This window comes from Oncorhynchus masou, chromosome 25 (genome assembly GCF_036934945.1).
Source record: "Oncorhynchus masou masou isolate Uvic2021 chromosome 25, UVic_Omas_1.1, whole genome shotgun sequence".
Taxonomy (NCBI): domain Eukaryota; kingdom Metazoa; phylum Chordata; class Actinopteri; order Salmoniformes; family Salmonidae; genus Oncorhynchus; species Oncorhynchus masou.
The window spans coordinates 32,487,739-32,625,384 of NC_088236.1; the positions used below are offsets into that span (position 1 = coordinate 32,487,739).

General features: G+C 41.9%; 4 protein-coding genes and 1 non-coding gene across 7 annotated transcripts; 4 read left to right on the forward strand and 1 right to left on the reverse strand.

The window, feature by feature from the left end:
* Window positions 1-32,506: 32,506 nt before the first annotated feature.
* On the forward strand, window positions 32,507-51,310 carry LOC135514146 (serine/threonine-protein phosphatase 2A 55 kDa regulatory subunit B alpha isoform-like). Its single transcript, XM_064937384.1, has 10 exons — window positions 32,507-32,806; window positions 33,313-33,390; window positions 42,774-42,871; window positions 42,988-43,153; window positions 44,189-44,301; window positions 44,435-44,612; window positions 44,889-45,053; window positions 45,309-45,478; window positions 45,783-45,874; window positions 48,091-51,310. The coding sequence occupies exons 1-10, from the start codon at window positions 32,800-32,802 to the stop codon at window positions 48,365-48,367; spliced, it is 1,344 nt and encodes a 447-aa protein (XP_064793456.1). The 5' UTR covers window positions 32,507-32,799; the 3' UTR covers window positions 48,368-51,310.
* Window positions 51,311-51,694: 384 nt separating this feature from the next.
* Window positions 51,695-64,123, forward strand: LOC135514147 (BCL2/adenovirus E1B 19 kDa protein-interacting protein 3-like). The gene is made up of 6 exons (XM_064937385.1): window positions 51,695-51,786; window positions 57,850-58,105; window positions 58,216-58,297; window positions 58,429-58,535; window positions 60,523-60,672; window positions 61,937-64,123. Exons 1-6 carry the CDS (start codon window positions 51,729-51,731, stop codon window positions 61,983-61,985), a joined length of 702 nt encoding a protein of 233 aa, XP_064793457.1. The 5' UTR covers window positions 51,695-51,728; the 3' UTR covers window positions 61,986-64,123.
* A 2,205-nt stretch (window positions 64,124-66,328) lies between these two features.
* LOC135514148 (dihydropyrimidinase-related protein 2-like) lies at window positions 66,329-85,904 on the forward strand. 3 transcript variants are annotated; one of them, XM_064937386.1, is made up of 14 exons: window positions 66,329-66,685; window positions 73,596-73,684; window positions 75,058-75,242; window positions 75,673-75,837; window positions 76,017-76,078; window positions 76,867-76,947; window positions 77,242-77,310; window positions 77,607-77,727; window positions 77,955-78,111; window positions 78,295-78,436; window positions 78,686-78,856; window positions 81,251-81,430; window positions 81,574-81,757; window positions 83,648-85,904. In XM_064937386.1, exons 1-14 carry the CDS (start codon window positions 66,644-66,646, stop codon window positions 83,737-83,739), a joined length of 1,740 nt encoding a protein of 579 aa, XP_064793458.1. In that variant the 5' UTR covers window positions 66,329-66,643; the 3' UTR covers window positions 83,740-85,904. The 3 variants fall into 3 exon arrangements, with proteins under 3 accessions (XP_064793458.1, XP_064793459.1, XP_064793460.1); XM_064937387.1 differs by having other exon boundaries at window positions 78,686-78,853; XM_064937388.1 differs by lacking the exon at window positions 66,329-66,685 and adding an exon at window positions 73,377-73,459.
* A 6,086-nt stretch (window positions 85,905-91,990) lies between these two features.
* On the forward strand, window positions 91,991-92,044 carry LOC135514448 (U7 small nuclear RNA). The gene has a single exon (XR_010451677.1). It is a non-coding gene; the product is annotated as a U7 small nuclear RNA (small nuclear RNA).
* A 12,492-nt stretch (window positions 92,045-104,536) lies between these two features.
* Window positions 104,537-115,919, reverse strand: LOC135513544 (alpha-1A adrenergic receptor-like). The gene is made up of 2 exons (XM_064936424.1): window positions 115,016-115,919; window positions 104,537-106,480 (listed from the first exon to the last, which is right to left on the reverse strand). Exons 1-2 carry the CDS (start codon window positions 115,917-115,919, stop codon window positions 105,969-105,971), a joined length of 1,416 nt encoding a protein of 471 aa, XP_064792496.1. The 3' UTR covers window positions 104,537-105,968.
* Window positions 115,920-137,646: the final 21,727 nt, after the last annotated feature.

Below are 137,646 nucleotides of genomic sequence, written 5' to 3' on the forward strand. Positions count from 1 at the left end.
GCTGTTCCTCTATTCTCCGGTATTTATCCTCGTAGTATCTCCGTTCCGCTTTTTCTGCCTCTAACTCCTCCTTAGGACTTACTCCAACGGCTGTGTCCAGGGTCCTGCTCCATCTATCTCCTCCCAGGTCCATTTCCCAGTAAGGTCTGTTCCTCCTTTTCACGCTGCTTGGTCCTGGTTTGGTGGGTTATTCTGTCACGGTCGTCATAAGGAGGAGACCAAGGCACAGAGTGATAAGCTTACAATCTAATTTATTAAACGAATGCAACACTGAACAAAACTATACAAAATAACAAAACAAACCGTGAAACACTATGACTAGTGCGAACAGGCAACTAAACAGAATAATAACCCACAAAACCAAAATGGAAAAATGGCAACCTAAATAGGATCCCCAATCAGAGACCACGATAAACAGCTGCCTCTGATTGGGAACCAATTCTGGCCACCATAGACCTACATATACAGTGGGGCAAAAAAGTATTTAGTCAACCACAAATTGTGCAAGTTCTCCAACTTAAAACGATGAGAGAGGCCTGTAATTTTCATCATAGGTACACTTCAACTATGACAGACAAAATGAGAAAGCAAATCCAGAAAATCACATTGTAGGATTTTTAATGAATTTATTTACAAATTATGGTGGAAAATAAGTATTTGGTCACCTTCAAACAAGCAAGATTTCTGGCTCTCACAGACCTGTATCTTCTTCTTTAAGATGCTCCTCTGTCCTCCACTCGTTACCTGTATTAATGGCACCTGTTTGAACTTGTTATCAGTATAAAAGACACCTGTCCACAACCTCAAACAGTCACACTCCAAACTCCACTATGGCCAAGACCAAAGATCTGTCAAAGGTGTTACGTTCCCCAGTTTATGTGTTGTAGTTTGTATGTTTGCATGTGTTTATTTCAGGAAATGGCTTCCTGAAATCCCTCAAGCAGCTGATTGGTCGACTCCAGGGCTAATTGGAGAGCTGACCCCGCCCCCTTGTCAAGACAGCTGTCTCCAATTACCCATTCAATCTGAAGCTATATGAATGCCAGTGTTCTGTTCAGGAGGAAGAGATTTGCTGGGAGGTCATTAGAGAGATTTGCTGGGAGGTCATTGCAGAGATTTTGCTAGAGATTTTGCTGGGCTGAGAGTTGGTATGTTTTGTGAGTTTGTTGCTCAGATAGAGCTTATTTGATGTCCTTTGTTTCCTAGTTTGTTTGTGAAATTGTTTGATATTCTGTTTCATTTGTTCCCAGGGGGGAAGGGGAAGGCACCTAGGGAGTGCTTAGGCAAGAGGCCCGCGGGCATACATATACCCATAGCATATTCGCTGTCTAGGCACACTAGGTAAGACCTGGGCGGACCACCCCCTTGTATTTTGGTTAGGGCACCAGGTGGTGCTAAATTAGGTAAGTAGTGGGTAGGCAGGTAAGATCGGAGAGGGGGGGCTTTGAGATTTACTTTCTTTGCTTTGGTTCCGTCCAGACCCTTTTCCCCATATTACCGTGTGAAGGAATAAAGTCCTGGTAAACGGTACCACATTCTGCCTGTTGTCATTCTTTCTTGCACCTACAGTCCATACCTTTTTCACTTCACGGAGAGTTTAGTTGTAGCAGGGTGTTGCGTTCCCTCTTCTTAGAGGCGTGCGTAACAAAGGACACCAGAAACAAAATTGTAGACCTGCACCAGGCTGGGAAGATTGAATCTGCAATAGGTAAGCAGCTTGGTTTGAAGAAATCAACTGTGGGAGCAATTATTAGGAAATGGAAGACATACAAGACCACTGATAATCTCCCTCGATCTGGGGCTCCACGCAAGATCTCACCCCGTGGGTTCAAAATGATCACAAGAACGGTGAGCAAAAATCCAAGAACCACACGGGGGGACCTAGTGAATGACCTGTAGAGAGCTGGGATCAAAGTAACAAAGCCTACCATCAGTAACACACTACGCCACCAGGGACTCAAATCCTGCAGTGCCAGACGTGTCCCCATGCTTAAGCCAGTACATGTCCTGGCCCGTCTGAAGTTTGCTAGAGAGCATTTGGATGATCCAGAAGAAGATTGGGAGACTGTCATATGGTCAGATGAAACCAAAATATAACTTTTTGGTAAAAACTCAATTTGTCGTGTTTGGAGGACAAAGAATGCTGAGTTGCATCCAAAGAACACCATACCTACTGTGAAGCATGGGGGTGGAAACATCATGCTTTGGGGCTGTTTTTCTGCAAAGGGACCAGGACGACTGATCCGTGTAAAGGAAAGAATGAATGGGGCCATGTATCGTGAGATTTTGAGTGAAAACCTCCTTCCATCAGCAAGGGCATTGAAGATGAAACGTGGCTGGGTCTTTCAGCATGACAATGATCTCAAACACACCGCCCGGGCAACGAAGGAGTGGCTTCGTAAGAAGCATTTCAAGGTCCTGGAGTGACCGAGATCTCAACCCCATAGAAAATCTTTGGAGGGAGTTGAAAGTCCGTGTTGCCCAGAAACAGCCCCAAAATATCACTGCTCTAGAGGAGATCTGCATGGAGGAATGGGCCAAAATAACAGCAACAGTGTGTAAAAACCTCGTGAAGACTTACAGAAAACGTTTGACCTCTGTCATTGCCAACAAAGGGTATATAACAAAGTATTGAGAAACTTTTGTTATTGACCAAATACTTATTTTCCACCATAATTTGCAAATAAATTCATTAAAATTCCTATGTGATTTTCTAGATTTTTTTTGTTCTCATTTTGTCTGTCATAGTTGAAGTGTACCTATGATGAAAATTACAGGCCTCATCTTTTTAAGTGGGAGAACTTGCACAATTGATGGCTGACTAAATACTTTTTTGCCCCACTGTACTAAAACCCCATAGAATTACAAAAACCCTAGACAGGACAAAAATACAGACAATACAAAAACTAAACCAACCACCCTTGTCACACCCTGACCTAACCAAAATAATAAAGAAAACAAAGATAACTAAGGTCAGGGTGTGACAGATTCATTAAATACCTATCAATCAAATGATTATCTTCTCACTAAACTCACTTCATAGCTTACACTTTAACTTAGAACTCCATCCAAACTTTCATAGGTTAGGATAGAGTGCAGTGATCTTATTTTCAATTTCTTCTGTACTGTTCCCTTGAATTAAATGGGTTTGGGCACTGGAGAATACAGTAAACCCTTTCAGAGAAATGAAATTATTTTGGTACAGTAAGAGCAAAGCATATATCCACTTCTATGCCATTTCTGGGGGGAAATCAATAGCTTTCTGGGGGGGGGGGGTTCTGCCAACTTGATGGAGGTAGTTGAAGAACAGGTACACAGAACAAGTTTGAAATCAATCAAATCCAAACCACTCCATCTAAGGTGATTGAAAGGTAGGACACAAACTGAGAAGGAAAGTTAAATCAGGTTAGAAAATAGTATTTTCCACATTGTTTTGTGTGGAGGAGTAACCTAGTGATAGTAGGGTGGTAGGATATTAGTGGTATTTGTAATCTATTTGATCCTGCCTACTCAATATGAACTGAGATAAACGGTGATACTAATTTGAAATGTTTATATCACACTTGTTTGACTTATTTACACTGTATCACTTTTGTGTCCAAGCAGTTGAAAAAACACAGGTTGGGTGGTATGGACTTGACCCTTGTTGAGGCCTCTAACCAGATGAGAAACCCAACATTTATCTTTATTGTAGTGTCCGGGCCACTACCACCACCCAGGTTGTCTATGTCGGGTTACACAGATTGAGCCGACGAAGTACATGATAAGTATGAATGGCTGTTTTTGTGGGTTGGCATAATTGCATTGATATGAGCCATTAACTGTCCTTCACAGGTAAGATTATTAACCCAATGGTGTTGAACTAATGAGCACAGGACTGAGCCCAAGCCGTTGCCGCCGCCGCCTCCTTTCTCAACTCATCTGTATTGCACTTCAACTCAAGTTTGTAGCACTATAACGCAGACAATCTCTGTCTGGTGTAATGTTGAGGTAAAGTAGAGGTTCTTAAATATACTAGTATTTTGTTTTTTTTCCCCGGGGTCCAAACAGAAAACAAAAAACAAGAAATAAAATACATTATATACATAACACTACATAATATAATACCTAATGCAATTCGAAATTCAGTAGAAATATATACAAAAAATGTCTGTCTCTTCACAGTTGAAGATATCCCTCTAGTGGTGTGGGGTCTGTGCTTTGGCAAAGTGGGTGGTGTTGTATCTCCAGACCGCCTGTTTGGCCCTATCCGGGGTATCATTGAACGGGGCCACAGTGTCTCCTGACCCCTCCTGTCTCAGCGTCCAGTATTTATGCTGCAGTAGTTTGTGTCGGGGGGCTAGGGTCAGTCTGTTATATCTGGAGTATTTCTCCTGTCTTATCCTGTGTCCTGTGTGAATTTAAGTATGCTCGCTCTAATTCTCTTTTTTTCTCTCACTCGGAGGACCTGAGCCCTAGGACCATACCTCAGGACTACCTGGCATGATGACTCCTTGTTGTCCCCAGTCAACCTGGCCGTGCTGCTGCTCCAGTTTCAACTGTTCTGCGTGCGGCTATGGAACCCTGACCTGTTCTCTGTGATTACTATTATTTGATCATGCTGGTCATTTATGAACATTTGAACATCTTGGCCATGTTCTGTTATAATCTCCACCCGGCACAGAAGAGGACTGGTCACCCCTCATAGCCAGGTTCCTCTCTAGGTTTCTTCCTAGGTTTTGGCCTTTCTAGGGAGTTTTTCATAGCCACCTTGCTTCTACACCTGCATTGCTTGCTGTTTGGGGTTTTAGGCTGGGTTTCTGTTGTCAGATTCATGTAAGAAGGGCTATATAAATAAATTTGTTTTGACAGTCCCCATCCTGCCGTAAGGTATTCTTTCATCTGTTTTTTGGGGTGGCAGAGTTCCATGTAGTCATCATGGCTCTATTTAATACAGCCTCTGTTCTGGACCTGTGAACTGTCAACTGGCTTTATGTCTGGTGTGGTACCTACCGATGAGCCCTCAAAATAAAAAAATTGGCACTGAGCAAATTACAGGTCTGCTGAGCTTTGTGTGAATTCTGTGCAACTTCCAGCGTGCGTTTACTGTGAACACTGAGTTTGTACCCACTTTAAGTTACAGTTTGACAGTGGCCAAGTAGGCTACTGTGGCTATTTGATCAAAATGTAGGCCTACCAGACTGGCCTACCATCAAAAACAATGGATAAAATGTAGCCTAACATGAATTTGACTCTGTACCTACAGTACCAGTCAAAGGTTTGGACACACCTACACATTCAAGGGTTTTTCTTAATTTTTTACTATTTTTAGAATAAAACTATTAAATAACACATATGGAATCATGTAATAACCAAAAAAGTGTTAAACAAATCAAAGTATGTTTTAGATTTTAGATTCTTCAAAGTAGCCACCCTTCACCTTGACAGCTTTGCACACTCTTGACATCCTCTCAACCAGCTTCATGAGGTAGTCACCTGGAATGCATTTCAATTAATAGGTGTGCCTTGTTAAAAGTTAATTTGTGGAATTTCTTTCCTTCTTAATGTGTTTGAGCCAATCAGTTGTGTTGTGACAGGGTAGGGGTGGTATACAGAAGAAAGCACTATTTGGTAAAATACCAAATCTATATTATTGCAAGAACAGCTCAAATAAGTAAAGAGAAATGACAGTCTGTCAAATTAACTTTTACTACATGATTCCATATGTGTTATTTCATAGTTTTCACTATTATTCTGTGAGTAAGTGTCCAAACTTTTGACTGCTACTGTATATATCAACACCTCCTGCATTTCCATTTCCATCTTTCCTGTAAATGCTATAACCATGTATAGCTACTACTGCATCATCAAATAAATGATTTAGTGTGTATCAGCGATGGACAGAATATTAATGCTTTCTGATGTTAGTGTAACGGTTCTCGTCCTCCTCTTCTGAGGAGGAGTAGCGAGAAGGATCGTGCAGCGCAGCATGGTAAGTGTCCATAATGTTTTTTAATAAAGACAATAGAACACTCGAACAAAACAATAAACGATGACGTGAATATACAAAACCGAAAACAGTACTGTGTGGACCAAACACTCACACGGAAAACAAACACCCACAACCCAAAAGTGAAACCCAGGCTACCGAATTATGATTCTCAATCAGGGACAACAATTGACAGCTGCCTCTGATTGAGAACCCTACGAGGCCAAACTCAAAAACCAACATAGAAAAACAAACAGACTGCCCACCCCAACTCACGCCCTGACCATACTAAAACAAAGACAAAACAAAGGAACTAAGGTCAGAACGTGAGAGTTAGTAAGTTTTCAATTTCTTTAACCTTGTTTCTCAGGCTGCATATGTTAATATGGGCTATTTATAGTCCTTTTCTAGGTTGCTTGTTTGTTTTTAGTACTATTCTGAGAGGCTGATCTGAGCTAGACATGTCCTTGACATTTACATTTGAGCCAATGGTACTGAGTGGGCTGCCCAAAGTGAACCTCTTCCTAAGGCATACAGTTTCAGTGCAAACAGTGGAATTCAATTCAATGGGCATATGATTATTGCTGACAATACCCTCAGAGCTAACAGTTAAAGGAACACTGACTAGGTTACTTACATTGACTGCACTTCTATTTCTCCGGGATATAGTATGATTTCCATTATGACAGGGAGGACATATATATTATATGTTTATGTACCTCATTGGTGCAAACCATGCCGCTACCATGTGTGCTGACAGAGTTGAAAATGATCTGGTGACTTACCACGCCGATGGAGTGAAAAAAGCAGTCTTCGTGTCTGGCAGGACTTTAATAGCAACCACACCTGCTCACCTCCACAATCATTTCAAGCCATAATCTCACACCTGCTGTTGGCTTTTCCTCAAGTGGCTACAACAGGCAGATAAATCAGCAGGCCTGCCACACACACCCACCAGGTGCTGGAGCACACTTTTACTACATTTCAGCCACCTGGAGCTAATGCTCATGGGAGGTGATTCTTCCTTCTTTATTGAATTATTTGTCTTCTCTATTTGGAGAGGGAGTTCTTTAGAGAAGAGAAAGGGGAATTGAGATTTTGGCTACTTCACCCTGCAGTGGCGCCGTCTCTTTTTTTAAACCTAAAATTATTATAACATTTCCAAGGCAATCCTGTTAGCTCTTCCTAATCCGGCTCAGAGCGGCAGACTTGTAGATTGATCTCGGAGAAAGAGGCAGGGGGGGATTACAGAGTCATGGGAATAGATAACTATGACTTGGACACACTGCTCAACCCCTACACCTCTAACAATAACACTGCCAAGCACACTATATAGTTTGGACAGGTATGCATGTATACAGTACCACGGACACTCACATATCAAACTACTCAGCAAAACCTACAATCTATCAACCAAGAACATTGCTTCCTGTAAAATGTACACATGTTTAAAGTAAATTCACAGAGAAGGGTATGAAGTCAATAACATAATCTCAGGCAATCCACACAATTTAATAAAAACAAATGTAAGTACTATTCATTGACTGAAGAAACATCCCCTTTTATTGTTCATCAGTACTGTATATTCACGTTCCTCTTGTCTGCCTGTACAGTGCCTTGCGAAAGTATTCAGCCCCCTTGAACTTTGCGACCATTTGCCACATTACAGGCTTCAAACATAAAGATATAAAACTGTATTTTTTTGTGAAGAATCAACAACAAGTGGGACACAATCATGAAGTGGAACGACATTTATTGGATATTTCAAACTTTTTTAACAAATTAAAAACTGAAAAATTGGGCGTGCAAAATTATTCAGCCCCTTTACTTTCAGTGCAGCAAACTCTCTCCAGAAGTTCAGTGAGGATCTCTGAATGATCCAATGTTGACCTAAATGACTAATGATGATAAATACAATCCACCTGTGTGTAATCAAGTCTCCGTATAAATGCACCTGCACTGTGATAGTCTCAGAGGTCCGTTAAAAGCGCAGAGAGCATCATGAAGAACAAGGAACACACCAGGCAGGTCCGAGATACTGTTGTGAAGAAGTTTAAAGCCGGATTTGGATACAAAAAGATTTCCCAAGCTTTAAACATCCCAAGGAGCACTGTGCAAGCGATAATATTGAAATGGAAGGAGTATCAGACCACTGCAAATCTAACAAGACCTGGCCGTCCCTCTAAACTTTCAGCTCATACAAGGAGAAGACTGATCAGAGATGCAGCCAAGAGGCCCATGATCACTCAGGATGAACTGCAGAGATCTACAGCTGAGGTGGGAGACTGTCCATAGGTCGTATATTGCACAAATCTGGCCTTTATGGAAGAGTGGCAAGAAGAAAGCCATTTCTTAAAGATATCCATAAAAAGTGTTGTTTAAAGTTTGCCACAAGCCACCGGGGAGACACACCAAACATGTGGAAGAAGGTGCTCTGGTCAGATGAAACCAAAATTGAACTTTTTGGCAACAATGCAAAATGTTATGTTTGGCGTAAAAGCAACACAGCTCATCACCCTGAACACACCATCCCCACTGTCAAACATGGTGGGGGCAGCACCATGGTTTGGGCCTGCTTTTCTTCAGCAGGGACAGGGAAGATGGTTAAAATTGATGGGAAGATGGATGGAGCCAAATACAGGACCATTCTGTAAGAAAACCTGATGGAGTCTGCAAAAGACCTGAGACTGGGACGGAGATTTGTCTTCCAACAAGACAATGATCCAAAACATAAAGCAAAATCTACAATGGAATGGTTCAAAAATAAACATATCCAGGTGTTAGAATGGCCAAGTCAAAGGCCAGACCTGAATCCAATCGAGAATCTGTGGAAAGAACTGAAAACTGCTGTTCACAAATGCTCTCCATTCAACCTCACTGAGCTCGAGCTGTTTTGCAAGGAGGAAAGGGAAAAAATTTCAGTCTCTCGATGTGCAAAACTGATAGAGACATACCCTAAGCGACTTACAGCTGTAATCGCAGCAAAAGGTGGCGCTACAAAGTATTAACTTAAGGGGGCTGAATAATTTTGCACGCCCAATCTTTCAGTTTTTGATTTGTTAAAAAAGTTTGAAATATCCAATAAATGTCGTTCCACTTCATGATTGTGTCCCACTTGTTGTTGATTCTTCACAAAAAAATACAGTTTTATATCTTTATGTTTGAAGCCTGAAATATGGCAAAAGGTCGCAAAGTTCAAGGGGGCCGAATACTTTCGCAAGGCACTGTATATGGCACACAGTTGAAGTCGGATGTTTACATACACCTTAGCCAAGTACATTTAAATTCCAGTTTTTCACAATTCCTGACATTTAATCCTAGTCAAATGTCCCTGTCTTAGGTCAGTTAGGATCACCACTTTATTTTAAGAATGTGAAATGAGAGAATTTCTTTCTTTCATCACATTCTCTAGCCTCACCCTTTTTTCTCCAAACATAATGATGGTCATTATGGCCAAACAGTTCTATTTTTGTTTCATCAGACCAGAGGACATTTCTCCAAAAAGTACGATCTTTGTCCCCATATGCAGTTGCAAACCGTAGTCTGGCTTTTTTATGGCGGTTTTGGAGCAGTAGCTTCTTCCTTGCTGAGTGGCCTTTCAGGTTATGTCGATATAAGACTAATTTTACTGTGGATATAGATACCCTTGTAGCTGTTTCCTCCAGCATCTTCACAAGGTCCTTTGCTGTTGTTCTGGGATTGATTTACACTTTTCGCACCAAGTACGTTCATCTCTAGGAGACAGAACACGTCTTCTTCCTGAGCGGTATGACGGCTGCGTGGTCCCATGGTGTTTATACACTGCTCAAAAAAATAAAGGGAACACTTAAACAACACAATGTAGCTCCAAGTCAATCACACTTCTGTGAAATCAAACTGTCCACTTAGGAAGCAAAACTGATAGACAATAAACTTCACATGCTGTTGTGCAGATGGAATAGACAACAGGTGGAAATTATAGGCAATTAGCAAGACCCCCCCAATAAAGGAGATAACCACAGACCACTTCTCAGTTCCTATGCTTCCTGGCTGATGTTTTGGTCACTTTTGAATGCTGGCGGTGCTTTCACTCTAGTGGTAGCATGAGACGGAGTCTACAACCCACACAAGTGGCTCGGGTAGTGCAGCTCATCCAAGATGGCACATCAATGCGAGCTGTGGCAAGAAGGTTTGCTGTGTCTGTCAGCGTAGTGTCCAGAGCATGGAGGCGCTACCAGGAGACAGGCCAGTACACCAGGAGACGTGAGAGGAGGCCGTAGGAGGGCAACGACCCAGCAGCAGGACCGCTACCTCCGCCTTTGTGCAAGGAGGAGCAGGAGGAGCACTGCCAGAGCCCTGCAAAGTTACCTCCAGCAGGCCACAAATGTGCATGTGTCCGCTCAAACGGTCAAAAACAGACTCCATGAGGGTGGTATGAGGGCCCGACGTCCACAGGTGGGGGTTGTGCTTACAGCCGAACACCATGCAGGATGTTTGGCATTTGCCAGAGAACACCAAGATTGGCAAATTCGCCACTGGTGCCCTGTGCTCTTCACAGATGAAAGCAGGTTCACACTGAGCACATGTGACAGACGTGACAGTCTGGAGACGCCGTGGAGAACGTTCTGCTGCTTGCAACATCCTCCAGCATCCCCCAGACCTGAATCCAATTGAGCACATCTGGGACATCATGTCTCGCTCCATCCACCAACGCCACGTTGCACCACAGACTGTCCAGGAGTTGGCGGATGCTTTAGTCCAGGTCTGGGAGGAGATCTCTCAGGAGATCATCCGCCACCTCGTCAGGAGCATGCCCAGGCATTGTTAGGGAGGTCATACAAGCACGTGGAGGCCACACACACTACTAAGCCTAATTTTGATTTGTTTTAAGGACATTACATCAAAGTTGGATCAGCCTGTAGTGTGGTTTTCCACTTTAATTTTGAGTGTGACTCCAAATCCAGACCTCCATGGGTTGATAAATTAGATTTCCATTGATAATTTTTGTGTGATTTTGTTGTCAGCACATTCAACTATGTAAAGAAAAAAGTATTTAATAATAATATTTCATTCATTCAGATCTAGGATGTGTTATTTTAGTGTTCCCTTTATTTTTTTGAACAGTGTACTTGCGTACTATTGTTTGTACAGATGAACATGGTACCTTCAGGCGTTTGGAAATTGCTCCCAAGGATGAACCAGACCTGTGGAGGTGACTTCTTTTGATTTTCCCATGATGTCAAGCAAAGAGGCACTGAAGGTCGGCCTTGAAGGTAGGTGCACCTCCAATTGACTCAAATTATGTCAATTAGCCTATCAGAAGCTTCTGAAGCCATGACGTCATTTTCTGGAATTTTCCAAGCTGTTTAAAGGCACAGTCAACTTAGTGTATGTAAACTTCTGACCAACTGGAATTGTGATACAGTGAATTATAAGTGAAATAATCTGTCTGTAAACAATTGTTGGAAAAATGACTTGTTTGTCCATGGACAAATTATATGTACTAACTGACTTGCCAAAACTATAGTTGGTTAACAAAACATTTATGGAGTGGTTCAAAAACGAGTTTTAATGACTCCAACCTAAGTGTATGTAAACTTCGACTTCAACTGTACCTACATACATACATACATACATACATATGGCTATATATATTGGATATTTTTTTCTGGTTGCTGATCCAGTCTTCATCTGTTCTGCTTTGTTGGCAGTTCCTTATTTCATGCTTTGCATAGCCATTCCCTGGAGGCAGCTGTATCTTTTCCAGACAATCCATCTTCGTGCCCATGGCTTATGTTGACACCAAAAGGTAAGCATTCACATGACAAATGGAAAGAGGAGGAAAACAATGGACAAGGATCCTGCTTACACTGCTGCTCATTGCAACTATGACAGGTTACGGTGGACCAATGCGTCAGAAAGAAATAAAATCATCATCTTCATGCACTTGCTCTGCATTCATCAGAGAGTAGAACACATTAAAGCTAATTGAGCATATTTGCCATTTGGGCTGTATTAATTGAAAAGCCATCACTGCCAGCCATGCACTAAATGACCACATTAAGTGTCAGCATTATGTTTGACATCGTGCTACATTCAGCCATGCTTGGGGAGCTCTGAGTGGGCTCTTAGCAGCACTAGAACAGAGCTAAGAGTCACAGAGTGTGCCAGTGTGTAGGTGGTCAGGCATTAAGTGATATAACAAGTGGTCCAACTGCTAAAGCCTCCCATTTGATAGTTGAGAGGTGGATTTTGTCATTTCAATTATTCTTTCCAGAACCTTTGAACAAGTTAAGAATCACTCTGCCTACAGTCAAATGACACATACTTGCAAAATGGACCTATCTAGGGAATGTGGTAAAAGGGAAGGAGCTCTCCAGGGTGAAGTAATTGAGTAGTGACAGGAAAGTAAATCTGATGATATCTGTAAATCCAATTGACCTGATTTCAGTTCGCTCTCTATCATATTCGATAATTTCACCCCCTTTGCTCCTCCGGTCTTGCAATGCTCCAGTGTCATGTCTGGTGCTTTTCAGCTGAGGTACTGTAGCTAGGGAATAAAATGCAGATTACTGTCTCTTTCGGTCTGTCCTACAGTCACTCATGTGCTTGTCTGTGCATGGTGGTGCTTGTAAGATGACAGCAGTCCTTAATTCTAACATAAAAGTATTAGCTAGATCCTTCTTGATACACTTTAAGTTATGTATTTGTTCAGGCATGAAGTAGAACCGTTCAAATAAGGCTATACTGGTCTCAGAGTTTATTAAAGGGGATTGCTAAACGTCTGGTCTGAAACATGAGCCATTTCCTCTTACTGGTATGTAGTATTGGACAAAGGCTGTTTTAGTCTAGTTTAATTAGGGAAATGTGACATAATTTAGATGAATTTACTTGACTTACTCAGGCTGAGTTCTGATTTGTTGTATCCATCACTGTCAGTTTGCATACTTTTTGAAAAATTGCAAAACAATATTACAAGATAAAGGTTGTGTTCACAAACCGAAAATGTCAACCTATTTCGCTAGCTTGGTGTGTTGAAAGTCAATTTATTTCCCAGTACACATTAGCATACGGATGTGTCTCAAATCAAATTAATTCAATCTTAACGGTACTTGTTTGACTAGGGAGAATAGGACTTATTTTCAAATAGAGTTTGAGTTATTTGGAGTACATCCCAGTGGATGTACTGGGTTCAATCTGTCCCAGCATGTGTACATTCCTGAAGCTGCTGTCCCTCCCAGGGGATCTACTGCATTATACCACAGGGAACCGGGGAGGGAGTCTGAAAACAGATCCATTGCAAAGACTCTCTTTTAGTGTGGCTTTGTTGCTGTTAACAGGTATTCAGCACAGCATGCTGCATACAGTATCTTCCTTGGCTGCCTATAGCCATGGTTACTCTCATGCCTTTTGATTATCGTCTGAGATCTGGTTCAGAGGATTAAACTCTTCCGTGTTTAGATTTTATGCTGTACTGTTTATCAGGATATTGCCTACACAGGTCAGTTAATCAATAAACTGCTGCCAATTCCCGGGCAAATATGGTCATCCTCTTTTCCCAGGGGACATTATAACATCATGTGGTTTTGTTTTTCTAACAGCCAGATGATTATAAATGCTCGGATAGAAAGGAAATAGGTACATGCCTTCATGGGTTAAGAAATGTGCCCAAACGTTCAGAGGCAGAGATACACAGACAATGCTTATTTCCCAACAGCCAGGTTGTAATCCTATTAAATCAGCCACACTGCTCAGACAAATGAAATCATCTGCTTCAACTGGAGGGAGGCCAAGTTTACATAAATAAATTAAGAAACAAATTCACTTCCACCCCCTCTGTGATTGCACCTGGATTCAACCAAGTAGGGACATAACATATCAAACACAATAACTGACTTTTTATAAATTCCTCTCACGTGGAATTAGTTCTCACTGGGTCTTTATGTTTTGGCCTATGGTGTCACCATTGCCAGTGATTTGCTTCTTTTAAAATACTGCAGTTTGAAACAAACAAGTACTTTGTGGTTTATATCAGATAACATACCTGGAAGCTTATTTGTCTGTTTCTGTAAAGGCAACCATTTTATGTCACACATAATCTTACATTTAATGTCCCTCCTCTCCCTTAGTGTCTCATTGACACTTTATTAGTAAGTTTGCCTTTCCAAATGTGCACCATTCTCACAACAGTTTTCTTTGAACACTCTCAAAATGGTTAAGTAAGTATATTGGAAATGGAGGTAATGTCCTTAAAGTGTAATTGCATCTCTTTTTTAGGTCCATTACTTATCCATGTTTGTATTAAACACACAAGATAAATAGAGGGACCACATCTGTCCGTAAAAGTGCTATGAAGCCTCTATTTTACTAGGCAAGTCAGTTAAAAGAACAAATTCTTATTTTCAATGACAGCCTAGGAACAGTGGGTTAACTGCCTTATTCAGATACAGAACAATAGTTTTTACCTTGTCAGCTCAGGGATTTGAACTTGCAACCTTTCAGTTACTAGTCCAATGCTCTAACCACTAGGCTACCCTGCTAGGCTACCCTACTTTCAATCAGGTGCTTTGATCACGTGTTATTCATGTGAGATTTTAAGAAGTGTAGTCCAAGGACATGCCTGCCATCATGCCTCTTCGTGCTTGCCTAATTGTAAACAGTTACAAACATAGCCACTATCATAGGATTGGCAAAGCTTGTACCTCCCATCTGCTAACTAAATTCCCAATCTGGCCCTCATACCATCATAGCCACCTAATCTTCCCCAGCTTCCAATTGGCTCATTCATCCCCCTCCTCTTCCCTGTAACTATTCCCCAGGTCATTGCTATAAATGAGAATGTGTTCTCAGTCATCTTACCTGGTAAAATAAGGGTAAAAAACAAGCTTGGATATTCTCATTGTCTCCGTGCTCTGGCAAAGAGCCACTTCAAACGACTCAGAAGTCAACGTCTCGCCAAGTAGAGACCTTGCCTGAGAAGAGAACTGTGTGTCGGCTGGAGAAGCGGTAGTGACACAATATTAATGCTTTCTTCTGAAGTATTATCAACTGATGAAGAATAATGAGAGTGATCAATACCCACTAGCTTTGAAGTATTGAATCACTTAGAAATTCATGAATACAATTCTAAATCCCCTGTTGAACATTCTCCCAGTGAGAACTATGAGGGCCAATAAACTGCCAATAAAGGGTACTCAGATCGCTACAGTGATTTCCTCTGACATATAACACTTGCAGATTAAACTGGTCATTCACAATGGGAATTCTATGATAGGGATATCTAGGTAAATAGTGTGGTTCATTCCCTGCATTGTAAACAGCCTTTTACACCATACTTTTGCTCTATGAATAATTGTCATCAAGTGCAGTAAATACATATTTTGCATCTGTGTTTAAAGGTCTTGTAGCTAGTTGTTCTGTTGGTTTGTTTTTTTTGTTTTTTTTTCCAAGGGGCCTGGCATTGTGCCTGCGGAATTGTGTCTATCCTCTTGAAATTAATCTATGCTTGTGTGTGATTGCCAATGATTCTGGTGTGTAGACTGTGTAGTGTTGAACCTGCAATGACAGCCCTCTTTTTTTCTCTGTTAAATACCCCTGCTTCATTTCCTGAATAAGATATGATTAGTGAATCACACTTTCAGTTTAAAGCCCTGCAAATGGGGGAATATATTGGCAAACATTTCGTTATCCTAGCCCTGAAGAAATGATCCAATAAATTATAAAGTGTGGTTGAAATGAAGAATTAGCTGACACAGTGATCATTTCTGTTAGTGGGCAGGGGAATGAAAGACATATGATCAAAGCCCAGGATGATGATGCTGTGTCTTTCACCTCTTTCAGCAAGGTCATTTTATGCATGAACTATGGATTAAAGCTTTTCTTTAGTTTTTCCAACAAAATAGGCCCACTAAAGCAGAGATGTCTGTTTTTTTATTAAATATTTATTTTAATAGTTTGGTCGTTCCACGAAAAGAGTTTATATTTTAAGTAGAAATGCGCACCAATATTGCTTTTTAAAAGCTTGTTATATTAAATAAATCCACTTTTTCACATGAATAAAGACTTGCTAAAGTGCAAAAATTCAGCATTTTGACATCTCCCTCCGTCAACCCTGCGTCACTTCTAGGAAGCTGTAACCTACATAACCCCAACATTTCTCCAAGTTTCTCAAATCATTGTAAAGCCATAGCTATTGTGCTGATTTGACAAAGTAATTTCGTAAAATTATTATTTATTTAATGTGATTAGGGATTAATTTACCCTCATTTTTTAAATTCAACTTTGTGAGGTGAACTGAACTCTCATTTTAATATGGTGAAACCAAGTGAAATATTAAACATGTAATAGTCATAGTCATAGTGTAAAAGCAGGAGAGCTTTTACTCTTTTTGGGCATTTTCTGGTGTTTTGTGGTTGAAAACTGAGCGTGTAGAGCATAATATGTCGACCTTGTTACCTATAGATCGACAGGCAAGAAATGTTTTATCAAGAAAACATTTTTTTGTGACACTTGCTTTCAATTTCAACTCCCTGTTGCACACAACACGCTTCCATTCCCGTTGTCTCAAGGGGATTTGTGGCTGATTTAAGATGAAATAATCAACCCTGTTACTTTATTTGGCATTTCCAGTGCATTCAGAAGTATTCAGATCCCTTGACTTTTTCCACATTTTGTTGTGTTACAGCCTTATTCTAAAATTGATTACATTTATTTTTTCCCTCATCATTCTACACACAATACCCCATAATAACAAAGTGAAAACAGTTTATTAGACATTTTTGTCTATTGCAACTATTCAGACCCCTCAGGCTATTCAGACCCTTTGCTATGAGACTCCAAATTAAGCTCAGGTGCATCCTGTTTCCATTGATCATCCTTGACATGTTTCTACATCTTGATTGGAACCCACCTGTGTTAAATTCAATTGATTGGACATGATTTTGAAAGGCACACACCTGTCTATATGAGGTTCCACAGTGATAGTGCATGTCAGAGAAAAAAACAAGCCATGAGATCGAAGGAATTGTCCATAGAGCTCCAAGACAGGATTGTGTCGAGGCACAGATCTGGGGAAGGGTACCAAAACATTTCTGCAGCATTGAAGGTCCACAAGAACGCAGAACATCATTCTTAAATGGAAAAGGTTTGCAGCCACCAAGACTCTTCCTAGAGCTGGCTGCCCGGCCAAACTGAGCAATCGAGGGAGAAGGGCCTTGGTCAGGGAGGTGACCAGGAACCTGATGGTCAATTTGACAGGTCTGGAGTTCCTCTGTGGAGATGGGAGAACCTTCCAGAATGACAACCATCTCTGCAGCACTCCACCTGTAACGTTTGTCGTCTTCCTCTGATGAGGAGTAAGAAATGTCAGACCAATGCGCAGTATGGTAAGTGTTCATCCTTTTAATAAACTGAACTGAACACTAAATACAAAGTAACAAAAGAGAACAAACGAAACAGCTCCGTCAGGTACAACACACACTAAACAGAAAATAATCACCCACAGCTCAAAAGTGAAACCAGGCTATCTAAATATTGTTCTCATTCAGGGACAACAATAAACAGCTGCCTCTGATTGAGAACCATACCAGGCCAAACACAGAAATCCCAAAACATAGAAAAAGGAACATAGACAACCCACCCAACTCACGCCCTGACCATACTAAAACTAAGACATGTTAAGAGAACTAGGTCAGAACGTGACAGTACCCCCCCAAAGGTGCGGACTCTGGCCGCAAAACCTAAACCTATAGGGGAGGGTCTGGGTGGGTGTCTGTCCATGGTGGTGGCTCTGGCGCGGGACGTGGACTCCACTCCACCATAGTCCTTCTCCGCCTCTTTACCCGCCTCCATGGCCTCTTTAACGCGACAACCCTTGCCGCCGACCTCGGACAGGGGACCCAAGCCACAGGTCCCGAATGGACGGGAGATTCCGGCAGCACCAGACGGACGGGAAATTCTGGCAGCACCGGACAGGCGGGAGACTCCGGCAGCTCCGGAGTGAAGGGCGATTCTGGCAGCTCCTGGCTGACGGACGGCTCTGGCAGCTCCTGGCTGACTGGCGGCTCTGGCAGCTCCTGGATGACTGGCGGCTCTGGCAGCTCCTGGATGACTGGCGGCTCTGGCAGCTCCTGGATGACTGGCGGCTCTGGCAGCTCCTGGCTGACTGGGGGCTCTGGCAGCTCCTGGATGACTGGCGGCTCTGGCAGCTCCTGGATGACTGGCGGCTCTGGCAGCTCCTGGCTGACTGGCGACTCTGGCAGCTCAGGACAGACGGGCGACTCTGGCAGCTCAGGACAGACGGGCGACTCTGGCAGCTCAGGACAGACGGGCGACTCTGGCAGCTCAAGACAGACGGGAGACTCTGGCAGCTCAGGACAGACGGGAGACTCTGGCAGCTCAGGACAGACGGGAGACTCTGGCAGCTCAGGACAGACGGGAGACTCTGGCAGCTCAAGACAGACGGGAGACTCTGGCAGCTCAGGACAGACGGGAGACTCTGGCAGCTCAGGACAGACGGGAGACTCTGGCAGCTCAGGGCAGACGGGAGACTTTGGCAGTGCTGGGCAGGAGGAAGGCTCTGGCAGTGCTGGACAGGCGGGAGCACCTGTAGGGAGGAGACGGAGAGACAGACAGTCTAGTGTGGGGGGCTGCCACCGGAGGGCTGGTGTGTGGAGGTGGCACCGGATAGACCGGACCGTGGAGGCGCACTGCAGGTCTCGAGCATCGAGCCTGACCAACCTTACCTGGTTGAATGCTCCCCGGGGACACCATGCGTAAGGCTGGTGCCATGTACCCTGGCCCGAGGAGACGCACTAGAGACCAGATGCGCTGAGCCGGCTTCATTGCACCTGGCTCGATGCCCACTCTAGCCCGGCTGATACGAGGCGCTGCTATGTATCGCACCGGGCTATGCCTGTGCACCGGGGACACCGTGCGCCTCACGGCATAACACAGTGCCAGACCTTTATGGTGGAATAGCCAAACGGAAGCCACTCCTCAGTAAAAGGCACATGACAGCAACTTTGATTTTTCCAAAAAGCACCTAAAGACTCTCAGACCATGAGAAACATGATTCTCTGGTCTGATGAAACCAAGATTGAACACTTTGGCCCAAATGCCAAGCATCACTTCTGGAGGAAACCTGGCATCATCCCCAAGGTGAAGCATGGCGGTGGCAGCATCCTGCTGTGGGGATGTCTATCAGCGGCAGTGACTGGGAGACTAGTCATCGAGGGAAAGATGAACGGAGAAAAATACAGAAAAATCCTTGAGGAAAACCTGCTCCAGAGCTCTCAGGACCGCCGACTCTAAAATCCTGTATTGTCTGAAGATTGATTAGGAGAAAAAACTATTTAACCTCTAGCAAAGAGCAATCCCATATCCGGGAGCGTAATCATAGCCTCAAGCTCATTACCATAATGCAACGTTTCCTATTCATGAAAATCGCAAATGAAATGAAATAAATATATTCAAACACAAGCTTAGCCTTTTGTTAACAACACTGTCATCTCAGATTTTCAAAATATGCTTTTCAACCAAAGCTACACAAGCATTTGTGTAAGAGTATTGATAGCCTAGCATAGCATTAAGCCTAGCATTCAGCAGGCAACATTTTCACAAAAACAAGAAAAGCATTCAAATAAAATCATTTACCTTTGAAGAACTTCGGATGTTTTCAATGATGAGACTCTCAGTTAGATAGCAAATGTTAATTTTTTCCAAAAAGATTATTTGTGTAGACGAAATAGCTCTGTTTTGTTCATCACGTTTGGCTAAGAAAAAGACCGGAAAATGCAGTCACTTACAACGCCAAACTTTTTTCCAAATTAGCTACATAATATCGACAGAAACATGGCAAACGTTGTTTAGAATCAATCTTCAAGGTGGTTTTCACATATCTATTCGATAATCTATCAGTGGTGGCAGTTGGCTTCTCATCAGAAGCAAACGGAAAAATACTGCAGCTGGAGATTATGCAATAATTGCAACAGAGGACACCGAGCGACCACCTGGTAGATATAGTCTCTTATGGTCAATCTTCCAATGATATGCCTACAAATACGTCACAATGCTGTAGACACCTTGGGGAAAACGTGGAAAACGTAAGCTGACTCCTAGCTCCTTCACAGCCATATAAGGAGTCATTGGAATGAGGCCGTTTCAAAAAATGCGGCACTTCCTGATTAGATTTTTATCTGGGTTTTGCCTGTAACATCAGTTCTGTGGCACTCACAGACAATATCTTTGCAGTTTTGGAAACGTCAGAGTGTTTTATTTCCAAAGCCGTCAATTATATGCATAGTCGAGCATCTTTCCGTGACAAAATATCTTGTTTAAAACGGGAACGGTTTTCATCCAAAAATTAAAAGAGCGCCCCCTATATCGAAGAAGTTAATCAATTTTAGAAAAAGGCTTTAACCTAAGAAAATGTGAAAAAAGTCAAGGGGTCTAAATACTATCCAGGTAGGGTAGTAGGTAGGGTAGTGACTAGGCAACATGATAGACAATTAACAGTAGCAGCAAAAGAGTTAGTGCAAAAACGGTCAGTGCAGATAATCCAGGCAGCTATTTGGTTAACAGTTTAGCAGTCTAATGGCTTGGGAGTAGAAGCTGTTCAGGGTCTTGTTGGTTCCAGACTTGGTGCTTTGGTACCGCTTGCCATGCGATAGCAGAGAGAACAGTCCATGACTTGGATGGCTGGTGTCTTTGACCATCTGAAGGCAGCTCATCAGGATGTCCAGGATCCAGTTGAAGAGGGAGGTGTTCAGTCCCAGGGTCCTGAGCTTAGTGATGAGCTTGGAGGGCACTATGGTGTTGAACGCTGAGCTGTAGTCAATGAACAGCATTTTCACATAGGTGTTCCTCTTCTCTCGGTGGGAGAAGGCAGTGTGCAGCGCAATAGAGATCGTGTCATCTATGGATCTGTTGGGGCAGTATGCAAATTAGGGTGGGTCCAGGGTGTCTGGGATGATGGTGTTGATTTGAGCCATAGTCATTTAGACAGGTTACCTTGGCATTCTTGGGCACAGGGACTATGATAGTCTGCTTGAAACATGTAGGTTTTACAGACTGGGTCAAGGAGAGGTTGAAAATGTCATTGAAGATACTTGCCGGCTGGTCAGTGCATGATCTGAGTACACGTCCTGGAAATCCTTCTGGCCCCACTCTCATGCATGGTTCACTATTGCTTGACCTCGAAGCGAACATAGAAGCATTTAGCACATTTGGTAGGCTCGCGTCACTGGGTAGTTTGTGGCCGAGTTTCCCTTTAATTGGTGGTATAGTTTTCCAACACTGCCACATCCGATGAGTGTCAGAGCCACTGTAGTAGGATTCGATCTTAATCCTGTATTGACACTTTGCCTATTTGATGGCTCATCGGAGGTTATAGCGGGTTTTCTTATAAGCATCCGGATTAGTGTCCTGCTCCTTGAAAGCAGAAGCTCTCACCTTTAGCTCAGTGCGGATGTTGTCTGTAATCCATGGCTTCTGGTTGGTATATGTGCATACTTACTGTACGTATGGTCACTATTGGGACGATGTCATCGATCCACTTATCAATGAAGCCGACTGATGTGGTCAACTCCTCAATGTTGTTGGATGAATCCTGGAACATATTCCAGTCTGTGCCAGCGTTCGAAGATGTGCTTTTTATGACAGAATGTAAAAATTATGTAAAAAAACAACAATAAATGACCCTTCTTAAAACCTACCAAAATGAAAGAGAGCTCCCCATTTCCCAGTCATGTTTTTCACACCTACACTGTACTGTGTTTGAATCATGCTCTGGGATGCCGTTTCTGTGGTGTGGTATTTGATAAAGCAGTGTTTTGATGGTTTAACCAGTACAGATAACTATATCAAACGCCCAGTAATGACCCCCTGGGTATTGCATTTGAATGGCATTATTATAGCAAGTGTTTACAATTAGTTCATCAGCAGAAAGGGGAGACCATTCTAAATGTTTCAGCTCCATGATATAATGACAGTAAGGGAAGCTGGCAAAGCAGGAAAACGCTGTGCCCTGGAAAATAAAACTCAGTGTCTTCCATAAATGATTACATACCAGTATGGAGGTAAAATGTAGGGAGGATTTGCCTAACAGACATTGCATGAATAATTGTTTGAAAAACAGACATTAATAGGCTGTTGATGTGGCTCTCCTCTCCATGGGTCCGCCTGTGAGTCTATTGATAAGGGCATTTGTGCGCCTCAGTGGCACTATAATTCATGGGTGGTATCTATACTGTCACAGAGGCCTGTGGCCTATGATAGGACTATCAGATGGAAAGGTGGGGAGGTTGTGATGGGATGCTGTACGGCCGCTGTGTTAGTCACCTGTTCACTGACATCAATTACACTCACATGTGACAGGTAATCCTCCACTCACTCCTAATGGTTTTATTAATGAGTTGAGATAGTTGAGATAAATTCCATCATAATAAAAAGGTGACCATTCTCCCAGTGAAAACTAAGAGGGCCTATAAACTGTCAATAAAGGGTATGGCAATAGTGAACAGATATAACCATTACATTTTAGGTTTTTACTCTGTAATATAAGACCTAATGTATTTAAAGAAGCCAAATCAGGAGTAGGCCTATAGAGAAAAATGTTGTCGTGAGCATATGGCAAGGGTGTGTGGGGAGGGTTGGGAGGTGGTAATTGATTTCTGACTATTGCATTCCACCTGCTCTGTTTTCATTTTAGAGTTAAAATGACTGCAATGGTTGGAGGCTGTGATGTTTTATTTCATCCCCATAGCATGCGTTCTGCTTTAAACCACTAGACAGGAGATGCACTAATCAGTCAGTCCCTGGCCAGTATCATTACCATAAAGAAGTGTGCAGCCTTTGTTGCTTCTTTGATCTTGTCACTCCTTAAAAAATGATACATGGCTTGCAATTTGTAAAATCAATTATTCGGAGAACGGCGAGACGAAGAAAGCACAATAGTGAGAAACTGTGAGTGGTTTGAGGAAGGTGTCCTTGAGGCTTTTCATGGAGAAAAAAAAGTGCACAAAGGTGTGTACAAAGTCCCTCTCTAAGGGTAGTCCATTACATAACTCCCTTTGAGCTTGAAAAGCTGTTCTTGTGGTTCCATTTATATACTTGCCCATTTCTCCTTCGCTAACTGACTAACCTGTGTCCTCACCAAACCTGCACCTAGCAAGTCATATGCTAAACTGATTCAAAAAACTGAAGTCAATTACAGATTGGGAAATCCCATTTTTCTATGTATATATCCATATAGCAGACAATTGAAACAAGTCTGTCAATCACATATCTTTCATTGTGTTTTGTTCTCCTTCAGTTTTTACCACTGTTGTCATACAAGGCCATGTCTGTTCAGTAAAAAATCCAAAAATACATGAACGAGGATGGCAAAGGGAAAAAGCAGTTTCCAGCTATAACAGAATCTCCAGGCAAATAACCTTAGCCAGCTCACTCAAAACATTTCTAACATCAATGCACTGAATCTAGCTTCCTGTTTTGCCGTATAAACTCCCTAATCCAAACTTCAGCACCATGGGCAAGACCTCCCCCAACAGCATGTGCAGTGCCAAGTACAGAGCAGGTAAATGCCAAAGGCAAGTTGACCTAAGCTTCGTCTGTTACAAGTCATGCTGGCTAAAGTGGCACATAGCACAACATGATATAACTATTCAATTTTCCTCTCTTACTCTGTAATATAATACATCATATTTTAAAAGAAGCAAAATCAGGATGAGGCACATACAGAACAATTGTGGGGTGAGCATATGGCAAGGGTGATGTGTACAATGAACCCTAATACTGTACTGGCTGCATCTTCTGGTGAGAAGGCTGTTAACTCCTGTGGTGTGAACTTCAAATAGTCCATGAAGATTGAGGGAAGAAGAGGGCATATGTCTTTTTAGGGAAGAGGGAGACATAAAAGTAGCAAGGATATGAAATTGACGTAAAGTAATTCCCACTGCTACCTAAGGCAGGCAGGCGGTGGTTTACTGTACATCGAGCTGGATATTAAAAACCTCAGATGTTCTGTTGTTCAGTTGACATTTTAATCCATTTAGAGCCACCAAGCGGGGAGTCATAGTAAGCTGACCCAGGGCCAGTGTGCACAGAGCTCTGTCATATGTCACAACAGGCACAGGAAAAGACTACTGAAGGATGAACTTCACAGATCACTAATCATTTCTTTATCATTTGCTCTTTGGTCATATTTTGCTCAACTCACCCTCAGGACAGCTTCCTTTACTGTTTCTCAGTAGCTGCCATATGACATTGGGGACCAAAAGGACAGTGAGAGGAGTGCAAAGAGAAAATGACTGAAGATCCTTCTCTCATGTGTATCACACGGGCTGAAACCTGGAAGAGAACCAAGAGCATAGTTTAAAGAAAGATAATGCCAATAGATACATCTCACCTTATCCACCTAGCATGTTGCAGCTGCAGATGACTCCAAATAAACCCTCTGTTTAACTATAACTGTTGGATAAATGCATTGGATAATATCCCTATGTGTCATGCGTCTTCAACATACAGGGGCGTCATGCACCCATTATTTTATAGGGCGCACAAAGTATGTGAGGATGGATGGGGGGGTTGTGGAATTTTGGAATTGTGCATTTGCAAACACCTGAAACAACTTTTTACTACAATGTACAGTTGAAGTCGGAAGTTTACATACACCTTAGCCAACTACATTTAAACTCAGTTTCTCACAAATCCTGACATTTAATTCAAGTAAAAATTTCCTGTCTTAGGTCAGTTAGGATCACCACTTTATTTTAAGAATGTGAAATGTCAGAATAATAGTAGAGAGAATGATTTACTTCAGCTTTTATTTCTTTCTTCACATTCCCAGTGGGTCAGAAGTTTACATACACTCAATTAGTATTTGGTAGCATTGCCTTTAAATTGTTTAACTTGGGTCAAACGTTTCAGGTAGCCTTCCACAAGCTTCCCACAATAAGTTGGGTGAATTTTGGCCCATTCCACCTGACAGAGCTGGTGTAACTGAGTCAGGTTTGTAGGCCTCCTTGCTCGCACACGCTTTTTCAGTTCTGCCCACAAATATTCTATAGGATTGAGGTCAGGGCTTTGTGATGGCCACTCCAATACCTTGACGTTGTTATCCTTAAGCCAGTTTGCCACAACTTTGGAAGTATGCTTGGGGTCCGTGTCCATTTGGAAGACCCATTTGCGACCAAGCTTTATCTTCCTGAATGATGTCTTGAGATGTTGCTTCAATATATCCACATAATTCTCCTCCCGTATGATGCCATCTATTTTGTGAAGTGCACCAGTTCCTCCTGCAGCAAAGCACCCCCACAACATGATGCTGCCACCCCCGTGCGTCACGGTTGGGATGGTGTTCTTCGGCTTGCAAGCCTCCCCCGTTTTCCTCCAAACATATCGATTGTCATTATGGCCAAACAGTTCTATTTTTGTTTCATCAGACCAGAGGACATTTCTCCAAGAAGTATGATCTTTGTCCCCATGAGAGGTGCCTTCTTCCTTCCTGAGCGGCCTTTCAGGTTATGTCGATATAGGACTTGTTTATACTGTGGATATAGATACTTTTGTACTTGTTTCCTCCAGCGTCATCACAAGATCCTCACAAGATCACAAGAAGGTTATTTGTTGTTGTTCTGGGATTGATTTACATTTTTCACACCAAAGTACGTTCACCTCTAGGAGACAGAACGCGTCTCCTTTCTGAGTGGCATGACAGCTGCGTGGTCCCATGTTGTTTATACTTGCCTACTATTGTTTGTGCAGATGAATGTGGTACCTTCAGGCATTTGGAAATTGCTCCCAAGTCTACAATTTTTTATTGAGATCTTGGCTGATTTCTTTTGATTTTCACATGATGTCAAGCAAAGAGGCACTGAGTTTGAAGGTAGGCCTTGAAATACATCCACAGGTACACCTCCAATTGACTCAGAAGCTTCTAAAGCCATGACATCGTTTTCTGGAATTTTCCAAGCTGTTTAAAGGCACAGTCAACTTAGTTTATGTAAACTTCTGACCCACTGGAATTGTGATTCAGTGAATTATAATTGAAATAATCTGTCTGTAAACAATTGTTGGAAAAATTACTTTCGAAAAATATAGTTTGTTAACAAGAAATTTGTGGAGTGGTAAAAAAGTGTATGAGTATGTAAAAAATACATATTTTTCTGTGTAGGTTTTCGAAGCATGCGTCTTTACCTGTTCAATTGTCATTTGAATGAATGATACACATTGATTCTTTAAGAACTTTTATGCCTTAGATGTTTAGTACAATGGCCACACTGGTATATAGTATCATAACCCAATAATTGAAGTAATTTTGCCAGCTAAGATAGTTAGACAAGCTACTCTAACTTAATTGATAGCTTGAAATGGCTTGGTAGTGTCACGACTTCCACCGAAGGTGGCTCCTCTCCCTGTTCGGGCGGCTCTTGGCGGTCGTCGTCTCCGGTCTACGAGCTGCCACCGATACTTTTCCCTTATCATTTGGTTATGTCTGTCTTGTGGTTGTTTTGAGGCTACTGTTATAGTCCTGTTCCTGTTCTTTGGACTTGTATAATAAAACACCCTTTATCGAAGTTTGCTCTCTCCTGCGCCTGACTCCACACCCACTTCTCCTTGGGGAGATACATGACAGGTAGCTAGTTATGAGGATGGGAGGTCTAGCTGGCTAATTGCTAGGTGGCTAGTATTACAGAGAAACAACAAAACATTTTCATTGTATTCATTCATCATGAAGGAATCAATGGAATTCATACAGTAGCTTGATCAAATAAATTTACAAACGTACCTCTTGGAAGTCCTGTCCATCACCGGCAGCTAAAATCAAATCAAATGGTCACACAACAGTCTCTCTCATCCTCCACTGACAATCCTTTCTGCACACACTAGAGTATCTAATGTCCTGTCCAGCATATCTAAAGCGGGTAGTCTTTGCCTGGTCCAGTCAGTGTGCCCCCTCCGCAATTACAGTTGCTAGATTAAAAAATAAATAATAATAAAATAAAATGTGGGTTAAAAATGAAGTTTAGTAATTAATTCAACATTTGGAAAATTATAAAACAGAACAAATCTGAGGGGGCACGTGCCCTTGTGCCTCCTATTGGCATGACACCTCTCTCAACAGAGATGCATACTCCTCACCCACATGAACAATATTGAATAAGCAATCTTCCAAAACTCTCAATCGCTCCTTTTGTGCCATCATACTATTAAGGATTTATGGACATATGGACATACAAGATATGCCTTTTTTGTTGGAGAATTTGATCAATACTTTGTTTATTACTACGTCATCCCTGTTTGTGAACTGGGTTGTGGTGTGGTCCACTTGAAAACCACATTCAAATATGCAAGGAGAATACATTAGAAAATTATAATTCCAAGGATGAGGTTGAGCACATGTCATGTAAGTTCTGCAACTCCAGGAAGTGATTGGATGTTTTAGCATTTCATTTCCATAGAGAGTGGCAAGTCTCTTCTGATGAATAGGTAATGCCAACCCTTCCAGGCACCGGTCGGATTGTGGGAGGATTGCTGTAAATTCTGTATTTTAAATAACTATGTAGACTATACTTGCTTGCTCCAATTTCAAATTATCACTTTTTCCTGGGGCTACGGACAACCAATTTCACCATGAGATGTTTAGTGACTGTTTTTAACTTCAGCAGTTCCATACATCTGTGGATGTGAAGAAAAAAATCCCAAATGCATTTGTCAAGTCCTTAAAAAATGTCTCTAATAGGACATTAACTATACATCACATGGACTACAAAGTTCTGCACAGGAAAGACTCTGAAGGTCAAAGGCAGAGAATCTATTTTTATAAATGGAGTGACTCAATTGGGTAATTAATAAGAACATGTTCTAATATCATACAGTAATATTGGCTGGGAGCAAAGGAGTCTGGGGTGACCTTGATGTCACCTTACATTCAGTATAAATGAAGGCAACATACAACATGGAAGAAGCAATAGACGTCTTTTATTAAAAACATTTATTCAAAAAGTAACGTTCAGAGGAAACTTATTCCAGAAAAGTCATTGATTTTCCTCTCCTTTCAAAATGACAAAGACATCTTGTATAACCATGAGCAGTTGCAGGGCTCATTGTTGAGTCTGTTTAAAAAAAAAACAGGACAGGCAGATGGAATATCTAGAGGATATCTATTTCAACGATTTTAATAAAACATAACATTTTGCCAAAACCTTTGGCAGCTTTTGCAATAAATGTTGGTAACTGAATATTTCACCAAAAAAAAACAAAATTAATACAGCACTTTAATATAAGACAATTGCTGCTTATGGATTTCATGTTACATGCTTAATATCACTGATAGAAGAAAACACGTGATCATGTGCAAAATGTTGTTGGCCACAATCCTTCTCCAATGTTGTTGTAGTTTGTAACGGCTTTCTTCCTGGGAAGGAGAGGACCAAAGCGCAGCGTGTTAAGTGTCCATTAAGTGTCCATCTATCTAGTGCAGAGAACACAAAGACAGGAAACAATCACCCACAAATCCCAACACAAAACGGGCTACCTAAATATGGTTCCCAATCAGAGACAATGACTAACACCTGCCTCTGATTGAGAACCATATCAGGCCAAACATAGAAATAGAAAAACTAGACACACAACATAGAATGCCCTCCCAGCTCATGTCCTGACCAACACTAAAACAAGGAAAACACACAAGAACTATGGTCAGAACGTGACATAGTTGCTGTTCTTGTTGTTGTTGACAATCCTTGGAAACCAACAGAACATATAATTTTATTCAGTAGAGATGGACAGTTTATGAGTTGCATCTTCTGATGAGAAGGCTCAGTGTTTTCTTGGATTTAGCCTATGAAATGTGCCAGAAAACAGCATAGAAGACAACAGCTGTGTTGTTATAATTTCTTCATGGTGATTTAGTCTGGGGATCATATCAATGAAGGATTGGCACATATCTCTATTAATAAAAGCTGATTTATAATCAGTACATTTGTGACTGCCTAAAATGTCAGATGACATATTTCCCTTTGATTATCGAAACCTTACGGCCTCTTCATCTATTCTAATCATAGAGGGGGCTACGTCTTCATTAGGATGGAGGTGGCTGTGTATTTGAAATTAATATTTCAGAAAACAAAGCATAGGCTACAAGTACTGCTGTAATCTAAAAGGTTTGAAGGATTAATCCCTGCCCTCCCAAACATCAAACCTGAAAGTATTTTCTCACACATATTGGAACTCGTTTCAGAAAGTCAATAACTTGGCCAATTAAGTGTAACATACTCGCAAACAGTATGCATATATTTAGTGACAAAACAGTAAACTAAATTATCTTTCAAGCTTTACTGAAGGAGAACCAAAACTCTGCTGTGAATGATCTAACCCTTTAATCCAGGGGTCCCCAACTACGTTTTTTCCTTGAGTGGAAAAAATAATTTGTACACTGCAAATTGACTACAAGAATCCCAAACAGATGTAGAATAATTTCTTGATTATTGATTACATTGGGATCCAATCAAATATGTCATTTTGAGCTGATTTCCTGGTGATTTTAGTCGTTTATGTTCAACAACAAAAATGGGGAACCCTGCTTTAATTAAATAACCATAGCCTCTGGGAAATAAAGGCTGGTTTGGGTGCACATCAGGTAGGCCTGGATGCTATGTGATTTCCTGCACTGTCATTTTCAATTTTCTGCTGAATACACTCACTTAATGAGTCCTCTATCAATGTTATCTATTTAACTTGTAAAGTTATCAAAAGTTCAATCAAATGTGATTGGACACTAATATTTCATTCCCAACATGCAGGTCTATCTTCACTCTCATTGACATTTAATGACTTGCATAGATGGGGAGATCAGGATAATGAATAGATTTGGCAACATGAGATTGCGGTATTGCAGATTACAACCAATCAGAGGTATTGTGCAGAAGAAACATTATGCAGCCCATTATTATGTACAAGAGAGTAGGCTACAGGCAACAGTCTCAGTCATGTTATTTGTCAGATTTTACCACAAGGATAGCATAGATCACCACACTTTGAAGCAAACAAATAATATATATATATTTTTTAAATCTTTATTTAGCTAGGCAAGTCAGTTAAGAACACATTGTTATTTTCAATGAAAGCCTAGGAACAGTAGGTTAACTGCCTTGTTCAGGGGCAGAATGACAGATTTTTACCTTGTCAGCTCAGGGATTCAATCTTCCAACCTTCCGGTTACTTGTCCAATGCTCTAACCACTAGGCTACCTAACGCCCCATTGGTGGAATCAAACTCATAAATATGATTTAGGCATATCTTTTATCATTGTACAGCAAAGAGCAATTGTCCGAGCAGGAAATAAACTGGAACAAAGAGATCCACATTTTTATTTATTTCACCTGTATTTAACCAGGTAGGCAAGTTGAGAACAAGTTGTCATTTACAATTGCGACCTGGCCAAGATAAAGCAAAGCAGTTCGACACATACAACAACAATATATGTAACATGCTTTTTGAGTCTGTAGCCTACCATTCTTTGATAACCTTAGTGATAACCTTAACAAATTATTTTTTATCAAGGAGAGCCTCCTGGATTGAAAAGGTATATGACATATGGATACTGGCTGGCATCTATGTTACTATGGTACACACAGCTTTTACCTACTAGGGGAAGGTAGAGCTGTGTTGAAGTGTTGTTTTGCACTCTTTTTCCAAATATACAGGTTGCCTGCCAGGCATGGAAGAACCAGTTTGGAGACACAGGTTACATGTTACATTATTGCCATCTTGTGGTTGAAGTTGTTCTATTTTCTTCCTGATGGAAATCAGGAATCAGGATACTAGGTTCATCACGTGATATATTATATAGAATGCCTTTGACTAATAGTTAAATGTATTTACCCACATTCATTTAAATTAGTGGAATATTTGGAAAGTTGTTGTTCACCACACCATTCTAATACCATTAATAACATTAAACAATAAAATAGGGTTGTTCCATTTTATTTCAATAACCTTTTGACCACACCCCTTTTGATTGGAACAAAACTTTCCATACATTTTTGCCCATGGTAGAAGTGGTCAGAAAGGACCTGAATGCCAAAACATTTAGAAGATAGAGGTGCTCAAAGTTGACCCGTGTGCCATGAGACATAATTGTCTTCATCACAAAGCCTGAGATTGATATAATTTAAAAGCTTAAGGGTTATCAAACTATTTCATAATTTCTTGTTTATTTTATAAAATGTGGTCATTTTTTGACCTTTTACATCAATTATCTAAAAACTCATAAACTCAACAACAACAACAAAACTGCTGCATATGTTGTAGCTTAGACGCTATTATTTTACATCACCTGAGGTGTTTGTGTTGTGCCACCCATCGATAAAGACACAACATACTCTTGAATACAGGGCGGGTGTCATTTCAATCATAGAAATAGAATTCATAGAATGGACATATCTATTCAGACCAGTGTAATTTAGCTGGTACATCATTTAATTTTAAATTGCATTAACATTTTAACTTCCAATTACTACCACAAAGATGGCCGCAGGTCAACCCACCATTGAACGTGCACCTAAATGGGAATGCCTATTATTTCTAGAGGTTTCCTAAGGAATATTGACAGTATAATTTAAAACATTTTTTTTTTCAAGTCAACATTATTTGATATGTGGCTTTCCAACCATCTTATTGCTACCATTTTAAAGTTAAAATGTAAATGTTATTCCTATTTTAGTACATTTATCAGCCAAAACATGACACCCACTCTGCATTTCAGTGATTGCTGTGTCTCAACTGAAAGCGGGCACAACACATACCACCTCAGATTATTTAAACTTGGGTATAAACTATGACATTGAGTTTACGCATTATAGATTTTTGGATAATATACATGAATGGCAAAAAAAATCCTAATTTAGTTGTGATTTCTTTTAGTACAGAATTATACATTTGTTTGACAACCCTATCTGTATGCTTTTAAAATATATAAATTAAAACGTTTATCTTTTCCAGTGATGAAGAAAGACATGGATGTCTCATGCTATGGTGGGGTATGCAAAATGGGTCAACTTTGAGCTCATCTATCTCCTAAATGTTTTGGCATTCAGGTCCAAAAAGTAACTTTCTGACCACTTCTACCACGGGCAAATATGTATAGAAAGTTTTGTTCAAATCAAAAGGAGTGCGTTCAAAAAGTGATTGAAATCAAATGGAATGGCCCTATACTGTTACTGTATTTTTTAAATCAACACATCTCAATACTTTTAAGTCTTTAACCCCTAAGGCAAACTCAGGGAGAACCAGATTGTTTTATTTGGATGACCTGTTTGAATCATGGGTGGTATTCTTTTTGAATGCTTTCCAATGCATTTTTCTGATTGGTGATAGCAAAGATGCTGCTCTTTCTGGTGATAGGCAGCTATGTAGTGGATCTGTAGTATAGGAGTGGATCACCGACCATTTGTCAGATCAGTGATTCCGTCCAGGAAAGGAGGAAGGATATTATTTAGTATTCGAAAGGGGGCTGTTTTGGATATGGAATCACTTTAAACTGTTGGGAAGCGCGCACCTGCCTCTCACTGACGTCAGTGCGGGACCAGGTTGCGCCATTTTGAAAGTAGAAGCAGGGAGAGGGAAATAATAGTTGCAAAGTGATCCGAGAAAGCGTTACTGATTGTCAAAACATTGCTTAGCAAGATAAGTGACAGAAGAAGTTGAAGAATAGCAGGGGAAAAGAGTCACACCCTCCATAGCTTCACTTGCACTCTCAGCGAGATTCTGCTTGTACACACCCTAGCCCGGCAAACTGGAAAGATAAGCAAGGGCCCCAACCAAGCCCTCGACAGAGATTCTCTCTCACCATGGCAGGTAATGTTAACTAGCGAGCTAATAATGTCTGATGCATAAATTGAAGGGGCTTGTTTATCGCCCATACATTTGCTAAGTTGTTTCTATGTTTATTGTCCGCTTTCTTGCCATTTGGAGAGAAGCTAGCTAGCTGACATTAGCCTCCCCGGAGTTGGGCGTGTACTCTGCATGTTGTCCCGCGTATCGGATGCTTCCGCTAGATATAAAGTTATAGTAGCTAACTGCACCACCAACAACATTAGCTAGTTAATGTTAACTAACTAGCTAACTAACTTTCTATATTTGCTATCACTTTCTCTGTATTGAAGCTACCAAACAATGATGTCAATAAATTGCTTAATGGTGGTCTTCTCTGATTATGGAAAGTAGCGTTCGTCACTAACGTTACTAGATTAGAAAAAAAGCTTGCTAACTCGATATAGAAGAATCACATTAATCTTTGACATCAAAGCCATACGTGATGCAGCTTTTGAGTTTTAAGCGTTGCTCTGTTTATGGTGTTCCAGGAGCCGGCGGCGGGGGCAATGATGTGCAGTGGTGTTTTTCTCAAGTCAAAGGAGCGATTGATGACGATGTTGCTGAAGGTAAGACTCAGGCTCTAGACAGCTAGCTACGTTAGTTGATTTAGTCTAGCTAGGGTGTAGTCAATAATGCATTTAGCTAGCTACTGTACAGTGCCTTCAGAAAGTATTCACACCGTTACTTACAGCCTGGATTTAAAATGGATGAAATTTATCTACACACTATGCCCCATAATGTCAAAGTGGAATTTTGTATGAAAACATTTTTTTAAATTAATCAATTCCAAGCTGAAATGTCTTGGGTCAATATGTTTTTAACCCCTTTGTTATGACAAGCCTAAATAAGTCAGGAGTAAAAATGTGCATAACAAATCACATAATAACTGGCATGGACTCATGCAATAATAGTGTTTAACATTTATTTTTTAATAACTACCTCATCTCTGTACCCCACACATACAATTATCTACAAGGTCCCTGTCTTGTTTTGTGTGCTTTGTACAAAATAATAAAATCCAGTATGACAGGATATGTATTTATTAGCAAGCTATAACTGGCATATTCAGTGTCTCATACCATGATCAAATTAAGATGACCTCTTCACCTGGCTGGTCTTTACCAATCATAGCGCAGTATGATACGGGGGTAAAATGCATCCAATTACAATTCAGTATGTTTACACATGAATATTACACCCCCCCCCCTTTTAAAATAAAAATGTTTTACATATTGTCGTGACTTTGGCTATGCCGGATTAAGTGATATGACATGCTATTCAATCAAATAATTTATTCGTAATTAATATTACCTGATTGAGCTAATCATGTAAATGTAATTAAATAGAGAGTCGGGCACCACAAAATAATATTTATAGAGCTGTTATCTTCCGAATAAACTCTTAAAGACCTAGTTTTATTTTAATCGTCATTTTAATTCAGTCTCATCTGAAAGTTGTAAATTCTTGGTTATCTGCACGAACCCTGGCTAACAAGTTGAATCAGCGATACAAAAATGGTTTTAATTAATCATTTACTAAATACCTAACTAATTACACATACACATAATTAAATCATAACTTGATTACAAATTACGTCATAAAGGAAAACGTCCCTAGCGGGTGGAACGGATATGACAGCTTGTTACGCAAAAGAAAAGGGTCTGGGTTTGAGTGAAAGAGCGGGAAGACTGAGGAACAAAGGGCGAAGCTGTGCTATCGTAAATACAGTATCTTATGCAGGAAAATGCAATAAATATTTACTCTGAGCTGCGCTTCGGTAGGTTGGTGGTAGATGGAAGGCGGTGTTGTCCAACCGAGTCCTTTGTCCTTTGAAGAATGTCTGGTTGTCAAATGGATACGTTGTAGTAACGTCGTTGTGTGATAGACCGGATACTCTGTCTGTTCCTTCCTAACCCTCGTTTGCACGGCTGTTGCTAACTCAACGGCTAGGAGGTATCAGTTTGGGAGTGAATAAGAGTTTTAAAGTTCATACCATTCACAACCAAAGCTCACGCTGATGTTGGCTTCGTTCTGTAGTTATTATCTGGACCATTCTGACATCGGACCGTCGTCCCCACATCCTCGGAACAGGAGGTTATATTGTCGTCAAGGGCTTATATCGGAAGGGAGAGGAGGGCGTGTTTTAAAAGTTTTATAGCCCATGTCCCTTCACAGGGGCGGGCCACTGATTGAGCAGAGACATATCTTATGAAAAACCAAATCTCACATTTTAGAAGCTAAAATCACATTTCATCCCATCACAAATAATTTCATATTCAAACATTTAAATTAAACAACAATTCCATGTGAATCCGATAACTCTGATGTGTAGACTTTCCACTGTAGAGTTTGTCATCTTATCATTGATGAGAATGTCTCAGATGACAACCGAACTTACATCATATTCATTCAGTACCACCGCAAAACCAAGGGTGTTGCAAATGTAACATCAGTAGGGTAGAGAGAGGAAAAAGGGGGGAAGAGGTATTTATGACTGTCATAAACCTACCCCCCAGGCCAACGTCATGACCATATTCTAAGTGTTTCTTTTGAATACATGCTCTGTAGTTTGAACTCAAGGTAAGTAACCATTTATACTGCATACTGCACCAACTGAATCAACATAATAGACTGAAACAATGATTCCCTGTAGCAATGACATCTTAACATTTCAAACAAATACAATACCAAAGCATTTCAAGTCAACTTTTCAATAACAAGTTTAATAACAGTCTGGAACTCTTAGGGCAGTGATCTGCCAACACCCGTTACATTTCACAGGTATAGGACAGCTTGACCTCTCTTCCTGACTTTGTGTGATATGATGCTGAGCATGCTTCTGTGTCAGTCATCAGTTCTTGTGGTGTTGCAGTTAAGTATGTTGTGGGTGTGTTTAGTCCATCACTTTCTATGTCAGGGGAACAGTTCATCTCCTCAGTGTATTGTTATTTTGTGTTGAGTAGGCGACGACAATTGCGGCGCTACACCGCAACTTCTGCGGTGCGGATGTGATATGAACGTTCAGTGTCAGCTGGCTGGATGACGACTGATGGCTTCCAGTATCCATGCTCCTGGATTCTAACTGACCGTCGTTCAGTGGTGGTATTGGTCTCGCTGACCTGTCAAAGTATCGCTTTTGTTGTTGTCTTTGTGTACGTTTTTCATTCATTTCCTTGTAGCTGGCGACCTTAGGTTGCAGCTGCTGGTTGGTGCTGGGAAGGATTGAACGAAGTCTGCGGCTCATTAAAAGCTGGGCTGGTGATTTGAAGTTGTCAACTGGAGTGTTGCAGTATTCAAGGAGATTGAGGTAGGCGTCTCTCTTGTCTGCTTTTGCTTTGTCCATGAGTGATTTAGCAATCTGCACCGATTTAAAAAAAAAAAATAAAAAATAAATAAATAATAATATATATATTTTTTAGCAAGGCCATTACTTTGAGGGTAATGTGTGCTTGTGGTGACGTGTGAACTCCCATGCTTTTGTGAAGGATTCAAACTCATTTGATTAGTAACAGGGGCCATTGTGAATTTCTTTTGATAGGTGTGATGGTGGCATTCCCCCCTGGGGATCTGCATACTTTGTGTATGCACTGCCTGGGTTTGAGCCACATGGAGAGAGTGGTGGAATTCCCTACTGGATGCCTGTTTTATGTGGTGTTCTCAAAACGCCTGCGCGATTGGAGGCCATGCGCGAGTGTGTCTGCCAGGCTCAGGCCGGGAACAAGCTCCCTCTCACAGGAGTGGTGCGCAGCGAGCTGTTATTCCCTCTACTGGGCCCAGTACCCCTCCCAGGAAGCATGGCCGGAGCCACCGTAGGCCTCTACTGGGCCCTTCTGCTGCCAGTCCAGGATGAGGGCATGAGTCGGACCACTGGGACCACCTTGAACGGAGGGTGCATGTCCTCAGTCAGGAGGTTGCCAGCTTCGATGGTGACGACACTGTTCCCTGTTGGCCAATGATAAGTTGTTCCTGGGGGACAATGCTGGCGCTGTTTATTACCATGAGCGGGGCTACCAGGCTAACAGGCCATCAGAAGCTGGCAGCGGGGCTTCATCGCCCCCAGCAGCTTGAGAGGTTATGAAGAGCTTACTCACTTGGGTAGCCACTGCACTGGACATCAATCTGGTGGACAGTGATGATTCTCCATCTGTCCCCATCTCTACAGAGATCTGCGAGGCCTTGCAGGAGGGCCATTGGGCGCTTCCGACTCACAGCAGAGACGAGACCATGGAGTTATGTTGTGGGCGTGGTGTCACTCGGCCTCCGGGAGTACCCGACTATGAAATGCATAAACAAACAGTAGATAGTTACAAGGAAATTATAACGGCGTTTCCCCTAGTGGGATAAACCGGTATCGCAGCTTGGTGGACAAAAAGGGAAGTGGGGGTCAACTGAGATGAGAAACTACAAAGTTGATAATTATAACAATTGAAATGCTAGTCCTTTGCAAATGAAAGCTCACTCATTCGGGTACAAGAAAGAACTTTCTTCTGAAACTCGTCAGTCTATTCTTGTTCTGAGAAATTAAGGCTATTCCATGCGAGAAATTGCCAAGAAGCTGAAGATCTTGTACAACGCTGTGTACTACTCCCTTCACTGAACAGCGCAAACTGTCTCTAAACAGAATAGAAAGAGTGGGAGGCCCCGGTGCACAACTGAGCAAGAGGACAAGTACACATTACATTCGTGTCTAGTTTGAGAAACAGACTACTCACAAGTCCTCAACTGGCAGCTTCATTAAATAGTACCCACAAAACACCAGTCTCAACGTCAACAGTGAAGAGGTGACTCCGGGATGCTGGCCCTTTGGAATTTGGCCCCTTTAGATATGCTTTTAACGACTCCCACACAGTAAAGTGCGACACGTCAGTGATGCGGTTGATCTGTAAAAGACATCAATTGATATATTTTTTTTTAAAGGCACTACAGGATAGTAGTAGTAGGTCAAGTCGCCACACGCGTTGCGACACAGTACTGTCCAGAAAGCAGATATCAAGCTGGACAGGGCTATTGTCTGAAATAACAATACTGTGTTATTGGGTATTAGTTACAAAGGAAGAATTCTATTGTCCAGCAGGAAAACGTAAATCCTAGAGATTGAGGACTGGAGAAAAAGGGACTACTGTTTAGCCGTGGGATTCCTCCTCCATGGATCAGACAAATTCTAGTATTCTAGAAATGAGTTGATTACTGCACCTGATTTTGAAATTACATTGTTGGGCTTCGGTCTGGATCTGTCTAGACTTGGATGCAATATACAGATGAAATCTCCGCCCAATATCAAATTATGAGAATTGAAGTAGGGAAGTGTTGCGATGAGGTCAGAGAAATTGAGTGTCATCCCAATTAGGACCATAGAGGTTAGCCAGAATAACCTGTGTGCTAAACAATTTCCCTATCACTATAATATATCTTCCATTAGTATCTGAAATTACTTTGGAGACAAACGGGGTGCCTTTTCTGATAAGGATGGCTGCCGCTTAGCACCAAAGTTGGAGTGAAATATTTGGTCTACCCATCCTCTCTTCAGTTTGAAGTGTTCGCTGGACCGGAGATGCGTTTCTTGGAGAAAAACAATGTCCGGACTTAAGATGAGCATACACTCGGCTACGCTTGACCACCTGGTTAATTCCTTTCACGTTCCAGCTGATAAAGCATGTGGAGCCTAGAGTATGTGAATTAGTCAGTCATAGTAACCAGAAATGAATGTTAGTACAATCACATGGCCAGTGTGCTGAAAGGTCAAAGTAATAAAATATAAAGAAAATGTAAAAACCGCTCAAAACAACAAAATACCCAGAAAACCTTGGACCCCTATGCTGGCCTTCCCCTGTTGGAAGGCTGCATCTACCTTTCCTGGACTAGAGCAAAATGCCAGTGTGAGAAGACATGGGGTACAAAATCAATTCTAGAATCTTAAAGGGGCAGAAGCATATATTGGGTGTACAGTTTTCAATTACAGCATTATTTAATCTGCAGTTAATCTTCTGGTATTTATTCTGTTACTATTAACATGGAAATATTATTGGTATCTTCTGATTGAGTTTAGTTTAATGACAAATTGTAATCTGTTAGCTACCAATATGTAGCTACTGATGATAAATAATTTTGATGCAATGGCTTATCCTGCACTTTGTAAAAACCCAGAGTTCATTGGGTGAATGTTGGTGAAAAATCTTGGTTCCTTTCTAAACAGCAATGTGAATGCAAAGAGGACTCAGACCACCAAATAAGTGAAGTGGACTGGCAAAAGAGTTGAGTCCTCATTCAAAGGGAAGTGTGAATACATAACGCAGTTCTCTAGCTTTTTGTTACCCCAGAGTTAACTTTAAAGAACACTGAGATTGGTTATTTTAAAGAGGATGATATGTGAAAACACCCTATGACTTGGGTGGCTGGAGTCTTTGACAATTTTTAGGGCCTTTCTCTGACAAAGCCTGGTATAGAGGTCCTGGATGGCAGGGAGCTCGGCCCCAGTGATGTACTGGTACACACTACCCTCTGTAGCGCCTTGCGGTCGGATGCCAAGCAGTTGCCATACCAAGAGGTGATGCAGCTGCTCAATGGTGCAGCTGTAGAAAACTTTGAGGATGCCAAATCTTTTCAGCCTCCTGAGGCGGAAGAGGTGGTGTTACGCCCTCTTATAAGCACAGGAAAAATCCTAGAGGAAAACCTGGTTGTCTGCTTTTCACTGGGAGACAAATTCACCTTTTCAGCAAGACGATAAACACAAGGATAAATCTACACTGGAGTTCCTTTCCAAGTTGACATGAAATGTTTGAGTGGCCTAGTTACAGTTTTGACTTAAATTGGCTGAAAACTCTATGGCAAGACTTGAAAATGGCGGTCAACAATCGACTTGACAGGGCTTGAATAATTTAAAAAAAGATTGGGCAAATATTTTACAATCCAGGTGTGCAAAGCTCTTAAGAAACTTACCCCCAAAAGACTCACAGCTGTAATTGCTGCCAAAGGTGGTTCTACAAAGTGTTAACTCAGGGATGTGAATACTTATGTAAATCAGATGTCTGTATTTATTTTCTTTAAAAAAAGTTCTAAAAACATGTTTTCACTTTGTCATTATGGGGTATGGTATATAGATGGGTGAGGGGAAAACATATATTTAATCCATTTTGAATTTGGGCAGTAACGCAACAAGATGTCGAATAAGAGAAGGGGTATGACTACTTTCTGAAGGCACTATGTTCAGACTGACAATCAGTCACTGATTCACTTCTCACCAAACACCATATACCCACCAATACATGTCCACAAATAAAGGGGCATGACACTTTTTCAGATGTTTGAGGATGCATTAATTGTGTGTCCCAATGGAAAGGTAATATCATGTTGGGTGATGCTCTTGACTGATCTACAGTCTCAGCCACTACATGCGGTTTTGGCCTGTAGCCTACTTCATCCCATGATGCAGGTAAATAAAGCATTGGTAAAGAGCTAATGGTAACTGTTGTAGTTTTCCACTTTTTAAGATGATGGTACCACCATGGAAGTATGCTTTTAAATTGAGAGCTAGTAGCCTACTTGGGTTTCTAGGCTGCATAGACGGTGCGCTTTGTTGCCCATAAGATAAAGGGTAAGAACTTGTAGGTGCCTTTTTGGCTGACCTCCGTTGAAGTGTATGAATGGCTTGAGCTGAGTGTGCTTGATTATGTGTGCACATTACAAGATTCTGTTTACAGTACAAGCTTTGCCTGAGAACAAGCATAACAAAACAGATTAGGTCAGAATCTGAGAACAAGCATAACAAAACAGATTAGGTCAGAATCTGAGAACAAGCATAACAAAACAGATTAGGTCAGAATCTGAGAACAAGCATAACAAAACGGTTTAGGTCAGAATCTGAGAACAAGCATAACAAAACGGTTTAGGTCAGAATCTGAGAACAAGCATAACAAAACATATTAGGTCAGAATCTGTGTATGTCTGTCCCTTTTTTGTTAATCACACACTTTCAGACATACAACAGCAAGACTCAGACTGTGGCTATGTGGGTTCTGGGTTCTTCAACGGTGTTCATGCTGCCGCAAAAGTTTCTTTCTGCTTGTATCCTTTCTCCTTTGTCAGTTTTATTGGAGGTGTGGGGGGGCAGTGTGTGGCTGTGGCAGGAGCAGAGGTCAAGCACCTCCATAGAACTCCTATTATGTGGATGATAGCACTGCACAACCCTACATTATCAGGCTTGTGCCAACCTCGGTCAACAAGGGAGAGATTGTTGAGTTTTCTATGGAAGTGGTTAGCTGCAGATATGTTTTTTACATTTTCCCTCTGGGGTGGTTATATACATCTTGCTTTCCACAACTTCACAAAATCATATATACTTTAGTAGTTAGGCTCAGTAGTTGTGAAATCAGTGTGGCACAGCAGGGAGCTAGATTACAGTGCATTTGGAAGGTATTCAGACCCCTTGACTTCTTCCACATTTTGTTACATTACAGCTTTGTTCTAAAACTGACAGTTTTTCCCCTCATCAATCTACACACAATACCCCAGGATGACAAAGCAAAATGTTTTTTATTTTTGCAAAAGTATTTAAACATTTTTTTTAAGTAGTCTTTAAGTATTACATTTACTTTAGTATTAAGACCCTTCACACAGTACTTTGTTGAAGCACCTTTGGCAGTGGTTACATCCTCAAAGTCTTCTTGCCTAATACACCACAAGCTTGGCACACCTGTATTTGGGGAGTTTCTCCCATTCTTCTCTGCAGATCCTCTCAAGCTCTGTCAGGTTGGATGGGGAGCATCACTGCACAGGTATTTTCACTCAGACATGCAGAGACTTGTACCGAAGCCACTCCTGCGTTGTCTTGGCAGCCTACTTAGGGTCATTGTCCTGTTGGAAGCTGAACCTTCTCCCCAGTCTGAGTTCCTGAACACTCTGGAGCAGGTTTTCATCAAATATCTCTCTGTACTTTGCTCTGTTCATCTTTCCCTCAATCCTGACTAGTCTCCCATTCCCTGCCGCTGAAAAATGATGCTGCCACCACCATGCTTCACTGTAGGGAAAGTGCCAGGTTTCTTCCAGAAGTGACACTTGGCATTCAGGCCAAAGAGTTCAATCTTGGTTTCATCAGACCAGAGAGTGTTTCGCATGGTCTGAGAGTTTTTAGATTTCTTTTGGCAAAGTCCAAGCAGGCTGTCATGTGCCTTTTTACTGAGGAGTGGTTTCCGTCTGGCCACTCGCCCATAAAGGTCTGCTTGATGAAGTGCTGCAGAGATGGTTGTCCTTCTGGAAGGTTCTCCCATCTCCACAGAGGAACTCGGGAGCTCTGTCAGTGACATTGGGTTTTTGGTCTCCTCCCTGACCAAGGTCCTTCTCCCGCGTTTGGCCGTGCGGCCAGCTCTAGCAAGTGTGTTGGTGGTTCCAAACTTCTTCCATTTAAGAATTATGGAGGCCACTGTGTTCTTCCCCAGATCTGTGCCTAGATGCAATCATGTCTCAGAGCTCTACAGACAAATCCTTAGACCTCATGGCTTAGTTTTTTCTCTGACATGCACTGTCAACTGTGGGACCTTTTCTATAGACAGGTGTGTGCCTTTCCAAATCATGTCCAATCAATTGAATTTACCACAGGTGAACTCCCAAGTTGTAGAAACATCTCAAGGATGATCAATGGAAACAGGATGCACCGGAGCTCAATTTCGAGTCTCATAGCAAAGGGTTTGAATACTTGTGTAAATTATTTATTTTACCATCAAAAAATAAAAAACTGTTTTTACTTTTTCATTATGGGTTATTCTATGTAGATTTAGGGGGGGAAATAATGTAATCCATTTTAGAAAAAGGCTGTAACATAACAAAATGTGGAAAAAGTTGAGGGATCTGAATACCTTCTGAATGTCCTGTACCCCCAAAACATTACAAATGTTGATCCTTCTATTATTTAGCAATACGCAATTGAACCTAATAATTGCCATGTTATTTGTGACAGCTGACATCATATCCACTGTGGAATTCAATCACTCTGGCGAGCTACTAGCCACTGGGGACAAGGGGGGCCGTGTTGTCATCTTTCAGCAGGAGCTAGAGGTAAGTGGAGATTACTGCTCAAAACAGTCCACTGCATTTAAACACTGTACAGAGTCACGTGTCAGTAGTGTATTTATTTTTGACATGACTGTGTTGTGCATGTTGTCATCGAGCAGAGTAAGAACCAGCCACAGTGCCGTGGAGAGTACAATGTTTACAGCACCTTCCAGAGCCACGAGCCTGAGTTCGACTACCTGAAGAGCCTTGAGATCGAGGAGAAGATCAACAAGATCCGCTGGCTGCCTCAGAAGAACGCTGCACAGTTCCTCTTGTCCACGAATGGTCAGTAGAGCATAGTGTGCATGTAGCTTTACCCTCCACAGCCCTTTCCTCTGTTGGGGGACGGAGGGGACCTGACAGGACTCTGGATACGCTGTTCATTACGTTGACTCATTTGTATGTTTTGAATAGGACAGAGATCAACGGAAATACAGACCTGCCAACATGCACGCATTTTGCGTACCAACTACGCACTTCTCTGTCCATGTACGCAGGTACGAGATCCGAGTTAAAGTACACAGAAATGAATAGGGCCTGATTTTAAATAAATATATATATATAAAATAAATAAATCAATCCGCTGAGTAAATCTAACATCCTGATTCTCGAGCTGCAACACATACTTGTATGGTGTTTGTGTCAACGCACGTGGGAGATTTAATAAGTCATTATTCGACGATGCTAGTACCCGGTGTCTGCCCCATCTCCTGTTTTTGTTGTGACGCTGAGTTTGCCGACTGTCAGCTGTACATAAACACATGGACAAATCCCTTTTTGACTCTGTGTTGTGGGAAGGTAAACACATTGTCTCAAGCTAATGTTAGCGAACATAAGATAGACATTCAGTGGGCTCTAAAGTGCCAGCAGTTCACTCACATTTGCTAGTGAAAGAAATTAAATGCAAATACCAAACATAACTGGTAGTGTGATATTTAATTCTGCGTCCCATTAGTTTATTTTCCACACAACCTGATAGACGGTAACTAATTTTGATCTACTTCACAAAAAGCATTACAAAAGTATAATCAAAAACAAATATAGACATCTTGGCATTAAATGGAGTCGGGAGTTTAGAAGACCGCGTGATGAAGAATGAATGTGTGTCCAGTATTTGCTATTTGGTCCTAGTCTATAATTGCGATCGGACACAAACAGCGTGCGGACGAGCGGGCGGGGGAAAGAGAACCCCAATTCAGGGTTGAATCTCCAATTTGCCGAGCGCGTCTGGGACTCTAAAAAGTTGGACGGGGTTGGCAGGTCTGGAAATATATTGCTGGTGAAGAAGCAGCGTTGACATACATGTGTGCTCTCTTGCAGATAAAACTATAAAGCTGTGGAAAATCAGTGAACGGGACAAGAGACCAGAGGGGTACAACCTGAAGGAAGAGGATGGACGTTACAGAGACCCCACCACTGTCACAACACTACGGGTGTGTAGACTTTCACGTACATATACCCTGCACATTCAGATGCCCCAACATTGACTCATTCTATACACTACGCACAACTCGTACACCTGGCGAGAGAGAACCTGCTAAATCTCCTCCTTCCTCTTCACCATAGGTCCCAGTATTTCATCCCATGGATCTGATGGTGGAGGCCAGCCCCAGACGAGTGTTTGCTAACGCGCACACCTACCACATCAACTCCATCTCGGTCAACAGCGACTGTGAGACCTACCTGTCTGCCGATGACCTTCGCATCAACCTCTGGAACCTGGAGATCACTGACCGCAGCTTTAGTATCCTCTCTGTCTTTGGTCCCCATCACTTTTTCTTTCAGTCTCTGCTGAGCACTTTGGAAGGTCTTGGTGATCTTGTTCCATCTTGATTTAATGCTTTACATTTTTGTTAATTATGCGCTGAGTTTGCTTGGATAGCACTGTAACTCATTTTACTGAGACAGTTCAACAAGGCACAGTTAAAGTCATTTTTGGGTTGAGTAGTTCAGGAGCCCCATTTCTTATCTGTGGTGTCAGAGCTGTTATGTTTGCCCTTGACCTCCCTGACCTCCTTAGACATTGTAGACATCAAGCCAGCAAACATGGAGGAGTTGACAGAGGTGATCACAGCAGCAGAGTTCCATCCTAACCAGTGCAACACCTTTGTCTACAGCAGCAGCAAGGGCACCATCCGCCTCTGTGACATGAGGGCATCAGCTCTCTGTGACCAGCACTCCAAACGTAAGTGGCATTTGACAGTGCAGTCCATGATATTAGTTTCAGACAGAATTCTGTGCCCTGTGGAGATGACTAGGTAAAGTGGCATATTGATTGAAATGACTACATATGTACCCAGTTTTTCAGAGACAGATTAAAAGTACTGAAAAGCCCAGCAATTTCAGAGACCTCGTAAGCAGATGCTTCAACAGTCCGTTGCTGTGTTTGACTACTCCAATGAAGTGACTGACCTAGCACACCTCTCGTTGTTTCATTCAGTGTTTGAAGAGCCTGAGGATCCAAGCAACCGCTCATTCTTCTCTGAGATCATCTCCTCCATCTCTGATGTCAAGTTCAGCCACAGTGGGCGCTACATGATGACCCGGGACTACCTCACCGTCAAAATCTGGGACCTCAACATGGAGTCCCGTCCAGTAGAGACTTATCAGGTCAGCTGGTATCTGTGTGGTGGGATGTAGTGACATCATCATGGATGTTGCATCCAAAGTTCAATTTGCTTGTCAGCTCTAAACCTCTAGTTTGATAAGTACATCCTCCACTAGGGGGAGATGTTATGTGTAAATGTGTCGTGTCCTGTATTGCCCTGTTGTATCTTTATTTATTTATAGCAAAGATACATGCACTTGAATGTTATCATTTGAAGTTATGCTTATATTAGACTGAACCAATGTGTTTTGTTGTGCAAATATTGTGTACTTGTGTCTTCATTTACTATCATTTTCCTCCCAACAGGTTCATGAATACCTCAGGAGTAAACTGTGCTCACTCTATGAGAATGACTGCATCTTTGATAAGTTTGAGTGCTGCTGGAATGGAAACGACAGGTGAGGGTTGTCAAGTTTTGCCATACATTTTAAACTTGATACTGGATCTATGAATTGAGCCCGACCGACACGGATCTGATTTTATGGTGAAAATATTCAGGATAATCGATATATCTGCCAATGTTTTTATTATTATAGCTGGAATGGGGGAGAGAAAAAAGCGCTTTCTGTTTGCATTGTGCCTAAAACAGCCATACAAAGATACTCAGAAAGATGCTCTTAAATTTGAGGAAAGAACATTTGGAAGCCGAGCATTTATGATAAATGGTTACTATTAACTTTTGTTTTTGACAAATGTGGTGTTTGCTTATGGTCATTCGGTGTATTCCAAAAGTAGATCATAAAATAATACGTCTGCACAGTATGAATGGATCCTGATTTTCTTTTTCAGCTATCAGTGCCACTGCGGACTCATTAGGGGTCATTATCTGAAAAATTAAACAGTAAGCCAAAATAACATAAAATACAGATAGCTGGACATAATAGAATCATGTAAAAGGATTAAGGAAGCTTTGGATTTCTGCCCTAAAATATGAAGGACACCACATAAAATTTAAGAGCACCAGAAAGATGAGGTTTTGGTATGGAAAAACTGTGTTACTCTAGTGAAAGGAGGATAAACTGCACTAATTCCAGCAAAACATTAGCTTCTGAGAACTGAGCTGCCTCATGCTAGCCAGCTGGACATAGATAAATACCAATACATTCAAAGTCTGTGCTATGTTTTTATTGATTGTAGGGCTGTAGCCACTGAATTCTGGGAGTTGCCACCTAAAGGAAAAACATCAATCAAAAAATGAACTGCTGGCACTGCGCTGCCTCTCGCTCCAAGCATTGCCTCAGTGAATTGTCCTTGCTCTCCGGCATCCTTGGGACATCCCTACCCCATTTGAAGTTGACATTTAAAATGGTTAGAGTAAGGTTGTCCCAAGGATTCCAGATAGCACTATAACCCTCAGTGAACGGCGTCAAGTACTCTCACACAGCTAGTTAGCGCTTGTTGTAGAAATGGGGATAGTGAAATGTGAATTTGGACCAGTCCCTGACAAGTGACAAACCATATATAAAAACGTAGCAACGAAGCGCTACTTTGTAACCTGATGTTTTTTTTGGGGGGGGGGGGGGTTCTGAAAACATCTAATGACAAAGGCAGAGCTTGAGGAATACCCTTCGCAAAGAGCAAATATAACACACCAGATTTAGTGTGCTTCACTAAGGGGCTGTAACGTTAACATTGCCTTAGAGTTGACCGTTCTTAGCACATTTGGGCATAGCATCCGTTGTTTGTTATGACACCCAACGCCCTACCATGATACTTCACGCAACAGTATATGACCAGTGTGATTTTGGGCACTTTATTGAGCTGGCGTGCTTCTACCTACTCACCGTAGAAGCAGTAGGCCTTACAGTTAGTTCCCAGTATTTCACTCTCTTCTCCAACTGGTATAGTTGCGTTGTGATGTGTCCAGTCTGTACCGCGCCAAGGCAAGATAGGCTTATAGCCATATAAAGAGCTTCCTCTTTGGGGCAAGTAATAAAATGCCCAAATAATTCTATCAACAGCTTTTTTCCAGAGCGTTTTCTCCACATCTTAAATCGGTCCTTTTCGGGGGACTAAATGCTGATACAAATAAATCCTCATCGGTCAGACATTAAATATTAATAATGTCTGACATTTATCAGGATGTTTATACGGTACGATACATTAGATCAATGTTTGACATCGAGGACTCTTACTCATCAAAGTAATAGTTGTATTAATTTATAAGTTGTGCGTAGTAATTTTATGTTCGGCCTACAGAAGAAAGGCTGTAGCTACTGAGACACTATTGGGATGTCCCCTCATCTGAACTTAGTAGCACAGCGCTTATCAAAGGCTGCCTTTATCTCTGTCAAACAGAACTCAAGGCTGCCCCTTGCATTACGTCTGTAATGGTGGACTCAAGGTGGATCTGTCTATATTAGTCTGTTTTTTTTTTACTCATTCACCGTACACGTTTATGTTTCCCATCCTGCACAAACTCCACTGGATTGCATTATACAGACTGTTGTTCCTGTCCCTTGACAGCATTGTATACATGTCACAGTATACTTGAATGTTGTTAGGGCTGATTTAATGAATGTGTTGGTTAGATTCTGTGATTGAAAGACTAATTGAAACCACTGTAAGTCTGCCACTACCTCTGAGTCTCATTCCCCACCCTTGTCCTCCTCAGTGTTGTGATGACGGGCTCATACAACAACTTCTTCCGGATGTTTGACCGAGGCTACCGGCAGGATGTGACCCTGGAGGCGTCTCGGGAGAGCAGTAAGCCTCGCTCTGTGCTCAAGCCCCGTAAGGTGTGCACAGGTGGGAAACGCAAGAAGGACGAAATCAGTGTAGACAGCCTGGACTTTAACAAGAAGATCCTCCACACGGCCTGGCACCCCCAGGACAACATCATTGCCGTGGCCACCACTAACAACCTCTATATATTTCAGGACAGACTGTAACTATTATTCAATAAACCCTTCATATCCCAGATCCCACTTTAGCCCCACTACTCTGGTCACCAACATCTCATCTGGAGAAGTGCAGCAAAACACATCTGTTTTGATGGCTTTGTTAGTCTTATTTCCTGTTCAGGGGGCTCCAACAGTACCACACTGCTCCTGCCACATTGCAACTGATGTCCACTACATCCCAAAGGGAACACTTTTCTAACACTCTAGTCATTTGGTGGGATATTGTTTATTAAGCTAATTTCCTATGTTGCTAATTTCACGGTTTTGGTGCCACAAGCATTTTTATATGAACAAGCATTTTTTATTTTGATAGGGAGTTATTTCAACTGGGTTCCCACCTCCAACCCTCTATTTTTGACACAAATTACAAAATGCCATTCTGCATTGACCAAATTGGCAAGCTGTCAGCTCTCTATATTTGTCCCAGGCTGTTTGCCAAGTTGCCAAGTTTCCTCACCCTCATCTTTCACATACAGTACACACTCACTCTTAACATCGATGTAGACACACATACAGTACACACTCACTCTTAACATCGATGTAGACACACATACAGTACACACTCACTCTTAACATCGATGTAGACACACATACAGTACACACTCACTCTTAACATCGATGTAGACACACATACAGTACACACTCACTCTTAACATCGATGTAGACACACATACAAAGCTCAACTCGGTTGGTGGATTGGTTTGGGGGTAATTTCGAGACAACTATGCCAAATGCGCAGTTGTTATCCAGTCTGAGACTATAGACAAGGCTTAACAGTCTGGTAAACACAGATTCCTTCTCCAGAGGTAACCTGCAGTATGAAGCCATTGCTTTTCCATGTAAATGGTAGTGGGCAGAGGTGCTGCAGGCAGCCTAATCTCACATGGAAGGGACTGGTCCCTCTTGCTCTTAGTGCCACCATGTACAGTTCAGCACAGAGGCTCCAGTGCAGTTATTGTAAGAGAGTCTTCAGGCAGAGGCATGCCTTGGCCATATTGTGCTGACCTGCATGACTTGTCAGTTTAAATGTGAGAGGCACTCATTTGTACCTCTGCTGCTAAGTTCCATGCATGTGTTGACTTATGCTTATGTTTCTTATGAATTGTTCCCCTCTGGATCAAGTTTTTTGTTTGTATATTTTTTTAATGATATTTTGTACTTCAGATAAATAATAATCACTATACTTAGTTTATTTTTGTATGAACTAAGACAAAAATATTGATAACATTTAACCCCCTCACACTACTTGGTTTAGTCTGATCACTGTTGTCTGTTAAACTGTAGGTTTTGGACTGATCTGTAGACTGAAAGATTACTTGAACTGGTGATATTTAATGTGACTTATTGTGTTAAATTCAAGTGGGCCGCTGGTCTAAATATGGAGTGCATATTAATGTACCATTAAGAAAGGCTTAATGCATGTTGATGTCCAAAGAGCAGTCTTTTCAGGTATCGGTGCCACTGCGGACTCATTAGGGTCGTTATCTGAATGTTTTTGTATTTGGGTTACTGTAACTGATATTGACTGGAATGGATTCGGTTGCTTCAGTTTTAGTTTATTTGCGCGAATTGTTTCAACTCCGTTTGTGTGTGCCATGGCTATGTTTTCTAAACATTTGCACTGAGTGAAAGATAATGAATAATAAATAGGCCATTGTACAGTGAGAATGGGCAAGGCATTATCTGTTTTCTCTGCTTCAGTTTGACTGAAGAAACACTCTTAACCACATTCACTCTGAGGAGAATCAGGTTGATTGACTAGACACGTTTACTGACATATTTTATAATGAGATGTTTTCTCTTCGATTGTGCATAACAAGTTATTTATGCAGGAAACAAAGTAAAACTGTCAAGTGTATCATTGGATGAAATTACTGGTTAATGTCAGCTCAGGGCATTGGAGACAGTATTTCAAACGTATGGCATGTCCAGCATTTGTACTGTATTTAGTTGATGTGGCATTATTTGTTAAGGATGTTTTCGGAGGTTGTGTCTGTAGTACATTTGTTTATGTATACACTTGATTGACGAGATAGATGCCAATTTTGAGCCATTGGATCATAATAAGTTAGCATTAAGCTTAAGAATTGAGGCTCACTCACTAGTAATGCTACCAATAAGCACTATTGCAGTCTGTCTGCAATCAAGGTCATTAGCTCTACTGGTGTTGTCACTTAGGACTCTGTCTATGTCCTTGTTGAATACTTAGATTTTCTTATGTTTTGTGGACAGTTTATAATGGCTGTCACTTTGTTAGCTGTTGTGAGAATGTGTCATGACATGAGGAACAAGAGTGTAGCCTACTGTACATGTTTTGTCATGGTTAAGATGTTAAATGCTACATAGGAGAAGCCACACGTTATACCCCTGACCCCATACCACTATCACACACTTGGCATCAGAACATCAAGGCTCAGTTACGGTACAAATGTAGTTGTCAAAATTGGCTTTTTTATTTTTCTTAAATTTACTGTCAGTTATTCTAAAGCGTCAATACATGGAGACACCTAAACAAAATAAATGAGTACTTTTCCCCCAACACACTCCTGTCTTTACAGCTCTTGTGCAAAGCCACCAAATGTCATTCAGAAGGACCTAATTGCCTTTTTCATAGCAGAGGAAATAATGAGATAATCAAGTATGTTTCCTGAAGTGACTGGTGGCTTTTCAGGCACGAGACTGCTCACGGGAACTTAAATATAATGTATTCACAGAACTCGCAACAGAATGCACTTTTATTTTTGTGAATTTCATTGATTTGTATGTTTTGTTTTGAGAGGCTCTTGATAAAGATTGGGGGACATTTTGGGTGATTAAAAAAATATCAATACAGCAGTTTTAAAGGTTTACTGTATAGGTCTGTTTGCCTTTGTCAAATGGAATAAAATATAGTTTAGATTTAATGAGTAATAAAAGTATTTCAAAACTGAACTATGAATACAACAATTTTTATAATTTGTTGTGACTATTTCTATCAGATGCTGAGTTACATTGTATTTGTATGTCCTCATAGTGTCTTATCACACAGGAAATGATCTTGGCATTACAAGCAACATTATTATTATTATTTTAAGGATCAGGGAGACCAGAATATTGATGTGAAATACAAGAAATATGCATTGCAAACACCTCAAATATGATTGGTATTTGTGCTAGGCTACACATACTCAAACTTGTGTCCAAACAATATGCATTATATTGTTTTCCCTGTTTGTTTTGTTGCATATTTCGGGACTACAAATTAGTTGGTGAAATATTTGTGATCCCTCCCTCGGGGCCATAAATAATTATGCGCCTGCGCGTGCCATTGCTTGCGTCATGTTGACGATCTCTAACTAAGGTAGGCAACATGTCCACCACCACTGCTGCTGCTCTGCAAAACAATAACGGGGAGCCAGGCCTCAACGGTAAGTATAATTGTAAACCTTTTTGAACAATCTCAAGAGTTTTAAATACATTTGCAACGAATGGGCTTGCTTTTCGTGGTATGTGTTTATAAACAGAAGGTTATAGCAATATTGACCATAAGTCAACTTTGCTGCTCCAATGGATTGACTTTAAATGTTTTAGTGACAGGATTTCAACCAATCATGGGTAAGTAAACGCTGGTTTGCCTGGGGGCAGGCTTAACCCATATCAAAACAAGTCCAAATAAAATGAGAAAAACAAACCAATTTAGTCGAATTAGAGACAATTCTTCAATTTTAATTGTGTAATATATTTACTTAACTCAATTTCCAGTTATTCATAAGGATTGTTGTTTTATATTGTCTGTTGCACTCTGCATTGTCGAATTTTTTCATCCACAAGGCGAACGGAATTCTTTGGAACTGCTTGTCTACTGTGGAAAGAATGCAGTGCAACACCACTGACTACTAGACAATGTAGATTCTAGATCAAATATTCGAATTCATTCTAGAGTAAATTATTTGAACAACTATAGGCCCATCAATGCCCATAATACTCGGTGATACTGAGTGTCATCCCATATCCTTAGGCTTTCTCATAAAATGTATACTAAAGATAGCCTATTCAATCTAATCGGTAAGAAAAAATAAACGATTTCAAATGTATAGCTAGCATTGAATTACTTAACGCAATAGGCGTATAACCTACTTCAACCCCCAATGACAATTACTGTATGCTGAACAGACTCAATATTCATATGACCATCAGATGCAGTCTCAAAACTGCCCAAGAAGTCCACTTTGGAGGAAATAGCACAAGGTTAAGATGGTATATGTTTTAATGATCGGTGTCATTGTATAGTACTTTCTGTCACGGAGGCTCTGTCCCTTTACACGTTATGGCGATTCAGTCGGTTTCTAGTCAAATGCACTAGGAATTTCCTAGAAGAGGTTTAGTGAGTTGAATGTTGCTCAGGCTAAAGTGGTTAACAGTCAGGGGTGTGGGGAGGAGCTTTGATTTGATGCTTTAGCGTAGCTTCCAGAGATTGCGTAACTCCCCCCCCCCTCCTCCCTATTTCCTGCCTGTCTGGGAGCAGTCTGAATCCCATTAGGGCAGGCTGCTGTGAGAGGCAGTACCACTATCATGAAATGCAGACTATCGGCTGGATAGTGTGTTATTTATAGACAAACCGATAATGGTAAATTATGAATGATAAATAGGCATACAACTGTGTTACTATTTTTCTTTTTATTATAATTTAACTGCATCGTTTTTTAAACTGCATCGTTTTGAAGATCTGGTAATCAATGACAGCCTGGGAACAGTGGGTTAACTGCCTGTTCAGGGGCAGAACGACAGATTTGTACCTTGTCAGCTCGGGGGTTTGAACTTGCAACCTTCCGGTTATGAGTCCAACGCTCTAACCACTAGGCTACCCTGCCTAGTGGTTAATTTGTTAATGTATATACATCCTTTATTAAATAAACACATTTTGTATACTATGTCTATGTTTGATAGAATATGCACATTATGTAAGTACCTATATTGGAAATGGAACAACAACAACGTCACTGGTACAGTGGAATTTAGGACCCCCAATTACAATTGATGTCCCTCAAAGAGGAAATAAGGAATATTTTAGCTTAACCCTACTCCTGTGTTCTGGTCGAATTGGACCGATTTACAAGTTTTCTCTCTGAAAAATGTAGTTAATTTAATCTGATTGTTTTATGGTTCCATGACATTGTCCACACAGGGCATCTGAACACACAAAATACATTTTGGTGTTCCCTGTCAAAAATGACTGATCATTAGAAATGAATGGGTGAAACTACAATTAGTGTATGAAATTGAGTTCAGGCACATGCCCATTCATCAGATGGACACACTTCCTCTCCCAGACCCCCACATGCATGTGTGTTTGAGCACACACACACACCTCACTCCCCTTCTTGGCTTCCATGGCAACCCCCACAGGAAACAGGATCTGTCCCCCAAGGGAACCACACCTGTTCGCATTCTCACAAACAATCACAACATTGTTTTAATAATATATAGAACTTTTCTTGCAGCTCTGGTATATAAAGCTTTTTTGAGGCCTTGCTCACAATTCATTCTGTGGCAGCACAATGACCAAACAATATACTGTATGTGAGGATCTTGATCATATCTTTGATCAAGACACTGGTGAGGAGTCCTTGTTAAACTTTAGCACAAAGTAGTCTGCTATAAATGGCACAATATGTTTAATATGAGTATTTGTTATAGTCAAAATAATCCAAACATTAGTTTTTTTACTCAAACAAGTTGTGTGAGCTCAGGTGAATGAGGCCTACAGGCCATAAATAGCAAATAGAAGTTAAAAACGTGTAATGTTCAAAATAACTTAAGTTGATAAAAATATCTGACACAACATTAAGTGATAATTATATGTATTATTTTGGATTTATAATCAGCTATAATGGGGCGGTCATTTTGGACCGGGAACAGAATTAATTAACATGAAGTGAACACAACAGGAGGTTTAAAGGGCAACTCCACCACTTCACTTCTCAATCTCATTTTCATTAACCCCACTACAATACCAGTGTCTGCATATGTGAAAACGGCGTATTTCTAAATTTTGTAGAAACAAATATGAAGTTTAATATCAAAAGTTTTTTTTTTAAATGTAAAGAGGTTGCTTTTCAAACACTGAGATTCATGGTTATGTTGGGACTAAGAAAACACACTCACTCTGGCTAGAAACTCGTTGCAGGTTTTGAAAATTACTGCTTTTCCTACTTTTAATCCTGCCTTGAGATGTCACAGAGGTTTTTTTAGGACTTTATCTTTTTAACCACAGATCATAGAAACACACCGTTTTCACATTTGTAAACACTGGTATGGTCCTGGAAATAATGAATATGAGATTGAAAAGTGGCGGAATTGCTCTTTAATAGGCATGGGAGCTTGTTTATGACTTGAGCAAAGACCAAGAGTATGCTTTGTTCCAAAGTTGCAGCTTAAAGCAGGCTAGACTTAGTCCAGGGCCATGTTTTAAACTGAACTCTCCTGATGTACAGTATGTTTGTTTTTATTCATGGCGTCACTTGTTTCAGTAATATGCACATGCAGCCTTTTTGTACAGAGAACCACTACCGGTGTCTTTGACATCTAAAAACCTTGCATTCACATCCATTTTTAGTTTTACAAAAAGATTTTGCTTTTGTGCATGTGCATAACTTCAGGGAAGTTAGGAAATCAATGGCTAGCTTTTTCAAACAGAAATTTGCATCCTGTAGCACAAACTCCAAGAAGTTCTGGGACACTGTAAAGTCCATGAAGAATAAGAGCACCTCCTCCCAACTGCCCATTGCACCGAGGCTAGGAAACACTGTCACCACCCATATATCGATGATAATTGAGAATTTCAATAAGCATTTCTCCTCGGCTGGCCATGCTTTCCACATGGCTACCACCCCTACCCTGGTCAACAGCCCTGTACCCCCCACAGCAACTTGCCCAAGCCTCCCCCATTTCTCCTTCACCCAAATACAGATAGCTGATGTTCTGAAAGAGCTGCAAAATCTGGACCCCTACAAATTAACCAGGCTAAAGAATCTGTACCCTCTCTTTCTAAAATTATCAGCTGAAATTGTTGCAACCCCTATTACTAGCCTGTTCTTCAACCTCTCTTTTGTATCATCTGAGATCCCCAAAGATTGGAAAGCTGCCGCCGTCATCTCTCTCTTCAAAGGAGAAGACACTCAGACCCAAACTGTTGCAGACCTATATCCATCCTGCCCTACCTTTCTATGGTCTTCAAAAGCCAAGTTAACAAACAGATCACCGACCATTTTGAATCCCACCGTACCTTCTCCGCAATGCAATCTGATTTCCGAGCTGGTCATGGGTGCACCTCAGCCACGCTCGAGGTCCTAAACAATATCATAACTGCCATCGATAAGAGACAAGACTGTGCAGCTGTATTCATCGACCGGGCCAAGGCTTTCGACTCTGTCAATCATCACATTCTTATTGGCAGACTCAATAGCCTTGGTTTCTCAAATGACTGCCTCGCCTGGTTCACCAACTACTTCTCTGATAGAGTTCAGTGTGTCATATCGGAGGGCCTGTTGTCCGAACCTCTGGCAATCTCTATGGGGGTGCCACAAAGTTCAATTCTCGGGCCGACTCTCTTCTCTGTATACATCAATGATGCCGCTCTTGCTGCTGGTGATTCTTTGATCCACCTCTACGCAGACGACACCATTCTGTATACTTCTGGCCCTTCTTTGGACACTGTGTTAACAACCCTCCAGATGAGCTTCAATGCCATACAACTCTCCTTCCGTGGCCGCGCCAATTCCAACTGTTCTTAAATGCAAGTAAAACTAAATGCATGCTATTCAATTGATCGCTGCCTGTACCTGCCCGCTCGTCCAGAGTCACTAATCTGGACGGTTCTGATTTAGAATATGTGGACAACTACAAATACCTAGGTGTATGGTTAGACTGTAAACTCCTTCCAGACTCACATTAAGCATCTCCAATCCAAAATTAAATCTAGAATTGGCTTCCTATTTTGCAACAAAGCATCCTTCAATCACGCTGCCAAACATACCCTCGTAAAACTGACTATCCTACCGATCCTTGACTTTGGCGATGTCATTTACAAAATAGCTTCCAACACTCTACTCAACAAATTGGATGTAGTCTATCACAGTGCCATCCGTTTTGTCACCAAAGCCCCATATACTACCCACCACTGCGACCTGTATGATCTCGCTGGCTGGCCCTCGCATCATATTCGTCACCAAACCCACTGGCTCCAGGTCATCTATAAGTCTTTGCTAGGTCAAGCCCCGCCTTATCTCAGCTCACTGGTCACCATAGCAGCACCCACCCGTAGCACGCGCTCCAGGAGGTATATTTCACTGGTCACCTCCAAAGCCAATTCCTCCTTTGGTCGCCTTTCCTTCCAGTTCTCTGCCGCCAATGACTGGAACGAACTACAATAAATCACTGAAGCTGGAGACTCATATCTCCCTCACTAACTTTAAGTACCAGCTGTCAGAGCAGCTCACAGATCACTGCACCTGTACATAGCCCATCTGTTAAAAGCCTATCCAACTACCTCATTCCCATACTGTTATTTACTTATTTTTTTTCCTTCGCAACCCGGTATCTCTACTTGCACATTCATCTTCTGCACATCTATCACTCCAGTATTTAATTGCTATATTGTAATTCTTTTATCTCTATGGCCTATTTATTGCCTTACCTCCCTTATCCTACCTCATTTGCACACACTGTATATAGACTTTTTCTATTGTATTATTGACTGTTTGTTTTTTCCATGTGTAACTCTGTGTTGTTGTTTGTGTCGCGCTGCTTTGCTTTATCTTGGCCAGGTCGCAGTTGTAAATGAGAACTTGTTCTCAACTAGCCTACCTGGTTAAATAAAGGTGAAATAAAAAAAATAAAAAATGTGGAGTTAGGTCTAATCCTCAAGAGCATAAGTCAGCCATTCACCATGGCTCTCCTTGTTAACATACACTGCTGTATGTTCCATACAGTGACTTTGCTTTACACATACTGTGAGTGGCTGAGTACCAGACAAAGCACAGGTCTCATGCATCTGAGATAAAGGGTCCTAAACAGCAGAGGGGATGCATTGCTCTGCCAGGGGCTCTCTGCTGTAGACCAACCTGAAATGCAAATGTCTGCTGATTCAGGATCTATAGCCTAGATCACCATTCAGGCTTAGTACGTATTTTTGTGTCATGATGATTTCTGTCTTTGTTAACCACGTAACTTTAATTGCAAGCACTTACAGGAGCTATTTGGCCTTTTCTGAAGTACCACTGCCTTCTTTCTCCAGCTTGCTCATTTGAATTACAATAGCCACATTATAAAACAACAGTGCTGCAAGTTATCTTTTCAAAATGTCAATGTTTTGGTGCATTGACTTTGAGAACATGTCACTGCATCTTTACCATGGACTTATGTCACTATTATCAACATTTGTACTGATACCCACACTTACTCTGATCCCCGTTTTATGCTTATGTTTTCAGGGTCGTGGGTAGAGCTGGAGGTTAATGGAAACAACAGGAACCAGGCTCTGCTGCCAAACCCCAACATGGAGAACGGGAATGAGGGGGAGAGTCAGGCCCCTCTGGCTCTGGAAGTGGTGCCAGAGGAGGTGGAGGAGGGTCTGACAGGGGGGCTGGGGCACGTGCCCTCATCCTCCTCTATCCACAATGCAGACATGAATAAGATCCTGCTGGATGCCCAGCATGAGTCCAGCCAAAGCAGCTCCTCCTGTGACAGGTAGGAAGGGAGTGTCATGTTTTTGGTGAGCCCCCTCCCTGAGCTCTTTTCTCCATGTTTGGGTGTTTGTATAATTTGTGTATTTATTTGCTTCCTGTGTTGTGCCTCAGTCCTCATAGACCTTCCAGTCCAGATCAGGATGACAGCCAGGTTACCTTTGACTTGGAGATGTCCAGTAGGAGAGGGAGCCAGGTATAAAAAACCCAGTCTACTCTCATGTGTCTGTTCCTCCATCCATGCCCCTGACATCACTGTTACAGTATAGGCCTACAGGACCTCTCTGCTCACTCACCTGTGTGCTCTCTCTTTCTCCACATCTACAGTCAGAGGAGGAAGGCCCAGAGAAAGACAGAGAAGATGATATCCTGATGAACAAAGGTGCAGACTGGGTTGCAGATTGGTCCAGTCGGCCTGAAAACATTCCCCCCAAGTAAGGAGACACTGCACACAATCTAACATAAATAAACTTGTAGTCTAAATTAGAGGTCGACTGATTGATTTTTCAACGCCGATACTGATTATTGGAGGACAATAAAACCCGATACCGATTAATTGGTCGATTTTTAACATATATATATATATATATATATATATATATATATATATATATATACATACATATGGGCTTTTGGATGGGTGTTCTTAAGGTGATTCCACAGGTTGGTGGTATTTTTTGATTTAGCCGTTGCTGACCCCATGCTTACATCTTTATCACAAATAAGACACCTTGCTTTCCCCCGGTGCCAATTCCATGTAATAGTCCCACACTGGTGCTCTGCTTTTCTCTGCCATCTGTAAAACACACACACAGCTCTGAAGTGACAATTATACTGAAGAGTCTGCTTAGGAGACAAATACTCTCAACTGTTTGAATAAAAATTGAGTTTAAGTAATTTCTATATGCAGGAATATCCTATTTTAATAATGGACATGGTAAGAATTGACTACCAAAGTGTGAGTCATAATTCCCATGACACCTAGCAAAATCTGAAAACCGGTTCCTCCATTCATTTATTCCATAGGATATTTTTAGATTCACTTAAAATAAGGTCTGTGTGTCGTGTAGGCTTACACCACCTTGCCAATTTTATAACTGTGTAGATATCCATAGGACAAGGTAATTTTAATCAATATTGGCTAAATATAAGCGAAGATCATTATTTTTGTAGAGTGGATTTATGAAAATATTTTGACAAACGTTACCTTATCCTAGTGAGATTTACACGGGTATCAAAACGCTGAGGCGGTTTAAGCATGAAACACAGACCTTATTTGAAGTAGATCAAGACATTCTCTATGGAAGACATGAACGGTAAAATAACGAAGGAACCCCTTTCAAGTTCAGCCGCAAGTTATTACAGGAATTATAACACGTCGACTATTTCTCTCTAAACCATATACCTTTGACTATTACGACTCTACTGCTGCCTACCACCCCTCAGACTGTTCTATCAAATCTCAAAACATAGACTTAACTATAATAAACACACAGAAATACGACCCTTAGGTCAAATCCGGAAACTATCACCCTGAAAACAAAATGTTTATTCCGTTCCGTATTTTATCTAACAGGTGGCATCCATGAGTGTAAATATTCTTGTTACATTGCACAACCTTTAATGTTATGTCACAATTACGTAGAATTCTGGCAAATTAGTTCGCAAAGAGCCAGGCGGCCCAAACTGTTGCATCTACCGTGACTCTGCGTGCAATGAACGCAAGAGAAGTGACCCAATTTCACCTGGTTAATATTGCCTGCTAACCTGGATTTCTTTTAGCTAAATATACAGGTATAAAAATATATACTTGTGAATTGATTTTAAGAAAGGCATTGATGTTTATGGTTAAGTACACATTGGAGCAACGACAGTCGTTGATTGATTGTTTTTTATAAGATAACGTTAAGGCTAGCTAGAAACTTACCTTGGCTTACTGCATTCGCGTAACAGGCAGGCTCCTCGTGAGGCAGGTGGTGTGCGCATTGGACCAGTTAACTGTAGGGTTGCAAGATTGGATCCCCCGAGCTGACAAGGTAAAAATCTGTCGTTCTGCCTCGTTCCTAGGCCGTCATTGAAAATAAGAATGTGTTCTTAACTGACTTGCCTAGTTAAATAAAGATTAAATAAATGTGTCAATGTAAAAAATAAATAATAAAAAATTGGCGAAATCGGCGCCCAAAAATACCGATTTCCGATTGTTATGAAAACTTGAAATCAGCTCTAATTAATCGGCCATTCCGATTAATCGGTCGACCTCTAGTCTAAATCATAGCGAAAATAGACTAAACGTATCCAATTCCATATCAGTCCATGTAGAATGTTAAAGCATATAATAGAAATGATCATTTTCCGTAGGAAGCCAATGTAATTCAAAATTGCCAACATGTTCAGTGATATTTTTTTTTTCTTTTTTTGTAGAGAGTTCCACTTCCAACACCCCAGACACTCAGTATCCCTCAGCATGAGAAAGAGTGGAGCCATGAAGAAAGGGGGTGTCTTCTCTGCTGACTTCCTCAAAGTCTTCATCCCCTCCTTAGTCCTGTCTCACATCCTTGCCCTTGGTATCGGGTGAGTGACTGTACCATCTTACACAACTAGAAAATCTATTGGATGTCTGAGTATTTGTACACTGAAGAAAAGTATAAACGCGACATGTAAAGTGTTGGTCCTATGTTTCATGAGCTGAAATAAAAGATCCCAGAAATGTTCCATACGCACAAAAAATATGATTATTTCTTATTTCTCAAAAATGTTGTTCACAAATTTGTTTACATCCCTGTTAGTGAGCATTTCGTCTTTGCCAAGATAATCCATCCACCTGACAGGTGTGGCATTTCAAGAAGCTGATTAAATAGCATGATCATTACACAGGTGCACCATGTGCTGGGGACAATAAAAGGCCACTCTAAAATGTGCAGTTTTGTCACACAACACAATGCCACAGATGTCTCAAGTTTTGAGGGAGCGTGCAATTGGCATACTGACTGCAGGAATGTGGACCAGAGTAGTTGCCAGAGAGAAGTGTGTTCTTCAAGGATGAATCTCAGTTTCAACCATACCAGAAAGATGGCAGACAGCGTGCATGGCGTTGTGCGGTCATGGCGTTGTTGATGTCAACTTAGTGCCCCGTGGGTGGGGTGGGGTTATGGTATGGGCAGGCATATGCTACGGACAATGAACACAATTTTATCAATGGCAATTTGAATGCACAGAGATACCATGATGGGACCCTGACGCACATTGTTGTGCCATTCATTCACCGCCATCATCTCATGTTTCAGCATGATAATGTACGGCCCCATGTCGCAAGGATCTGTACACAATTTCTGGAATCTGAAATGTCCCAGTTCTTTGATGGCCTGTATACTCACCAGATATGTCACCCATAGAGCAGGTTTGGGATGCTCTGGATTGACATGTATGACAGCGTGTTCCAGTTCCTGTCAATATCCAGCAATTTCACACAGCCATTGAAGAGGAGTGGGACAATATTCCACAGGCCACAATCAACAGCCTGATCAACTCTATGCGAAGGAGATGTGTCACGCTGCATGAGGCAAATGGTGGTCACACCAGATACTGACTGGTTTTCTGATCCACGCCCCTATTTTTTTTTTAAGGTTTCTGTGACCAACAGATGCATATCTGTATTCCCAGTCATGTGAAATCCATAGATTAGGGCCTGATGAATTTATTTAAATTGACTGATTTCCTTATGAACTGTAACTCGGTAAAATCTTTGAAATTGTTGCATGTTGCGTTTATATTTTTGTTCAATGTAGATTATGTCTGCTGTTGAATCATTGTCATGCTGTACTTATTCTCTCCTTAGGGTCTACCTTGGAAAGAGACTCACCACGCCTTCCACCAGCTCTTTCTAAACCCAAACTAAAGCAGTGCCTGGAAGTTGTCCTGTCTAAAAAAAATATTTGTGCTCAAATGCCCTCTTTTTCTCTGCATCCATTGTTTACCTAGCTAGCTTCCTCCTCCCTTTTCCATTCTATATTCTGTTTACTCAGATTTTTTTCCTATGTTTTTACCACTTTATCTGACACTGACTCACCCCAGTTTTTTTATGTTGGGTGCTTTTGGAAGGTTCACAATTCGTCAACGTTTGGGACCCTTTACCTTTTGACACAGATTGGGCACAGTGCGAACTGTAGCATCGGACAGTAATGACCACTATCAACCCATAATAGTTCACAGCCCCTTCCTGAACCTGACTGTGGTACTTTTGGAGCAAATGATTCTCAATTCAGTTATTGAAATCCTATACTGCACAAACACTGAGGTGGCTGGTATTGGATGGCAAGGGGCCTGAACCTTTGGGAATCTCTTTGAGATTTCCATATAGATGCCTTAGCTTAGACAGAGATTGTGCTGTGAGAGGTCAAGTGTCTTGGAGTGTTTTATCTTCCTGCTCCTTACTCCAAGTCAGTTAATTGCATAGTGACTTGCACCTGAACCAAAAATAAGCTCCATATCTGAAGTACACTCTTCAAGAGTTGCAGTGACTCTGAATCAAGTGGTATTGTTGTTCAGTTTGTTTGTTTAATTCAGCAGAGGTTTTGTTGTAATTCCACCCTATTCTAGTTGTACCCAATTTGTCATATTTTAGTAGCACCAATTTTCTCTAAAGAGGGTGGTCTCTTGGTGAAAGGATGTGAATATTAATGCTAGTGGCTACTGCAAGTTTCCATTGATTATCAGGAAAACAACCTAGCAAATAGTTAAACAGATGGGTGTGTTGATGCAGAAAGAGTAGCATGTCTAAATGCTATGCAGTACACGGTGAAGTACTGCAGTAGTAAGGAGAAGGGCAAAGTTTGAATGAAGATGTCATTTTTTTATGTAGATATAATATAGTAGATACAAATATACACATCTGCCTGCCTGCTGTTCAGTAACTCAAATGTGTCAATGCTACACATTCTTCATCTCTTTTGTCATATCTTATGTTTTTTTTCAAGCTGATTCTAGAAACCTTTGAATTGAAGTTTTCCTGTGTGGCTACACACCCTCAGAGTGAGATCCAGTGTATAGGTCCAGCCACCATACTGAGTTGGATGTATTAGTGGAATTATGATATAACTGGCCACAAATGACTACTGCATATTGCCAAATATAGATATATTTTCATCTCAGTGCTTTCATTGCATTGGAAAGGTACCACTGACACTGATCTCTCAACTATTGGAGAAGTCGAACTATAGGGTTAGACAAACTCAAACAGACAAACTCAAACTATCTCCACCTCTGATAAGTTTTGACATGGCCTTTGGTGATCTGTTTTATGTAAGCATGGGCTCTACTCAGCCATTACCCATAGGTAGACATTATCTACCTTATTAAGGTAACGTAAGTAATGCTTTTTGTATATGTGTTTAACACTGACCTATTTTAAGAATTATGATAAATGACCCTTTTTTGGCAATGGTAAAAAACATTTTTCTTTTCATCACACTAGGTAATTATCCCAGGAACTCCCTGGAAAGTGGTTATACAGAACCAGCACTCCTCCACTGTATTGAGTTACTTGGTGATTTAGGGTTTTGTATTGTATCTTTAGGGGGAAGGTTGGTGGGCAATGGGGAAAGGTGTGATGACATGAGTGGGGTATTTTTTTTTCCTTCTGAGTGGGATTGTTTTTTTGTGCCTTTTCTTGGTTTGTACCAACTCAAAGTAACTCCCATTGCATGTATGCCCTTAGTTTGTAATTGGCATTTACGTAGTATAATTCACGAGATGCCAAAGGTTGTTATAGCTTTCATAAAAATTGTGAAGTACGTCCTTGTTTGTAAGGCAGAGGAAGTATGCACATTATCATTGATGTTTTTCTTCTTCTGATAATCCAAAATACAAACTGAAATATGCTTTTCTTGTTTGTATGGAGGGCAGGGCCCTCAGGACTGTATTACTTGTAAAAAAATATTCCAGAAGCAAGAAGTTTCAGCCATGTAGATTGATTCATTGTAATCATATTGAAAAAACTGACATTAAAATGAGAAATTAACCACAATACTCCCAAGCAGAGTTTTTGAAAGGAAAAAATGGAGAACATAAATGTACTGTAAAACACAACATGTTGTAAAACAAAATGATGGAAATAATAGTGATAGTTGTGAAACCCCCTCCTACCAAATACACAACCACAACTGCTTTTCATGCTCCCATTTTAGAATACATTTTCCAGAGGAGTGGGGTTATAAGTGGGAAGAGCATATTACAACCTTTTGAATAGGAAAAAGCAGGAGGGCAAAATGATGTGCTCTCATATCAAGTGAGAATGAGTGAGCAGGAGAGGATCGATGCTTTCCAAATATTTGAGTTCCTTATAAATGAATGTAAACAGAAGAGGAAGGTAGGTGATAGATTAGTGTTAATGTGTCTTTTTGGTGGCTTTACATTGCTGACTGGGATGCATGAAAAGTACAAAGAATAGCAAGGACATGTGCAGAGGTCTCACATTATTCATTGGCTGATGTTATTGAACCTAGACAGCATGGACTGGGTAGATGTAACAGTGCCTTCTCTCCATATTTTCTAACAGTGATGCACAAAATCAATAATCTGGGTCAAATGTGCCAGTAACCAAAAGGTTGTTAGATCAAATCCCCGAGCTGACAAGGTAAAAATATGTCATTCTGCCCCTGAACAAGGCAGTTAACCCACTATTCCTAGGCCGTCATTGTAAATAGGAATTTGTTGACTGACTTGCTAAGTTAAATAAAGGTTAAATAAAAATACATGTTAAAAAATGGACCATAAAGCACTTATCTTAATATCTGTGAAAGGTTATAGATTGTTGCAAGGTATGTCGCCGTTTTGTCTGTCATGTAGGCCTAAACAATGTCAATTTACCCCTTTTACCACGTTACGGAGCAGTTGAGGTTTAGAGGAATTATGTAAATAGAAAAGGACTGGATTTGGATGTCTGTCCTCTAAGCTTCAACATGAAATGTGACCAAATTAATGTTTACATTTCTTTGTGATTTAAAAAAAGTCTGTGTATGCCTGGACAATGTTTTGTAGGAAAGAGATCCCTCTTGGTTCATCCCATTCATGTTTCCATTGATTCTTGTATACTCTATAAACGGACACATACCGGTCATGGCTAGCTGGGATACAGTTTATGTCAAATTGAAGTCAAAAGTAGATTTGTTTGCATTTTAGCTAACCCTAACCTTTTCCTAACCATAACCTAAGTATCATAACCTGCTACATGCATTATCCTAACCTGCTGCGTAAATTCTAACCTGCTACTAAAAGTCAACTCTGACATAAACTTTCTCACCGTAAATCCATGGCAATAGAGGAGGGGTTTGGGGATTTCAGACATTTTGATTGGCTAACCGTTGGAGTTCTGAGGATGAAGTAGGTGTTATGTGTTGTGATTATTTTTTCTCACCCGATTAGACTACAATGGTGTGATTGTTATGATGATTTATACCGTTTATTGGGGTAATTAGTCTAATCGGGTGTCTTTCCTGGCGTTTGAGACTAAATTGTTTGGATTTGAAAATCCAACTGTTGTATTGGAAGGGGGGCTCGGGGCTGTTTGTGCTGGTCCATGTTGGTGTTCGAGTGAGAAAGACAGAGAAAACCAGTAAAAACATCACATCCTCTTCATTATCGAAGCATCGTGCCGAGAACATCAAAATAGCCTTTCCCGACTGAAGTCAGGAGGACTTCGAGTTAGGTGTTAGGCAGACTAACTGGGCCTATACAAGTGAATGACCTTGTTTCATTTTTAAATTAAGGAATTAATTAAATCAACATGCACTTCACTTTCATATTGTTTAGTGAAAAATAACAGCATTTAATCCATAAGGCTTCCACACACAATATGTCTTACTAAATAAGCACAACATTAGTTTCGATCAAAGGTGGTGGTTAACTTTAAACCTGACAGTACCTTGTCACAATAGAGTTGGTACAGGAACATCAGTGTGTGGGCCTTTTCCCCATTACATTAGTAACGTAGTAACATTCATGTTGACCATGCACAACTTGATTATTCAGGTTAGGGTTATTCGTAACACACAGCCCTTTTGACTTTGTTTGTCCTTTCTGAATAAAGGAAGTTGCATTGTTTTAGACAAGTCAAATTAGCATCAGTGTTACTGCTACTTCTCTCATGCTCCAGACTTGCTGGGAGCAGGTGAGCTGGAGAGCGAAGATGGGAGCAGGGTGGGGCGTTGCGCATGTACGGTGGCCATGGCCCTCATCACCGGTTATATTCTCGCTCCCTGTTGGTGACTGACTGTCTGGACAGGCTTGGCTCAGCATTGGAACGTGAGGAAAGACTGTCAGACCGTTCAGGTTCATTCAGCAAACCTCTTTGGACGTTGGAACGGATAGAGTTATTTCACGAATTTAGTTATTGGTTCTGTTGCAGGCGATAGCTGCAGACACAATTTTGTCTGGGCGTGGACTGGTCTCAACACATCTGAGCATCCATTCCTTTCATTGCTAGCGGTCGAGTTTACATAAGTGTGGTGACTACCATAATCGAGGAGGCTGACAACGCGCCGCTAAAATGTCTGGGTACCAGGGAAAGAAAAATATCCCACGCATTACAGTGAGTATTGTGTTTTGAATGTTTATAGTTTTACAAAATTGTATGTAAAATCTAGACCGGCTGAACATTGTGCATGGCTGAACAAGCTAGCAGTGGGGATTACACAGTTAGCTTGCTAGCTACAGCCAGCATAGTCTGAGGAGGACTGGGTCCATTTGTACAAATGCAATGTCACCACTTGCACTGCTATAATAAACAAAGACACGGTAATTGGTCATAAGAAATTGAACGCATTGTAGTTCGCTCTTGTTATTGGAATACTCATTGGGACGCGCATTTTATCCTATTTTGCAGCCATTCCATATCCTACCATGTTAGACTATTTAGCCTAGCGGCAGGTTTAGGGAAATAATAGATGATTTGGGACATTATGTACTTCTTCCTCCTTATATTCAGATTGATTATATTATACTTTTAATGCAGTATTGGTAATAATGTAGTTATAGACCTTGGGAATACCATCATATAAAATCAAATGTGAGGAAAATCCCAGCAACAATAGCATTTGTTTTAGCTAGGCCTCATTATTTTCCAAATTGTTTGGCAATATATTAATTGAATAAATATGTATTTGTCACAACAATTCGTCCTATCAACCCTATAAAGCATTGGGTTGATTTGCCATGATGACATTTGGGCATGGGGACAGTAATTGAAAGGGCAAAAAAAACATTTCTATAAAGTAGGTCATTGGATGAAATCCATCCTTGCTTTTTGCTGTGATCGTGAAGGCCTGGCTTTTGACTATATGCTGAAATATACTGTAGATACAGTAATGACATTTAGGCATTTAATGGCTTGAATCAAATAACAAACCACACATTTGTGTGCGTTCCTCTCTAAAATATATGAATTATTGAAATAAAAAGGTTCTTGATAGCTGTCCATTTTTGTTTCTGCAAGGGCTGCATGGAGGGGAACTGTTATTTTCAGGCAGCTGTCGGAATGTTTAGCTTAAAATGTTGATAAACTATTATTTCCTCACATTATAAGAGTAGAAGGCAGTAGGCTATGGATGAATGTTTGTTCCATAATGCAGTTAGCGGGGAAAACACCGATGTCAAAGGCGCACAGCACATGCAAACGGTTTCATGTGACAGAGATGAAAATGTCTGTTAGAAATTTAGAAAGAGGGGAGTTCTGATATTTAACAACTAGCATGGGTTGCTAATATGACTAGGATTGTGCCTACTGGACGATGAAAAAAAGTTTATATAAAATAATTGCCTCCTGATATGGTCTGATTTTGACTGGGCTACTTTGAAGCAAGGCCAAACATGCCTCATAATATGTAGTAAAACGTTCAGGTTTCAGTCAATTAAGTGTATGTTTTTTGAAAGTGCATACTGTCTCCAGCCCAATGCAAAGTGGTGTGTGATGCACTGATGGAACCTGCCTTCCGTTGCCTGTGCGGTTGTTGTTTGAGATGCTGTAGCAGCAGCTCTCGCGCTGTCTGACAGATTTTCAGCTCAAAATCAAATCAAATCAAATTGTATTTGTCACATACACATGGTTAGCAGATGTTAATGCGAGTGTAGCGAAATGCTTGTGCTTCTAGTTCCGACAATGCAGTAATAACCAACAAGTAATCTAACTAACCATTCCAAAACTACTGTCTTATACACACAAGTGTAAGGGGATAAAGAATATGTACATAAAGACATATGAATGAGTTATGGTACAGAGCAGCATAGGCAAGATACAGTAGATGGTATCGAGTACAGTATATACATATGAGATGAGTATGTAAACAAAGTGGCATAGTTAAAGTGGCTAGTGATACATTTATTACATAAAGATGCAGTAGATGATATACATTTACATTTACATTTAAGTCATTTAGCAGACGCTCTTATCCAGAGCGACTTACAAATCGGTGAATTCACCTTCTGACATCCAGTGGAACAGCCACTTTACAATAGTGCATCTAAATCATTAAGGGGGAGGGGGGGGGTGAGAAGGATTACTTATCCTATCCTAGGTATTCCTTGAAGAGGTGGGGTTTCAGGTGTCTCCGGAAGGTGGTGATTGACTCCGCTGTCCTGGCGTCGTGAGGGAGTTTGTTCCACCATTAGAGTACAGTATATACGAGTATAGAGTACAGTATATACGTATACATATGAGATTAATAATGTAGGGTATGTAAACATTATATTAGGTAGCATTGTTTAAAGTGGCTAGTGATATATTTTACATCATTTCCCATCAATTCCCATTATTAAATTGGCTGGAGTTGAGTCAGTGTGTTTGCAGCAGCCACTCAATGTTAGTGGTGGCTGTTTAACAGCCTCTGTATCTGCATTTTGTACACGTGTGATAAATAAGATACTTAATATACAGTACACATGTGCCAATTTAATTCCTCTTATGCAAATTAACATATAGACCAATAAGCATGACCAGTCAAATGTATTTACATTGACTGGTATTTCCATCAATGAATAGGTTAAAAAGCATTATTTCGAAACAGGTTTTTTTTCCTTCTCGGACAATCGGCGGACCCCAATTTTATAGACTTTTCTCTTTTTTTATCGTCCTAAAGCCGGCTATTATCAGCTAATAGAAACCCTGTGTTTTACCTCAATTAGCCACAAAATCCCTAGTTTGAAAGCAACTGTTTTTCTGGAAGCTATGCGGTGCCATTTGCCCTATATTTCCCCCCACATGGGCCGGCCCCTAGCAATTTGAGTTCAACCAATGAGCTTCAGCCCCTCGCCATTTGAGCCAGATGCACATCATTCACACAGCAGAGACGGCAGTGACATAGTTCACATATCTGCACATATGTGACGTAGTATGCAATTTTCAGGGACCACTTTATGCTTGTGATCGCTACTTTCAGAACTACTTGCTAAAATGTATACAAAAGTACCAGAGAATCTCTTTAAGGAAGGATCACATAATTCCATCCAAGTCACCAGAAGGGATCAGCCAATAAATGATACTAGTAAGGAAACATTCCATGACTGCAGGGGGCAGTAAATTGCCAACCGTGGCTTCATACCTATTCAAACAACACACTCTAGGTGGCAGTGTGCACCATTTCAGTTTGTTTGCCAATTCATTTATTTATTTATTTTAACTAAGCAAGTCAGTTAAGAACAAATTCTTATTTACAATGACGGCCTAGGCACAGTGGGTTAACTGCCTTGTTCAGGGGCAGAACAACATATTTTTAACTTGTCGGCTTAGGGATTCGATCGAGCAACCTTTCTGTTACTGGCTCAACGCTCTAACCACTAAGCTACCTGCCATCCCAAAACTCATAGAAGTTGCAGAATAAGAAAATTGACTACTTCAAAATGTAGATGGCTTTAATGGCACTGCCCATGCTCTCACGGACACCATAATGGGACAGATACAATGATGCGAAGTCTATGGCTGTAGCCTAAATAATTCCAGGAGAGTGTTTGGTACAGAATAATTTCCGTGTCACAAAGATTACCCATCCACTCATCCACAGAGTCCATCCAGCTCAGCATTTTACTGGGCTGGGCTCACTGTACATGAGGCAGGAGGAAGCCTTTTTAAGTGAGGACATGGATTTCCATTACCTAACTAGTCATAATGCATGTTCTAAATGCCATTCAGTGGAGTGGTTGCATTTAATTTCGCTCTCACTTCATCTCTGTGTCAAGAATTTGCACAGCATGGAGTTGCTCAGATTTTTCACAATTATACCCTGGGCCCAATTGTTACCATGACATAAATCAATTATATGCTTGCCCTTGAGGCTTTCAATCTCAGGGATGTTTATTTCTCTGAATAAATAGTTTACCTCCACTGGTGCATTTAGGTGTGACAGAGATTCATGAAGTCATTCTGTTTGTGAGGTGTTTATTAAAAGATGCTTCAGTTATCACCTGCCTCTGCAGTGGCAAGACATAGACTAAAACACAATACATCAGTGTTTTACCTAGATCTCCTAAGACTATTAAAGATACAGGTATTACTATGGATGATGAACAGAGGAAGATAAGTAAGACAAGATCACTCATGGTTCTAAAAGAGGATATTGGAACCAGTGTGCTTTATTCTCTGCATTCAGGCCTGTTATTAAAAATGTTCCAGTTTGAGTCCAGAAATGTAGCATAATCTGACCCACTTGACAATAGTCTGTTAGATCATGATGGAAGAATGCCCTTTTGGATTGCCTTTAAGATTCTGAGGTTTGTCTAAAGTCTTCTCTGCGGCCATTAGTGGTTGGCTATTGGTCACTGTCTGAAGGTGGAAGTGGTCAGGTCAGGGTGCTAACTAGGGGATACTAACATCCTACATCTTGTGGGCTGCTGTGCAGTCTGGAGAGAGCCTCTGTCAGCCTCATTACAGAAGCTACCCAGCCCACACTCACCGAGGAAGGCCTGATGAGAAGTAGGCCAGCCCGAGCCTACACTAACATGCTCTCCTTAGATGGAAATGGGATTATTTGTCCTACTCTTAAAGGTGCATTGTGCAGAATTCACTCCTCCATTTCCTTGTTGCTAAAATTGTAATATACTGAACAAAAATATAAACACAACATGTAAAGTGTTGGTCCCATGCACACATTTGTTTACATCCCTGTTAGTGAGCATTTCACCTTTGCCAAGGTAATCCATCCACGTTACACATGTGTGGCATATCAAGAAGCTGATTAAACAGCATGATCGTTACATAGGTGCACCTTGTGCTGGGGACAAAAGCCCACTCTAAAATGTTCAGTTTTGTCACAGAACACAATGCCACAAATGTTCTCAAGTTTTAAGGAAGCGCGCAATTGGCATGCTGACTGCAGGAATGTCCACCAGAGCTGTTGCCAGAGAATTAAATTTTAATTCCTCTACGGTAAGCCGACTCCAACATCATTTTAGAGAATTTGTCTATACTTCCAACCGGCCTCAACCACTAAACACGTGTAACCATGCCAGCCCAGGACCTCAACATCCGGCTTCTTCACCTGCACGAAATCGTCTGAGACAAGCAACCCGGACAGCTGATGAAACTGTGGGTTTGCACAACCGAAGAATTTCTGCAAAAACTGTCAGAAACCGTCCCAGGGAAGCTCATTTGCGTGCTCATCATTCTCATCAGGGTCTTGACCTGACTGCAGTTCGGCGTTGTAACCAACTTCAGTGGGCAAATGCTCACCTTCGCTGGCACTCTGGAGAAGTGTGCTCTTCACGGATGAACCCCGGTTTCAACTGTACCAGGCAGATGGCAAACAGTGTATGGCGTCATGTTGGCAAGCAGTTTGCTGTTCACAACATTGACATCAGAATGCCCATGGTGGCGGTGGGGTTATGGTATGGGAAGGCATAAGCTACGGACAATGAACACAATTGCATTTTATTTATTGCAATTTGATTGCACAGAGAAACCATGACAAGATTCTGAGGCCCATTGTCATGCCATTCATCCGCCACCATTACTTCATGTTTCAGCATGATAATGCACGGCCCCATGTCTGTACACAATTCCTGTAAGCTGAAAATGTCCCAGTTCTTCCATGGCCTGCTTACTCACCCAACATGTCACCCATTGAGCATGTTTGGGATGCTCTGGATTGACATGTATGACAGTGTGTTCCAGTTCCCGCCAATATTCAGCAACTTTGGACAGCCATTGAAGAGTGGGACAACATTCCACAGGCAACTATCAACAGCCACATCAACTCTATGCAAAGGAGATGCTGCATGAGGCAAATGGTGATCACACCAGATACTGACTGGTTTTCTGATCCACACCCCTACCTTTTAAAATGAAAAAAAGTATCTGACCAACAGATGCGTATCTGCATTCCCAGTCATGTGAAATCCATAGATTGGGGCAAAATTCATTTGTCAGTTGACTGATTTTACTTATGAACTGTAACTCAGTAAAATTGTTGCATGTTGCGTTTATATTTTTGTTTAGTGTAGTTCACCTAATGTAGAGAATCATTGTACCATCTAAACTGTTGTGAAATATATTTTCAATAACCATATATTGTTTTTTCAGTTTGAAGCTGGTGTACAAAACCAAAAGTAAAAGATGCATTTGGTCAGGTTGTCCAAAAAGTTACGTATTGCAGCTTAAGTGCATGCTCTTGGTCTTCCATTAACCCATGACCAGGTCTACACAGCACTTTCCTCTGCATCTCAGACTGAACTAAGCTACCCCTCTGATCTGAGCTATTCTCCATGATCTGAGCCGTTTGTGATCGGGGTGGAATCTCTTATGACTTCAAATATAAAGCCTGATTCTATATGAAAGATATAGCCTAGGCTAGTAAAAATGTACAATCAGACTGCTGTCTGAGTAGATTATGGATGTGGTTGCTTTAATAAGGCTTTTCTGTTGGACATTAGCCTAGTCTTTGCACTCACATAATATGGAGACGCATTATGACTATGTGTTAACTGCATCACTGGTTTGACAGAGAAAGAAACAGCTCTGGTTGGGAATAGTTGGTTATGAAAACTTTGCAGAAAGAGACAAAGAAAGAAAGATGTGGCCATAAACCTGTGTCCTTTTGTTTGAAATTTTCCATGTAAACAAATCAAACTTACATTTTTGAATACCGTTGTGTTACTTTGTTTTTCACTTAGCTCTGCTTATGCATTGTTGTTTGGGGTTTCTTGGCAGACAAGACAATGGGCATGTCTTGGCAAAGCCCTCATGCTGTTCTATATAGGAATGCATGCAGAGAATTCTATCCTTGTGTGCAGCTTGTTCGTTAGCTACTCATGGAACGCCTCTGTGCTTCTATTCAGTGTGGTTCTGTTAAAGCTCTCCTGGACGGATGGATGTGCCGGGGTTGAGTATTGGCTAGCTTACCTTTCATGGCAAATATGTTCAATGTGGAATATGCTTTTTAATCAATGGGTTGTGGTGCTCACTGCTATAAATACAATCAAGTCAAATGTAAATTAAATTCTGTCTCTTCCCACAGAGTGATCGTCTCCTAATCAAAGGTGGGAAGATTGTGAATGATGACCAGTCTTTCCTTGCTGACATCTATATGGAGGATGGAGTCATCAAGTAAGTCCTAATAGTTAGTGACATTTTCTTTCCTGCACCTTTGTTGGTTATATAAACTCAGTAAAATAAGAAACGTCCCTTTTTCAGGACCCTGTCTTTCAAAGATAATTAGTAGAAATCCAAATAACTTCACATATCGTCATTGTAAAGGGTTTTAACACTGTTTCTCATGCTTGTTCAATGAACCATAAACAATTAATGAACACGCACTTGTGGAACGGTTGTTAAGACACTAACAGCTTACAGACAGTATGCAATTAAGGTCACAGTTATGAAAACTTAGGACACTAAAGAGGTCTTTCTACTGACTCGTGTAACAACACCTGCACAGGATCGGTACATCCGAACATCACACCTGTGGGACAGGTACAGGATGGCAACAACAACTGCACGAGTTACACCAGGAACACACAATCCCTCCATCAGTGCTCAGACTGTCCATAATTGGCTGAGAGAGGCTGGACTGAGGGCTTGTAGGCCTGTTGTAAGGCAGGTCCTCACCAGACATCACTGGCAACAACGTCGCCTATGAGCACAAACCCACCGTCGCTGGACCAGACAGGACTGGCAAAAAGTGCTCTTCACTGACGAGTCACGGTTTTGTCTCACCAGGGGTGATGGTCGGCTTTGCGTTTATCGTCTAAGAAATGAGCGTCACACCGAGGCCTGTACTCTGGAGCGAGATCTCACAGCATCATCGGACTGATCTTGTTGTAATTGCAGGCAATCTCAACACTATGCGTTACAGGGAAGACATCAACCTCCCTCATGTGGTACCCTTCCTGCAGGCTCATCCTGACATGACCCTCCAGCATGACAATGCCACCAGCCATACTGCTCATTCTGTAAGTGATATCCTGCAAGACAGCAATGTCAATGTTCTGCCATGACCAGTGAAGAGCCTGGATCTCACGTCTGGGACCTGTTGGATCGGAGCATGAGGGCTAGGGCCATTCCCCCCAGAAATGTCCAGGAACTTGCAGGTGCCTTGTTGGAAGAGTGGGGTAACATCTCACAGCAAGAACTGGCAAATCTGGTGCAGTCCATGAGGAGGAGATGCACTGCAGTATTTAATGCAGCTGGTGGCCACACTGAATACTGCTTGTTACTTTTGACCCCCCCCCCCTTTGTTCAGGGACACATTATTCAATTTCTGTTAGTCACATGTCTGTGGAACTTGATCAGTTTATGTCTCAGTTGTTGAATCTTGTTATGTTCATACAAATATTTCCACATGTTAAGTTTGCTGAAAATAAACGCAGTTGACGGTGAGAGGACGTTTCTTTTTTTGCGGAGTTTATATGAAGAAAATCTGTATATTGTTTTGTAATATCCTTTGATAATTTCTCTCAATCCGTTTCTTCTTCTCTCAGGCAAATTGGAGAGAACCTGATTGTTCCTGGTGGGGTGAAGATCATTGATGCCCATGGGCACATGGTGATGCCCGGGGGCATAGATGTGCACACACGCTTCCAGATGCCAGACAGGGGCATGGTGTCAGCAGATGACTTCTACCAGGGCACCCGAGCTGCTCTGGCTGGGGGAACCACCATGATCAGTATGTACTAATGAAATGGCATACTTGACAGAAACCCATAATACATGTGATGTCTAGGTAGATTCTGACTTACTGATACTTGGTACTGACATCCTAGATGGTAAATTGCTGAAGTGTGTACCCTCAGGCCTGGAGGAAGGGAAAAGGTCATTACACGGCCAAAGAATAGCAAATCACCCTTTGGTTGGCTGTTTGAACCATAGATAAAAGAACACCTTACGGCACGACATGGACAATATTTTGTACTGTATTTTTAATTGTGTTATGTATTTTATTTGTTGTGTTTTGTCTCCTGTTTGGACCCCAGGAGGAGTAGCCAATACCAGATGTTCACATTGTCTCATGATTTTTAATATATCTGGCCTCTGTAAAATGTGATAATGTTACTGCTAGTGTGTTTTCAATGGTGTGTGTTTGTGTGTGTGTGCAGTTGATCATGTGGTTCCAGAACCTGGTGTGAGCCTGCTGGCAGCGTTCAACCAGTGGAGGGAATGGGCCGACAGCAAGTCCTGCTGTGACTACTCTCTGCATGTGGACATCACTAACTGGCACAAGGGCATGCAGGAGGAGATGGAGAGCCTGGTGAAGGACCATGGTACGCCGCTAACACAATTACACAACCCATTCTCCCTACATTCACTCATGTCAGGGGGTTGGGGCAGTTGTTACTTCTACTAAGACACTTTCTGGTTTATTTCCTTCCTGTGACTATCCTTTCCTCTCCCTTTTCTATCCTTTTATTGCTACTATTGCTCATAAGTTTTCTATCTTTAGGTGTCAACTCTTTCCTGGTCTATTTGGCTTATAAGGATGTTTTCCAACTTTCCGACTCCCAGGTACGATTTGAAGCATTTCAGATTGGTATGATTTACTGGCGACGGATGGAGGAGTCAACATTTCTGGAGGCTTGTGCCTTTTTAAAGTAATGATTGCAATGCACTTTGTGTAGCTAAATTGCATGACAGAATGATATTCTGTATTACATTTCTGATAAACTCTTTGGAGGCTGAATCCTAACTATAGATTAGCAGGCGTAAAAAGTAGTTGTTGACGTAAAATGAGGGATTTGCACGAGTGTTCACGTTACGCCTGCGTATCTTGCTTGCTACAGTACGTCACTGCTCCAAACATTCAGAGATTATTGTAGACCTCTTCACCTCTTCTGGAAAGTCTACTGCTTTCTGAATGCTAGGTAAAGGATTGTCTGTCTGGGGTGAATGATCACTACCATGTGCCTCGTGTCTTTCTGTGAGAGCTTTGTTATGGGCCAATATTGAGTTTTCCCACTCAGCACAGGCTGGTTAGTGTTTAGGACTGACACTGGGGATGACTCTTGCAACACGTGCTGAAAGATTGCCTGACCGTTTCCTGTGGCCTATTGCAGCTGTGAATACCTAGTTGATTGCTGTGGGAATTCGGAGTTGAACAAAGTGGTCCAAGCTAAAGAGAGAAGTGGAGTAAATGAACTAATCTGTGCATTTAGCGCTCTCCTTCTGATTCTGATTCTCATCCAACACGTGTTGCTCTGATAAAGAGATCTCCAGTCATCTTGTAAATGTCCTCATTGCCTAAAGCCTCTGGTTCCCTGCCCTGCGTGTGACCATCTGCTTTCCTCCTCCTGTAGATGTACGAGGTGTTCGGTGTCATCAGAGACCTGGGTGCCATCGCTCAGGTGCACGCAGAGAACGGGGACATCATTGCCCAGGTAACAGAAGCTCTAATAAACCCTATCACCGTGTCCCAGCTTGCCTTCTCTGCTGGCCAAGCGCTGGTAGCCTAAGGGTTAGAGCGTTGCACCTGTAACTGAAAGGTCGCTGGTTCGAATCCCCTAGGTGAAAAATAGGATGATATACCATTGAGCAAAGCACTTCTCCCTAGGTTGTTCTAGGGGTGCCGTACTACTATGGCTGACCCTGTAAAACAACACATTTCACAGTTTTATTGTATGTGGCAATAAATTATATATTTTTTTAAAAGCTGTTGTCTGATGTGTTTGCAGGAGCAGTGCAGGATCCTGGAGCTGGGCATCACTGGCCCTGAGGGTCATGTACTGAGCCGCCCAGAGGAAGTAAGTATGACCTCTGGCCAGGTCCTGTGCTTCTATCAGCCTTCTGCTTGTTTTTGATGTGTGCCTTTGGTTGCTTTACATGGACATTAGGAAAGAGGCTGTATGATATTAACAGAATTCACTTTACTACAGATGTGAAGTTAATGAGTGAGTCAAGTGTCTGAGTGTTCTTTCCTATGCTTGCTTCTTCCAGAATGCCTAGAAGCATTAAAGCTAGTCTGTAACTCAACATGAAGGTCACTGAGTCTGGTCTGTTTGGACTGAAATCCCTCTCTCTGTGTCTGTCTGGTGTGTAGGTGGAGGCAGAGGCAGTCAACCGGTCAGTCACTGTGGCCAATCAGACCAACTGCCCCCTGTACATCACCAAGGTGATGAGCAAGAGTGCTGCTGACGTCATCGCCCTGGCCAGGAAAAAGGGTACTAGTAAAAAGGAAAAAGTAGTGGTGATGGACTACTGCAACATGTTTTTGTATTGATTATTCTCTGTGGTTATAGATACACTAAATGTCAAATCCCACATAAATGATTCCACTTGTAAATCAGTCCTGCTGGGAGACCGGGCATGAGCACTCTGAGGTGTATAGAACACTGACTCTCCCTGCCATGCTGACCTCGTGTTTTGCTGTGTTTCTGTGGTACTCTAGGCGCTGTGGTGTATGGAGAGCCCATCTCTGCCAGCCTGGGCACGGATGGCACCCACTACTGGAGTAAGAACTGGGCCAAGGCAGCTGCCTTCATCACCTCCCCACCCCTCAGCCCCGACCCCACAACCCCCGACTATCTCAACTCACTGCTCTCCTGGTAGGTACACCATTTACACTATGTACCTCTATTCAACACAGAGCTATGCAGTAATCTTCCACCAGAGGGCGGTATGTCTTCCTAGCCTCCTGGAAAGTCGTATCACTCAAGACAGAAAGATCAAACATAAGACCTGTCAGTAGTCTTTCTCCCTCTTCCCCTCCATCCTTTGTTCCTTTCCAGTGGTGACCTGCAGGTGACTGGTAGTGCTCATTGCACGTTCCACACCTCCCAGCGTGCCGTGGGTAAAGACAACTTCACCCTCATCCCAGAGGGCACCAACGGCACTGAGGAGAGACTCTCCCTCATCTGGGACAAGTGTGTGGTGAGGCACACTACTGACTTTTCTGCCGGGTTTCCTACCATCAAACATACCCCAATCACACATGCTTCTTTTAAATGTATCCTGTTATTGTAAATATACACAGATATTGTGGTATTAACAATCAATCTACTTTCTCTGTTTGTGCCACAGTTATTCATGTCATCAAGCGGTTGTCTCAGTTGGCGGTGAATGTTTGCAGCTGTTTTGTTAGAAAGGAAGTGACAGCGCCTTGCCTTCTGATTCCCTTAGGTGACTGGGAAAATGGACGAGAACCAGTTTGTGGCTGTGACCAGCACCAATGCAGCTAAGATCTTCAACCTGTACCCCCGTAAGGGCCGCATCGCTGTGGGCTCTGACGCCGACCTGGTCCTCTGGGACCCAGACGTCAGCAAGGTCATCTCTGCCAAGAGCCACAACGTGGTAGGAGCCTGGCCAACCCACACTGTATTGACCACGTCATGGTATTTACAGTGCCTTGCGAAAGTATTCGGCCCCCTTGAACTTTGCGACCTTTTGCCACATTTCAGGTTTCAAACATAAAGATATAAAACTGTATTTTTTTGTGAAGAATCAACAAGTGGGACACAATCATGAAGTGGAACAACGTTTATTGGATATTTCAAACTTTTTTAACAAATCAAAAACTGAAAAATTTGCCGTTTAAAATTATTCAGCCCCCTTAAGTTAATACTTTGTAGCGCCACCTTTTGCTGCGATTACAGCTGTAAGTCGCTTGGGGTATGTCTCTATCAGTTTTGCACATCGAGAGACTGAATTTTTTTTCCATTCCTCCTTGCAAAACAGCTCGAGCTCAGTGAGGTTGGATGGAGAGCATTTGTGAACAGCAGTTTTCAGTTCTTTCCACAGATTCTCGATTGGATTCAGGTCTGGACTTTGACTTTGCCATTCTAACACCTGGATATGTTTATTTTTGAACCATTCCATTGTAGATTTTGCTTTATGTTTTGGATCATTGTCTTGTTGGAAGCCAAATCTCTGTCCCAGTCTCAGGTCTTTTGCAGACTCCATCAGGTTTTCTTCCAGAATGGTCCTGTATTTGGCTCCATCCATCTTCCCATCAATTTTAACCATCTTCCCTGTCCCTGCTGAAGAAAAGCAGGCCCAAACCATGATGCTGCCACCACCATGTTTGACAGTGGGGATGGTAGGTTCAGGGTGATGAGCTGTGTTGCTTTTACGCCAAACATAACGTTTTGCATTGTTGCCAAAAAGTTCGATTTTGGTTTCATCTGACCAGAGCACCTTCTTCCACATGTTTGGTGTGTCTCCCAGGTGGCTTGTGGCAAACTTTAAACAACACTTTTGATGGATATCTTTAAGAAATGGCTTTCTTCTTGCCGCTCTTCCATAAAGGCCAGATTTGTGCAATATACGACTGATTGTTGTCCTATGGACAGAGTCTCCCACCTCAGCTGTAGATCTCTGCAGTTCATCCAGAGTGATCATGGGCCTCTTGGCTGCATCTCTGATCAGTCTTCTCCTTGTATGAGCTGAAAGTTTAGAGGGACGGCCAGGTCTTGGTAGATTTGCAGTGGTCTGATACTCCTTCCATTTCAATATTATCGCTTGCACAGTGCTCCTTGGGATGTTTAAAGCTTGGGAAATCTTTTTATATCCAAATCCGGCTTTAAACTTCTTCACAACAGTATCTCGGACCTGCCTGGTGTGTTCCTTGTTCTTCATGATGCTCTCTGCGCTTTTAACGGACCTCTGAGACTATCACAGTGCAGGTGCATTTATACGGAGACTTGATTACACACAGGTGGATTGTATTTATCATCATTAGTCATTTAGGTCAACATTGGATTATTCAGAGATCCTCACTGAACTTCTGGAGAGAGTTTGCTGCACTGAAAGTAAAGGGGCTGAATAATTTTGCACGCCCAATTTTTGAAATAAAAGTTTGAAATATCCAATAAATGTCGTTCCACTTCATGATTGTGTCCCACTTGTTGTTGATTCTTCACAAAAAAATACAGTTTTATATCTTTATGTTTGAAGCCTGAAATGTGGCAAAAGGTCGCAAAGTTCAAGGGGGCCGAATACTTTCGCAAGGCACTTTATACATGGTTTTAGTCACACCTACTGTATGTAGGACTCATTTTCATATGAAACATTGAAGCTCTTTTACCAACAAAGCTTTGATCCAACCTAACAAGTAAAAATCTACTCACCCGAAATGACTTGTCACAGAACACCTCATGCAGACTGTTTGGTAGCCTAGCGGTTAGAGTGTTCGGCCAGTAACTTGTCGGTTTGGGTTTGAATACCCAAGCCGGCAAGGTGAAAAATCTGTTGATGTGCCCTTGAGCAATGCACTTAATCATAATTTGGTCCGGGGAGCTGTACTGCTATGTCTGACCCTGTAAAACGTCACATTTCACTGCACCTATCTGGTGTGACAAACGATTTGTATTATTCTTTTTTTATCGCTCACTGAGTCATCACTACTTCTTCATTTAGAGGAGCTAGCTGGCTATATTAGCACTAGTTTCCCAGTAGGATGTCAGCTGAATGTCAGTGACTCACTGTGTAACAGTGTAACAGTCAGTCTTTCTCTCTGGGCATCTATGTTGATGTGATTGATGGCCATCACCATGCTGGCACAAGTCATTGAAAGACTAAGGCCCAGACTGAAGTTCATATTGAAAAAGGCCTCAACTTGTTTAAATGTGTTGTTGTTTTGTGCATGTGATAATCGTGTAGTCTTGGTGTTCTCTTTCTATGTTATTTGCCCTCTTGTACTGTGTCAGTCTATTTGTCACTGTTCTCATCAGAGCTGTTCTTCTGCAGGCTGTGGACTATAATATCTTTGAGGGCATTGAGGTGCGTGGAGCTCCCCTGGTGGTGATCAGCCAGGGCAAAATCGTGTTGGAAGAGGGCGACCTCCATACCACTGAGGGATGTGGGCGCTATGTGAGCCGCAAGCCCTTCCCTGACCATGTCTACAGGAGGATAAAGGCTCGCAGCAGGGTGAGTCTATAGTGCTGTGAAATTGGCACAGAATAGATTGTTTATGACCATTCCCACTGACAGTGATGATCGATAAACTCGAACAGCCGAACTGATGCTGTCATCTTGTCTGTCTGTCTGTCTCTTTGTTTGTCTCCTCCAAGCTGACGGAGCTGAGGGGGGTCCCCAGGGGTCTCTATGACGGGCCAGTGTGTGAGAATGTGACACCTAAGGTAATGACTCCGGTCACCTCGGTGAAGACCTCTCCAGCCAAGCAGCAGCAGCAACAGCATCAGCAGGGTCCTCAGCCAGTCCGCAACCTGCACCAGTCTGGCTTCAGCCTGTCTGGTGAGTACAGCTCAAAATGTCTCCCACAGCTCTTACATGGAACATCAGTAGGAATAGCATAATACTAAGACATGTTCCACTGGATGTCATAAGGTGAATTCACCAATTCACCAATTCACCAATTTGTAAGTCGCCCGGATAAGAGCGTCTGCCAAATGACTTAAATGTAAATGTAAATGTAACATGTACAGTCGTGGCCAAAAGTTTTGAGAATGACACAAATATTAATTTTCACAAAGTTTGCTGCTTCAGTGTCTTTAGATATTTTTGTCAGATGTTACTATGGAATACTGAAGTATAATTACAAGCATTACATAAGTGTCAAAGGCTTTTATTGACAATTACATGAAGTTGATGCAAAGAGTCAATATTTGCAGTGTTGACCCTTCAATCCACCCTGGCATGCTGTCAATTAACTTCTGGGCCACATCCTGACTGATGGCAGCCCATTCTTGAATAATCCATGCTTGGAGTTTGTCAGAATTTGTGGGTTTTTGTTTGTCCACCTGCCTCTTGAGGATTGACCACAAGTTCTCAATGGGATTAAGGTCTGGGGAGTTTCCTGGCCATGGAACCAAAATATGGACCCAAGCTGTTTTGTTCCCTGAGCCACTTAGTTATCACTTTTGCCTTATGGCAAGGTGACACATCATGCTGGAAAAGGCATTGTTCGTCACCAAGCTGTTCCTGGATGGTTGGGAGAAGTTGCTCTCAGAGGATGTGTTGGTACCATTCTTTATTCATGGCTGTGTTCTTAGGCAAAATTGTGAGTGAGCCCACTCCCTTGGCTGAGAAGCAACCCCACATGTGAATGGTCTCAGGATGCTTTACTGTTGGCATGACACAGGACTGATGGTAGCGCTCACCTTGTTTTCTCCGCACAAGCTTTTTTCCAGATGCCCCAAACAATCGGATAGGGGATTCATCAGAGAAAATGACTTCACCCCAGTCCTCAGCAGTCCAATCCCTGTACCTTTTGCAGAATATCAGTCTGTCCCTGATGTTTTTCCTGGAGAGAAGTGGCTTCTTTGCTGCCTTTCTTGACACCAGGCCATCCTCCAAAAGTCTTTGCCTCACTGTGCGTGCAGATGCACTCACACCTGCCTGCTTCCATTCCTGAGCAAGCTCTCTACTGGTGGTGCCCCGATCCCGTAGCTGAATCAACTTTAGGAGACGGTCCTGGCACTTGCTGGACTTTCTTGGGCGCGCTGAAGTCTTCTTCACAACATTTGAACCGCTCTCCTTGAAGTTCTTGATGATCTGATAAATGGTTGATTTAGGTGCAATCTTACTGGCAGCAATATCCTTGCCTGTGAAGTCCTTTTTGTGCAAAGCAATGATGATGGCACGTGTTTCCTTGCAGTTAACCATGGTTGACAGAGGAAGAACAATGATTCCAAGGACCTTTTTGAAGCTTTCAGTCTGTTATTCAAACTCAATCAGCATGGCAGAGTGATCTCCAGCCTTGTCCTCGTCAACACTCACACCTGTGTTAACGAGAGAATCACTGACATGATGTCAGCTGGTCCTTTTGTGGCAGGGCTGAAATGCAGTTAATGTTTTTGCGGGATTCAGTTAATTTGCATGGCAAAGAGGGACTTTTCAATTCATCTGATCACTCTTCATAACGTTCTGGAGTATATGCAAATTGCCATCATACAAACTGAGGCAGCAGACTTTGCGAAACTAATATTTGTGTCATTCTCAAAACTTTTGGCCACGACTGTAGGCACTCCAGTTTTATCATTTGGCCTGCAATTTTACAATATATTTAATCTGTTACATATAAACAACTTCTCGTGTTGTTTTTTTGTCAGGAAAATCAGAGCGATGTCTCATTCAAATCCCCTTTAAGATTAGACTTTTTTTCTCTCTATCTCTCATGCCCAGGTGCACAGGTTGATGATAATATTCCTCGCCGCAACACCCAGCGCATCGCGGCGCCCCCTGGTGGGAGGTCGAACATCACCAGCCTGGGTTAAGCTCTCCTGTCAGCTGAGCCAGAGAGGAGATGAGCGGGAGAATCCACCCCAACTCCCAGACAAACCATCACAACCAACGGAGGGCGCTTCATCTAATGTGATCCTTCTCCCTGACTCAATTGAACCCTGGTCAAAAAACTTCATCTTCATCCATATTTAACAGCTCTGTCACCTCATTCAAAGAAAAAAAAAGTGATAGCACTCAATGTTTTGTTTTGTATGACCTATATGCCACCTTCATTTTTTTTTTTTTTAAGGAAGAGTCAAGTAAATTTAGACCGCTTGATGTTTTACAGTTTTGTGACAAATATATTTATATCCCATTTAAGTTTGGGCTTTGTTTACATTTTGGCTTTTAATTGTACAAGAGGAACTGTGGATTGCAGTCGTGGCATTTGATGTATCTGCTATTTAATGGGCCTTGACACGCATTGTTTCCAAGAAGTGATAAATGTCGTTATGAACTACGGAGACACTGAATTGAATCATTGTCAAAGACACGTGGCATATTTTATTAAAATACATCTTATTGTTTTCCTTCTATCCTATAAGTGAATGGAATGGTTTCATGCATTTGGCATAATTTTAAGGCTTTAGAGTAGTGTCGTTTAAGTAACTGAGAGGACCTTTTAACCACTCTGTCAGTTTGCAGTATTTGAATGACTTTAAACAGCTGTGAGTTCTTGGTATTATCCTCCCAGTCTTTCTGGTCAGCATTACCACAGAAGTTTCAGCTGAACAAATTCACTTTAATCTTCCTTTCTCTCATTGCTGCACTTTTTGTATTGTTGTAATATTTTTGTTGTTAATATTCTACATTTTCAATCGTGTCTAGAGCTAAAACACTACTGTAATCTCTGAAATATTGACTATTAGATCTTAGCTTGTTTGCTGATGGAATGCACAGAAGTCAAAGGTGAGAGTATTGTAGGGTTAAACCATTCATCTCCTCACTCAGAACACCTTTGACACAAAGCATGCACAATACATGGCAGCAGGGAGAACCTTCGGCAAAAAAAACAAACAGACGAGAGACATTTTGCCTATTATTTCATCCTTTTTTTTTCTTCTCTAGCTTTCCAAAGTTAAAGCTCGCCAAAACACCAGGCTTCCTATAATCACACTGCTGTTTATTTCTAATGACACTGACAGCCATGCTGGATAGAAGGTTGCCCCTAGCAACCTCTCTGGTGCTATTTGTTCAATGCTGTGTATGTGCAGATGGTGGTGCCTACTTTTTCCACTCAACCACACAAATCAAGCTTTGTGAAAACCACTTTACGGGGGAAGCGGGGTTAGCTCTTACCATTCCTCCATCGTGATCTCATACGTCACAGGTCTTCATTTTCTATCTGCTAAAGTGCAAAAGGTGAATCTGTGAAAATGTTGATTTGTATTAGATGTTTGTTTTAGTTATTTTTCAGAATGTTTGTTCAATATCACTTGCCTGCCTATTCTATAAAGTATTGATTGATTGCACACTATATGAACCATGTATTTATGAAAAATATATCTTAAGCACTGTCAGTGACAAAGCTAGTACAAGTGGTGCTTTGAGATCCAGTGAAAAAAAGCTATGATAATGAAATCCATTATTTACAGTGTGCCGGTTATGTGGTTTGACTCCTGTCCTTATTGTTGGAGACATTAGAATAGCATCTCCTTGTAGCTCTGTGAGTGTTGACGATGGGAGCCACTTTTAACAGGTGCTCCATCATCACTCTCTTTACCCTCTTACCTATTCACATTAGACCCCACTGTTAGTGCCACTCATCAGGGTATGGACAATGTTAGTTAGCCACTCACTAAGCACTCACTGTGTGAAAGGTACAGTAGGGACCTTTTACAGTAGGCTCCTTATTCATCTGATCAGTTTTCTGTATAGCATTGTATTCTTTCCTCCTTGCCTTGTTTAGGTACAGGTCATCATGCCAAGCTTGTATGTGATGTAAGTGAATTGCAGATGGAGAGGTTTCCTATAGTGTTTATTTTTAATTTCTGAAGTTTAGCACTGTCATTGCCCTCTCTGCCCTGCCATCTAGTGATAAACTGTTGACCATGTATGTTTTGTAGGCTACTGGGATTTTGGGGTACTTATTCCTGACGGCATTGAATCCCATTGGTGTTGATGTAAATGGTTTTAAACATTAAAAAATTCAACAAAATTCTTTGTCTCTAACAGTTATTGTGCTAGAAGATACTGGTTTAGTTTTGGTCATAAAATAGAGGCGCAACTTTGGTTTTAGAAGTGGTGGGGGGGGACATACACATATAATCAAGTTTGGACACCTACTCATTCCAGGTTTTTTCATTATTTTGACTATTTTCTACATTGTAGAATAATAGTGAAGACATCAAAACTATGAAATAACACATGGAATCATGTAGTAACCAAAAAACTGTTAAACAAATCAAGATATATTTTAGATTCTTCAAAGTAGACATCCTTTGCCTTGATGACAGCTTTGCACACTTGGCATTCTCTCAACCAGCTTCATGAGGTAGTCACCTGGAATGAATTTCAATTAACAGGTTTGCCTTGTTAGAGAGTTTGAGCAAATCAGTTGTGTTGTGACAAGGTAAGGTGGTATACAGACGATATCCCTAAGTCCATATTGTGGAAAGAACCGCTTAAATAAGTAAAGAGAAAACGACAGTTCAACATTACTTTAAAACATGAAGGTCAGTCAATCCAGAATATTTCAAGAATTTTGAAAGTTTCTTCAAGTGCAGTCACAAAAACCATCAAGAACTATGATAAAACTGGCTCTCATGAGGACCGCCACAGGAAAGGAGGACCCAAAGTTACTTCTGCTGCAGAGGATAAGTTCATTAGAGTTAACTGCACCTCAGATTGCAGCCCAAATGAATGCTTCACAAAATTAATTTAACAGACACATCTCAACATCAACTGTTCAGAGGAGACTGCGTGAATCAGGCCTTCATGGTCGAATTACTGCAAAGAAACCACTACTAAAGGACACCAATAAGAAGAGACTTGCTTGGGCCAAAAAACATGAGCAATGGACATTAGACCTGTGGAAATCTGTCCTTTGGTCTGATGAGTCAAAATTTGAGAGTTTTTGTTTCAACCGCTGTGTCTTTGTGAGATGCAGAGTAGGTGAACGGATGATCTCCGCATGTGTGGTTCCCCCTGTGAAGCATGGAGGAGGAGGTGTGATGGTGTGGGGGTGCTTTGCGGGTGACACTATGATAAATTTAGAATTCAAGGCACACTTAATCAGCATGGCTACCACAGCATTCTGCAGCGATACGCCATCCCATGTGGTTTACATGTAGTGGGACTATCATTTGTTTTTCAACAGGACACTGACCCAAAATACACCTCCAGGCTGTGTAAGAGCTATTTGACCAAGAAGGAGAGTGATGGAGTGCTGCATCAGATGACCTGGCCTCCACAATCATCCAACCTCAAACCAATTGAGATGGTTTGGGATGAGTTGGACCGCAGAGTGAAGGAGAAAGCAGTAAACAAGTGCTCAGTATATGTGGGAACTATTTCAAGACTGTTGGAAAATCATTCCTCATTAAGCTGGTTGAGAGAATGCCAAGAGTGTGCAAAGCTGTCATCAAGGCAAAGGGTGGCTACTTTGAAGAATCTAAAATATATAATATTTTTGTTTTTTAAATGATTCCATTTGTGTTATTTCATAGTTTTGATGTCTTCACTTTTATTCTACAATGTAGAAAATAGTAAAAAAATAAAAACTCTTGAATGAGCAGGTGTGTCCAAACTTTTGACTGGTACTGTATATCTATATATATTGGCGGGGGGGGGGGGGGATCAGCATTAATATTGCAGATAGATTGTGGCATCCATCAATGTCATTGTTTGTATCAATTCCAATCACCCATTTATTTTTTTGTAAGTATATATATATATATATATATTATTATTATTTTCCCAAAACACTACCATCCCTCCCATAATTGGAATAAACTAATGGACAACAACACTTAGGCTTCTACTTCCAGCATATACATACTTTATATATTTTACGGACACAGTATTTTTACAATAGTTATCTTTTGTTTGTTTTTAGTCCCATTCTTCAGCTCCACTCAGCTGCTCCCATCTATCTCTGAACACCATCCACTTTTAATTTCTATGTGAACTTAACTTCTGATTATCTTTAAGATATCCTGTATATCAAATTACAGCCAGACCGCCCAGCCAACCCGAGCAGCCTACACGGCCGACCCCCACCAGTCTAGTCAATAACTGAACTCTCCAACACAACATCCTTCTCATATTTATTTTTTTTTGTCTCAGGGGAAAGATTTGGAACACACAATGTAATGAAAACACACATGCACCTTCACATTAACACACAGAAACCGCACATCCTCCGTATAATTCATATCATCGGCCTAATAGTACTGTGGAGCTCGTTTTACTTGCACACAATATAGCTGGGTCACCCCATCCTGTCCCTAGGGGTCCACGGCCCTGTCTTGTAATTTAACTTATTTCATAAGTTATTTTTGCGCATTTGATATTGTCTATAGGGTGCAAAATTGCTGGGACCATGGCTGGCAAGGGAGCTGCATCAGATATGCCTAAAATAACATTGCGGGACTGCGGTTGGTTCTGGGACCAGTTCTTGCGGTTGGGTATGGGAGAGAAAGCCAGCGGGTGGTTTCATCATTTGATTCAGGTCTTGTTGATTGAGGCAAAAATAATAGCTAATGAAAGCCAACTTTTGGTCAGTTCTCTCTCTAACGGTACATCAACTGACGAAAGCTTGCCAAGTTAATTTACTCCTGAAACAGGACAAAAAAAGGCTACAAAACATGTACATACCAACAACTGCTGTTAGTAATAATTGCCACATCATATTGCTATCTGACAGATAGCTAGAGGCTAGAGCTAACCTGGCTGTGGTGGCTACTCACTAACGTAGCTTATTCATTCACCTCAGTCGAGAGGGGATGAAACATTAGCTGACGTTACATTTCAGTTACAATACGAGCTCAGCACTGCAAAAAAGAATTTTCTGTTAAGTTAAACGGAAGTTACCTTGCCAGCTACATCAGTCAACTAAAGAGTAGCCAGTCTCTGTTCTGTTCACATTTACAACTTGGTGAAAGAGCACTACACGTACACACTTAACCATGCTCAACTCTCCTATGCTGGTCCACAGAGCGGCCTGACAGGTTGGGTGAAGGCAAGCTTCTGGAAGGCTGGCTGGGGTCCTAGCGGTCATAAATCTAGTCGGATAAACACCCCAAACAGCCTACCTGACTGCCCGGAGGCGTCCGCATGGTCCTAAAGCAAACCGTTGCCCTATTTTGTATCACATTCGAATGCTAAACCTGGGGATGACAAAAATGCAATTTCAGAATGTGGGAAGGACATCCCCAGTGAAAGCGGCACCCCTGTTGCGCCCCTGATAAAACCAGCATGTATGTATATGAATATGAGAGGATAAATAAACACATTCGTTATATAAATATTACAATAAATAATGACAAGAATCTCATGTTCCCATTGTACTGACTACTATTTCAAATGTATTTTCAGCGTTACATATAATCATGTAATTATAAATCACTGTTCTTAATCTAAAGGCGAATAGTCAATGTTGTTCATTGTATTAGTTTGCTGTTCATTAGATTTGTCTTGAATTATTTTGATAAATCATGCGCTTTGATTATATTTATTTGCTAATAACATCTCTGAGATGCTAGTTTCAGAAATGATGTCGTAAAAATGGAAGTGTAGGCTACAAGAAAGCACACTAGGTGGAGACAGTCCGCTTTGTGTGGTCAGCCTCAAAATAGCCTCTACAAACTCGTCATAGGGCTGCAGGTAGCCTAGAGATTAGAGCGGTGGACTAGTAAATCGCAAAGTCACTGCTTCGAATACACAGTACTACTATGGCTAACCCTGTAAAAAAAAAAATAAGACATCTCACTGCACCTATCCGGTGAATGTGACGTTAAAACTTTATTTTTATTTTTTCAAGGGCGCAACTTTGGTTTTTGAAGCGGGCGGGACATATTTATAACTTTTGTCAGATAAACGCTCCAAACAGCCTACTCCACCGCTCGGAGGCATCCGCATGGTCCTGAAGCACACCGTTGCCTCGTTTTGTATCACATTCTAATTATAAAACTGTGTGTGTGGGGGGAGCTAAAACAACATGGGCTATTTACTCCACCAACAGTTTCATGATTATCCACGACTATGCAGTTGTCCAATTACGACTGAATCTAGTTATGTGAGGACACACTAATTGGTAATGTAGTGGAGAAGGGAGAGCATCAGGTCGATCAATCCACCCCCACAGACGAGAGCTTCTGAAAACAGACACTGTAGAAGAACTTCAATGGAATAAAGCTCCAGGGGAATCCTATATGAGCACATGTAGTCATCATCAGTGAGAACTGCAAACAGTGAGAACGTGACAGTCACTATTGACCAGCATGTTCTCTCACACAGACATTTCTCATTCATTGCACATGCAGTGCCCATATGAAGAAAGACTACACCGTTTACTATATAATACTACAGTACATACTATAGAATTGTATAGTAAACTAGTATACTGTAGAATACTATGTTACCCACTGTAGTAACCCTAGATCATGTGTAGTACTTACTATAGAATGTTGTAGTATACTGTAAAATACTAAATACTTACATATTATCCCCCAAAAAACTGTTATAAATACTTCAGTAATGTCTGCAAAATACACTTCATTTTTTATATATGAATACTACAGTATTTAATTTGCATATACCACCCTCACTAATGGTCCAGTTTGTGTCACCCATAAGTGAGAAACCTACATGCCAAGTATAGACCATATACATTACATGACCAAAAGTATGCGGACATGTGCTCATTGCACATTTTGTTCTAAAATCATGGGTGTCAATATGGAGTTAATCCCCATTTTCTGCTCTAACAGCCTCCACTCTTCTGGGAAGGCTTTCCACTAGATGTTGGAACATTGCTGCAGGGACTTGCTTCCATTTAGCCACAAGAGCATTAGTGAGGTCAGGCACTGATGTTGGGCAATTAGGCCTGGCTCGCAGTCGGTGTTCCACTTCATCCCAAAAATGTTTGATGGGTTGAGGTCAGGGCTCTGTGCAGGCCAGTCAAGTTCTTCCACACCAATCTTGACAAATCATTTTTGTATGGACTTCGTTTTGTGCACGGGAGCATTGTCATGCTGAAACAGGAAAGGGCCTTCCCCAAACTGTATCCACAAAGCACAGAATCGTCTAGAATGTCATTGTATGCTGTAGAGTTTAGATTTGCCTTCACTGGAACTAAGGAGCCTTGAAAATCAGCCCCAGAACATAATTCCTCCTCCACCAAACATACATTTGAGGAACTGACTTGTTGGAAAGGTGAAAGTTTAGATTTGAAAGTAAGTGAGCTCTTCAATAAGGTCATGCTACTACCAATGTTTGTCTATGGAGATTGCATGGTTGTGTGCTCGATTTTATTCACCTATCAGCAACGGGTGTGGCTGAAATAGCCAGATCCTCTAATTGGAAGGGGTGTCCACATACTTTTCTGTATTGTGTTCTCTACAGATTATAGTAAAGAGCAGAAATGCTAAACTATATATTCAGCAGTGATGGAAAAAGTTATCATTGTCATACTTGAGCAAAAGTAAATATACCTTAATAGAAAATGACTCAAGTGAAAGTCACCCAGTAAAATACTACTTGAGTAAATGTCTAAAAGTATCTGGTTTTAAATGTACTTAAGTACAGTGGTGGAAAAACTATTCAATTATCAAGTGAAAAGTACAAGTAAGTAAATGCTATTCATCAAATTCCTTGTATTAAGCAAACCAGATGGCATGATTTTCTTGTTTGTTTCAATTTACGGACAGCCAGGGACCCACTCCAACACAGACATAATTCTGTAATTCAAATGCAGTATTTGTGTTAGTGAGTCCACCAGCTCAAAGGCAGTAGGGATGTCAACATGTTATATTGATAGGTGTGGAAATTGAACCCTATTGCTGTCTTGCCTGAGCATTGGAAATGTATCGAGTACTTTTTGGTGTCAGGGAAAATGTATGGAAGTAAAAAGAACATATTTTCGTCAGAAATGTAGTACATTTAAAATGTGTCAAAAATATAAATAGTAAAGTAAAGATACCCCAACAAAAATACTTAAGTAGTGCTTCAAAGTATTTTTTACTTAGTTACTTTACACCACTGCCATTCAGACCCCAGTCCTACCTACCTACAGGTTTTAGAAAATGTGCTCTTTTAGTATTTCTCTAGAAGGTTTCTTCAAGGAGAAAGACTCCACTTCTATGTCAAAGATAATAAAACAAAAATATTATATTAAATACTACATTAATTTCCGCAAAAACACTACAGTAAATAATATAGTATACTACAGTCAGCAAAAACACTACATTAATTACTATTATGTGTACTACATATTATTTTATTACAGTATTTATTCTATAGTTAACTGTAATTACTACAGTATACTACAGTAAATACTACAGTTATGTCTGTAAAAACACTACACTGAATACAAAACAAATTCAAATTAAATTAAAATATTTGTCACATGCTTTCTAAACAACTGTCACGACTTCCACCGAAGTCGGTTCCTCTCCCTCTCCTTGTTCGGCCGGTGTTCGGTGGTCGACGTCACCGGTCTTCTAGCCATCACCGATCCACCTTTCATTTTCCATTTTTGTGGCAGCCAGTGCTTTGTACTTGGGTTTTGTACTTTGTGCTGCCTCACTTGTTCTTTGGGCGTTTGTGTTGTGATGCAGTTGCTTTCTGTATTATGATTGCCTAAGTAAAGTGCTTTGTCTATTCATCTCTGCTCTCCTGCGCCTGACTTCCATGTACCAGCTACACCCACCATTGACAGAATACCCCACCATCGAATGGAGTCAGCAGGAGCAGGTGCCCCTGTTATTGGGGTAGAGGAGCGCGTCCAGGAACACACAGCGATGCTCCACCATCTCGGCGCCGCCATGGACCCCGTTGTCAAAACAATGGACCACTGGGAGAGACAGGAAGTTCCTCTAGCACCTGCACCAGCACAACAGGGGCCTCCACTACTCGCTCCCCCTGCACCTGGTTCCACTGAGATTTGCTTCACCCTCCCCGGGGAGTACGACGGGACTGCTGCCCGCTGCCAGGGTTTCCTGCTGCAGTTTGAGTTATACCTGGCGACCGACCACACAGCTCCTTCGGGCCATGAGAGGGTGTCCTCCCTCGTCTCATGCCTCTCGGGCAAAGCCCTGGAGTGGGCCAACGCTGTGTGGGTGGAAGGAGATGCGGTGCTGGACCACTTTGAGGAGTTCACCCGTCATTTCCGGGCAGTCTTCGACCACCCGCCCGAGGGGAGAGCAGCGGGTGAACATCTTTTCCACCTGCGGTAGAGACGAGTAGTGCACATGAGTTCGCTTTGGACTTTCAGACCCTGGCAGCCGGAGTGGAATGGAACGACAGGGCCCTGAACGACCACTATCGCTGCAGCTTGCGCGAGGATGTCCTTCGGGACTTGGCCTGCACCCTCTCGTTTGACCAGCTGGTGGACCTGTCCAGTCGGCTGGATAATCTGCTGGCCACCCGCGGACGTCCAGATCGGGCTCTGTTGGTTCCATCCTCCAGCACCACCGCTCTGATACCTATGGAGCTGGGAGGTGCTGCGCTTAGGGAGGCCGAAGGAGAGGCCTTCGCGTGCACCATCTGTGGCCTCAGAAGACACACTGCCGGTCAGTGTCGAGTTGGTTCCTCTGGGGGTCAAGGTAGCAGGCAGGGCACTCTAGCGTCACCCCAGGTGAGTTGGCACCATTCTCACCCAGAGCCCTCGGTTGAAAACTTGTTTTTGAATGTCATGTTTCCTGAGTCTTCCCCACATTCCCAGCATAAGGCGCTCGTTGATTCAGGCGCGGATGGGAATTTTATAGACAGAGCATTCGCTCATAGTTTAGGGATCCCCATTGTTCCAGTGGCTGTGCCCTTCCCAGTTCACGCCTTAGACAGTCGACCATTGGGGTCACAGTTGATTAGGGAGGCCACCGCTCCCCTGTGCATGGTGACACACAAGGAGAGAATCAGTCTTTCTTATTAACTCTTCTGCGTTTCCCGTGGTGGTAGGCCTACCCTGGCTAGCCTGTCATGACCCCACTGTTTCACAGCAACGGAGGGCTCTGTTTCATGCCACAACGGTGGAAAGTCAAGACCAGGTCTCCACCGTGCGCATTCCCCCTGAATATGCCGATTTGGCTCTCGCCTTCTCTAAAAATAAGGCAACTCAATTACCACCCCATCAACGGGGGGATTGTGCGATAAATCTCCTGGTAGACGGCGCTATTCCCAGGAGTCATGTGTATCCCCTGTCACAGGTGGAGACGGTGGCTATGGAAACATATGTCTCCGAATCCCTGCGTCAGGGGTACATTTGGACCTCCACTTCACCCGCCTCCTCGAGTTTATTTTTTTGTGAAGGAGAAGGAGGGAGGTCTGCGCCCGTGTATTGACTATCGAGGTCTAAACCAGATCATTGTGAGGTACAGTTGCCCGCTACCTCTCATAGCCACAGCGATTAAGTCAATGCACGGGCCGCGCTTACTCACCAAACGAGATCTCAGGAGCGCTTACAACCTGGTGCGTATCCGGGAGGGAGACGAGTGGAAGACAGCGTTCAGTACTACCTCAGGGCATTATGAGTACCTCGTCATGCCGTTCGGATTGATGAATGCTCCATCAGTCTTCCAAGCCTTTGTAGACAAGATTTTCAGGGACCTGCACGAGCAGGGTGTAGTGGTGTATATTGATGACATTCTGATATACTCCGCTGCATGCGCTGAATATGTGTCCCTGGTGCACAGGGTGCTTGGTTGTCTGTTGGAGCATGATCTGTATGTCAAGGCTGAGAAATGCCTGTTCTTCCAACGGTCAGTCTCCTTCCTAGGGTACTGCATTTCCACCTCAGGGGTGGAGATGGAGAGTGACCGCATTTCAGCCGTGCGTAATTGGCCGACTCCCACCACCTAAGCAGGTGCAGCGGTTTCTAGGGTTTGCCAATTACTACCGGAGGTTTATCTGGGGTTTTGGTCAGGTAGCGGCTCCCATTACCTCACTGCTGAAGGGGGGACCGGTATGTTTGCAGTGGTCGCCTGAGGTGGACAGGGCTTTTGGTCACCTGAGCGCTTTGTTTACCTCGGCTCCCGTGCTGGCCCATCCAGATCCCTCTTTGGCATTCATAGTTGAGGTAGACACATCCAAGCCTTCTTCTCGAGGAAGCTGAGCCCGGCAGAGTGAAACTATGACGTGGGGGACCGGGAGCTGTTGGTTGTCTTCAAGGCTTTGAAGGCGTGGAGACATTGGCTTGAGGGGGCTAAACACCCTTCTCTCATCTGGACTGACCACCGCAAGCTGGAGTACATCCAGACTGCGAGGAGACTGAACCCTCCCCAGGCAAGGTGGGCCATGCTTTTCACCCGTTTTGTTTTCACCCTTTCGTACAGACCAGGTTCCCAGAACGTGAAGGCAGACGCACTGTCCCGGCTGTATGACACAGAGGAGCGACCCATGGATCCCACCCCCATACTCCCGGCCTCCTGCCTGGTGGTGCCGATAGTGTGAGAGCTGGACGCGGACATTGAGCAGGCGCTACATGCAGAACCCACTCCCCTCCAGTATCCCGCTGGGTGTCTGTACGTTACATCTGCTGTCCGTGACCGGCTGATCTATTGGGCCCACACGTTACCCTCCTCTGGTCATCCAGGCATCAGTTGGACAGTGCGCTGTCTGAGTGGGAAGTACTGGTGGTCCACTTTGGCTAAGGACGTGACGGTTTGTTTCCTCCTGCACGGTGTGCGCACAGTGCAAGGCTCCTAGGCACCTGCCCAGAGGTAAGCTACACCCCTTACCCGTTCCATATCGGCCTTGGTCTCACCTGTTGGTGGATTTCCTTACAGATCTTCCTCCCTCACAGGTTAACACCACGATCCTGGTCGTTGTGGACCGTTTTTCTAAGTCCTGCCGTCTCATCCCTCTGCCCATACTGCCTACGGCCCGACAGAATGCGGAGGCCTTGTTTACACACGTCTTCTGGCACTACGAGGTGCCTGAGGACATAGTGTCTGGGGTCCCCAGTTCACTTCGAGGGTCTGGAGGGTGTTCATGGAACGCCTGGGGGTCTCAATCAGCCTGACCTCGGATTTTCACTCCGAGAGTAATGAGCATGTGGAGAAAGTTTACCAGGATGTGGGTAAGTTTCTGAGGTCTTATTGCCAGGACCGGCCAGGGGAGTGGGCGGTGTTCGTGCCCTGGGCAGAGATGGCCCAGAACCCGCTCCTCCACTCCTCCACTAACCTCTCCCCCTACAGTGTGTACTGGGGTATCAGCCGGTTCTGGCTCCTTGGCATCAGAGTCAGACTGAGGCTCCTGCGGTGGATGACTGGTTCCAGCGCGCAGAGGAGACATGGGACGCCACCCATGTTCACCTTCAGCGCGCTGTTCTGCACCAGATGCCAGCTCTGACCGTCACCGCAGTGACGCCCCGGTGTTCGCACCGGGTCTGGCTCTCGACCCGAAACCTGCTCCTCCGTCTGCCCTGCCGGAAGCTGGGCCCGTGGTTTGTGGGGCCATTTAAAGTCCTGAGGAGACTGAGCGAGGTGAGTTACAGGTTACAGCTTCCCCTGATTACCGTATTAACCCCTTGTTCCATGTCTCTCCTCAGGCTGGTGGTAGCTGGCCCGCTCCAGGAGTCTGAGGTGCGGGAGATTTCTCCACCCCCTCTGGACATTGAGGGGGCCCTGGTGTAAGTCGCTCTGGATAAGAGCGTCTGCTAAATGACTTAAATGTAATGTAAATGTTAAATGTACTCCGTTCGCTCCATACTGGATTCAAGGCGTCGGGCGAGGGGCCTTCAGTACCTCGTGAACTGGGAGGGGTACGGTCCGGAGGAGAGATGCTGGGTTCCGGTGGAGGACGTGTTGGACCCTTCAATGCTGCGGGAGTTCCAACGTTTCAGTCCGGATCACCCTGCACCTCGCCCTCCAGGTCGTCCCTGAGGCCGGTGTCGGCGCGCTGCTGGAGCTGTGCGTCAATGGGGGGTTACTGTCACGACTTCCGCCGAAGTCGGTTCCTCTCCTTGTTCGGGCGGCGTTCGGAGGTCAACGTCACCGGTCTTCTAGCTATCGTCGATCCACCTTTCATTTTCCATTTGTTTTGTCTTGTCTTCCTGCACACCTGGATTACATGTTCTACTAATTAGCATGTGTATTTAGCCTTCTTTCCCTCCATGTCTGTGTGGGGTATTGTTTTTTTGTCAAGGTTGGTATGCTTCCGGCTGGTTTGCGACAGTTTTGTTTTATACCTGTGCTTTGTGGCAGCCGGTACTTTGTACTTTGTGCTGCCTCACTTGTTCTTTGGGCATGTGTGACGTGACGCGGTTTCGTTCTGTATTATGATGCCTAAGTAAAGTGCTTTGTCCATTCATCTCTGCTCTCCTGCTCCTGACTTCCATGCACCAGCTACACCCACCACTGACAACAGCAGGTGTAGACTAACAGTGAAAAGCTTACTTAAGGGCACTTTTCAACATTGCAGAGAGAACGACAATAGAGAAATAATAAAACACGTAATAATGAATACATAATGAGTAACGATAACTTGGCTATTTACACGGAGTACCAATACTGAGTAAATGTGCTGGGGTACGAGGTAATTGATGTAGATATGTATATATAACTAGGAATAAAGCGACAGATAATAAACAGTAGCAACAGCGTATATGATGAGTAAGAAAAAGAGTCAATGCAGGTTAGTACAGGTAGCTATTTGGTTAACTATTTAACTAACTATTTAGCAGTCTTATGGCTTGGGAGTAGAAGCTGTTTAGGGTCCTGTTGGTTTGCATTGGTACCGCTTGCCGTGCGGTAGCAGAGAGAACAATTTGATGTCTTGGGTGGCTGGGGTCTTTGACAATCTTTAGGGTCTCCCTTTGACAGCGCCTGACATAGAGATCCTGGATGGCAGTGAGTTCGGCCCCAGGGGTGTACTGGGCCGTATGCACTACCCTCTGTAACCAATTTTCAATTTGGGCTGTAACACAACATTTTTGGGAAAAAGTCAAGGGGTGTGAATACTTTCAGAAAGCCCTGTATACCATAGTATACTATAGTATTTTTTCATGTGGGTGAAAACGTGAAGTCTATTTCAGGGTGAAGTCTATTTCAGGACCATGGCAGTTAGGCGTGTGTGTCTGAGTCTGGCTCTCTCAGAGAAGGAATGAATTAACAGCGTCTTTGCCCTCGTGGGAACTTCGTATTGAAGTATTTCTATGGAAGTCTATCCTTCGTATGTCACAAGCACGTCACATTGGGCTGAGTCAAAAGTAAAATCAGCAGGGTCTGGTTCACGTGACATTGCAACAGAGGATGGAAACTTCTATTTTCCCAGTCTGATCCCCTTTCAGCCAAAACTCTATTAGTGGAATTCATTAGAAGGGTTGTATTTCAAAGACAGTAGATAATTGAAAACCAGAAGCAGAGGGTAGAGCAAAGAGAGACTTAAAAATGTGTAATACCTTTCTCAGTACTTATTTTTTGTATTATTTGTTTGCCGTTACTAGTGACGATACTACCTGCATGACTATTTTATCTTTCTTTGGAAACTACAGCCCACGCACCCACACACTTCTTATTCAGGAAACTGGGAGCATCTGCATAGGATGGGTATCTACTCAGTAATGGTTGTAGGTTTTTACCCACAACTTTTCTATATTCAGAAAAAAGCAATTGCGTGCTTTTAATAATGCAGGTTCGATTGAATTGGGCTTTTAGTCTCTTTGTATCTCTCTTTATATCTCTCTTTGTATCACTCTTTGTATCCTTCTCTCCAGCCCAGAGAGCGAGAGACAGTCAGTTCATCATCAATACCCTCTGTGTTTTGAGCCAATAGCCTCTCCATTACGTCAGCACTGAGACAGTATGACTCACAGAGAGAGAGGCACATTCATGCCAGCCAATGTCAATGGGGACAGAGTGTCTGCTGGCTCAATAAGTATTTCTGGCCACTCCCCTCAGGTCAGCCTGTCCACTTGGCTGCCAGGACTTGCTGGAGATACTCATCTTCATGCCGGGAGTGACAATTGTCGTTGCAATGCCATTCACATTCCAAACGCACAGAGGGAGTACATTGTAACACCCAAGAGAAAATAACCACAGGAAAGTCAACCAATACTGCCTGCGCTCCATACCCTGTTCACTACCATGCTTCTGCCTTGAAGTAAATTACAGATAACCCCTCTGTAGAGATTATTATTATTATTATGCCCACAATGTGGTCAGTGCATACCCACAAGAGGAAACCTGGTTGAGAAAATACCCTGGAGCTAATTTTCTGTATCAGGTAGGTAGGTAGGCAGGTCGGAATGCAAAGTTCAGTGCTTCTGCTGTTTTCTATAACCTGAAGAGAACACAATATATGGTCTATACTTGGCATGTAGGTTTTTTACTTATGAGTGGCACAAATTGGGATATGGGGGAGGGGAATGGGCATGGTGTCACGCCCTGGTCTATATTTATTTATGTTATCTTCATTTATTGGGTTAGGCCAGGGTGTGACATGGGTTTATTTGTAGTGTGTTTCGTCTTGGGGTTGTGTGGGGTGTATAGATTAGTCTATGGCTGCCTGAGGCGGTTCTCAATCAGAGTCAGGTGATTATCGTTGTCTCTGATTGGGAACCATATTTAGGTAGCCTGGGTTTCACTGTGTGTTTGTGGGTGATTGTTCCTGTCTCTGTGTTTGTTGCACCAGTCAGGGCTGTTTCGGTTTTCGGCGTTTGTTGTTTTGTATTGTTCGTGTTTTTCATCATTTAAGATGTATCGAACGAACCACGCTGCATTTTAGTCCGATCCTTATTCCACCTCTTCGTCAGAGAAGGAGGTAGAAGAAACCCGTTACAGAATCACCCACCACAAACAGACCAAGCAACGTGTCAACAGGCAGGAGCCACAGGAGAAGCAACGAAGGCAGCAACAGCGATCACAGGACTTCTGGACTTGGGAGGAGATATTGGACGGAAAAGGACCCTGGGCACAGCCTGGAGAATATCGCCGTCCCAAGGAAGAACTGGAGGCGGTAAAGCGGAGAGGCGCTGGTATGAAGAGGCAGCGCGGCGACGCGGTTGGAAGCCCGAGAGTCAGCCCCAAAAAATTCTTGGGGGGGGCTAACAGGGAGTATGGCTACGCCAGGTAGGAGACCTGCGCAAACTCCCTGTGCTTACCGGGGGGCTAGAGAGACCGGGCAGGCACCGTGTTAGGCTATGGTGCGCACGGTGTCTCCAGTGCGGGTGCATAGCCCGGTGCGTTCTATTCCAGCTCCGCGTATCGGCCGGGCTAGATTGAGCGTCGAGCCAAATGCCATGAAGCCGGCTCTATGCATCTGGTCCCCAGTGCGTCTCCTTGGGCCAGCTTACATGGCACCAGCCTTGCGCTCGGTATCCCCGTTTCGCCTGCATAACCCAGTGCGGGCTATTCCACCATGCCGCACTGGCAGAGCGACCGGGAGTATTCAACCAGGTAAGGTTGGGCAGGCTCGGTGCAAGCTCCAGTGCGCCTGCACGGTCCGGTCTACCCAGTACCACCTCCACACCCCAGCCCTCCGGTGGCAGCTCCCCGCACCAGGCTTCCTGTGCGTGTCCTCGGCCCAGAACCACCAGTGCCAGCACCACGCATCTTTCCTACAGTGCGCCTCGCCTCTCCAGCGCTGCCGGAGCCTTCCTCCTCTCCTGTGCTGCTGGAGCCTCCCGCCTGTTTAGCGCTGCCAGAGCCTTCCGCCTCTACAGCGTTGCCGGAGTCTCCTGCCCGTTTAGCGCAGCCAGAGCTGCCAGTATGCATGGAGCAGCCAGAGCTGCCAGTCTGCATGGAGCAGCCAGAGCTGCCAGTCTGCATGGAGCAGCCAGAGCTGCCAGTCTGCATGGAGCAGCCAGAGCTGCCGGTCTGCATGGAGCAGCCAGAGCTGCCGGTCTGCATGGAGCAGCCAGAGCTGCCAGTCTGCATGGAGCAGCCAGAGCTGTCAGTCTGCATGGAGCAGCCAGAGCTGTCAGTATGCTTGGAGCAGCCAGAGCTGCCAGTCTGCAAGGAGCTGCCAGTCTGCAAGGAGCTGCCAGTCTGCAAGGAGCTGCCAGTCTGCATGGAGCAGCCAGAGCTGTCAGTCTGCAAGAAGCCGCCAGAGCTGTCAGTCAGCATGGAGCAGCCAGAGCCGTCAGTCTGCCAGGATCCGCCAGTCAGCCAGACTCTTCCAGATCTGCCAGTCAGCCAGACTCTTCCAGATCTGCCAGTCAGCCAGACTCTTCCAGATCTGCCAGTCAGCCAGACTCTTCCAGATCTGCCAGTCAGCCAGACTCTTCCAGATCTGCCAGTCAGCCAGACTCTTCCAGATCTGCCAGTCAGCCAGACTCTTCCAGATCTGCCAGTCAGCCAGACTCTTCCAGATCTGCCAGTCAGCCAGACTCTTCCAGATCTGCCAGTCAGCCAGACTCTTCCAGATCTGCCAGTCATACAGACTCTTCCAGATCTGCCAGTCAACCAGACTCTTCCAGATCCGCCAGTCAGCCAGGATCTGCCAGAACTGCCAGCCAGCCAGGATCTGCCGGATTCAACTCCCTGGCTGGGCTTCCTCTCAGTGCTGGGCTTCCTCTCAGTGCTGGGCTTCCTCTGTCCCGAGCTGCCCCTCTGTCCCGAGCTGCCCCTCTGTCGCGAGCTGCCCCTCTGTCGCGAGCTGCCCCTCTGTCGCGAGCTGCCCCTCTGTCCCGAGCTGCCCCTCTGTCCAGTGGGGTTCTGGGTGAGGACTACTTGGCCATGGTCGGCGGCGAGGGTGGACAATCCTAGGACGCGAGGAGGGGGGACTAAGACATTCATAGAGTGGGTTCCACATCCCGAGCCGGAGCCTCCACCATGGACAGACGCCCATGTTTAAAGCTTGGGAAATCTTTTTGTATCCAAATCCGGCTTTAAACTTCTTCACAACAGTATCTCGGACCTGCCTGGTGTGTTCCTTGTTCTTCATGATGCTCTCTGCGCTTTTAACAGACCTCTGAGACTATCACAGTGCAGGTGCATTTATACGGAGACTTGATTACACACAGGTGGATTGTATTTATCATCATTAGTCATTTAGGTCAACATTGGATCATTCAGAGATCCTCACTGAACTTCTGGAGAGAGTTTGCTGCACTGAAAGTAAAGGGGCTGAATAATTTTGCACGCCCAATTTTTCAGTTTTTGATTTGTTAAAAAAGTTTGAAATATCCAATAAATGTCGTTCCACTTCATGATTGTGTCCCACTTGTTGTTGATTCTTCACAAAAAAATACAGTTTTATATCTTTATGTTTGAAGCCTGAAATGTGGCAAAAGGTCGCAAAGTTCAAGGGGGCCGAATACTTTCGCAAGGCACTGTACTAGTAATTACTTGTTGTAATTAATTGTTTTTGCGGACATCACTGTAGTGTTCTGTGGTCTGTAGTATACTGTATTATTTACTGTAGTATTCTACAGTGTACTACAAAGTCCTATAGTAAGTACTACACATGATCGTGATACTACAGTGTGTAGTATAGTATTCTACAGTACTGTATATTACAGTTTACTACAGAGTTCTATAGTATTTACTGTAGTATTCCACACTAAACTATAGTATTTTTTCACGTGGGTATCGATGCAATCACTTTTATTTGTGTGCTTGTGTAAGTGGCGGTTGGTGATGTTTAAGATGAGGGAGGACATTATCTTTTCTTATGAGCATGGCCTTATTTCTATTACAGCATATTGGATGACTGTCATTCCTATTCCATTCACCCAGCTCGATATAACATCGATTGGTTTAGGCTACTAAATTATACTCTAATTTCCCTTTACCCATCATGAGGTTGCTACAATCTAGCCTATGAATGACAGTTTACAACGTAGGTGCACAGGTCGAGAAAAAAATTGAGTCGTCAAGGTGACAGACAGTGACATATTCAATACCGCCTTGCACGCTCTTGTCCGCATCTAGCTAATCTAGGGTGTAATCATTAGTCCAACAGTTGCACATTCAATCAAATTCAGGTAGGTTTATCCCCATTTTGTTCCATTTGCTTCTGTTTAAGAAACGTTTTGCAACAGAATCGGTGGAATGAATACACCCCTGATCACACAGAAAGAGCATTATATTTTTGCTCGTTGTAGGCTCGATGTAGGATTCCTTCTTGCATCTACGCACTCTACTCCTCTCACATTTTCCCTTCGCTTGTGGACTTCAGTGCACAACACATCAGCTAGGCAGAAAAACTTTTCCAAGCCAAACTTTCATATCATAACCGCTACACACAGCCTACATCGTTGTCACCATGTTAGCTAACATCACAGCTAGTAAACATAGCTACTAGAACTAACGCATTAGTAAATCCGCTACAATCATGCAGTAAAGTGTACAATCAGCAAGCAGTTTAGCAGTTACATCAAGGGGCCCTGTTTACAATAAATTTATAAAACCAAAAGTTTGCCTTGACTTGAAAGCATTCCAGTGTTGGACAGCCATAGCGTTGGATAGCCATCCATCTCCAGTGTTGGATAGCCATCCCTCTCCATTTGAGGTGGGTGTTTGAGTAGTCTAAACTAGCTAGCTGCATTTGCTTCCTAAGTGAAAGTGAAACAAATTACAATGATATATACAGTGCTGTAAAAAATATGTTTTCCCCCTGTCTACATTTCTCTACTTTTGCATATTTGTCATACTGAATGTTATCAGATCTTCAACCAAAACCTATTATTAGATACAGGGAACCTCAGTGGACAAATAACACAACAATTGCATACTTATTTCCTTTATTTCATAAACAAAGTTATGCAACACCCAATACCCCTATGTGAAAAAGTTATTGCCCCCTTACACTCAATAACTGCTTGTGCCACCTTTAGCTGCAATGACTCCAACCAAACACTTCCTGTAGTTGTCAGTCTCTCATGTCGCTGTGGAGGAATTTTGTCCTATCCTTCCATACAGAACTGCGGTAACTCAGCAATATTTGTGGGTTTTCCAGCATGTACTGACACAACATCTCAATTGGGATTAGGTCTGGACTTTGACTAGGCCATTCCAAAACTTCAAATTTGCTGCTTTTTAGCCATTTTCATGATTGTGAATCCTCCAGAAGTTGTCATAATTACCGTGTAAGTCTATGGAAGGGGGTGAGAACCATGAGCCTCCTAGGTTTTGTATTGAAGTCAATGTACCCTGAGGAGGATGGAAACTAGCTGTCCTCCGGCTACACCATGGTCCTACCCTACAGAGTACTGTTGAGGCTACTGTAGTCCATTGCAAAACAGTGTGTTTTATCAAATTATTTGGTGACGTGAATATATTTAGTATAGTTTAATCTAAAAAGGATAACCTTTTTAATTTCACTATTTTTATGAAATCCACTGAGGATGGTCCTCCCCTTCCTCCTCTGAGGAGCCTCCACTGTATGGATGCAATTTGCAAATGCTTCCCTGATACTGGAAAGCCTGAGCTACAGTATGAAGGCAAATTTCTCACTGGTTTATGGCGGATTTAGAGGCTTGGGAGCAGTTATGAGGTCAAAACCCATGAAATGATCCCTCAGAATTCCAAAGGAGGAAGTTAATCTTCTGTCTGGCAGTGGAGATTGGAAAGTGGTATCGTGGGAATGTTGGAGTACAAAGCAATACCGTTCATGCGTGTTTATGAAACATGTGTGTCCATGAAATCACAAAAAAAGGATTCTCAAAGTAATGTTGCAACTCCCAAACTGAGAATATCTCATACTCTTTTTATTGGAATACGTGACATGGAAGGACAGTATCCTCTTGGGTTCCAGCCTGCTGTGGACAGTATGGTGTGATTCATTTGTGATGGGCATTGTGCCTGCCCTCTGACTCCCCAGGGAGACTGGGAGTGATGTCACAGTATCACACAGTCACACACTATTCTCACAACGGGACAAGAGCTTGGTAAAGGGGAAGACACTGGGAGAATGATTACAATTTTGAACAATATGTGAGGTTACCACCAATTACATATGTACAAACTTGACCTAGAATGCATTGGTCATATTCTTTGTAAGTATACAACTTGTAAACATTACACAAGGAACACACAATTTGGTCCTTCTTAATTAATAACTTCACAAACCCCAATATCTTATCAGGAATATCTGGAATAAATAATACATATATTGATATAGCTAGTGTAGATCCCAGTAAGATCCCCATGGAAAACTTTTTCTAACATGTATATTTAAAAAAGGGGGGGTGGATATATTTTGCTCTTGGGGAACTATCACTTTTGGCATTAGATTGGAATAGTAATTTGGATGTTTTTTCTTTACTATTCAAATCAACTGGATGGTAAAGTGTGAAGAGTGGCAAAGACCACCTGAGAGAATGTGCACTTGTCTTAAAGGCCCAGTACAGTCAACAACATGATTTTACTGTGTTTTATATATATTTCACTATGAGGTTGGAATAATACTGTGAAATGTGAAAATTATGATGATGCCCTTTTAGTGTAAGAGCTGGATAGAGTTGTGGCCTGCCTGGTGGCATCACCAGGTGGTAAATTAGTTAATAGACCAATAAGAAAGAGAGTTCCAATAACAGCTAATTTTCCATTTTCCCCTTCCCACTCAGACCACTACCAGACAGCCTTAGCAAAATTCTTGCTTGAGAAATTGCTCTTCGCCAAGAAGCTATTTTTGTTTCTCACTAGTTGAAGACGCTCTGATTAAGAACATCTGCTAAATGACTAAAATGTAAATGTAATGTTACTTTTTGATCATTTTAATTTAAAACAATCACAGCAAGGTACTTAATTGTTAACCAGAAATTAGTTGATATGTAGATATTAACTGCCTGATTGGACCTTTAAAGAGTGTCATCATCTCGAGGTAAAACCTTGGTTTAGTGTGTAAAAACAAACAGTCATGAATTTAAACACTGCCATTGTGTATCTAAGTCAGAGTATTCCAAATATTTCCGAATTTCATCGACCATCTCCACCAGCTATTATTAATGTTCCATCGTTGTAAACTCCACTGGGCTTAGAAATGTATTCACTATTCACTTTAGTTTCCTTTAATAGCACTGGACCTTGAGGGTAGACCATGCTTTGTTTAAGAGAAGAAGAACTACAGTATTCATACCAGAGACATTCAAAATTATTTACTCCATCATTATCTCTGGTTATACGGCCTCTCCATTTTCACAGAAAGACAGTTGGTGGATCTTAATGGTGGGCAGGGCCCCATGTGGAGGGGGCTGGGGATGGCTGGGCCCCTGGTTGAGGCTCCCGTCTCTGATGCAGCAGCAGGTCTTCAGCAGACTCCTACTGCACAGTTGGGCCACCTTAGCCTGTCCTGTCTCTATCTTCCACTCTCTGTCATCCCTAGATGAGGGTGTGCGGGACAGGGCTATGGAGGAGGAGGGGCTGCGACGGGAGGGGTCACCTCTGCCATCTATTCTCAGAGTGAGAGAATGACCCTGGACCTGGGCTTGACTGAGGCCTGGACCTAGGTGATGAGTGGCTCTTGGCTGGGCTCTCAGACAGCGCACTCGCAGAATACTCTGGAAGGCCTTCTTAAACTCCTGGTTGGAACAGGGGTAGATGATAGGGTTGATGCAGCTGTTGAAGTAGCCCAGCCAGAAGGTGATCTTGAAAACTGTGTCCGAAGGTCTGTATGCCGGGAATATGGAACCTATAATAGGCCACACACACACAGAGAGAGAGAGAGAGAGAGAGAGAGAGAGAGAGAGAGAGAGAGAGAGAGAGAGAGAGAGAGAGAGAGAGAGAGAGAGAGAGAGAGAGAGAGAGAGAGAGAGAGAGAGAGAGAGAGAGAGAGAGAGAGAGAGAGAGAGAGAGAGAGAGAGAGAGAGAGAGAGAGAGAGAGAGAGAGAGAGAGAGAGAGAGAGAGAGAGAGAGAGAGAGAGAGAGAGAGAGAGAGAGAGAGAGAGAGAGAGAGAGAGAGAGAGAGAGAGAGAGAGAATTAGACACGGACACACATGCCACACATACAAAGGGAAGAAAACTGATTAACATCAAGGTATTGACGTCAAGGTATCAGTTGATTTAAAATTGCCTTCATAAATCCTACTGCTTCTGATTACAGGGGCTCATGGGAGAAAGTGTGATAGAGTGTGAGCTGCACACTTAATAGTGAGGTAGATTAAATGGTTTAACATGCACATTACATGAAGGACTTTTCACAGCCAATGCTCGACACATTAAAATAATTAAATGGCTAATGTCTTGGATGGCCTTGAATTTGAGCGTCTATCTTCAAAGGTAGGCTGGGTGAGCTGTTTTGTGAAATTCTTTAATGGAGAAGCTGTTGGAGAACTTTTAGTGATGTGGAGATGGATAGAGAGAGAGAGAGAGAGAGAGAGAGAGAGAGAGAACGAGGGAAGGAAAGGAGGTGAAGTTTGAGTAGATATGATTCCGTGTCAAGTACATCTCAGATGACTACTGTGCAACAAGCAAGAGCTATTCTACTACTCTTACTACTGAATTCATACATCCTGGAAACTTGATTGCCGTTACTCAGGAAGCCTAATTTTTCTATGAAAAGTTGACACAATAAAGACAGTGATGCAAAGCATTCTCTCCCTCTACTGCACCAAACAGAGGGTATACAGTGATTTATAGCGACGGAAAACAAGATAGAGTGAGAAATAAATAATGGATGACCAATAAATGTGCTCACTTCCCAGGTGAGACGTTGCCATACATCCAGGAAGACAAAGAAGCACACTACTGCTCTAATACTGTAGCTCACTACCAACACCCCCAAATATAATTCATAATGTCAATAATGATTTAAGATAACAATACCAAAGATGCATGGTAGGCACAAGTGCAACTACCGAATAACGACCACAGCACCAGCAGACAAGATACCACTACCTTGTGAACGTGTGAGTAAACAGTTGCGTAGCTCTTGGTCATGCCTTTTAAATAGCTACTGGAACAAACCAGTCTCAAAATAAACACACTGCCAAGACAGTGATAGCCCTCTTTAACCCTTTTGACCCACTCAAATCCCCACAAGGGTAAGTTTCCCTCTTAAAGAAGAAATAAAGCCTGCCCCAATAAACCAAAGCAAACAAGAATAACCATCCCCAGCTGAACACAATCAATCTTAACTTGAAAACGGTTCTGTGATTTAACACGATAATAATACATAACATTGTGACATGTTGTCCAGACATGGTAAGGGAGTAGAATCACCACCCTCGCCCTCTATTGCAGTTACTATATTTCTGAGCATGAGAGTGTAAAATAAATCGGAACCCTAAAGGGTTAGGAAGGAGTTGACTTGATCTTAAATTTGATTTGATTTGTATTTTCTTCCCACATTCATCCTATACTGAAATGATTAAGCTAACAAGCAGACTTTATCTTTCCTTCCTGCTGTGATCACATTGATGAAAATGCCTCTATGTGCAAGAGAAATAGATGCTGAGAGAGAGAGAGAGAGAGAGAGAGAGAGAGAGAGAGAGAGAGAGAGAGAGAGAGAGAAAGAGAGAGAGAGAGTTTGGCTCCCCAAACTCCAAGTTACCTCAGCTACCAGGCCACCTATAGGTTGCTAGGGAGGTTGCTAGGGGGCAGGACAGCAGACAGTCCTTTTGCTTGCTCAGGTCAGAGCCTCATCAGTCTTTCTCCAAGTGAAGTATGTGGACAGACGTGAGTGATGTTGTTATTGAAACTTGTGTGCATTTACTGTTGGTTGTTACTAATGCCAGTCATTAATAGTAGTTGATGCTACTACGTGTCAAACAGTCATTGTCATGTTATGTTCATTATGTATAGTATATTCATTATCTTTGTACAGAACCACATACATTGCATATGTCCTCTGGAAATGATTTGTTTCATTCCAAAACGCTATACCAATTTTCAGAAATGTTGGTAAATTTGCTTGTATTGTTTAAAGACATTATGAATGAGATGAATGTGGTTTTTTTTACTATCTAATAATGGCATGGGGGTTGTTCATTGACAGATACGTATTAGTTTAAAATCTGTCATGTCATGGTTTAATTTCAGAAAGACAAACATCACTCTCAGAGAAATAAGTAGTACTGCTAGGTTTTACACAGTCACATGGAACAAATAACTACATCTTTAGTAAAGAAATGTACAAATGATATATTTGCGACATCAATATCAAATTTTAAAATATATATAATTAAAGACAGTAATATGAGATCTGTATGTAAAACATTTACATTTGACATTTGAGTCATTTAGCAGATGCTCTTATCCAGAGATACTTACAGTAAGTGCATTCATCTTAAGATAGCAAGGCAAGACAAGTACATATCACAGTCAAATACACAGGACACGAACATGCCATTCCAGCTAAACAATGAATATATAGCGTTTAGCAAAAAAAAACATTTTCATACTCTCTCAAATCTATGAATAAAATATCTGACAACAGTAATATTTTACACACACATGAAGGTACCCATAAGCAATCATTTCTGGTGAAAAAATATAAATGTGAAAAATGTGTGGATATAGTGTTCAACTCTTCAAATACAGTTTCTTATGTGTAACTCTCTGTGAGGTTGCCTTATTCACAGACCAGCCAAACTGGAAAGACACTTTCTTTCAACCACAGCAGCTCTTTGATCACACTGAGAAGATGACTGGGACAGAGGCTGACTGAAAGTGACCACGCACCCATGCTGAGAGTATCTCTATTGTCTGAAGAATCCTATGATAACCCAGTGTCTGGCTAGCCTAGTACCAGACCCGGTCACAGCTTTTACCTTTGTTGCCTGCACTGCATCACTGAGACACCTGGCCCAAATTGCAGTAACTCCTCAGTGGCCTTCCGAAAAACCATTCAATTAACACCAAAAACGATTAATTTTACAAGCACTTACGGCTATGGTTGGATAACAAAAATCGACAATGGTGTCTTGGAAATGAATGAATGGAAGTTCCAAACGTACTCTATCTCTATCACTTTCCAATGTGTGTGTGTGTGTGTGTGTGTGTGTGTGTGTGTGTGTGTGTGTGTGTGTGTGTGTGTGTGTGTGTGTGTGTGTGTGTGTGTGTGTGTGTGTGTGTGTGTGTGTGTGTGTGCGTGTGTGCGTGCGTGCGTGTGTGCGTGTTCGTGTGAACATCCTCTCTATATTTTCTACACAATAGTAAACACAATAATTTAATCAAATGAAATGATGAGGATAATGGGCCTTATCTGAAATGTCCATCAATAAGTTTTCTTTTAAAATAATACTGACTCTATTCAAAGATTGTGTTAACATCAGTAAATGTTTATGGCAATTATACTTGTTATTGGTTATTGTGTGCTCTGAAATAAAAGCTACTGAAATTACTTTTTTATTTAATTATTTCCACATGAAATACCACATTATGGTAAGTGTATGTACAGTTGGGGTCGGACGTTTACATACAACTTAGCCAAATACATTTAAACTCAATTTTTCACAATTCCTGACATTTAATCCCAGTAACAATTCCCTGTCGTAGGTCAGTTAAGATCACCACTTTATTTTAAGAATGTGAAATGTCAGAATAATAGTAGAGAGAATTATTTATTTCAGCATTTCTTTATTTCATCACATTCCCAGTGGGTCAGAAGTTTACATACACTCAATTAGTATTTGGTTGCATTGCCTTTAAATTGTTTAACTTGGGCCAAATGTTTTGGGTAGCCTTTAACAAGCTTCCCACAATAAATTGGGTGAATTTTGGCCCATTCCTCCTGACAGAGCTTGTGTCGGCCTTGTGGCTCTCACACGCTTTTTCAGTTCTGCCCACAAATTTTCTATGGGATTGAGCTCAGGGCTTTGTCATGGCCACTCCAATACACCTTGACTTTGTCCTTAAGCCATTTTGCCACAACTTTGGAAGTATGCTTGGGGTCATAGTCCATTTGGAAGACACATTTGCAACCAAGCTTTAATTTCCTGACTGATGTCTTGAGATGTTTCTTCAATATATCCACATATTTTTCCTACCTCATGATGCCATCTATTTTGTGAAGTGCTCCAGTCCCTCCTGCAGCGAAGCATTCCCACAACATGATGCTGCCACTCCTTGTGTTCACAGTTGGGATGGTGTTCTTTGGCATTCCTCCAAACATAATGGTCATTATGGCCAAATAGTTATATTTTTGTTTCATCAGACCAGAGGACATTTCTCCAAAAAGTACAATCTTTGTCCCCATGTGCAGTTTGTAACGGTTTTCTGTAGGCGAAGGAGAGTCGGACCAAAATGCAGCGTGTAGATTGCGATCCATGTTTAATGAAAACGTAAAACACAAATCAATACAAATACTACAAAACAAAAAAGAACGTAACGAAAACCGAAACAGCCAATAGTAGTGTAAACTAACATAGAGACAGGAACAAGGACACTAAGGACAATCACCCACGAAACACACAAAGAATATGGCTACCTAAATATGGTTCCCAATCAGAGACAACGATAATCACCTGACTCTGATTGAGAACCGCCTCAGGCAGCCAATGACTATGCTATACACCCCACACAACCCCAAGACGAAACACACCACAAATAAACCCATGTCACACCCTGGCCTGACCCAATAAATGAAGATAAACATAATAAATATTGACCAGGGCGTGACAGAACCCCCCCCCCCCTAAGGTGCGGACTCCCGGACGCACATCAAAACAATAGGGAGGGTCCGGGTGGGCGTCTGTCCATGGTGGCGGCTCCGGCTCCGGCGCGGAACGTGGAACCCACTCTATAAAATGTCTTTGTCCCCCCTCCTCGCGTCCTAGGATAGTCCACCTTCGCTGCCGACCATGGCCTAGTAGTCCTCACCCAGAATCCCACTGGACTGAGGGGCAGCTCGGGACTGAGGGACAGTTCGGGACAGAGGGGCAGCTCGGGACAGAGGGGCAGCTCGGGACAGAGGGGCAGCTCGGGGCAGAGACAGCTTGGGACAGAGGGGAAGCTCGGCACTGAGAGGAAGCCCGGCACTGAGAGGAAGCCCGGCACTGAGAGGAAGCCCGGCACTGAGAGGAAGCCCGGCACCGAGAGGAAGCCCAGCACCGAGAGGAAGCTCAGGTGACTGGCGGATCTAGAAGAGTCTGGCTGACTGGCGGATCTGGAAGAGTCTGGCTGACTGGCGGATCTGGAAGAGTCTGACTGACTGACGGATCTGGCTGCTCCATGCTGACTGGCGGCTCTGGCTGCTCCATGTAGACTGACAGCTCTGGCGGCTTCTTACAGACGGACAGCTCTGGCTGCTCCATGCAGACTGGCAGCTCCTTGCAGACTGACAGCTCCTTGCAGACTGCCAGCTCCTTGCAGACTGGCAGTTCCTTGCAGACTGACAGCTCCATGCAGACTGGCAGCTCCGGCTGCTCCATGCAGACTGACAGCTGCATGCAGACTGGCATCTCCGGCTGTTCCATGAAGACTGACAGCTCTGGCTGCTCCATGTAGACTGACAGCTCTGGCTGCTCCATGCAGACTGACAGCTCTGGCTGCTCCATGCAGACTGACAGCTCTGGCTGCTCCATGCAGACTGACAGCTCTGGCTGCTCCATGCAGACTGACAGCTCTGGCTGCTCCATGCAGACTGACAGCTCTGGCTGCTCCATGCAGACTGACAGCTCTGGCTGCTCCATGTAGACTGACAGCTCGGGCTGCGCTAAACAGGCGGGAGACTCCAGCAGCGCAGGAGAGGAGGAAGGCTCTGGCTGCGCTAAACAGACGGGAGACTCCAGCAGCGCAGGAGAGGCGAGGCGCACTGTAGGCCTGATGTGTGGTGCTGGCACTGGTGGTACTGGGCCGAGGACACGCACAGGAAGCCTGGTGCGGGGAGCTGCCACCGGAGGGCTGGTGTGTGGAGGTGGCACAGGATGGGCTAGACCGTGAAGGCGTACTGGAGATCTTGAGAGCAGTGTTGGCACAGGACGTGCAAGGCTAGGGATGTGCACAGGAGGCCTGGTGCGTGAGGCTGGCACCAACTTCACCAGCCGACTAACACGCACCTCAGGACGAGTATGGAGCCAGGTGCCATCAAATCCCTGACACGTTCCGTATGGCGAATTCCATGCAAAAAGCACCAACACAGCAACTCCCTCATTTCTCTCTCCTCCAATTTCCCCATTAACTCCTTCACAGTCTCTGCTTCGCTCACCTCCAACACCGGTTCTGGTCTCCTCCTTGGCTCCTCACGATAAACAGGGAGAGTGGGCTCAGGTCTGACTTCTGACTCTGCCACACTCTCCCTGAGTCCCCCCCAAGAAAGTTTTGGGGCTGACTCTCGGGCTTCCATACGCGTCGCCGCGCTGCCTCCTCATACCAGAGTCTCTCAGCTCTCGCCGCCTCCAGTTCTTCTTTGGGGCGGCGATATACTCCAGGCTGATCCCAGGGTCCTTCTGCGAACAATTAGTCCTCCCATGTCCATTCCTCTCTTTGCTGCACCTGCCTGTTGACACGTTGCTTGGTCCGTTTGTGGTGGGTGATTCTGTAACGGTTTTCTGTAGGCGAAGGAGAGTCGGACCAAAATGCAGCGTGTAGATTGCGATCCATGTTTAATGAAAACGTAAAACACGAATCAATACAAATACTACAAAACAAAAAAGAACGTAACGAAAACCGAAACAGCCTAAAGTAGTGTAAACTAACATAGAGACAGGAACAAGGACACTAAGGACAATCACCCACGAAACACACAAAGAATATGGCTACCTAAATATGGTTCCCAATCAGAGACAACGATAATCACCTGACTCTGATTGAGAACCACCTCAGGCAGCCAATGACTATGCTATACACCCCACACAACCCCAAGACGAAACACACCACAAATAAACCCATGTCACACCCTGGCCTGACCCAATAAATGAAGATAAACATAATAAATATAGACCAGGGCATGACACAGTTGCAAAGCGTAGTCTGACTTTTTTATGGCGGTTTTGGAGCAGTGGCTTCTTCCATGCTGAGCAGCCTTTCAGGTTATGTCGTTTTACTGTGGATATAGATACATTTGTAGCTGTTTTCTCCAGCATCTTCACAGGGTCCTTTCCTGTTGTTCTGGGATTGATTTGCACTTTTCACACCAAAGTACGTTCATCTCTAGGAGACAGAACGCGTCTCTTTCTCGAGTGGTATGACGGCTGCATGATCCCATGGTGTTTATACTTGCGTACTATTTTTGTACAGATGAACGTGGTACCTTCACGCATTTGGTAATTGCTACCAAGGATGAATCAGACTTGTGGAGGTCTACAATTTTTTTCTGAGATCTTGGCTGATTTCTTTTGATTTTCCCATGATGTCAAGCAAAGAGGCACTGAGTTTGAAGGTAGGCCTTGAAATACATCCACAGGTACACCTCAAATTGATTCAAATGATGTAGCTTCTAGAAGCTTCTGAAGCCATGACATCATTTTCTGGAATTTTCCAAGCTGTTTAAAGGCACAGTCAACTTAGTGTATGTAAACGTCTCACCCACTGGAATTGTGATACAGTGAAATAATCTGTCTGTAAACAATTGTTGGAAAAATTACTTGTGTCATGCACAAAGTAGATGTTCTAACCGACTTCCCAACACTATAGTTCGTTAACAAGAAATTTGTGGGAAAACAAGTTTTAATGACTCCAACATAAGTGTATGTAAACTTCTGACTTGAATTGCATATACTACTAAAAAAATGTCTGGTAGTTAAGTTAGACAAACGCAGTCATGTATGACAAGTAAAATAACATAAGGGTGAGGAGAAGATTGACATTTTGCACAGCTCAAACAAATACTTTGATTAGTGTACTCTTTTTAATGATACATTTGCGTTATTTCAGATGGTTTCTATTTGTAAACCAGTTTTAATTCGTGTCCTCAATGAAAGTAAATCTTTGCAGATGCAGCCCATTATTGATTAATGCGACAATAGACTACATTTTACATCATCCAACAACCTCACATAACCTAAAATAACTGATTTATTACACACATAAATAAACTTGTTCTATTTCTATGGTTGATACCGTATGACATAAGAAAGGCTTGCATGAGACTGTTGTGAACATCTATTTTGGGAGTCATCCCACACTCCCTCCTACATCCATCTCTGCAATGCAATTTAATTATAAACCCTCATAAATTATTTTGCCAAGTGTAGATACAAAAGGAGGTGGCATTAACAGCATGACACAGCAGCTGTGGAGCACGGTCTACAAGGTACGGAGCCTAGGTACAATGGGTAACACTCACCTATGGGCAGAACCAGGAAGAAAGGCAGCCAGCAGAGCACGAAGCAGCCAACCACAATGCCCAGGGTCTTGGCGGCCTTCTTTTCTCGGGAGAACTTGAGGAGGCGCAGGGCGAAGTGTGTGTGGCTGTGCAGGGCCTCGTCCTCAGACACAGCCGTGTTGCCGCGGTGGATCCTCAGCGTGATGCTCTCTGAGTCTGACTTGTCTGTTTTGTGCCCCTCCCTCAGGCCCCGGCTCTCCTGGCGGGCCACCACATACACCCTGCAGTACATAGACAGTATGATGGCCAGCGGGAGGTAGAAGGAGCCCACAGCAGAGAAGATGGCATAGGCAGGCTCCTCTGTGATCTTACAGATAGACTCATCCTCAGGCGCCGGCTCCTTCCAGCCAAACAGAGGGCCGATGGAGATTGTGACAGACAGAGCCCACAGGCCCACCAGACTTAGCAGTGCCCTGCGCTCTGTCACGATGGCTGGGTAGCGCAGCGGGTAGCTGACCCCGATGTAGCGGTCCACTGAGATCACACATAGGCTCATGATGGAGGCTGTGCAGCACAGCACATCCACCGCTGCCCACACGTTGCAGAATGGCCGTCCGAACACCCAGTACCCTAAGATCTCAAAGGTGGCAGAGAAGGGCAGCACGATGGAGCTCAGCAGGAGGTCTGCCACCGCTAAGTTGACAATGAAGTAGTGTGTGACTGTGCGTAGGTGTCGATGACAGACCACCGACAAGATAACCAGGATGTTCCCAAAAACCCCAAATATGATGAAGGTCCCAAGTATCAGTCCCAACGCCACAGCCTTGATCACATTGAGCTCTGGGACAAACGCCTGGCTGCAGTTGGAGCAGTTCTGTGTCGGAGGCTCTGGGGTCATGTTCATGTTGTCTGCTATAGGAACCATCTGTTCTCTATACAGTATTGATACACTGTGCTGCCCTGTACTGTAACAGTAGACTGATAAACAGACTGCAGACAGTTATGTTTGCTGAGAGAAGACAAGGACATCAGAGCACTTTCCTGAGAAATTAAAATAATTAAAATAAGGATCACATTAAGACTGTCATGTCAAATTATAATTTGACTGATGATGTCTCAATCTAATGAGCAATTAAGATTAATCAAAAATAGTAAGCTATGTTCTTGTTTTAAACACTGAGCAAGACACACATTGTGTATGCAGAGGAATGCTATTTAACACAGAAATCATAATCCATTTTGAGATTGTGCTTGATGTTAAGCCACAAGTTAAAATACAGTTGGAGACCACAAAAGATCTTTGATGGAGTGTGGAGTTGACTCTGACAGTCTGACCTGTCAGAGTCGCATTTGGTTACTGAGGATCATGATCATAGGCATAGCTCTGAGGTCGATCTCTCTGATCTTCCCAATACATACTTCAAAGTGTACAAGGGCAAGTCTGTGTCATATCAAAAATGTAGAATAGTGGTAAGAGGACAGTGAATCATATACAATCTGCAATCTGAGTAGTTTGGTTTTAGTTTGGCTCAATCCAACTGGAAGAGAATACTGAAAGTTATTCTCACTGAGCCTGAGCTCCACACCAGACCGCTAGCCAGAGTAGGAGTCAGGAGGTAGCAGGGTTATTACAGGTGAAGAGACAGGCCAGTCCCAGGGAAAGTCTGGCCAAGCCTCCTGAAAGTGGGAACAGCCTCAGCTTGGATGTGGATGAGTTGAATAGTCACTGTGCATCTGTGGCATGACTCTCCCTGAAAAAAAGAAGAGATACAGCCACAGTGATGCTTTGGTCTGAGTAAGACTAAGTATAAGCTGGTATGACATCAAACCACCACAACAGATCTCATGCAAAATCAAACCTCAGTAAGACAAGTCGCTCTATCTTTTCAAACCTTTTCAGACAGCCACAATTTGTATTCTGCCACGTGTTTCAATATCATTAGCTGCTTAAAATTACCTATCTGGCCCCTATCGAGTCCCATTGTATGGGAGATACAATCCCTTTTCTCGTTCTGAATTCATTTCCTTTTTGAAAGAAAAGCAGGTGCAGACTTTGCACCTGCTGCAAATGCTGAGCAAATCTGTCCCTTTTTCTCAATTCATCTGTGTAGCCTAAGAATGGAATAGAAGGAAAGCCTCCATATAAAATTGGATTTGATTGCTGACTTTTATGACGTAAAAATGTATTCATCTGTCTTAAGACAAGCAGTGTGCCATATCCTTTCATGTACTGTATACATTGCCTTCAGAAAGTATTCACACCCCTAGACTTTTTCCGCATTTTGTTGTTGTGTTGGAGCCTGAATTTTAAATATATTAAATTGAGGATTTGTGTCACCCATCTACACACATTACTTCATAATGTCAAAGTCAAATCATGTTTTTAGAATTGTTTACAGATGAATTCAAAATGAAAAGCTGAAATGTCTTGAGTCAATAATTATTCAACCCTTTTGTTATGGCAAACCTAAATAAGCTAAACATTTGCTTAACAAGTCATATAATAAGTTGCATGGACTCTGTGTGCAATAATAGTGTTTAACATGATTTTAAAATGACTACCCCCATCTCTGTACCCTACACATGCAATTATCTGTAAGGTCCCTCAGTCGAACAGTGAATTTCAAGCACAGATTGAACCACAAAAACCAGGGAGGTTTTCCAATGGTTCGCAAAGAAGGGCATCCATTGGTAGATGGGTAATAAAAAGCAGACATTGAATATCCCTTTGAGCAGGGTGAAGTTATTAATTACACTTTGGATGATGTATCAATACACCCAGTCACTACAAATATACAGGTGACCTTCCTAACTCAGTTGCCAGAGAGGAAGGAAACTGCTCAGAAATTTCACCATGATTTTTTTTTACTCCACAATACTAACATTAATGACAGAGTGAAAAGAAGGAAGCATGTACAGAATAAAAAATATTCCAAAACATGCATCCTGTTTGCAATAAGGCACTAAAGTAATATTGTAGAAAATGTGGCAAAGAAATTAACTTTTTGTCCTAAATACAAAGCGTTATGCTTGGGGCAAATCCAACACAACACATCACTGGTTACCACTATTCATATTTACAAGCATGGTGGTGGCTGCATTATGTTATGGGTATGCTTGTCATCGACAAAGGACCCGTGATTAATTTTTTTAAGTTTTTAAAAAAATAAACGGAAGAGATCTAAGCACAGGCAAAATCCTAGAGGAAAACCTTGTTTTCCAGTCTGATTTCCAACAAGCACTGGAAGACAAATTCACCTTTCCGCAGAACATTAACCTAAAACACAAGGCCAAATATACACTGGAGTTGCTTACCAAGACGACATTGAATGTTCCTGAGTGGCCTAGTTAGTTTAGACTTAAATCGTCTTGAATATCTATGGCAAGACCTGAAAATGGCTGTCTAGCAATGATCAAAAACCCACTTGAAAGTGCTTGATAAGTTGAAAAAAGAATAATGGGCGAATATTGTACAATCCAGGTGTGCAAAGCTCTTAGAGACTTACCCAGAAAGACTCACAGCTGTCTTTCTCTCCATTTGGTACATGGACGTCATCTATGGAATTTAGATTTGATCGAATGCCTGACAACACATTAGAATAATAAAAGTAGATGGAAACAGTCCTAGTTTGGTTTATATTGGGTTATGATAAGCAGCTTTGACTTAGATGATGACATTAGAAGTTCATCTGAGTGCAGCTCTTATACTATAAATCCATCAGTGTCAAGGTTTATGTATTCTAACCAATTCTCTTGTACTTTGTATGCACACCATCCATTACCATACAGAATAGGTGAAAGTGGAATCAATGGGTGGAAAAAACACACACGGGTAGTAATGGGTTTAAATTAAAACATTACTTAGTTCCCTACTGTCCTCCTTCCCTCTCTCCTCCATCATATTATTGGTTCAGTCTGCTTTCCAACAGACACTGTAAGACAAATTCACCCTTCAGCAGGACAATTACCTAAAACACAAGGCCAAATATACACTTGCGTTGCTTACCAAGATGACATTGAATGTTCCTGAGTAGCCTAGTTACAGTTTTGATTTAAATCGGCTTGAAAATCTATGGCAAGACTTGAAAATGGCTGTCGAGCAATGATTAACAACCAACTTGACAGAGCTTGAATAATATATTTAAGAATAATGGGCAAATATTGTACAATCCAGGTGTGCAAAGCTCTCAGAGACTTACCCAGAAAGACTCACAGCTGAAATAGCTGCCAATGGTGATTCTAACATGTATTGACTCAGGAGGGTGAATACTTATCCAATCAAGGTACATTAGTGTTTTATTTTCCATAATTAAAAAAAAATATGTTCAAATTTTTCTTCCACTTTGACATTAAGAGTATTTTGTATAGCTCATTGAGAAGAAAATTACAATTAAATCAATTTTAATCCCAGATTGTAACACAATAAAATGTGGAAAAAGTCAAGTGGTGTGAATCATTTCTGAAGGCACTGTAATTCATCTTGACTTTGTTGTATGGTGGTGATGCAACAATCTTTGGAGCTGTCTCTCCTTCGCCTTCAAAGAGTAAACTTTCATAATAGAGGACATAGCTACATGTATTTTTCACGATGTCCCACAGAAAACACCCACTGTCTGACTGATGTAAAATTAATCTCATCAGCCTTGTCTCTGCTGCTCGATGGCATTTGGTACATGGACGTCATATATGGAATATACTGTAGATTTGATCGAATGCCTGACAACACAGTAGAATACTAAAAGTAGATGGAAACAGCCCTAGTTTGGTTTATATTGGGTTATGATAAGCAGCTTTGACTTAGATGATGACATTAGAAGTTCATCTGAGTGCAGCTCTTAGACTATAAATCCATCACTGTCAAGGTTTATCTATTTCAACCAATTCTCTTGTACTTTGTGTGCACACCATCCATTACCATACAGAATAGGTGAAAGTGGACCGTTAGTGATGGGTCTAAATTAAAACATGACTTAGTCCCTTACTGTCCTCCTCCTCTCTCTCCTCCGTCATATTATTATTACCGCAGCGTGACCTTTCCTCTGTGCCCTACAGAGTCCTGCTCCACACTGGCTGAGCAGCTGCTAAAGCAGCCTGGTGAACTCCTGTGTACAGCCAGATGCCACTTACATTCACACCTCCAACTAGTTCCTGCGTGTGGTGTGCTGCTGGAGAGAACACTGGGATGGTGCAATAATATTACTCACGGTGTGGGTTATAACACACAACAGCACTTGGCTTGTGTCCAAGCAGGGCGATAGTGCTCATTTCCTTTAAGGGCAATATAGGTGCTAAACCAGTATCTTTAGACCTCTCTAACGCCCCGAAAGCTCAGATTCAAACTCCCATTTACCATCTCTGAAAGCATTCTAATGTCTAAATACGTTTGTTGTTCCAAAAAAAGGTTGAAATAAAAATGTACAAGCAACCCAAAAAAATCATATTCTGCAATCACTCATTACTGCCCCTCACAGGTCGGAAGTCTACAATAGCTCAATAAATTGGAGGTGCCGAATAGTCATTTTGCTTGTACATTTTTTATTTCATTTTTATTTAGACCTTTTGGAAGCACATACCAACCGTGACAGGAGTAAATGAAGATAATTGCTCAGCTAATTTTAGTGATCAACAAACCTATTTTGACATTATAATGTTTGCATAGCTGTTGAATGGGAGTTTGAAACAGAGTTTTCTAGGCGTTAGAAAGGTCTCTAATGCACAGATACTTACTTTGGTAGTGTACTAGCAGGATGAGAGAGTGCTCATTTGATTTAAGGGCAATATAGGGTGCTAAGACAGTGTCTGATTTTAGCCAATGAAGCGCGTGGGACAAATAAAAAACTGCCCATGGCAAAGTTATGAATAAACAACAATGACATTTGCATCATTGTCACACATGAAAGCATTACTTAATGAGTTTCCCTCAGCATAGTGCCTTGTAAGCAACATCTGGATGTTAGAAATTAGGTGCATACCAGACTCAGGTGCACAGGTAACATGAAATGCCTCAATAAATTACCATAAACCCAAACCGCAAAGATATTATACTCAAATCAAGAAAACAAGGATTGTTTGTGTCTAGCAAGCTGCACAGACAGCCAACCCCCTCTAAATGGTGCCTGTTAGGATTTGTTCAAATTAGGGATGGTAAAAGCATTACATTATGCCTGAGAGTGTCCACATAACGGCAGACATGACTGCCCCTAAAGCAACATCCATTCTGTCCATGATTACATCACAATTACTGGTACGCTTTAATGAACAATTATCACATTATTACAGTAGTATGGTGGTATTCACTGTCTCCTACCATTAGCTCTAGTCAAGTCATAATGCCAGAGAAGCCGGTGTTTGGAGTATATATTGGCACGGGTGTTATTAGGCCGAGACGAAGTCGGAGGCCGGCAAACCGTGCCAATATATCCTCCGAACACTGGCTTCGAGGGCATTATCACTTTTATACAACGAGTTACCAAAATATTCAAATAATGATTTACATATTTTCATTAAAAACCATTTATTCATACTATTTCATCCTTCCAGAAGATATAGTCCTGACACAAATCGAGGGTTGCTACCCAAGCTGGCTGGTCGTTATTTTTATCGGTTCAGTTGCCAGAGACACGCTCCAGTCCTTTTTGTTCTGTATCTATGGACACGACCCAGTTATTTGATCTAAATGTTCTATTGCCATACTTATCCCTTGCTTGCTAGCTAGCCAACTACGGCTAACTTTGTCACGTCAAACAGTGCAGCCAGAATAAAAACAAAGTTGATGCATTTTTTTAAGCTGTTTTCTAGTGGAATTTATTTGGATACATCAATAACGATGAGCTAATGAGGCGCGATTTCACCTGGTATAGAAAATGTGATCCTCGTCAAGACACTATTGTTCATAGGAAATAGACAACAACACAGCAAACACAATTCATTGAAACTGAAGCTGGAAAGACTGCAAACTAGCTGCACTTTGTTTCATTTTCTTTGTATATATCCATAAAATTATACTTATTCATGATTTTGACTGGCTGACAAAAGCTGCCTGCCTGTCTGTGTAATCCCGACTCGTGACAAGTTCATTACTATGCGACAGCTGTAGATCGAATATGAATATTGAAGCAATGTTGCAAATGTCGGAGAGACAGACAGCAATGTTTATACTAATCTCCGCTGTTGAAAACTAAATTTTAGTCTAAAAGATGAGATAATGGCTAAATGTTCTTTGTAGTGGAGATATAAATTGCCTGGCTGGGCTGATGAGACAGTGGATTTCGCAGTCAAATGGAACAGAGTAAATAGGCATTTTAACATCATAGATTTAGCAGGTGGTCATTTGTAGAATATACACCAGCTGGAATGCGGTTTTAGCCAATCAGCATTCAGGATTAGACACACCCATTGTATAATGCTCAGTAATCACACTTTGTTTTTTTCATACATTAATGGACTCTGTGGTGACCTCTCACAGCTCAATTCTATTACATGAAAAACTGATGGAAGACAATGAATATACAGTAGGCCCAGTGGGAAAAATACATCAAATAAATACAAATTCACAATTTATAAGAACAACATACTATTTCCTCTGCAAAGAAAGAAAGAAAGAAGCCATGGAAGCCATGGCCTAACTATGGACTGTTTCTCCTTACTGCTTGCTCTTCAAGGCTAATGCAAGGTGCAACGCAACAAACAATTAAACATATTATTTCATACATCGTTATAGCCTACTGTAGCAAGCACATAGGCTATAGGTTTTAGAATTATTTCATTGTACAAATTTAAACTACACAATCTAGGCTCTGCAAAAGCGCCACATATCTAACGTTGATTAGGTTATTGACTAGTATTGAAAATGACAAAGTTTTTTAAACTATAGACACTAGAAGGAAACGTTTTCTTTCTGTAAAGAATAAGAATAATGGGAGAATGAAAAAGTCGAGTAGATGTTCCGTCTTTTTGACCATAACTGTGATTCTCATAAATTGAACTGTTTTCAATATACTTGGATGTCATTTTAAACCAATACTAATCTACATTTCGTTCTCCTTAGACTATTTTTCCAATACGGTACATCAAAGTAGCCTATGCAATACATGAAAACATTAATAACATATCTGTTGACAATCAACTAAAAATAGATTGCAATAAATGAGTTACTTTAAAAAAAATCGATCCCATTGACCAAAGCAATCAAACATTTTCACTGGACCGTTACTCACCTAACTCTTGACACTTGTCCGGATGGTTTGAACAGCAACAAATGTCAAGTATACGGAAAAGCAAAAAGAAAGATGAAAAAGGAGCATTGTAAGGTGTAAAAAGGACAGGGTGTTAATAACTGCGGGCTTTTGTGATATGCTACGCTTTCTCGACCGAGGTGAGGTATCGGATATTAATTCAGATAGCCAAGTGCGCTCCTAATGGAAAGCCCTGGATCCATTTAAGTGCTGCTCTTCAAGAGCATTTACTCCTTGAAACGATGACTACGAAATGAGTCATTGCAACCACCCCTTCACCCCCCCCCCCCCCCCGCCTCCACTATAGCCTATACATTTCAGCTTCCTTCTACAGATCAGCATACCATGCGTCATCAATATTTATACAAAACTTTAGATTTTCCCAGCGATTTCTCAGCGATGGCACAGCCATATTTCGTGGTTTCCAGAAAATGATGATTCATTATAGCACGATCGAACTAAGGAATCGAATGAAACTGGTTTGGAGACGCTGTATATTGTTTATTCATTAATTAATTGGTTCACAGTTATGTTACATTAAACTCTAAATGATTGCGGTGGAGGGTCCATAAAGAAGACCTAAAGTTCTGGAAAATGCCTGAGGAACCCCCGCCCCCCACTGTGTTTTTAATGCTAAAAAAGATGTCTGCAGGTCAAAGAGTTTAGAAGAGCTGTAGAACAAAACATGTGTTTATGTGTTGTGGATTAAATAGATTAGTCTCATATCCCCCATGGGCCTCAAACAAACACAAAGACGTAGACACACACAATAAGCAACAAGACATTGACACACATGGATAAATCCTCAAATAGTATAAACTGCCATGCGGTTGAAATCTTATCTCAAATGGTTCCAGATGTAAGATATTTATGGGGTGCTGGGAACTGTACGATATCTGAGCCTTACAGTGAGAGATGACTGTAGTTAGGGCACTGAAGATAAATTACTTTACCAGGGATAGATGTCCCTGAAAAGACCATCTGACCATCTTCGGCTTCAACAATTCATCTGAGGCTCATTACCTTCATCGATATGCTGTGCTTTACTCCTAGTCCCCCCCCCCTCTCTCTCTCTCTACCATCCATTGTAAACTGTCCATAGCTTGTTTGTTTTCAAGCTCATAAAGATTCAACACCAACACAAGCCTTTAGGGTGCTACTGTATCATAGCAAAGAATCCTTTCTCCCCCACAAGCAGATGAGCAGCAAACCACCTCTCAGTACCTGCTTCTCCTGCCTGGGGACGATTCATTTTCCCCTCACAGCGCTTACAGTACATCACCATGACAACTCCTAGTTGTTCATCATCATTTAAAATGACTAGTAATGGTACACTCATAGAAAAGGGGTTCCAAAAGGGTTCTTTGGCTGTCCCCATAGAACTTAATTTGATCAACCTGTTGTTGCAGGAATGTTCCTAACGAAAAATGCATCAACCACTACAAAAAATGTCCAATAACTATAATTCCCATAATAATTCCCATTTCTTGACGCTGCAGGATTGTTTGCTGTAGCAAACTGGCTCAAATTAAGATCCTACATCTGTATGTAAACATATTTAGTAAACATATAATAAACATATTTAGCAGTGATGAAATTTGGGTTGCACAGAGGGGTTGGGTCAAATGCGGAAGACACATTTCGGTTGAATGCATTCAGTTGTGCAACTGACTAAGTATCCCCTTTCCCTTTCCCACATTTGGGTTGCTGCAGAGCAAATCTGTTCTGACCCTTCCTTATTAAACATCTAACATTTTAATTCACTGATGAGATATTATCAGTGATTAAAAAACATCAAGGACGTCATTAAATTGAATGATGGAATATGAACACATGTTAAACATTTTAAATAAATAACTGTGCTGCGCTGTGCTGTGATGCGCTGCGCTGTGCTGTGATGTGCTGCGCTGTGCTGCGCTGCGGTGCGCTGTGCATGGATCAAGGTATATTATCTTATGAGATTAATGTGGTTAGAGATAAGAGATTTCTCTAAATGTTAGAACAAGAGAAGACTATTACTATAACAGATTGTATCTCTCTTCCCCTTTCTTTCCACCCCACCCCATTTCTCTCTCTCTGTCTGTCTGTCTGTCTGTCTGTCTGTCTCTCTGTCTCTCTGTCTGTCTGTCTGTCTCTCTGTCTCTCTGTCTCTCTGTCTCTCTCTCTCTCTCTCTCTCTCTCTCTCTGTCTGTCTGTCTGTCTGTCTGTCTGTCTGTCTGTCTGTCTGTCTCTCTCTCTCTCTCTCTCTCTCCCTGGCTGTCTGTCTGTTCATCTTGTCAAGTTCCATCTGTAAAAGACCTGATGTCTGAATGGCAATTATCAGTCTGAGCCTTTCAGTCTGCTGAGTTTTGATGTTCTAAAATCAAGTCAGAGAACATTACACTTAACTGAGGGACATATCTTGCCTAAACATTTATACAAATTTTGCCATTTACACCGACACTCACCTTAATGACTTCCGCTAGAGATGTTCTTGTTGTCGATCAAATATGTTCCTTGACGACAACTCCTCAAATTTCACATACATACATATTTTAAACAGTTATTAGTCGATTGGAGCACACAACCTTCTTTTGGATTTACTGACAAAAAATAATGTAGTTCAGTTTCAGCTGCAAGAGCCTTCAAAATGTCACAGTATGATGAGATGACATTGTATGATCATGGACATCTGTCCAGCAGCCGCTTATAGATACCCGGGTCTTCACATTTACACAGGAAGGTGACAGTCTTAGTCATCCATTTGAACCGAGGATAAAGCCCTACGGAATCTGACGAAATGTGTTAGCGCACCAGCCAATCCTCCACCCACACACAAAAACATCTCAGGTAGAAAAAAAGACAGGCTTGTGCATCATTGGTTGAAGTGTGTTCAAGCCTCACATGGGCAGACAGATTGAAGATGAGGAAGAAATTCTTGCATGGTTGAAAACCAACATTTTCTTGTCGGATAATATTCAACAGGTTAGAAGTACAAGAGCCAAAACAGTGAATATCTCATTCTCTGTGAACCCCACACTTTAGCTAATTTTACCTTTTCCATCCATTTTAGAGGAATTTAAAATGTTCTATCTATGTAACGGCGGCTATGGGGAGCATCGACTAACGACCCCAGGAAGAGATGAACCCTGCTTGGGTAGAGCCAAACGAACTAACACTGGCCACCGCTCCGTGAGTGAATCAACTGCAGTGTTAGTTTGGCCCGGTGCCCATAGTTAGCCGATAGCCCAAAATCCTATGCCTTTCATATGTTTCTAATCGGGCCATAGTGATACTGCGTATTATTGTCATTGTTGTAAATGCAGAATTAAAAAAAAAAGATCTTTGATTTCACTTTGGCCTGCCTCTGCGGTTGTGTTTGCCGTGGGATTTTAGAACTCTGCATTTGACATTTCCAGTCATGGCACTGTCTGAATTGCTGTAATGAAGTCGGCCCTAATTATTTTTGCCGATGGAACTCTGCCCCCAAACAGGACTCTAATTATGGCCCTGCTGCAGCTGCCTGACTGCTGCACATACACAAACATCCCCGGGGCTATGCACATCTGGTATTATGCTATAACTGACTGTGGGGGGAAAATGCTCTCGTGGTTATCATCTAAAATGACAACCCTTCACGTCTCCTTTGGACCAATGACAAACTATTTTACATGTTGACAAACTGACTCTTGCGTGAGTTAGGGCTTGGTTTCACACATGGTTTAATCATGTTACTATGTTGATGTGTTTTACTGGCTTTAGTGTCATCTTTTGAGTCTTAATGAGTGAGTTTTGAAAAGGAAAATCAATGCCTTACACCCTGAAACAGAAATAAATATACCAGTACCAATATTTTTCCAATTAAAATGGCCATTACAACTTTATGTTAAAAGTAACATGAAGTCAATGTAAATGAAGTATTGGTTGCCATCAAGTCTAACCATCTGTTTTATCTGATCACGGAGTAATTATCTAATAATCCTCTGAATCAGTTTCACATCAATACACCATTATTTAAGATTCCATTACCAAATTCCAGAAGGAACTGTTGGGCCATCATTAATTAAACAATACCGATACATTTTAGTAGCTTTGTTTACTCAGAAATTCTATACAAGGAAATAAATGTTTCCCACAGACATTTTTGTTTGCGCTCTCTGCACTACCAGAAATCTATACCAGAAAATGGTTAAAAAGTCTACGCAATGCATCATTTAAAGTGCCTTCAGAAAGTATTCACACCCCAAGAAAAAATGAAACACTAATATATCTTGATTAGATAAGTATTGATTCCCCTGAGTAAATGCATGTTAGAATCACTTTGGCAGTGATTACAGCTGAGTCTTTCTGGGTCGGTCTCGAAGAGCCTTGCATACCTGGATTGCACAATATTTGCCCATTATTGATAAAATTAACGTATCAATCTCTGTCAAGTTGGTTGTTAATCATTGCTAGACAGACATCTTGCCATAGATTGTCAAGACGATGTAAGTCTAAACTGTAACTAGGCCACTCAGGAACATTCAATGTTGTCTTGGTAAGCAACTCCAGTGTTTATGAGGCCTTAAGTGTTAGGTTATTGTCCTGCTGAAAGATGCATTTGTCTCCCAGTATCTGGTGGAAAGCAGACTGGACCAGGTTTTCATCTAGGATTTTTCCTGTGCTTAGCTCTGTTCTGTTTCTCTTTATCCCACCAAAAACTCCCTAGTCCTTGCCGATAACAAACATATCCTTAACATAGTGCAGCCACCAACATGCTTGAAAATATGAATAGTGGTACTCAGTGTTGTTGTGTTGGATTTGTTGCAAACATAATGCTTTGTATTCAGGACAAAAAGTTGATATATTTTCCACATTTTTTTTGCAGTATTACTTTAGTGCCTTATTGAAAGCAGGATGCATGTTTTGGAATATTTGTCATTTAGGTTAGGATTGTGGAGTAACTACAATGTTGTTAAGCCATTAATTAAACTATGTAACTGTTTTAAAATCCCCATTGGCCTCATGGTGAAATCCCTGAGTGGTTTCCTTCCCCTCTGGAGTAACTGGGTGTATTAGTACACCATCCAAAGTGTAATTAATAACATCATGCTCAAAGGGATATTCTGTGTCTGTTTTTTTTTTTTTACCCATCTACCAATAGGTGCCCTTCTTTGTGAGGCATTGGAAAACCGCACTGGTCTTTGTGGTTGAATCTGTGCTTGAAATTCACTACTCGACTGAGGGACATTACAGATAATTGTATGTGTGGGGAATAGAGATGGGGTAATCATAAAAAAAGTGAGTTCATGCAACTTATTATGTGAATTGTTAAGCACATCTTTACTCCTGAACGTATTTAGGCTTTGACTTAACAAAAGGGTTGAATACTCAAGGCATTTCAGCTTTACATTATATATTAATTTGTAAACATTTCTAAAAATGAAATTCCACTTTGACCTTGTGGGGTATTGTGTGTACATCGGTGGCACTCAGGCTGTAACAGAACAAAATGTGGAAAAAGTCTAGGGGTGTGAATTCTTTCTGAAGGCACTGTACTGTATATGCTGTACTGCATTATAAAATACAACATTTAGAACATCAAGACCAGAGGAATAAGATTGTATTGTTTTTCACTTCAAAAGTGTGATGACATCTCAAATAGCAGCATGTACGTGTCATATGTGTGTGTCCAGGTGGATATGTGTTGTCTCAAGATTCTAATAACTTGCCAGACAAGAGATTCATTTATTTCATACAAAGCAACTCTGATGAGTCTATCACAGTAGCGGTGGAATGAGTCCTCAGATATTTAAATGAAATCTTCTCTGTTTGACTCACATTTAGCCGTAAGATAATTCATAATCTGAGCATTTACTCCATGAACGCTGTGTGTGACCCTGGCAAAGCGTTCATATCACTGTTTCCCCGCTAGCTAGCTGGAGGGCTGTACTGTGAGGATGCTATCAGACACCCCTTCCTAAACGGGGCTCTCTAGTTTGTCTATATGTTGATGGTCCAATTTTCCCAGGACCGGAGGGGCAATGTGGAATAATATAGTATTTTTAAAGGAAGGAAGACAATTTCCCTCTATCATCTGCAACGACATCAATTATTTATCAGTGTAAAAGTGGTGCAGTATTGTTATTCTTTGTGTGTTTGAATCATCAGGTAACCTGCCCTGTTTTCTCTTCTCAGACAACACCAAGTGTATCTACTTTATTGACCTGTGCAGAGCGATCAGTCACATCTCTTATTGCACAGACACCGGATAGATAATCAAATCATTTCTAGTCTGTTAAACACTGTCTGAGACACAGCCTAACAATGACAACATATTCTGGGAAGTGATGGCCTTTAATTATTTTGTTGACTCAATATCACCATTAATTGAAAAAGTCAACTTATCGTATCACAGTTAATAAATTGACTAGAGGGCTAATTGATATTTTTACAGAACACAGAGCTCTGGACAAGATTGACCCTGCAAAGACTGGTTTATTCTGAGGCAATTTGATGAGAACAGACATACAGCATGGGAGTGAATGGTGCACATGGAATGTACCTCAGTAAGTATGTGTATAAGGATACTGCGATGGAAACGAAGCCGTAAAACCATGTCCAGTACATAAAACATTAACAAATATCCAAACATGCCACTTCAAAATGCACTGGACACAAAGATGAGAGATGGGGTTTGTATTTGTCTAATTGACTGAAAGTAAGATAAGTTAGAGACAAATACAGTATATGGGAGAAATATACAGAGATTAAAAAATTATATCTTAGAGAAAGGAGACACTGCCCTGAATAAGAGAAACAGTATATTTAAGCACATCAATCCATATCTGAGTACAAGCCTCAGGGCAAAGGATGTGATATAACCATATTAGATAACAATTTCAGATAACAGTAATTGCCAATTGAATCTGACATGGTGTCATCGTATGAAAATGAATGTCTAACATGGATTACTATGACAATGTGCACCATTTCATGTTTATTGACAAAGACTGTTGAGCTGCAACTGTGTGTGTGTGTGTGTGTGTGTGTGTGTGTGTGTGTGTGTGTGTGTGTGTGTGTGTGTGTGTGTGTGTGTGTGTGTGTGTGTGTGTGTGTGTGTGTGTGTGTGTGTGTGTGTGTGTGTGTGTGTGTGTGTGTGTGTGTGTGTGTGTGTGTGTGTGTGTGTGTGTGTGTGTGTGTGTGCGTGCGTGCGTGTTTGAGTAGGGGTGGGAGGTGATCCCTGCACAGTTTTGGTTGTTATTTCAACAGAGCTTCTTAATTTTATTCGCACAAACAACAGGAAGTGACAGATGCAGTAGCTGGAGGTTCTAATACAGTTACCATCTGTTGATTTGACGTTCTTTCATACAGATCTAGGATCTTAATTTGAGCCAGTTGGCTACGGCAGGAAAATAATCTTGCATCAAAAGGAAATTAGAATTATTATGTGGATTATAATTGATGAAACATTTGTGTAAGAGTTGATACAATTTTTGTTAGGGCAAATCAAGTTTGAAAATTCAAAGTGAAAATTACAAACTTTAGGGAGAAGTCAAAATCTACACAATTGTTACCCAGTGGAAAAGAGGGGAGGGTCAAGCTTTTTACATTTCAGTCAGGGGGAGGGTTAAGTACTTTTTTATTAAGTCCAGGGGAGGGTAATTTAATTTGTAATCGATTAAAAGTCATATTGCTCAGTGTTTGAGAATTAGTTGCTTGTTATATCTCGATGTGTGCCCATTGCAGCCTCTTATTCCTGATTCTCTGCTGGGAGCACAATGTCAAGTGCGCCTAGAGTGGTCTCAATCAAATTATCCACAGCTTATACTATAGGCTATAGGCCAACACGAAGAGCACACTCGGAGAAGCGCAGGGCAAAGAAAATGTACTTCCTTTTCCAGTTTTTGCACTGCTGGCATGGTGTATATAAAACTAGGCTACATTGCATTATACACTGCAGTGATAGGCTTTCCCAATCGTAAGCCCTGGCCTGCCCTGGCTGTGCTGTGTACCAGTGTTACTTCAGGGGTTTCTTATAACAACTTCAGGGGCTTCTTATAACAACAACAAAATATTGTGTCCAAAAAATGCTTTATCTGGGGTGTGGACCAGGCCTACTGATGTCCTGTTCAGTTTGAGAGGAAGAGAGTGAAGATGACCAGAGGGAAGCTTGTTACTGCCGTAATATAAAACAATATGTGTTCTTTGCCCATAAGGAAGCTAATTACCAGAGTTATTGACCTCACAATAAGCCATGTTTACATCATTTACTATGAATTTGGCAGCCACAGAGATGGACAGCGCAGGTGCTGAAAGTAGGCCAATTTGAGATGGCTTCATTTATGATGTCTTCATTTTAATTGTAATTTAGCCTAGAAGAACAAGAGGGGCTTTGTGTTGGAACCTATTTCTTCCTATTCAAGAAAAGGAGAAATAAGTTTGACAGACAAAATTATAGTCTTCTATCCACATATTTTGTCTGCCAATTCCTTCTGTCACCATGCACTCCTTAAATATCTCAGTGTCGGTGAATGGTTTAGTAAAGTGTTAAGTTAAAAACAGGGCTGAAATTGAGGAGTATGTGAAGGTATTGTGGTCTTTGAGAATGAAAATGTCTACAAGCATAGGGCTTTTAGACATATATTTTTTTATGGGCCTGATTATATAAAGCGATCTATAACAACGCTTTAGTCCGCAATGCTTTGTGCCAGAAACAAACTGTCAAATTCCAGGGAAAGATGTGACTCCGATACATATGGGATATCATATGGGTTTGTCTGTGTGGCATTCAGAGGCTGCGCTACAACCTTCTATACCTAAGGAGAGAAAACATTGACTATGCTTGGGAAGTAATGTGTGATACTGTCACTATCAATCAGTTGCGGTGCGTGGATAAAATCACGCCGACATTCTTGGACCACTAAACAATTATTGATTTTGAACCACAGAGAGTTACCACAAGTCGCAAAGAAAACAAGAGCTGCCTCCACTATTCCAGCACCATTTAAACTTCAACATTCCAACATCATCAAATCAACTCTAATTAGTCTAATACAGTGACATCTAAAAGATACCAAAAACAATTTAGTCCAATCAACTTAAGCTAAATATGTGGATGCCCATACTTCTGATTACTGTGTGCATGTGTGTGTGTGCATGTGTGCGTGTGTGCATGTGCGTTCATGCGAGTAGAAAAACATGTTGACTCACCCTACTTGTAGAGAAACACCAATGCCATCCTCCTCTTTCATGTTGAAGAAACGGTCTATCACTTTGTCATACAGTACACGCTAATATTTTTTTTACCTGGCTAAAACGCTTGCTCGTTAGCCTAACTTCTGTTCATGGGCATCGTTAGCTAGTTAGGCTTCTACATCTCGCTACATATTGAACTTAACTTATATTAAATCGCCTTATAATCATTGGCCAGTATGGAGAATTAAGTAAAACCACAAGTCCAGCCACCGGAGAACAACAACAGAAGGAGATTAAACAAATCAAGTTTTTCTGTCAATGACATATGCTCTCGATGGGATTTGATAGGAGGGACGCCAAGCTGGCTTCCCTTTACACTTTTTTTTGGTGCGCCAGGACCATTCACAGTTGTTTAGCCCACAAGCTGATTGGCTAATGTTTTATACCTTTTTATCAAGGAAGAACTAAAGCTCGCTGGCTTCCCTTGTCTTCAATGCTACAGGCAGCAACAATGTGATACTCCTTTCGACCAGACAGCATCAGATAGACGGCCTACACAGAGAGACAGAGGGGCGCTGTTTTGCTCGCTCGGATTCTCCTGTGAAAAACATTTAGCCTCTTGCGAATTCAAGGGAAATGATAGAGAAACACAGAGAGGAAAGTTCAATTATTTAAAAAAAATGTCAATATTTTATTGGTCCATTTTTTGGGGGAAGCCTGGCTTCCCTTGGCATCATGAATACACTCCACTGTTATCAATTGATATTCAACATTTCAACAGGCGATTCAACAACATACTAACACCAAATCAGTCAGGAGCAAGCCAGGTAGCCTAAGAAGGAACGGAAGTTAATTATTTAAGCTATATTATTCTTATTTCAAGGCTATGGCTTGTCATTTAAGAAATCAATTGTGAAGCATTTGTGACATGCTAGAAGGCTGGAAGGAACACTCAGCATGTAACAACAGCACTTCAACAACATGCCTATACATTTCACATTTAGACTACATGAAATGAAATGTAAAAAAATATGACTTAGAATGAAATAATCATGAAATGAAAAATGCCTTATTAGGCTATACAGTGCCTTTTGAATTCACTTTTAGAAACATGAGTTTGGCCAGTCAGGTTTGATGATCATGCGGTGAGCTATGCATGCCTAGTTTGTTAATTTATATTCCCATGCCCTATTCATTGTCCACACAAACCTATTTTGTTACAACAATATCATGGAATAAAATAGGATAAATTAGAAAATTATAGTTTCACCCTACCTGATGATATGCGCCTGCTGTGTTTGTGACTAGGGGGCAGTATTTTCATTTTTGGAAAAATAACGTTCCCGTAGTAAACGGGATATTTTGTCAGGACAAGATGCTAGAATATGCATATAATTGACAGCTTAGGATAGAAAACACTCTAAAGTTTCCAAAACTGCAAAAATATTGTCTGTGAGTATAAGAAAAATCCAATCCGGAAGTGACTCATCTTTTGAAAGCCCTGCGTTCCAATGCGTCCCTATTGAGCAGTGAATGGGCTATCAACCAGATTACTTTTTCTCTGTATTCCCCAAGGTGTCTACAGCATTGTGACGTAGTTTTAGCCTTTATGTTGAAGAATACCCGTAAGCGGCTACATTGCGCAATTTGTCACCTGATGGCTCTGAGAGTGATTCTTGTGTAAAATACAGAGGTAGCCATTATTCCAATCGGTCCTACTGAAAAACCAATTGTCCCGGTGGATATATTATCGTATAGATATTTTAAAAACACCTAGAGGATTGATTATAAACAACGTTTGCCATGTTTCTATCGATATTATGGAGCGTTTTCGTAACTGCAATTTCCGAGCGATTTCTCAGCCAAACGTGAAGAACAAATGAAGCTATTTCGCCTACAAAACTAATATTTTTTGAAAAAAGGAACATTGGCTATCTAACTGGGAGTCTCGTGAGTGAAAACATCCGAAGCTCATCTAATCATTTCATTTGATTGCTTTTCTGATTTCCGTGACCAAGTTACCTGCTGCTAGCTGGACAAAATGCTATGCTAGGCTATCGATAAACTTACACAAATGCTTGTCTAGCTTTGGCTGTAAAGCATATTTTGAACATCTGAGATGACAGGGTGATTAACAAAAGGCTATGCTGTGTCTCAATATATTTCACTTGTGATTTTCATGAATAGGAATATTTTCCAGGAATATTTATGTCCTTTGTGTTATGCTAATTAGTGTCAGTCGATGATTACGCTCCCGGACCCGGAATGGGGAGTTACTAGAGTTTTTTTTTAAAGAAATGGCTTTTTCTCAAATTTATTGATGATCAGATGCTTCAGTTGTAACTGGTTCTGTAAATAAGATCATAGTTTCATGTAGTGCGTTTATTATAATTGAGATCGTTTCACCCCTACCGTTGTCCGCAGTGGTCTGTATTATCCACAACCTTCTGGCTACTTTGCCATGCAATGCTTACAAAACAAAGAACAGTTTCTAAAACTGCATATCTAAGGCTCTGGTCTGTCCTAGGAGTGAGGTTAAATGGCATATAAAGATATATATTTTGCTGAAGGGAGGGCCATCCATTTTCACTTCAGAGAGGTAATATTTACTCCAGGTATACATCATTATAAATAACGTACCGTCCCTTAGAAACCTTTTTAAACCTTGAATGCACTGCAAGTTTGCTTTTCTGCCATGCAGGAAAATTCCTGCAACAACAGGATCATCAAATTAAGATATCTGCATCTGTGTGCATACAAAATAAATGAGTCATGACTATGCACTATACTGCGAACATGTAGAATCATGTATGATCTGACAGCTACCTCAAGGTGAAGGTTATAAGTTAAATAATGCATGGGAAGACGATGTAGAGAAAGCTGCCAACTAAAACCAATACTAAATCACAATGTACTGAATATTTCAGCACAAACTAACTAATAACATCACTGACAGTATCACATTATGTATACCTACATGTGATAGATCTATTGATTTTATGAAAAGACAGATAATGACATTGTCAGTAAGTGTCTCCAAGCCAGTAAGCTAGGATCTTCTGCCGAGACGAATGCCAGGTAGCCTATAGCCTAGTTTATTTAGAATTTATTTATTTATTCGCAACAAAGAAAATAAGTAAAAGACAAAACAGTACAGATAAAAAAACTGGAAAAACGGTGTGTAGGTGAGGTTAGAAGCCCAAAGGTACTTATATGAAAACCACACCACAAATATAAGTTTTTAAAAAATGTATTCATTCAGTTAAATAAAGCATATTAATTATAATTGTACATACTTTACCCAGTAAACAGGAAAACAAGAAAAAACATATTTTTGTGTGTGTGTGTGTGTGTGTGTGTGTGTGTGTGTGTGTGTGTGTGTGTGTGTGTGTGTGTGTGTGTGTGTGTGTGTGTGTGTGTGTGTGTGTGTGTGTGTGTGTGTGTGAGAGAGAGTGAGGCTACATGGAGGGGATTATTGGATAGTTTGGTTCATAAAGCTGACCCCCAGTCTTCGCTTGAAGTTATTGAGGGATGATGAGGTTTTGGCAATGTGAAGATAAGAATTCCAGAGTACGGTACCTCTGTATCTGATAGAGAAATGACTATGTGAGGTGTGGCAGGAGGGAGGGTGAAGGTTATCACAGTGTCTTGTGTTATATAGATGGATTTCAGAATTTATCTGGAAGAATACATTGAAAGGTTTTGGTAAACTGTCTGGGAGATAGGAGTATTTGTAGATGAAAGTGCATAAGTGGCGTACATTAATGTTGTAAATAGACAAGTTTCTTAAACAAAGGTGCAGATGGAGCCAGGTAATTCGAGGAGGTGGCTAGTCTTTCAAATGTATTTTGTATGATGAATAATTTGTGTAGGTACGAGGCATATGTACTGGCCCAGACAATATTATAATAAATGAGATATGGGTCAATTAAGCTATAGTATAGAGTTAGGACACAAGCCTGATGAACCAATCCACTAATCTTTCTTTCCGATTTCATCACTTTGCTACAGACAAATGTAATATGATCTTTCCAGGATAACTTTTCATTAATTAAAACTCTGAGGAATCTCGTGGATGTGACTTGTTCCATTTCATTCCCACCAATTGAAATTCGGGCTCTTTAAAAAAAACACAAAAAAACACTATTTCTTATTCTTACTAGTGAATACATTAAAGTTGAATTTTTGTAACATTTAAAGATAATTTGTTCATCTGGAACCATTCGCAAAATGTGGCCTTACCCAAGTTTGCTTCATTAATTAGTGAATCAAAATTACTGTGTGATAAAATCAAATTGGTATCCTCAGCAAAGAGAATGTGAAGTACGGTAGAAGACACAGTAGCAAGGTCATTGATATAGATTAGGAATAACAAAGGCCTAATTATAACCCTGTGGTACACAACATGATATCTTGGCCCTGGTAGATACACAGTTATTTGCATAAACACATTGTTCTCTATCATGAACATAACTATATAACCAATTAAATGTATAATCATGAAAAACGTAATAATGCAATTTAGAAAGTAATATTTCATGATCAACCATGTCAAACTCTTTGGATAAATCTAAAAAGATGCTAGGAGCGTATTCATTGTTGTTAATTAACGACTAAAGATTTTATTCACAAGTTGCAGTAGTTTTTACGGAAACCATATTGGTGCTCATATAGAATACAGTGTTGATTTAAATGTTTCAACACACCAATTTTTCTTCTACAGAAATTGGGCAATAATTTGTAAAAGATCTTGGATCCCCAGATTTATAGAGGGGGATAACTTTGGCAATTTTCAAATCTTAAGGAACAATACCAATTTGCATAGATTTGGTGAAGATATTACGAGGAAGACACTGATTTCACCAATGAGTAACCAATCTCATCATGACCTGCTGCTGATAACTTTAAATTGACGATTATCTCCATCACCTCCATTACATCAGGAGGATCAAACTGATGCAGAGAAGGGAAATGTCACTTAACGTAATCCAAGGGATTTCCGTCAGTTTTCTAAATATTCTTTGACAAAGAGGAACTCACACACTCAAAAAAGTTATTAAATGCACATTAAATAACATCAGGACCACGATAGCCTATATACTATAGCCTATATAGCAGGAGGACGCCCCTGCCATGCATAGTCCCATGGGATGTTGGCTATCAACAACAAGGCAACTCCTATGACTAATTGGGAATGGGACGCAAGCGTAGGATTGATCACCCTGTCGCTGGCCGCCTTTGGGGAGGGTGTATAGTGTGAAA

Coding starts and splice junctions, on each gene's coding strand:
- LOC135514146 (XM_064937384.1), top strand. Junction 44,302..44,434: donor CCACTGTCACAACACTACGG/GTGTGTAGACTT, acceptor TCTTCACCATAG/GTCCCAGTATTTCATCCCAT. Junction 45,054..45,308: donor CTGTGACCAGCACTCCAAAC/GTAAGTGGCATT, acceptor TGTTTCATTCAG/TGTTTGAAGAGCCTGAGGAT.
- LOC135514147 (XM_064937385.1), top strand. CDS start 51,729: ATGTCCACCACCACTGCTGCTGCTCTGCAAAACAATAACGGGGAGCCA. Junction 51,787..57,849: donor CGGGGAGCCAGGCCTCAACG/GTAAGTATAATT, acceptor TTATGTTTTCAG/GGTCGTGGGTAGAGCTGGAG. Junction 60,673..61,936: donor ATCCTTGCCCTTGGTATCGG/GTGAGTGACTGT, acceptor TTCTCTCCTTAG/GGTCTACCTTGGAAAGAGAC.
- LOC135514148 (XM_064937386.1), top strand. CDS start 66,644: ATGTCTGGGTACCAGGGAAAGAAAAATATCCCACGCATTACA. Junction 76,948..77,241: donor ACGGGGACATCATTGCCCAG/GTAACAGAAGCT, acceptor ATGTGTTTGCAG/GAGCAGTGCAGGATCCTGGA. Junction 77,728..77,954: donor CGCCCTGGCCAGGAAAAAGG/GTACTAGTAAAA, acceptor GTGGTACTCTAG/GCGCTGTGGTGTATGGAGAG.
- LOC135513544 (XM_064936424.1), bottom strand. CDS start 115,919: ATGGTTCCTATAGCAGACAACATGAACATGACCCCAGAGCCTCCGACA. Junction 106,481..115,015: donor CTTCCTGGTTCTGCCCATAG/GTGAGTGTTACC, acceptor GGCCTATTATAG/GTTCCATATTCCCGGCATAC.